Consider the following 144179-nt stretch of genomic DNA (forward strand, 5'->3'; position numbering starts at 1 on the left):
AATGTTCCTCTGTGAGTATCTAATAAGATGGTTAAGCTCAAGAATGACACAGACTTGCTATGCTGAGAATAACGTAGGTTTCTCCACAGTACAGGGCATAGATTTAAAAACAACCCATGCACCTTAAGTAGACACCATGCTTCAAAGTTGATCTTATTCACATTGATTAACCTTTGTTAAAATCCTTCTTTCTATCATCTGTCTGGATGAATGCATGTTTGTATCTGGAAATATTTCACCTATCAATAATACATATATTGCATTATCTATCATCTCTCTAATGCATATATATCTTATCTAACATCTCTCAATATAAGTATTATCTTTCTCTTTATAAGTCAATTATTTATCTACCATCTATCTGTGTTTATCTGCCTGTCTATTTATGAATATATGTATATATGTGTCTATCTATCATGTCTCCACATATAATATATTATATTATATTACATTTATTTTAACTTATGTATGTATCAAAACTACCCACATAAGCGTTATATGTTTTTTCAGTGAATATGTGCCTTGTGTACTGTTTGATCAAACTAAATGTATCTACTCAATCACTTATTTATAATAAAAATAAAATTTAAAAATTTGTACTTTTGTTATAATTTAGTTGCCAATTATATAGTGCTGAAGAAATATCACTGTAATTCCAAATGTTCTTGTATAGATCATTCATGGGAGTTTATTCATGTCCTCATCTCTAGAACTTCCCTAACTTCTCTGCATCTTAGTTGAATAAAACAGACAAAAGACAATGATAGGCTTCTCTAATATTTAGCTTAAATTAAAAACAAGTCCTTGTAATGGCCTCACAAGAAATCCATTTAATACTTCTCCTTTGGCAGATTCTGTGTTCAGAATTCTGTGGATGACTCAGTCTTGTGGGAAACTCAGCACATCAGGGTGGGGCTAGCAAGACTTTCTGCCTTATAGTGGGAAGAGATGGAATGCCATAATATTTTAATTAATAGTTGTAAATGAATGGGTGCTGAAATAATAGACCTCATGATACCATTGTCTGTGTCTAATGCAGCTGTAGTCAACTTCATGGTTGTGGCAGAGACTGTTCTTATTGTTTCTGTGTTTACTTTCTACAGTTGTCTTATTAATTGATTTCCTTATTACTGAATGTGTGGCAATAATTATTTGTTGCCTTGTAGAGACAGATGGTGTCTCACTGTTTAAAGTGTTAATATTACACTTTTAATACACAATTAATATCTTGTCACTTATGAAATCCCCTTGACTGAAAAAAAATACAGTGAAAGTGTTTGAAGACCTCTTTATCTTCTTTTCCACTTTTTTTCTTTACTTTTTTTTTTAACCACTGAGAAAACTTTCTCTTCTGGGTATATGAACATTTCTTATAGTTTATAAAGAATCTAGTAAAGAGAAGTTGATGTGAAAAGAATGTTTTCATTTCCCAATGATGCTCTCAAACCTTCAGGAAGCAGGCAGATTTTGTAGGATGCCAAAGACAGACTTTAAAACTTCACATTTCAGTTGTGTGATCACCAGTGCCTGCATGGGATTTTTAGTCAACTTGATTATTCTGGCTACTAATCTGCATCATTTGTAAATGGAAGTCTAGACTGAGGAAGCTGGACTAATGGAGCTAATGGAGTCACTACCAACAGCTGATGGTGTGTTGGAAGAAAATGAGGATTAGGTAAAGTACACAAATAAGAATTAACAAGTGAGTTGAAGTGTGAAAAAGGCCTTTGTTAAGTGACAAAAACTTCATTTACAGAGCCACTTCAGCATCCCCAAAGTCTTTCTTATGTCAAGCACTCCATTCCCCACAATATAACCTTACCCCCATGAAAAGTGAAGCGATGCTAAGAAAGCCTATTTGCCTCTTAGCTCCACCTCTTTCTGCATGTTTCTCCAACACATAGGCAGGGAAGCATGCTGGAAGAGTCTTCAGTGATGAAAGATCAGAGTGATGAGAGATGAAATACGTTAATGTTGAAGGTTAGCATATATATATATATATATATATATATATATATATATATATCTGTGATGACTCCTCCATTTATTGACTATGAAACCTCAGTGGAATTAAAGAGTCTCTTGTGGTATACCCCAAATCATTGCTTGATACTCATAATCATAAAAGAAAGTAGATATACATATCACACAAGAAATTGTCATCAATGCTTATGTCACTTGATATCTAAGAAGATAGTTTTTAAAATATAGAGAGGACCAAAACTAAAAATGAGCAGGAGTGGTATTCAGCTTTTTGGTTGCACAGTATGTTTAGGCCTTAGTAAGCAGAATGGAATAATATTCAGACAGCATCTCATCCATGAAATGAATGTTTTGTGGGGAAGTTAATCTTTTTCAATCTGTGGAGTCAGACTCTAGATAAGTCATATACATCAAATGACATATGCCAAACCACCCAAAGATTAACCAAAGGACACTGCTCAGCCTTGCATGGGAAACACAAATATTCAAACAAACGTATTTCCAGAAAGCACTTCTTTGCCTTCTGCTGACTGACCTCCTGCATTATAATTTACCTCCAGCATTAAGCTTGAGGTGGAGAAGGATATGTTGTTGAACACCATTATTTTTGTGATAGAAGACTGATGAGAGTGTTAGAGGAGTTGATAATGCATGTGTCATGATTTCCCTTATGAAAGTTGCATTTCTCCTACAGCCTTCTAATATCTCATTCCTAGAATACTCTGTGGCATCCATAATCTTAATATTTTTCTTATTTCCTCCAACAGAGGTTAGGAAAAGAAAGCATTCATTTACCATTTTATGTAGAATCTGCAAGGGTGCCACTGAAATAAGTAGATAATATAACCTGGGGTCCATCATGATGCAGCAGGGATTCATGATTCAGAAAACATCAGATCAGGTTAAAGAAATTAATAATAATAACTACAATAATCCATCCATTCGAAAGCCTGGCTGTAATTAACAATGAAAAGATGCCTTGAAGGGCAGAGGAGATGGCTCAATGGCTAAAGCCTTTGTTCTACCTCTTGGAATGGCAGAACTTTAACAAGTGAACACCCTGTGACCCTGACATTTTTGGGATTTGCTCAAATGCCTGCTTTGTAAGCAAGAGGACCCTTAACTCCCACATAAAGAGCTCAGTACAGTGCATCTGTAACCCCAGAGCTGGATGTGCAATGATGGATTTGTTCCTGAGCTCTCCAGCCAGCAAGTCTATGTGAATGCATAAACTCCAGATCATGTCTCCAGACAAAAACATGGAAAGAACTGAGAGTGGAGAGGGACTGAGGAAGATACCATATATCTCTGCTGCTTCTATCCAATCCACACACATAAATATGAAGACTTGCATACACACACAGAAACATGAACACATGAACACACACACACACACACACACACACACACACACACACTTTCCTTAAGGAATGTATGATGGAGAATATGTGTAACATACAATATAGAAATGTACAACATTTTAAAAAGTACATAAAAAGATTTCTTAAGTTGGAACTTTCTAACACAGTCAGCCTGTGAAGTGGAAGTGAAATAACACAGAAAAGAGTATAAATTAGGAAGACAAAATGACAAGAGAGTCTGGAGATAAAATCAGAATCTAGGAAGAAGGCAAAGGTTTTTATTGTGCATCTAAATGAAACATTCTTTCCAGAACTTAAAATGCTGTTGTAGGGAGGACCGCTCACCATTCCTACCTTTCAGATCCAAGCATGTTCTACATCAAAAAGAACACAGCAACTGTGTTTCATGGGAGACTTGGTAAGGAATTAGAGGCGTTTTTGCAAATCCCAAAAATGTCAGGGTCACAGGGTGTTCACTTGTTAAAGTTCTGCCATTCCAAGAGGTAGAACAAAGGGCATCAATGGTCTGAGCAAGAGCTTTGCTCTAGTGCCACATCCTTCACCGCAGGGTTGTACTTACACACAGCAGGAAAGTCGTGAGCCTCAGTTTGATGCAGTGTGTTCTGTCCAAGAACATTGGGAAGTACTTTGAGCAGCCTGTTCCTTGCCAGGCTGGTGTTTCACAGGTTCATCTGAGACTTTGTTCTCTGTTTAAGCTTTTCAGATTCTCCAAGGCACCCCTTGTCTATCCCAAGCATCTTCATGCAGCATCACACTGATAGAGTTGCCTGTTTTCATTATCAGTCTATGAACTCTTTCATGCCTGAGCCTGGGTTTGCCATCTACTGACAATAAGTATTCCTATAAGGAGTGAGTATATGTATATAATGGCACTGAAATACACCTAAGGCTGCTGCTTGTCTATGTAAGCAATGCAATTGAAACAACAGAAACGTTACCCTGCGAAAAATGATCAATATTAATTGGCAACTCCTTCTGTACACACACATTTGTATTCCTGTTGGTGGTTCCAGGATAAACAAAGCAGGCTGGAGGGAAAGTCCCCTTTCTTTGGAACAATGGCATGAGAACAATCCTGCATTTACCTTTCAAGTAAGAGACCTGCACAAATATATCCCTTCATTGTAAAAACTGGGAAATAATAGTCTCTTGTATTCAAACAGCCTGCTACTGTTTGAAGTTATTAATAGATACCAGTCATCCTTTCTTTAAAAATACATGTTAGCATATTTTTCAGCATTCACAGTTTCATTTATTTGTTGAATTTTTAAAAAATATTTATTTATTCTTTGAGAATTTAAAACATGCATACAGCAAAGTCTGATTTAAATCACAAGAAATAATACATTAGCTAAATATTAGAGAAATAGTTTTTAAAATTCTTCCCCTCAGATTTGCTATGATTATTTGTATTTTGTTTCCTATTCTTGTACTAATTTATTTTGTTGCTACATGATTCTTACAGATATCAAGTGCTCCAAAATTTTTTTGCTAAATATGTTAAACAAAACTCTGATGACTTTGATAGCCAACAGAAAGTTCAGCATTTATAAAGTCATTTGTTCAAAAACCACCACAATTTAATACCCAGTAGGCAACGTGGAGGTGGAGGACATTCTATTTATATTTACAAGGATGGAATGATTAAGTGTACAGACAGAAAACTTAAAAGCATGAGACATAATTTCACAAAGATATCAAGAGAAAGACAGGGAGAAATGGGCCTGTTGAAGAGAGATGAATAATTGTTTTCTCACCGATAGATTTCATTTTTTTATTTGTTTTCTTTAAATCTTGAAATTCACTTCACAGTAGTGACAGATATTTGTATTTTTGAAATTATGTCGCATTTTCATCAGATTTCAAAAGCTCCAAATTCGGAGTGTAGGTTTTTTTCTTTTTTCACAGTGTACCATATTTTATTTTATTTGGAAATAGATGTTTTTATTATCAGAAACAAGCTTCTTTTACATATCAATCCAAGTTCCCTCTCCCTCCTCTCCCCTCCCCCTGCGCCCCACTCCCCATCCCAGTGCTTTTCTTCCTTTAGTGTTTTTATTGATTCTTTTTGAATTTCATACAATGTATTTCGATCATGCCCTTTCCCCTCCCCAAACTCTTTCCTAAATCCTTACCTCAACAACTTCATGTTCTTTCTCTCTTTTATAAAAACCAATACCAAAACAAAACCAAAACACACACACACAAAAACATGGTGTCCTGTTAGTATTGGCCAACTACTCCAGGCCTTCTGGTCTGCCCTGGAGTATGTTTGATAAATTCAGTGTTACCCTATTGAAGGAAACTGATTTTTCCTTTCCCAGAAGATATCATTTGCAAATAGATTCTTGACTAGGGAGAGGGCATTTTGTACACTGTTCCCCTTCTTTGCTGAAATTTTATCAATTGCTTGATCTTATACAGGTCTTGTGCCTGAATGCTATCCAATGTGGATCTATGGTAATTACCATCTACTTCAAGACATTTCTCTGATGTAGGTTGAGCAATTCATTGATCTGAAGTTTTAGATGGAATGCCTAGGAAGTAATTTAATATATATTTATAGGTTTTAATGAATAGTTTCAGCAATGTCAGCTCTAGAGATGTCAATGCACCACTCTTATAGTTAGAATCAAAATCCAAGCAGGCAGCTTAGACATCTATCACAAATCCTGTTTAGAAACAAAAGCATAGTAGATATGAGAACCTGGAAATGAAAGTACAACTGATTATGAACATAAGGGAAGTAGTTATTGCCAAGGAGAATCAAACATACTTATCTGAATCTTGACCTGAGTTAAGGAGACAGACCCATCTGTTTTCTGTTTGATTGTTTTTCTTCTAGTGACAAGGCTCAGCCTTTGTCCCTTAACTTGAATCATACCTGGACGTCAATTTGGGTAAATAAAATACTGGCATACCAAATATATACCATTGGCATTTTGACTCCAAATTCCTTAGAGTTGATCAAATGTATATAATGTATGTTAATTTGTAAATTATTTGTAGTTATGTTTAGAAGTTCTAATTATAGATAAAAGTGAGCAGTCCCGGGGCTGGAGAGATGGCTCAGAAGTTAAGAGCACTGACTGCTCTTCCAGAAGTCCTGAGTTCAATTTCCAGCAACCACATGGTGGCTCACAGCAATCCATTATGAGATCTGGTGCCCTCTTCTGGTGTTCAGATATACATATAAGCAGAATGTTGTATACATAATAAATAAAATATTAAAAAAAATTGAGCAGTCCCTCCAAATGTGGGAAAAAATTGAAATGCTTCTCTGGCTTTTGGCTAAAGATAAAATGCAAAGAGTTGAGCTTGTTAAAATGAATAAAAGTGTGTGTGTGTGTGTGTGTGTGTGTGTGTGTGTGTGTGTGTGTGTATGCATACCTACATGCTACCTGGAGGCCAGAAGTCAACCTTGGGTGTTGTTTCTCAGTATCCATTTACCATATCTTTTATTGTTACAGTAACTCTGGTACTCACTGATTCAGTGTGATTGGCTGGCCAGTGAACCTCATGCTTCCTTCTGTCTCCACCTCCCCAGTTCTGGGATGACAAGCCCGAGTTGCCACTCCTGGCTTTTTAATGTGTATTCTAGAGATCATATTCATATCACCACATGGAATAGTGAGACTTTATGGACCGAACTGTGTAACCTTCATTGTGAAACTACTTAAGATTAGAATACCTGCTTTTCCCTCTCCATATACTCCTCCTTCACACTGTCTACCTGTCTCTTTTCTCTCTCCCTTTCTCTTTCCTGATTTTTTTTTTTGGTTTTCTTGGAATGACCAATGACCTCTAAGGAAGCTCAAGTCACATAATGCAGGTAAATATTATATATACTTAAGTATCACATTTTATAATAATGGCAGTATTATTTCCTTGTTCCAGACAGATGAATGTAAATGTGAATGGCATGTTTCTTTCCTTAGTAAAACTTCAACAAATCCAGAACTCTCTTTTTATCTCCAACAACAAAAGGTGAAGGTGAGATACATGGATACATTTCTTAGATAATAGTGTTTCCATTTCAGAGGCTTCCTGTCATGGTGTCAAACAAAAACATACACAAGTTCTTGTGTTCTTAGTCCTTTACTGTTAGACTTTTAAAGGAAGTATAATGGGGGAAGTCCTTCTGTGTATATGTTTGTCTTATTGGTTGATAAATAAAGCACTGTTGGCCAATAGGAAAGCAAGATAGGTGGGGCTAGGAGTAGAGGAGGATTCTGGGAAATGTAGTAAAGATAGAGTTGCCATGTGTACTGGCAAGAAAGGAAGCATATGGCCAGTGTCCTCCATAAGGTAAGTCTTTATAAAATATATAGATTAGTAGTTGTGACTGATAATTAAGACTAACTAGCGTATAAGAAATCCTAGTCATTGGCCAGCAGCATTGTACCTAATATTAATCTCTATGTGTTTTTTTGGGTGCCCATGTGGCAGCAGGGCTTGGGCAGCTGGCGGAGAGATTTATTGTAACAGAGGTACTTTGAAATAGTCAGTAATTCATAAAATAAATAAGTGAATAAAACAAGGGACAGACATACTTTTTCTTTGCATCATTTGTCTATAGATTCCTTATTCTCTGAGATGACAATATTTTGATTTGGCAATGCTTGGCATTTAAAGTCATTAGGAGGTGACTTTTCTTTGACACAAATCCCCCCTTGGCATAGCTAATGTTAGAGTAGGTAACAAAGTATTGTAAGGGAAGGAATGGAGTTTCTGACCTGAGTAGGGATCTAACATTTTAATTAGACAGGGTCAATAGTCTGCCTAATGGATTACTGCTCAAATGAGAAGGACCAACTCTAGGAAAGCAGGTTTACCATAAGTCAGTCTAAAGATATAGGCGGAACAATTCTCCCTTTAATGGTATACTATATTTTCTTTCCCAGGATTCCTGCCCCTTATTACAGTCTGTAAACACTATGCTCTTGTTAGCTTCTAGTGATTTTGCCTATCTTTTTCTTTGGAAGCTGGCCAGAAACAAAGTGTGCTTTTACTGGTAATTTGCGCTCCCTTCTCTTCCTCTGAAGCTTCCCTCCCTGTCATGTGACTGCCTACCCCCACAGTACTGACCTCAATGCCTGCTTAACTCAAACACAATGACTCTTCATTTTCTCTTCCATTTGCCTTCTCTGAGCAGCTATTAAGTTTTATTGCTTGTCTTTTAAACTCTAGTAAAATTGTCTTTAAGCTTCCATTTGAATATGTTCTTAAATTCTTTGATTAAGGAACCTAATAACTCCAGGAAAGGACCACCCTGATTTCCCTGGTATCAGTAAATTTCAACTCTAAGTCTAAATGGGAGGAGAATTATATGCACAACAGGTTTTCCACCTTTTGGTACACATGAATTAAGCTTAGAGATATGAAAGATTTAGAATGCTTTTCATATTGCAAGTAATGGAAATCATTAACATTTAAATTCACCAACTCTCTGTAACATCTGTGAGAAGAACTATCTAGGTTGTTCTTGCGTTTACCCCTGACATGTTGTGCAGTGAAGCAAAAAGGGGAAGCGAGATGCTCACATTAGAGTAGAAAGAGACAAGCTTTAACTTTCATTCAACTTCTTCAAATTATTTCTATCTTTCTTTCTATCTTTCTGGGTATTTTTTTTGTGAGACATTGACTTTTCATTCATGCTGTACTGAGCAGCACTAAAAATACTTCAAGGAGGTGCAGATAGCCTTCAACCTCACTGTTAACTCACTGTTAATTTCTATGGAACTGACCTATTCACTCCATTAATACTGATGACAAAGTAGCTATTTTTGGTAACATTAAAAATGAAATGTACTGTAACAGTAATCCCCTGTTAGAAGAGAATAGAGCTAAGAAAGCCACTTTTTATGAAGTAAAATTGAATTCTCTTAGCTCTGTGTGGTTATTCTTTAGTTTCTCCATTTGCCCAAAGTGTGCACATCAGGGCCAAAACAAATTCTCTGCAGGTTTTCTGATTAAAAAAAAAAAGAAAATGAAAAGAGGGAAAGGAATCAAGGATATGTGGTTCAAGGATGTGTTGCTCATTTTGTGATCCACCCCTGGATTTTATTTGCCTAATTTTTATTTTATATATTTTAATCCTAAAGTTCAATGAAGATACACTTTTGTATTAAACTATATAATAGGTAATAATTTATGCACTTCATTCCCTTTAACCCTTTGTTTTCAGTGACTGCTTCTACAAATGCAACACCATTGTTGCTTATTCAGATTAAGGATTGACAGTATTTCCCAGGCAAGTTGAGAAAAATGTTTGTGATGTGCAGTCAGGAAGCAGAGAGAGAGGAAAGCTGGTGCTCCACTCATGTGTCCTTTCAATTCAGTCCAGGATCTAAGTCCATGGAGAATGCCATCTACTTGCAGAGTGTATTTTTTTTTGGCAGCTAAAACTCTCTGGAGGATTGTGAGTCAAAAGTCAAGATGAGTCTATTCATTAATTTTAGATTATATATATATATATATATATATATATATATATATATGTGTGTGTGTGTGTGTGTGTGTGTGTGTGTGTGTGTGTGTGTAGAGAGAGAGAGAACCATGTATATTTTCAACTGTTTAATATAGAGCTAAAGTGGGCTGAGTTATAATGTAATAGTGTTAACCTTGCCAGTCCTGTATGTACATAAGAAAGTGCTAAAAGAATTGAAGGTGCATTCAACACAGGGATTAACTGTAGCTAAAATGGTAGCTCAGCAGATCAGAGATCTTGCTCTCTTCTAGAGCAGCTAAATTTGGTAATTTGGTTCCCAGAACCTACATCAGACCCCTCACAGCTGCCTGTAACTCCAGCTTAGGACATCTGACAACCTCTTCTGGCCTCTGAAAGCAGGCACACACATTCACATAAATAAGTATAAACCTTTACAAAATGAAGAAACTGATTGATTGACTACATGTATGACAATGTGGGTAAGTTGAGTGGAGAAGAATAGAAGAGAATCCAAGTTGGAACATGGACATGAAAAAATTGTTTATGGCTGGGATAGGAAGAATTCTAAGACAGCTTACATACTTTTGGTCATGTCACATTACCCTTACACAGTCTTATGTGATGTCGAAAAAAAGATTATGGAGGTGCAATTAAAATTAGCACATGATCTTAAAATTGAAATCTTGTCTGCAGGATCTTGTCTGGGTGATCTCTAGCTAGTCTGATTTTTTTCATTTAACAACATTTGTATAAGATATTTTGATCATGTTTGCTCCTTTTCGATCCTTGCCTATCTCCCTACTTACCCATCTCACCTTAAGTTTTCTGTCTTTCTGATTCTTTGTGTGTGTGTATATGTGTGTGCACATGTGTGCATGTGTTCATGTATGCACATGTTTGTAAAAGCAATTTAATTTTTCTGATTAAAAATTGAAAAGAAATTTAAAGTATTTAAGATTTAGAAGTATTGATAATCCATAACTAAGGTGATTAAACATATAATGAGGTATCTGGAGTATTTCTAAGAGCGGAGATCGGCCTCCAACAAACAGTAAGCCAGTCTTAGAAACACACAGAGGTATGTTCTTCCAACAAGTTGAGTCAACTTAGAAGTCAATTCTTAATAGTCTCCTGGAGACGAACATTGAATATTTATCTTCAAAGACCATCAAAAATAATTTTGGGGTTCAAAAATATAATTAAAGTTGATATCAGGAATTAGAAACATAAAACGAAAACCTACAAACCACTAATAAGCTTGAGTTTCAACGTAGTCTCACAACTTCACAATTTTCCTAGCCATCTTGGTAGCATCTGGAGGTCATGTCTAGAAATAGACTACAAAAAAAGAGGCAAATTTGTTTTTGTCTTGTGGTGGACTTGTAATACAAACTCTATCTGTAACTTTCTGTGCTGGTCATACATTGATCTCAACAGGGTTACTGTAGTCCAAACAGTGACAAGGTATAAAACAGAATTTTGCACCAAGAAAAAGAGATTCTGTTGAATAACTCTCAAAGGTTACTTCTACCCTGAAGTTTTGTCAATGTAAATACCCATTGGAATTGTCCTGCCTTTCTCTTGAGCCCTGTTTTCACAGGGCCATGCATCTGGAGCCTCAGGAATTCAAAATTACCAGATCAGACGTTCAAATATATCAGAAATACAAGACTTATCATTATGATGTATGCCCAACAAGGACTTAATACATAGCTGTAATCATGTATGTCCATAAAGGGACAGCCTTCATTACTTTTGTTATCTTGATTTACAAAGCTTCATTTTTAAATGCATAAACTCTGATTTAATCCCCCCAAATCCATGCTTCCTCTCTCCTCATTGTATCAATGGTATTTGTAATTATTTAATTTTTCCACCAAAATAATCTGTTGTAATAGGAAATAAGAATGCAATACACTCACAGGGACAAAACACTTTTGTAAACTCCATGCTTAAAGAATGGTTGTTTTTACTTGTCAATATTTATAAATCTAAAATTATCATGTTATTATTAACATAATTATATATAATCAACATATTATTCAATAATGGTATTCAATAGCTTTATTTGATTATTATTTGTGATGCTGAGAACCAAACCCATGACCTCCCACTTGCTAGTCAAATGCTAAACCCTTGCACAAGCTTCTGCAATATTTTAAAGGCTGAATAATATTTTAATTTTTTTCTGTTAAATATAAGCATGTCTGGACAGGTATGATGCTCAGTGGGTAAAGCCACTTTCATCAAGACTGATGACCTAAGTTTGATACTCTGATGGAAGGAGAGAATTAACCTCTGCCAGGTTGCCCTTTGATTCTAGTAAGTGCAATAAATCAGCACAAACTATAATTAAAATGTATAACTTTTGAATAAATTATAAATACTTCTCACTGAGATAATCCTAACTTAGTGGAAAATATTTTATTTATTATTCACTCTATTGAAAATATTTGTTTACACTCAAATAATAAAAATTCATTTAGCTGAAGATATAGCTCAGCAATATGTTACTTGCTAGCCTTTGCAAGGCCTTGATTTCAATTCCCAGCATTATAAAACTTTTTATCAATGTTTATAGTTTTGTTTCAGAGTATTAATTGTATCTACCCATCACAATGGTAAAATATGATATAAAATTTCCAACAAGAAAAAAAATACAACAACTGCTACCTCAACAAGTTCACATCCAAATACTTATTCTAAATCAAAAGACTGATTTTGGCAACAGATTGTTTTCCTTAAGATAGTTGTCTCAGGTGTAACCTTGTGATATTGGCAGGGCTGTAAACTCTTGTGCTTTAGCTCCTTTCAGCTTCTCTATGGCATTTAGTGAATTTTCAAAGAAGTGACTTAAATTCTGGAAAGTACCCGAAAGGACACTGTAGAAAGTGATTATTCTTGAATTTCAAACCAGTGACCTTTGGAGCAGTAATGTCTTCCTCTCTTTCTGAGGCTAATAATGTGGCTCACAGAGGAAGCTATATAATTCCAGGCACATAATTACAAGCTCTGACATATACTTGGACCATGATTTATCAGCCTTGAAGGCAGACAGTAATACATAATCTGCCAAATCCATTGACTATTATCATACCCTGCACAATTATCTCCATGTTGTTTAATCAAACACTGAAAACTTAACACCTAACTCTTGGAAATATTCCTTAATACATATGAATATACTCCTTAACTACATGAACCTCATTTTTGACATGTATTTATGTTACATGTGGGTTTGAAGATTCAAACTATTTAAAGACGCCAAACAACACTTACAGAACTGAGTAGTCACTCCACAATTTTATTTTCATTATCCAGTCACAGGTTATATCACAATAAATGTATTTTATTTTAAATAGAATTGTCTACAAGACCTGGTTTCTAAGAAGAATTACTTTACTTAGCCTTGTAGCCTATGTTAATTAAGCTGAGGTATTTTACTGTTCAAATTGCAGCTAAGAGACTACGTGAAATTAGTTCATGGGATTGTTGAAGAAAGTGAATTAGTTATTTTTATAATGGCAAGCTATTTTGAGACTTTAGCAATTAGAACATTTCATTTTATAGACATAAAATCCAGGTCTAGATATTGTGAACATGCTGCCTTAAGTGTCTCTTAAGGACTCTATGACAGGTATATTGTTTTTAAAATATAATGTGTAATACAATAACTTGATGTGATTTGGAAGATAAGAGGCTTACAAGTTTTTCTGGAACCACATTATTCTATACATGGTGTGCTGGGTGACTGATGATTGTAAGTAAAATGTAAGACTTTATTTATGTGGGTTAAAAATGTCCTAATGCTGTGAACTTTCTGACAGAGCAATATAAATTGTAAGGAAACCTCTCAGTATGGTGTTCATATCTGCCATCAATCACTTATTCTCCTATCTTATCTATAAAACTACAGCACTATTGAAGTTGGAACAGTGAAAAAGAAAATGGAGTTATGGAGAAAGCAGAGGGATTTTACATTTCTATTTATCCTCATTCCCTCTTGAGAAAGAAAAACGAATTTGATAGATTATCTAATGTGTTTGACCTTATCAAAAGGTATTTTGCATTTATATTGAAGTTTGAAAATAATTAGGGATCAATGCCTATAAAAACAAGGCATTTCATTCATTCTTTTATTTCTGTGTTTTTTGCCAACAAATATTTATTGAAATCCTGCTTTAGGTACTACTCTAGAGAATTTGCCAAAGACATGGCCCTGAGCAGAGAGGGTAGGACTGGTGCCGCAGAGAAGTTTTGAAGTCCAGGGTGACTGGCTAGAAAGCAAACAGATGGGCAGACTCAGTCAGTCACAGGCACCCTAAGGCTTGGCATTGACTCTGATGGAGATAAGGTAGGTAAAGGTTTTGATCCAAGACTGCATTCTGAAGAGGTTCACACTGGTTGCTGTTTGGAGAAGTCTTGGGACCAGGACTAAAGTAATACGACTGGCTAGGAGGGTTATTTGTGAAGAGTGGATGAAGACTCCACCTTAGATGAAAGTAGATGTGAAATAAACCCAGATCCAAAGTCTTTAATCTAATTATAGTCAGAAGAAAGTGATTGAAAGTAGAATAAGATAAAGATTCAAGGACTAATGGGGACATTGTAAGAAACAGGCAAAGAAGGGGAGAAGGAACCTGTACTGATATCCAAGAGAAGCTGGCATTGTCAGGGATTTTGAAACCAAATGCTATGCTTTATTTAATATAGGGCATGTGACCCCTCATGTTGAATACTGTTGGAAAGTAATAGATTAAAATGATAAATAATGCCCATGTGGTTTAATAACCCTATTAAGAACACTTTGAATGGGACCTTTGGGACAGGTTCAAATGAGGTTTATTAATGAAATACATTTGTGAAAATAGGAAGGATTGAGGATGGAACAATAGATAGACTCTGCAATGGGGTCAGCAATGGCCCTTCATTCTTTTCAAGTATTATTTATTATATGCTAAATTGAATTATTTAGTAAGAAAAAGAAAGGATTTTTAAATTCATAACACCAGATCAATTTTTTGATGAGCTTCTGCAAGTCAATTTTAATTTTATAAGATTGTATATTTTGTCATTCTTGATCAATTATTATACAATGTTCCACATTCATGGGGATATGAATACTCATAAATATTCCTACATGATGATAAACTTCATATATCATCCTTCTAACCTATTTCAAAGCTGCAATTTATATTTCTCAATACTTAATTAGATTTGGTGAATACTGATCAGGACTGTATTAGTTACCTTTCCTGTTACTGAGACAAAATAGTCACAAAAGAAAATTAAAGAAGGGAAGGATAGTGGTTTGAATGAGAATGGCCCCCATAGGATCATATATTTTTAATGTTTGGTCACCAGAGAGGAACTATTTGAGAAGGTTGGGAGGTATAGCTTTCTTAGAGTAGGTATGGCCTTATTGGAGGAAGTGTGTCATTGGTGTGAGATTTGATGTTTCGAACACTTACCCCAGGCTATCTGTCTCTCTCTGCCTATTGCCTGTGGATTAGGACATAGCTCTCAGCTATGTCTCCCACACTGTGCCTATCTGCAGCAAGGTGCTCCCCACCATGACGATAATGAACAAACTCTCTAAAGCTGTAACAAAATACCAAATTAAGTGTATTATTCTTAAGTTTCCTTGATCATGGTGTCTTTTTACAATAATAGAGGAGTTACTAAGACAGAAGGGCTTATTGGGCAGGTTGTTTGAAGTTTCTGCTGGAGGAGACATGTAGGCAGACACTTAAGACAACTGCAACTACAGTCAAGATGCAGAGAAACAGCTCAGCTCTTTTTCCTGTTTACATTCAGTTCAGGAGCAAAGCCCATGCTCACATTTAGAGTGTGTCCTGCCCTTTCAAGTAACATAGTCTATGAAACCCATGAGTTCCATGCTTAGTTTGTTTCTAGGGTGCTTCTAAATCTCATCAAGTTAACAGTCATGATTGACCATTACAATGCTGATCTTGTTATTGTCAAAAGAATTAAGGGATTATGATAACAGATGGGGTATGGTGGCTTTTACTAGTCTGAATAGGTTTATTAACTTTACATTCAAATGAAGACAACCCACCAGGAATCTAGTGATGAGAAGAGTTAGTAGTTACTCCACAAATGAAAAAAAATTAGATAGTACCATTTTGGCTCAGTTACAGACAATGTATGCAGTGGTGAAATATAAGCAAATTTCTTTTGAGATGAAAACCATTATTAAAAATGTTAAGACATAATGAAGGGCAGCTCTGAGTTGGAACAAGTACGAGTTCAATAGGAAGTTAAGTCTCATAGGTGAAGTTAATGAAGTAAGCTATAACTAAGTAGAAATAAGATTTAGAAATGGAACATCTAGGGTAGCAGAAGTGAGAGCTGCTTCCTTTGAGGAAAGACATCAGTGGAGGCAATGACTTAACTAAGAGACAACCCCCATGATGAGGCTCATCTCACACTGTGGCTATTAAGTGGATTTAGAAATAAACAAATGAACAATGGGCCATAGAGAATGGTTATCAAGATTCCAGATTCATACACATGTGTTAGCTATTTTGCATTGTTCTGATCAAATATTTGGCATAACAGCTAAAAGGAGAAGGGACTTCTTTTTCTTTGCTGTCCCATGGATTTGCTGCACTTGGTCCATCTTGGTGTGCAGAGAAGAGTAAAGTAGAGCATGCTATCATGGCAGGAAGCTGAGAACAGAGAAGTCTGGGGCTCTGCTGGCTTAATTTATTCATTTGGATATGTTTTGACTCTACCTTTATTATTAGACACTGGGCTGGTGCTGCTGACATTCAGGATGGTTTTCCCCTGCCCAATTAATCTCTGAATACAGGTTCACAAACTCCTGAATAGCAAGACCTTCCCAGTCTCTTAAGTAATTTTAAACACAGTCAAGCTGAAGTGAAGATTAACCATCACACTGTTGTGGCTTCCTGTTTTATAAACAGAGAAAAAGAGTGAATTAGGAAACAGTAAATGTACCAAAACTCACAACAAAGACAGTAATGTATTCATTCTTAAATTGCAGATAATCTGCTTTGCTGAAATATTAAAACAAAGCTAATAGTTTTTTAAATGAAAGACTATTAATATTAGAGAATTCTTTTTGATATCCTTAGTAGAGACAAGAGTAGTGTTTGGTTTTGTTTTTTATAAAACAAACACAGCTTGTAATCATGATTGATGCACTGTTGGATTCTAGGTGCAAACACTTCATTTAAGATCCTTTAGTATCAATATTCATAAGTGAGATTAATGTGAAATTTCCTTAGTACATTTTTTGTAAGGGCCTTAGACCAGTGTCTCACCTGATTTATGAAAGCAATTTGAGAGTTTCCATTCTTTCCTATGCTACCACATAGATCTGTATTAAGGAGTTAAATACTTCCATAAATACAACTTAAGTATGTCTTGCAAGGGACTAAGGCAGATCTTTGGGTAGATCAGTATCAATCTCCCTTTCTTTCAACTTCATATTCTCAGGTGTGACTTAAAACTGATGAATAAATACTGAAGGTAGAATGCCCCATTTATAAGATCCACACTTACTTATGCATATATGAAGCACTTGGCTGAAGTTGAGATGAGTCATTATCAGATTTTCTACCCTGCTAGGGAGACTCAATTTGTAAGAAATGGAGGAGGGTTTTGAAGAAAGAAATTAACTCTTAACATGGAATTTTCCCCGTGATAGCATATGAGATTTTTAAATTTCAATTAGTATTATATTAATATGAATAATTTTCATGGGAATGTTTATATTAAACTATAGAAATATTTAATATCTCACAAATATTATGTTTAAACTTTATTTAAATAAAACACACATAAATCATCTCCTCTCTCCTCTCTGTAACCCTTCTTATGCCCTCTATTCTCTCTCAAATTCATGGTCTCTTATTTTTTAATTACCATTCCTAAATAATATAACTACAAATTTATGCAAATAAATATATAGATGCATCTACCCTAGGCCCCACTTAAAATTTAGTTCAATATATGCTTAGGACAGGGTAGAGAGGTGAAGAGATGATAACTAGATGATAAAGGAAGAGATGCAATAGATAACTTCAATTGTGGTGTTAATTATTTTGAAAGTTGAGAAGATTATTTCAAATACATTAATTAATAACTATGTGTACTGAATATCACAGGCCACATCCACAGTTATGGTAAAACCTTAAATTCCAATTACTTACAAATTATATTCTTTCAACAGCTTTCTTCCTGCAGTACATTGTTTAGCATATGTCTGCTCACTGAGAGTTTGGAAGCAGAGAATAAAACAGTGTGGAGTTTTAAATGGCTAAAAATAAATCGGCTTACACAGGAAGGTCTTTCCTCCTTTCTTTTGCCTACTTATTTACATTTTCATATTGAAGGTTTCTCAAAGTAACAGATGATATGCAAAAATGTGCTCATGACTGCTACCTCCAGGTCATGTCTTATTAGCATATATTTGAAATCTCTGGTGAACAGGTTCTAGTTAATTTTTTTTTTAAATCACAGGCTCAAAATATTCCAAAAGAGAAATGAATATCAATTATATATTTATGAGACATATTAAGAATTGGGTCATTAATCTAATGAAGTCCTTGAACTATACTTGTCAATACTTCTATTGCTTTTTATGTAAAAATGATATTAAAACAACTTGATACTGTGACCTTCAAAGTGCATTAACCAGACATTCTGAATTAAAGTGAAAATATAGACATACATTCATGACCATTGCAGAAATGTAAATCATATCTGGTTTCTTATGGAGTTATTGGTAAGAAAACACTGCTATGTCATTACACAAACATGAAGGAAGACAAAGTTCTATGTTCATGACCCAAACAAGGAAATGAATTCATCTTCATAGCCAGCAGCAATGACTTCTGAAAGAGAGAGATAGTGTGATCTTTGTTATTTTTCTTCTTGTTGTGTAGATCTTCACTTGGCTTTATAGTTCCTGCATCTGGAAGAGTTCCTTAGAAAGTGAGTGACAAGTGCTCAAGAGCTCTGGTTAAGATTTGAGAAGATAAAGCTTCTAGGCAGCTATGCTACATCTAGAAAACTATTTATGTAAATGTTTTGGTAAAGACAGATGGGAAAGGGCCAGTGAGATAGTTCTCTGGGTATAGGTGTTTGCCACAAAGTCTGAGGATTAGGGTTTAAGACTCAGAATCTACATGGTGAAGGAGAGAATTGTGAGTTCTAGCATCTATACTGAAACATAGAAACTCTTGTTTAAGAGTTCCACATTCAATAAGTATAAAAAACCTTAAAAATACAAGAAAATGAGGGGAAATGTACATCTCTGAGTCTGTCTTAAGGCTGGGTGATCGTTCACTTAAGGTTTTGTAGACATTGTAAGATACAAGAGATTATTAGCATTTCAAATATTAGTAAAATTTAAGGCAAATATTTTAGCAAATCCTCAGTTGATCAATTAATTAGATTATCATACATTGAGGATAAAATATGCACACTTTGATGGAGAGCATCAGATGATCCATTCAGGCCCATGAAACCCAGCCTCCAGGGCTAATTACATGTCTGATGATGGAGGTAGTTCTTATGGCCCTTCGCACTAGCTGCATCTTTTCTTCCTCTGAAATGCCATAGCAATTTATCTCTGTCCTTCTTGGGCTGGAGATAATTATCTATATATTTTGGTTATGTTAATAACCCAAGCTTATTAAATATTTATTAGATACAACATTATTTGATGACAGCAGTCCCCTTTTTTGTCCACAACAGCTTCTGGGAAGACAGAAGACACCTGGGACACTTCTCACATATCTTCTACATTAGTGCTACTATGAAGCATCTTTTTGTTTTATTTTCTAAATAATATCCTTAAAAACAAGTTCATGAAATGAAGAATTGGAAGACCATAATTATGGTTTTCAAGTAGCAAATGTAATGAAAGCACACATTTACTGTGCTCTGCATTGTGCTGACATCTGGATACATCCCATCCTTAAGGGTGTAGACTAGAACTGTCTTCCAGAAACATGAAGAAATTCACAACTAACCATTGAGCTGAGCTCCTGGAGTACAATCGAAGTGAGGGAGGAGCAAAAATATGAACAAAGGAGTCAAGACCATGATGGGGTAGCCCACTGAATCAGCTGACCCAAATCACTGACTCAGGTACGACAAATGAGGAATCTGCATAACACCAAACTAGACTCCCTTAATACAGGTGACAATGGTGTGACTGGGACAATATATGATGCCACCGGCAGTGGGTCCAGGATCTATCTCCAATGCACAAACTGACTTAGTGGAGCCCATTCTAAATGGAGAGATACCTTGCTCAGCCTAGACTTTGGGGTGTAGGGGTGGAGAGGTGGTTTGGTCCTGCCTCAACTAGATGATGCAACAGACTTAGTAGACTTCCTAGGGGAGGCCTTACCCCTAGGTAAGTGGCCAGTGGGGAGATGAGGACTGGGAAACTGGGATTAGAATATAAAAAAAAATCATAAAAAGTAAGGTTTTGGGCTCTGGGATGCTTAGACATTAATAATTCTAATGTCAATGACAGACCAAGAATGTGTGTCACATTCTTGTTTTCATGATGAGATATCACCTGCTGCCATCTGGTTTCCTTCTTTGCAGCACTTGCTATGGCTGTAAGCCGCATGTTTTATATAGTTATTTCTTTCTCCCATTAAATATCAAGCTTTCTATGGCCCATTGTACAATATTATTTCATATTTTAACTGCAAAATTCTACAATAATACCTGAGACATGAAAATGATGTTCATATAATAAATCAAACACCAAGATAATTTAATAATGAAAAATTGCATATCGAGTCTATTTGCTCAATGTTTTGCAGTTCCCTTTTCTAAGTCATCTTTGTATAAATACATGAAATTTACAAAGTTTGTTTGAATCACAATTCATTAGCTCTTTGTTAACTCTAACAAACATAAACACACAAAACAAAACATAGGGAGGTTGAGCGTTTGTAAAGCAATGGGCCTGAGACCAATGATCCTGATGATTGTAACTATCACAAAAGATTACCAGACCCCAAACTCAGCAAAAAATTAAATGAATAAAAAACAAAAAGCAAAAAACATCTCTCTGCAGGAAAACTGCATACAATGACCTGCTTAATTTCTGACCAGTGACATCCTGAGTATTGATTCTGTTACTCTAGGGCTACTGTTACAAAATCTTAAATATAATCCTTTTCTCTTTGCCTTTGATTATTTTCATTCCTTGGAACAGAAGATAGCCACTGTAAAATTGTTATGAATGTTTTTCTTCAAAGGATTTATATTGGAGGTAAATAATACATATTAAAATACTGAACCATAATTTCTATAATAGCCTGCACCCAGATGATACTATTGTTTTAAAATTTTCTGAGGTGAATTTATTGTCAATGCTTTGTTTACTTTCTTGATTTTACTGTAAGGCATTTAGTTAATATTTTAGTGTGACCCTTTCTTGCTTTTAGTCTTCGTTAATTCAATTTTACAAGAAAGTATGAATTAACGAATTTTCTTCTTTGCACTCTAGACAAGTTTACCAAAATGAAGCTCCTCCTTCCTTAGATGCCTGCCAAAAGTTGTTCTTTAAAATGTTGCTGGTGTTAGAACAGTAGCTTTTGCAGCTCTTACAAGCTTATTGGTGAGTCTCTCCAAATATCCATCAATTTTTCCTCTTGGGAAGTTCTAGAAATCCCCCACCATTCAGTGTTTCAAATACTTTGCACAAGCCTTCATAACATACACTGGCGTGATGTGTCACTCTTTACACTTGCTCTGATTCCAACTATTTTTCTCTTGGCCTATCTATTTTATAATCCCCTCTATCCAAGTCTCCATAACTTCTACTGGGTGGGAATTGTTTGCACATAAGGAAGTTTCTCCAACAAGTTGGATCTGCTCTTGTGAGGGAAGGTTTGCTATGGTTTGAATATTTCTCCAAATACGGTTTTATATGTTCCATGGTTTGGTTTTATATCTCCCCGAAGATCCATATGTTAATGATTTGATCCTTGAAATGATATCATGGTAGTTGATGTTCTAGTGGGAGAACCTTGAGTAATAGAATGAATGTCCTGAGAAGGAATTGTGGCATGTACACTCCTTTGGCTCTCTTCTATCTGTCATGATTAATACTCTCAGCAGAGGCCAAACCAATGGACCCAGCTGATTCTGCACTGTCTGTTAATTTTCTTCCTCCTCTTTCCCTTCTTTTGTATCTAAGCTTTCACTGTATTTCCCCTGAGTATTCTGGCTCTCACTAAGCAGAGCAAGCTGCTCTTCAATTCACAGAAAACCAACTTCCCCTCTCTTTCAAGAGCTGGGATTACAGGGTTTGCTGCCATCCTGACATGCTATTTGTCTTCTTTCAGTATCTTTCAGCTGCCAATTTTATAATGGAAAACTTTTCTATTTTACATAATCTATGTTTTTATGATTCCATGGTTTTATATAGTCTTCTTTTGGTGCCATTTCTGTTTTCTGACAAATATACTGAACATATATACATTAAAAAACAATTTCAATATTTTTGTTTGCTTTCCTTTTTTGTTTTGTTTTGTTTTGTTTTGTTTTTGAGATAGAGTTTCTCTGTGTATTAGCCCCAGCTGTCCTGGAACTTGCTCTGTAAACTAGGCTTGCCTTGAATTCACTGAGATCTTCCTGCCTCTGCGTTCTGAGTGCTGTGATTAAAGGTGTGAGCCAAAATGCTTGGCTTCAAATATTTCTAAAGAAACTTTTTCTTATAGGAAAAAGGGAGGATTCTAAATATTTTAAGGTAATAATGTTTCTAAGTGTCTATCTGATATTTTTTCATTTTAATTGTTATCATGCAGTACAAATAATAAAAACTCAGAGACAGATGCTGCTTTCTCAAGGTAAAGATCAGAAAAACAAAGCAGTCAAGCCACCAGAGAGCTCTTACCTTTACCAAGGCTGGGGCAGTCTTGTCCTCAACGTGGCTGGAGACTAATTGCCAAGACTGAATGCCTAAGACAGAATGCCAGCTTTGAGATGCTGATTCTGTCTTATATACATACCTTTCTAGTGCTGAGATTAAAGTCATGAACTCTGTTCTGCTTTCCGACTGATTCACTGGCATGTAGCCTTGGGTGGCCTTGAAGTCATAGAGATCCATCTGCCTCTAGTTTCTGAGTCCTAGAATTAAATGTGTGTGTCACCACTGCCTGGTCTCTATAGCTATGGCTAGTTTTGCATCATGATCTCCAGACAAGCTTTATCATATCATTAACAATATATCACCACATTGTCATATATTATATCCACACATTATATATACACATACATTATACATTATATCCATAACTTAGTATTATACCAAGTAAAGATATTGAAAACTCAAAACTACCATTTTGTAATGGGTAATATTGGGAAAAAAGAATATTTTTTTATCACAACATAAAGGGTGTGTAATTTTGGAAAGAATTCTTGGGTTATCCTCAAGGAATATTTTTTGAACTCATAATATTTTGTCTTATTTTTAAGTTATAATGTGTCATTTTTCCATTCCCTTTCCACCTTCCAAATCCTGCCATGACCCCTTCCTTCCATCCCCTCTGAATTTGTTCTTGTTCAAATCCATGGTCCTATTTTCTTTAGTTGATGATTTATTAATGTATAAGTATCAAATATTGTTTTTATTTTGCTAATTTTCTATTATCTATGAAAATATTTTTATAGAACTTTAATCTGTGAGAGAACTTGGATTCCAGAAATAGTAGAGATAGAAGACAACTGAGTTTACAGACAGTGAAGTCTCTGTTACTTGTTAATTTGTAGAGTGTCATATTCCAAGCCTTACTTCATAATGTTATAAATACATGGCTGTATCTCCTTTAGTTTTCACCTTTGCAAATAACAATGTGATGTGAATACAAGGTCATAGATGACATAGTAAAGCCAGGAATGACACTCTACTGAATACAGAATCCATGAAACTGCTCAGTGGTCCTCCTCTTCCACCACGCTTCTAGGAAGCCATTAGCTGTATCTTGTGTCTTCACAGTCGCCAAGGGCTACAAAATGAACTACAGCTGGGATTAGACCTCAAAACCACTCATCTTCCACTATCTCCTTCTAACAATCCTCTTCAAAACTTGTACATTTTCCTTGATCCAGGAACTCTCATCCTGCAGGTCAAAGTCACACACAGTATAGGTGTTGCTAAGACTACAAATCTTCTGACTTTGGTGATATTCTCAAATATCAGCCACTTTCCTCTGCAAAAGGGTGTAAGCACATGTCCAGAGAACAGCACTTTCAGCTTTCTTCTTATCTTCTGCAAAGGAAAACTGTAGTCTGTCCAGCTAGATCAAGAACAAGGAATAACATGGGATATGCTGTTTAGTTTTCCTGGATAGTGCCCTGTAATCTTACTTCATGTTAATGTTACTAGAATGTCTTTTTGTGTCCATTAGAACTTAAGTGTAACTTCTTTTTTTTTCTGTCTATGGTTGTTGAAACTTTGGCATATCTTTTACCACATCTAACCATTAAAGTTCCATGCAAAGCCAAATAATGAAGTAAAAGTCAATTATACTATTTCAAAATGAATCTACTGTATATTTTTCTTCAAGATAGTATTTCTTTAATAAAGTGCCCAGTCACATGAAAAGAGTGATGAGAAAACAAAGGTTTGACACATTCTAAAATCTGCCAAATACTGTGGCACATTCTTGACAATTTCCAACATTAAACACCATTGCCTATACAATTTTACTGTACAAATCAGTAGAGCCAAGAGGTAATTGTGAAGTATTTATAAGTTTACACAGAGTGTGCTATTGTCAGTTTTACTACATCTACAATCATCATATTTCCTGAAAAACAACTAATTTTCAAATAGGAATTTTAAACTTGTTGAATAGAAGCCAACCAAAAAAGAACACAAATTCCAAAATTCAAATTCTGTATTTTGGAGGAAAACACGTTAGTAGAAACAATACAATGTCACATACAAAGACGTTTTAAGGTAATAGATGTAAAAACTTTCTTTTCTAAACAATGGTGAATAATTTTGTATTCCATAGCCATATTTAAACAGAAATTAATTATAATTGATGAAGCAGTATAAATTAAGTAAGTCATAAAATGTACTTGAAAACCATTATGAAGCAATGTTTTATTTTAGAAAGAAAGAGCTGTGATTTTGGGGAAGGCCCTGGCACTGGGACCAGGACCTAACCCTGGGCCTTGAACTGGCTTGTTGGAACCATTTCCCTATGCTGGGATATTTTGCTCAGCCTAGAGGCAGGGGGAGGGGCTTGGTCCTGCCACAACCTGGTATGCCCCACTTTAGACTCCCTAAGGAAGGGCTTACCCCCCCTGAAGAGTGGATGGGGGTGAAAAGGGGAGATGTAGAAGGAATAGGAGAAGGGGAGGTAGGGAAACTGGGGTTGGGATGTAAAATGAAAAGTAATTTTTAAATAAAAATTAATTAAAAATAAAAGAAGGAAAGATCTGTGATTTAAACTCAAGATATCATTGTTAGAAATCCAAGCAAATTCCTGAACCTTCAAGTATTTTCTTCCTGCTTCATCTAAAAATCAGTGTTTTCCTTTAGTTAATAGAAAACTTAGATATTTTAGAAGAATAATTTGGTACTGTGGATATGGATTAGTGGGCAAGAGTGTATATTTTGAAATCAAGAAGATCTGAGTTCAAATTCTAGCAACATAAAAAAGTCAGGCATGTATGTGTGTGCATGCACATGTACCTGTGTTGATGGACATGTACGTTGGTTCCATTACTTGGCCACTATGAATAGTGCAGATATAATAATATCTCCATGCTATGTTGATACAGTGTCTCTTTGGTATATTCAATATATCCAGTAGTAACATATGACAGGCTCATATGACAGTTCAATTCTGTTTTAGTGTTTTGGGAAAACCTCTATTTCCATATGGCTGTACAAGTCTGTATTTTCAGCTGTGGTGTATAGTATTCATCCCCATAATGTAGTTTCAACCCTAAGATTTTTGTTTTGCTTTGTGTTGAGATATTCATGTTATATGGTAAGGCTAGCTACAAACTCATGGTGATCCTTCTGCTTTTGTCCATTTCATGCTGGGATTACACGTTAACCCCAACATGTCCAGCCTCTTTTATATTTTTATCAGGAGCATAAGGTATCATACATCATTCAATCACTTCTTGGCATACATCATGGCATTGTTAGGAGTTTTTAAGTATCACTTACTGTTCCATAACAAAGAAAATTGACAAATTTTCTAAATACTTATTTTATTTCTGACCTTGTTCCCTAAAGTTGCTTGGACTTGGAATATCCCCTGAAGTTCCATATGTTTGAGTTTTCATGCCCAGCTGATGTCTATAGGGAATGATGGTGGAATCATTAGTGGTCATGCCTGTAGAAGGAAATTAATTCACTGGGAATATGTTCTTTTTTTTTTTTTTGGGTTTTTTGAGACAGGGTTTCTCTGTGGCTTTGGAGGCTGTCCTGGAACTAGCTCTTGTAGACCAGGCTGGTCTCGAACTCACAGAGATCCGCCTGCCTCTGCCACCCGAGTGCTGGGATTAAAGGCGTGTGCCACCACCATCCAGCTTGGGAATATGTTTTTGAAAGTGATCCTGGAGTCCTGGTCCAGTACTGCTTCTCCATTTACATCCCAGCAGCCATGAGATGAATAGACTCTTCAGTTGTCCATTTCTACTACAGGCTATCACAGGCTCAAAATCAGTAAAGCATGAACTGAAAGTGAACTACAGCCCCAAATAAGCTTTTCCTTCTTGTACACTAATGATTTTAGGTATCTTATTACAGAGGAATAAAGATGCTTAAGGTCTCCATTAACATATGTGTGACATTCTAGGAATATTGTTCATCATCTGGAAATGCAAAATTCACATTTACAGATTTGTTGCCAGATTGTTTTGTGGCAAGATAAGGTTATCAATAATCACTTCTTAATATGTTTCAGTAAATAATGTTGAAATCTTACCTGATTTAGGAGAATTAGAAAGACAGAAATGACTTAAAAATTTGAGGACAAGAAAACTCACACTTAGTCAATTATTCATAAGCACAAATAGACCAATATATAGATTTCCTGTGTGAAACCAGAAAGATATATAAAAAGAAATGTTAAGATGAATAAATTGATATGCAACTGGTAAATAGAATTACTTGGAGAAAATAATTTCTTTTTCATTAGATTAGAAAAGCATAAAATTAAAAAAAATATGAAATTAAAATTATTGCATTTACTTACTGGGCACTGGGGGCATTGCATGTTGAGGTCAAAGCACAACTTGTGGTCATCACTTCTGTCTTTGTACCTTGTGAATTTGGCGTACTGAACTCAGGCTTGTTGGGAAGCGACTTTATCCAGTGAACCATCCCATGGTCTCATGACATAAATTTCTGTTTAAAATATAGAAACAATGATACAAGTTCCATCTCTACATAATTGTCTAAAGAGCCAGAAACTCATTTTTTCACCCTAGACTTTAATATCATTCCTAGAACACACCCCGCACTAGAGTGTATTCTACCAATTTCCAACTTACATACTCACTTCAGATTTATTATTCAGAATAATGAGGCAGAAATTATTTTCATGAAATAAGTTACATAATGTCATGAGTACTCACTTTTTCAGAAAAGTTCACCCATCAATTGCATAATAATGATGATGATGATGAGAATGTGTTGTGTTTGTGTATGACACGCACACACACACACACACACACACACACACAGAGAGAGAGAGAGAGAGAGAGAGAGAGAGAGAGAGACAGAGAGAGGCAGAGAGTCAAAGAGAGAAAAAGAGAGAGAGTTGAATAGAATAATCAGTGATGAGAGATGCTGTAGAGCTCAGGAAAGCAATTCAGTAATTCACACTGGCTAGTTTTTATTGTCAGGGATTAGCATAACTGGCTGTCTTAACTTGGCGTGTCACATAGTCAGCATGTGCAAGCGATTGGTAACTCTATAAAGGTGAAGCTTGCAGCAGACCCCTTGCATATGATCAATGGTTATTTTAAAATTACAAGCTGGAAATGATCACCCACATGATCCATTAGACTTTCGGCCTTCTTCCTAAATGCTTTTAGAAATGGGAAGGGCAGCATATTAATTCTCGCTGATATTTCATTATTTTCTTGTCACTCGTTTCATTAGTTATACACTATTCCACATTGGTGTCAATGACACAAAGCTAATTTCTTGACACACACTCTTTTATGGCCCTCATGAATTGTACTCATTATGGAAAACGGGCTGAATTTTTTATTGGTTTATTCTCAATGAATGATTATATTGAAATAATTCACTTTGTTGCCAAGATATTACTTCCCCAGAAGGATGTGAATTCCTGAAGATATTACTTGAGGGGAATCCAATTTTACAGTATTTGATAGGCAATGCATGTGAATAATGCAGTCACTGTAGTCATGGAAATCCATCTTCAATACTACCTTCAACATGAAGGAAATTTGTACGCTGTAATTTAAAGGCATTATATAGTTTAAGTATCAACAGAAAGAATATTTAACTGAACAGAAGTATCCAAAGTATTTGTCATGAATTTTCCTAAAATATATAAACAAAATATAGCTATAAAATGTTTAAAAAGTCCCCAAATTTCTAAAACTACAATTCCTTAAAACCTATAAATACAAATTATATTATTACATATTGAATAGTATAATACATACAGATTATGCTAAAATAAGCATGTTCTTTATAACTTGACATGTGTTTAAATAAAAATAACTTTTGACTATATAGTTGCAATATGCCATATTGAAAGGATGCTATATTTCTGTATTGCAGATTGTATGCTTTGTTTGGATTAGCTTGATTGTGTTAACCTGTGGTGCCTGAAAGGAAACCCAGAGCCTGTTCCATGCTAGGCAAGGGCTCAGTCATGGAATTATACCTAACCAGACATACTCATTTTATTATTAATAGTGCTTTTGATTGACAGATCAGAATAGTATGCAGGTATTGGTTACAATGTTGTGTTTTTTTAAATGTATGCAATTGTTAACGATTAAATTATATGTAAGAACTGAGGTCAGAATGTGGGGAACAATTAGGCTAATTCACATACTTAGTTGTCACAAAAGTGTCATAATTATCTCCTCCTTTACCCATTCTCAAAGAGTACACCACCTCATCACTGAGATATATGTGAACCCCACACCCCATCAGTGAACCACAGAGAGGAAAATCCATATAAACCCTATTCTTTCTTTCTTTCTTTCTTTCTTTCTTTCTTTCTTTCTTTCTTTCTTTCTTTCTTTCTTTCTTTCTTCCTCTCTCTCTCTCTCTCTCTCTCTCTCTCTCTCTCTCTTTCTCCCTCTCTCTCTCTCTCTCTCTCTGTGTGTGTGTGTGTGTGTGTGTGTGTGTGTGTGTGTGTGTGTGTGTGTGTGTGTGTGTGTGTAATGTATATGTGTAGGGTGTGTGTTTGACTGTGGTGTCATGGGACTCTAGCTACCATATTTCTTGACACAGGATCTCTCAGTTATCTGCAACTTTCCATGTCTGGTAGGTTGAGCCTGACTGACTGAGATCTCTAGGGATCTTCCCATCTCTGCTACCTAAAACTGGGTTATAAGCATGTGTTATCATGCTCAGATATATATTAGGTGGGTAGTAGTAGTTGAATTAGAAGGCAAGTACTTTATCCATTGAGGCATCTCTCTAGCCACTCACTGTGTTTTTGAGTTATTTATTATTTAAAGACGAATCTTATGAATTTGGTAAGTCATTTTGATTTTGGCTTTATTGACTCACTATAATGTTCGTATATTCTTTTGGAAATAAGTATCTGAAGTTTTTTTTTTTAAAGAGCTGAGCTATAAATGTATTTCCATGACCAAAATATCGACATGTTCTATTGTTGGAGAATATTCCTGGAACCCAAATTTTAGCACTATCAGTGCTTGAATGAGGCTTACTTTTTCTGATTCACTTTTGCCAATATGTTGTTATTTCTAAATGCAAAACTTATATGAATGTTTTTGCCTTTGCAAAACCATAAACAAAGACAAAGACTTTAAATCTTTTTGGCAATTTCAAACTACTTATTTAAAAAGTTACATAGATTTTCTTTCAAAGAGTGGACAGTACCACCACTCTCTATGACAGTAACACCATTTCTCTGTGACTGAGTCATTAAATTTTCTCAACAGAAGTAGGGGTCTTTCATATATATATATATATATATATATATATATATATATATATATATATATGGTACATTTGGTTATTTATTGTGTGCATGTGCACATGTAGGTATTTGTGATATGGTAAATATGTAGATGTCAGAGGACATGTTGTAATTGGGTCAGTTCTTCCTTTCACTATGTGGATTCAGGGGATTGAACTCAGATACTCAAACTTGGCGGCCAAAACCTTTATCCATGGTGCCATCTGTTCATCACCCTATTTTCTTTATATTGAGAATGCACATTATTCAGGTACATCTATTTGTCTGAATTTTAAACTGGGTTTTTGTCACAAGGTAGGCAAGAGTACTTAGTACAATTGTGAAATAAGAGATATAGTTTAGCCCTGGGCTGTATCGGAGCCTTATGTATGTAACAGATTGGGGACTAATTATTTGGTTTATATTTCAAAGTGGTATTGTGAGGAAGAAGAGAAATGCTATGGAGGAAATGTTTTTTCCATTAATAATGTTTTTTAGGAATCTTATTTTCATCTATTAATATCATCCACAGCTCACCAAATACTCTCTTATGTGAAAATAATGCCAACACAGACATTATAGCAGTACTTATAGTCAGAGTCTAATTTGTGTTCAGAAGCAGAAGAATCTTCCTGTTATTGGTAAGCAATTTACCTTTGGGAGCTGGAGATATTTCCTGAACAAATCTCATTTGTAGCATAGAAATGAATACCATCATTGTTATGAGACTTAGAAATGCTGCATAAAATGAGTAGCATGGTGGATATCACATGTGTTGGTAATATGTTGAAAATTTCCATGGTGCATTTAGCTATGGATTTTAAATGGTGTTTAAAAAGCAACACAATGAAGACATTTGCAATATCTTCCCTCTATAAAAATCTAAAAATATAATAGCAATTTTTAAGAGTGCCCTAATCAGGGCTAATTGGCTGGAAAGCAAAAAGATCTGAGTTCAATTTCTGGAAACAATAACCCCCAACCCCCACCAAAAGGAAAAAAAAAAACAATGGGCTGGTGAATTAGCCGGTTTAGCCTAATTTGAGAACTCCAGGTGCAATGAAAGAGTCAGTCTCAAAGGAGGCAATAACATGTGTTATCATGACATGTGAGGTTATCCTTTGTTCTCTACATACAACTCCCACTAGTTGGGTCACCATTTACAACAGATTGGGTACTAACATGGAGAGGGGAGTTGCCTGTAGCTTGAAGCTTTTCTGTGTCCTGCCTGGTCCTGAAGCCGCTTATAAAGTAACCACGCAGAGTCTTAATATTAATTATAATTGTTTGGCGGATTGCTCAGGATTATTATGAACTAGCTCTTACATGTAAATTAACCCATTTTATTAGTCTACATTTTACCATGAGGCCTGTGGTTTGCTAACTCACATCTTGCTTCCATGGTGGCTGCTGGTGGCTGCCTCAACTTTGCCATCTTTCTCAATGCATCTTTGCTTGGATTTCCCACATAGCTATATTCTGTCCTGCCATAGGCCAAAAGAGCTTTACTCATCAGCCAATGAAGGCAACACATATTTGCAGCACATAGAAGGGCATCCCACATCAGTTGGGCACACAATCCTACCAGTAATTGTGGAGCTATTGCAAGTGTTAGCTAGAGAGAGAGCAAGAGAGCAAGAGAGAGCAAGAAGAGAGAGAGAGAGAGAGAGAGAGAGAGAGAGAGAGAGAGAGAGAGAGAGAGAGAGAGAGAGAGAGTGTGTCTGAGAGTGCAATTCCTGGTATGACATGTCAATTCTCTTCATTGGAAGTTCACACATCAAAAATGTATTTTTCAACACAAATCAGCATGATAGACTAAAAACCAAATATGACACAGCTTTGTGGGAAGAGGATGAGGAAAATCCAAATATGTATGAAATTCTCAAAGAAATAATAGAACAAACAGTAACGAGACTTAACACATTCCCATTGCAAAACTGACTGCTACCAAACATCTACTTTGTGAAATGCTAAATTCACATTTAGCCCTTAATGTTACAGAAGTCTTTGGCCCATGTGTAGAAGGTAAGATCACCTGTTGAAGTAACCACAAAGGCAAATGTGAAGGGAGATGGATGTAGCTCAGTTGCAAAGTGATGTCTTAGCATTCACGAAGTACTCATTTTGATGCTCAGTACCACATAAACTAGGCCTGGTGAAGGGTGTCTGTAATCCAAGCACTTGGAGGGAAGGTACAGACAAGGAGATCAAAGTTCAAGGTTGTCTTTGGCTATATAGTAAGTTTGAGGATATATCAGTCCTTGTCTCAATATAGTCCAAAACAAGATAAAACTATGATAAAATTGAAGTATATACATGACCCTTTCTCCATTAAAAATGGTCATTCTTTCATATCAATGCAATACAAATACATTAATTTTTCCCATGGAGAAATTTAGTACACTAATTTTATGATTTTCCTAAAAACAACTGGGCTTGAAGTTTGTGTTTACCAAAAGACATTGTGATTCTTCTAAAACAAATCTGTTTCTAGGGCTCAGTAGGATTCCATAACATCTAACACTCTCATAAAGTAACATTAATTTGATTTAAGTATAAATGAATGCAAACAAGATTTTTCACCTTTTTTGATCACTTAGAAGTTTAAAACTAAAGGAGAGAAAACAGACTGCAAAATATTATTTAAGAGTGCATTTGTGTAATCATGAATTTGTAGACATGTTTAGGACCTATGGTGAGACAAAATAGATTTTTTATTTATTTATTTTCTCTTTAATATATAAATATTTTAGGGCCTAGAGACAAGTTATCAGGCAAAGGCACCTGCTGTTAAGCCTGAAAACTTAAGTTTGATCCATATATGCACATGGTGGAAGGAAAGAACAGACTCTCAAAAATTGTCTTCTGACACCAAACATGTGTGCATGGCCTATGACAGAAAATACTAATAAAAAATCCACAAGTGTAACAAATACATTTTCCATTTATCTAAATAATATGATCCAACTTCAAAGCATTTTATCACTTGGGAGAAACAGTAAGAAATCACCATAATAGCTGGAGCTATGATACATAATGTCAAGTATTTAAATACTCCTAATTACTTAACAGAAAATGATCCTTTTTTTCTAAACCTATTTTAACAGCTTAAGACAACAGAAAGAATTCCATTAACCATGAAACTGACTTTGTTGATCCTGCCAGGCTTTGGTGACTCCCTTCTAGAGCAGTATGGGGGGTAACTTGGGGGCTTATGTATTGGGAGTAGGAGGAGGGGGTGAGAAGGGGAACTGTGGTAGGGGAACTATGGTTGGTACGTGAAATGAATAAACAAACTGGAAAGATATAATAAATAATAAACATTGCAATATCATGCTATACTAAAATTAATGTTAAAACATCATATTTGTTATTGAATTACATACTATAATTAGAACTTTTCTTTTAAAATTGAATACAAAAAATAAAATGTTTTCATGTCTTTATCAGCACATTGCCGTGATTCTGCAAAGACCTGAATATCATTTCTATGCATATTAAACAACTTTCTCTGATACATTATATCTGTAGCTATTTAATGAATTATACCAACAGCTGACACAAAATATTGTCAGAATAATTGTAACATAATTCAGTTTTACATACCTTGTCTTATATTTGGTTAAATGTGCTAAATGAGAAATTGCATATGGAAAGTCATCAAAAATAACATGGACTGTTGTGAGCCTAGCCTTTAATGGCTGCGCTATCCCTCCAAAGACCCAGGATAGCCAAAATAGCCCTGTACAACAAAGGAACTTCACGAGGCATAACCATCCCTGACTTAAAGCTCTATTATATCTACCTACAGTAATAGAAGCAGCTTGGTATTGGCACAAAAAATACAGGTAGACCAATGGAATCAAATTGAAAACCCTGATATTAACTCACACACCTATGAACACGTGATCTTTGACAAAGAAGCAAAAACTATAAAATGGAAAGAAGAAATAATCTTCAACAAATGGTGCTGATATAGCTAGGTGCAGACATGTAGAATACTGCAGATAGATCCATACCTACCGCTTCCTGAACATAACCACAGTAGCACAGACACTGAGATTGTCAATTAATAAATGGGAACTCCTGAAAATAAGAAGCTTTTGTAAAGCAAAGGGTACAGTCAAATAGACTAAAAGGCAGCCCACAGAATGGTAAAGATCTTCACCACCCCCATATCTGACAGAGGACTGATTTCCAAAATACACAAAGAACTCAAGAAGCTAGTCACCGAAACACCAAATAATTCAACTAAAAAGTGGGGTATAGAACTAAACAGAGAATTCTTAATAGAGGAATCTAAAATGGCTGAAAGACACTTAAGAAAGTGCTCAAATTCTTTAGCCATCAGGAATTTGAAAATCAAAACAACTGTGAGATATCATCTTACACCTGTCAGGATGGCTAAAATAAAAAACACCAATGACTGTTTATACTGGAGAGGATGTAGGGAAAGGGGAATGCTTATCCATTGCTAGTGGGGGTACATATTGGAAATCAGTATGGCTGTTTCTCCAGAAAATGGGAACCAGAGACCCAGTAATTCTACTCTTGGGCATATACCCAAAGGATACACATTCATACAACAAGGACATCTGTTCAACTATGTTCTTAGCAGCATTATTTGTAATAACCAGAACCTGGAAGCAACTTACACGCCCTCAACCAAAGAATGGATACAGAAAACGTGGTGCATTTACACAAGGGAGTACTACTCAGTTGGGAAAAAAAAAAAACAATGGAATCTTGTAATTTACAGGCAAATGGATGGAACTAGAAGAAACCATCCTAAATGAGGTAACTCAGTCACACAAAGACAAATATAGTATGTACTCACTCATATATGGATTCTAGACATCCTGAAAAGGATTTCCAGCCTACAACCCATACCTCCAGAAGAGGCTAGGAAACAAGGAGGACCATAAGAAAGACATACATGGATCCCCAGTGAAGCAGAAAGGGGCAAGAACCCCTGAAAAATTGGGAAGTATGGGGAGAAGGGGGAGGGATGTAGGAAAAAGAGGAGGAGTGAAGTCGAGGGGGGAAGCACATGAGGGATCAGGAAGATTGAGTGTGGAGAGGAATAGAGGAGAACAAGAAAAGGGACACATCAATAAAGGGAGCCACTATAGGTTAAAAAAATAAAGAGAAATCTGCCACTAGGGAATTATACAGAGATCCAAATGTTGACCCCCTACTAGGACCCTAAGCAATAGTGGAGAGGCTACCTTATATGTCCTTCCCTTATAATGAGAATGATGACTGCCATAAATGCTATTCTAGAGCCTTCATTCAGTAGCTAATGGAAGCAGAAGCAGCTATCCATGTCCAAGCACTGAGCCAAACTCGTGGAATGCAGATTCAGAGAGGGAGGAGTGACCAACATAGGGGTCAAGACCATGCTGGGAAAATCCACAGAAACACCTGACCTGAGCAAGTGGGAACTCATGGACCCCAGTCTGACAGCTGGGGACCCAACATAGGACCAAACCAGGTCCCCTGACCATGGGTGTCAGTTAGGAGCACTGGACAGTCTATGGGGCCTCCGGCTGTGGAATCAGGATGCATCCCTAATGCAGGAATGGACTTCCGGAGCCCATTTCCCACGGAGGGATACTCTCTTAGCCTAGATACACAGGAGAGGGCTTAGACCCTGCCCCAAATGACTTGACAGAGTTTAATGATCTCTCATGGAAGGCCTCACCCTCCCTGGGGAGTGGATGGGGGAGTCATAGGGGTGTTGGGAGAATGGGAGGGAGAGGGAACTGGGATTGGTATGTAAAATAAGATTGTTTAAAATTTATATAAAATAATAAACCTTAGCTCAGAGATAGGTAAGTGAGAAATGAAAAACAAAAATAGCATGAACTGAACAAACAAATGGCTTACAGGAAGAATACAAACTTCTTAAAACTGTAAAATTTAAAGGCTTTCTTTTCCAGAACCTGGTAAAATACAGAATGATTATCTGTTAAGTGTAGTTTTGTTGGTTATTTGCAAAATTTTAACCTATAACTATTGAACACATCTAACACATGTGGTTGCTATAGTGTGCGAGTCCACATTCCTCCTCCTCCCCACTATTTCCAAATAACTACATGTGCAGGGTCAGTGAGAGGATCTACAGAAACCTGCATATATGTACATGTATGTTCTGCTGACTTTAGAGCATAGTGTGAAGACGGGCTATAGAAATGTGCATATGTGTCCATGCATGTTTTGCCACCTTTAGGGGATAGTGAGAAGAGGGGTTTTAGACATGTGCATACATGTCCATGTTCTGTTGACTTTAGTGTAATTTTTTTTTTTTTTGAATTTTTCGAGACAGAGTTTCTCTATGTAGTTTCGTAGACCAGACATGGCTAGAACTCACAGAGATCCACCTGCCTCTGCCTTCCAAGTGCTGGGATTAAAAGCATGTGCCACGACTGCCAGGCTGTGTGATAGATACTTTTTTAATAGTTGATTTCGCTTGCTTTTTTTTTTTTTTTGGTGTTTCAAGACAGGGATTTTGTGCAGCTTCAGAGGCTGTCCTGGAACTCACTCTGTAGACCAGGCTGGCCTCAAACTTAGAGATCCACCTGGCTCTGCCTCCTAAGTGCTGGGATTAAAGGCATGTGTTACCATCTCCCGGCCCCATTTTGCTTGATTGTTAATCCTTACCAGTTTCATGGGGGAAAATCAGGACTACTGTTAAGGTGTAATCTATACATTTGATCATCATGTGGCCCTGCCATCCAGGTTCAACAAGACTTCCTTGGGGATCTGTGACAATTCTGGGAATACAGAGTCCTAAGAAAATAGCTGTGATTGTCAGGGAAAAGAATCATGTTTTTGAAAAACTTGGAATAGCATTTTAAAAGTAAGGGAGATATGATTGTTCAACTGCATTGCTTTCATGATCACATAGCCAGTCTTTCATGTTTATAAGAAATGATTAGTTGCAAGAAATGATGCACCCATTCTCAAGAATTAAAATGCACAAATGTGTACATGTGTTGAATGTTTTCAATAGGAGATGAACAAAGCAAAAAGAATTTTAAGCCGCTTAGAAATAAAAGGCAGTTTGGAAATTTCATGGCTTATTACTTAAATAAGCTACTTTAAGCAAAAGGTCTTTTTTAATGTTTATTTTGTTAAATCTAGGTAGTCTGAATTTATTCATCTTAAACTTAAGCATGCAGCTAACAGTATCATTAATCATGTAATGTTAAGTGAACACAAACTCAGTACCTCTAACAATGACAAATGAAGAGAAAATACCTCACATTATAATGACAACAATGACTTTTAGAAGAAATATCACTAGAAAGAGAGCTGGAATTTACAACATGAAGCAATTAAGAGAGCTAAATTAAATCAACTTTGTTAGCCCGCCAGACTGAAGGAGTCCTTTCCCCTGACAAGTCTGGCTATTATTAAACCAGGCAATGAGTTTTGTGTGTTCATAGCTTAGCCTTCGGAAAGTGGGCAACTTGGGAAATGGAAAGATTTATTTGGGGAGTCTTTAGGGTTGACATTTAAATCTTTAAACACAATCAAGTGACAATACAAATATACAAATGCTTGGTTGTTAGAAGTTAAAAGCAATGCAAAATCCTTGGTGTATGTGTGTGTGTGTGTGTGTGTGTGTGTGTGTGTGTGTGTGTGTGTGTGTTTACATTTTGGACTTAACTCTTTTTACTTGCTTTCTGTCCTGTACCATCATATGCTACTAAAAGGATATCATGTATCATAAATCTTTTTACATATTACAAAACAGTAGAAACTCAAAACTAGGTTTCTTTTCTTTTCTTTGTTGTTGTTTTGTTTTGTTCTTTCAAGACAGTGTTTCTCCGTGTAGCTTTGGAGCCTGTCCTGGCGCTCTCTCTATGTAGACCAGGATGGCCTTGTACTCACAGAAATCTGTGGGTCTCTACCTCTGAAGTGTGGGGATTAAAGGTATGTTCCACCACAGCCTGGCCCATGTTTCTAATTTATTGTTCTATTATTGTCAAGTGTAGAAATCAGTTAAAAGGAGGAAGAGCTCATTTTTAATCTCTCTCTTTATCTATCTATCTATCTATCTATCTATCTACTTATCTATCTATCATCTATCTCTCTCTCTCGTGTGTGTGTGTGTGTGTGTGTGTGTGTGTGTGTGTGTGTGTGCCCACACACTCATGCCCTTTCATATATTCTTCAAGTATTGACCTTTAACTTGCACATTGTTTGAGAGTCTCTTAGATTTTTACTACTGCATATGCTGACAAAACTGGTCCCTGAGCTTCAGGATATTCTCCTGTCTCTCCACAGTAGGCTCAGATATGGAAGCCAGTTTAACAGGTGCTGGAATATCTGCACTCAGTTCCCTATTGCTTGCACAGTAAACACTTCACTCACTCAGCAATCTTCCCTGCTTGCATTTTTCTGTTAAATGTAAATTTTCAGGCTAATCTGTTTTGTTCTTTGTATTTGCCTCACTTGAGAAAAAAAAATCCTCTGAAGATTCTAAATCCTAATTTTATATGATTACAAAAATCACCTCATCCTAACAATTATAATAGAAGCAATTGATTACAAAGATGACTTTTTGGTTGCAATATGAGGAAGCATTTAAAAATCTAATGAAAAGAAAATAAAGTGCTTCAGGAATTTGCCACTAAACTTTTCAAGCAAAAGAAAGAAAATATATGTAGTCTCTCGATAACAGATTAATTGTGAGGGATTATAGGTCTTGTTTCCCATATAAGCAGGAGGCAGATTTACATAAAAGACAGACATAAAGCACAACAGCACTCAGAAAAATGCAAGGTGTAAATCAGAGCATCACACATAATTGTGAATTTTATTTCAAGTAAAGATTTGCTTAAGGAAAATAGGTGAAATTACTTTGAGTGACAAAAATTTATTTAACATATGATATCTAAACATATTGTTCATTTGTTATGCCAGCTATCAAAACTTTGATTTTATTTTTAATTTTCAACTATAACTAAATCATTCCTACTCAATGTAATATGACATATGATAATACAATTTTGGCATGTCTTCAGGTTTGATCTGTAGCAGTCTGACTGACATGATAAACATGTTTATTTTCTCTAAAGATTCTTAAACTTGTCTTAACAACTTGTCTTGGAAGGTTGGAATTTTTAACTCTGCTAAGTAGACAGCTGCTCAGTCTTTAGAAACCTGTAAGACACAGAAGTTTCCCTAAATTACTCCCAATTCTTCTTTTATAAAACTGTAGTGAAAAACCTTATTGTTCCTTTTGTGGTAAAATCCTGTGTATGTTGGTGGCCAGGAACTTGAGTGTGAGGCAAAGATTTGCCCCTGAAACGCAATTTCCAGGAAGGATGTAGGATTGGCATGGTACATCTGAGGCTTGAAGATGTCCCTTTCATGATTCCTGAGTTCAGGCCATGAAGCTGAAATGTGTACTATGTGTCAAGCAGATACTGAATGTGCACCACAGTGGGAACACAAAGTAGGGTTTCATGACTCCTCATGGAAAGAATTTATGTAAGGTGCTTGATAAAAGATATCATTTAGCATAACCTGCTGCTGCCAGAGAGCAGGATCCCTCATCCAAAAGGGGTAAAGGTGAATAAGGAGTTTCAATAGTTGATGTTATAACCAAGCCTTCTTGAACTATTTAATTCTAAGTCCTATGGCTAAATGTAGAGTGTTAATGTGTAACATAAGTCTATAGGTTATAATAGTGCATTATAGTTTGCTGATTGTCATGTATATTGAGATATGTAAATCTAAATATCAGTTTGTATATCATAATATATAGATGTGTATGAATGTGTATACGTGGAGGCCAGATTCTGCCTTGTGTGCAGTACATGTAATTTGCCTTTGGAAACAGAATCTATCATTTTACCTGGAATTCAGTATTTAGGGTAAGATGGCTGGCTAGTGTGTCCCAGGACTCCATTAGGTTCTGCTTCCTCAGAACTCTTATTACAAGCAAGCACATGCTTTTTATGTGGATTCTAGGAGTTGAATATATGTCCTTACACTTTCATTTCAAGCATATACAAATGGGGCCTCTTTCCAGGACAATTTTTCAAAAGAAAAGAATTACACAGAACAGTGAAGTACTAAGATATGATCTCTATCATTGAATATTTAGGTTCTCTGACAAGGAAGATACTACTATCTTGGCAATCCTGTACCATTAATGCAGGTGACTAAACTGATACAGACGGGAATTTTCATCAAATGGGACACAGTACAATCAAGTCCTGCTTGAGTATGGAAGGCTATGGCAACTGTTTCTGACCTCAGAACTCACCACACCATATGGAAGACAATCACTGAAATGTTTTCTCCCATGAGCATGGTGATTCTCTCTCTCTCTCTCTCTTTCTCTCTCTCTCTCTCTCTCTCTCTATATATATATATATATATATATATATATATATGAGAAACATTTGTGATTTTTCTTTTAAATATAAACATAAATACAAAGTTAGTTCACCTTTTTAATAAAAGTATATTGTTGGACAATTTAACATAAGCTTTCAGCTCCACAGAGGGTCAGCTTTAATTAAAGCAAACCTGGAATGAAGTCATTTGAGTATAAAAGCATTTTACATAGTCTGTATGTTATGCATCATTTTTTTCCTCATGCTAACTAAAGAACGGAAGTATTTACTTCCAGGGAACTAAACCAAGGATATATTTCTTGCTATTCAATTTTTTATGAATAACTTACTTCAAATTTTGACTCTTCTTCATTTATAAGTGACAGATAAATTTTATTACATTTTTCCTGCCATTCAAAGCAAAATATTAAAGATACTTCTTGCCATCAAATTCACTCTACAAAAATGTATTTATATATAGTTTGCAATTTCTAGGCTCAAGGGAATTACTAAGTATAAAATATTTTTCATGGAAATACTAGTGTATAAAAGCATGTGTTACAGTTTTCTGTTAAAATAAATATGGCATTAAATTTTTCTTTTACAGTAATAAAGAGCAATATCTGATGTTATGACAAATAGAAAATGTCCTTCACAGGCTCACGTGCTAAACAATTGGTGTCTTTCTAGGTGTTATATTTGTAGGTGGTTGAGACTTAGTAGGTGGGTACTAGTTGAAGGAAGTAGGTCATTTAGGAGAATGATTTTGGGGCTGACTATTACTCTGGTCCCTTCCTGTGTCATTCTTTACTTTCTGGTTCCCATGAAGTAGAGATTCTCCTTCATTGTATTCTCCTACTGTTCTGACATTATACTTCATCATACGTCCAGTATTAGCAGAGTCAATGGCTACAGAATGAAACCTCTGAAAGCACGAGCCAAAACAAATCCTTCTTCCCCTCATGCTGTGATCAGGTATTAGGCCACAGCATGGAAAATCTAGCACACCTGCTTTTATACTATTTTTAGAGATGACAATGCATTTTAACGGTTATCTTCTGTAAATGTTTATTATGACAGACTGTGAGGCAATCAGGGAACACCCAAAGTTTCTATACTGACATATTTGTAGAGCTTTGCATATTAAATGGTGTGATGTATGGAATGGATACAGATATGCTTGGACTATGAAGGAGGTTACTCTGAATATTTCATAAAGATATGAAAGACATGGTAAGAATATTTATTATATATATATATATATATATATATATATATATATATGGATGTGGTTGGTGAATTAGGAGTTAGACAAGCTAACATTGTCTTCATTGATATTTTTTATTATATTTGATGTCAATTTTCTGTTTGCTTAAACTAGTATAGTGTCTTACAGCCCACACATTCTGATGGAAACAGATAGATAAAAGATTAAACAAATTAAAACTTATAGGAGGAAATATTTTTAATGACTCAGAAAGTAAATGAACAGTAGATTCATATTTTACCACTTTGTGAGTGATATAATGACCTGGGGGAGCTTACCTAAGTTTTTTTCCTCCTGCTTAATATTGGTATTGCCCCCATAGAGTTACAATATATTTAATGTAATAATCTGTATAAAGGTCTTAGAATACCTGCCATAGAGTTCATGAAGTTGCCTCTCAGGGATTGCATATTTGTCTAATCAGTTGGATCCCTTTAACTGTGGGAGGAAGAGCTTACTGGTAACAAATAGATGAAAGGAAAGTGAAAAAGCTGATTATATAATGTCATGCATAATTTTCTTGACATATTCTTCCTGCAAATTCCCCTTGCTGCTTGGTTAAAGAGAAAGGCCATACTAAAAAATACCTAGTGGCGACCGGGCATTGGTGGCGCTCGCCTTTAATCCCAACACTTGGGAGGCAGAGGCAGGCGGATCTCTATGAGTTCGAGGCCAGCCTGGTCTCCAAAGAGAGTGCCAGGATAGGCTCCAAAGCTACACAGAGAAACCCTGTCTTGAAAAACAAACAAACAAAAAATACCAAGTGGCAAAAGATACTGATAGCATCTAAGAAGTGTATACATGTGTGATAGCTAGGACAGATCACAGTTCTGTAATCATAGGGGATAAATGCTCCCAAAATCCTAAATGAGCTTGGAAATGGAATCCCCTATTTATCCTTCATATAGGACTGCAGCCCAGTTTCCACATCTACCACAACCTGAATGACCCTTAACGGAGAATCAACAACCTCTGCCTGCACTCTTAATTCATAGTAGTAGCAGATGTGTGTTGTTTTCAAGGTCTCCATTTGGTCGATAATACAGGGGAGCAATTGAAATTGAACATTTCTTGGTTACTCCAAGAGTGTCCTACAACAATACTTAATTATTTAAATTATAAAAAGCAAAAGTATGATCTAAAATCTTAGTTATCATTTAAGATACATGGACTCTGGTAAACAAAGTTAAAGTCAAAAATATAAAATATAGTAGAGATTTTCAGCTTTCTAATGGTTGCGTTTATGGGGGCACTTTGGGTAGTCTAACAGCAGTCACTCATAGATGATGCTTCCAAAATTAAATATTCCAGCCTCAGGAATGCCTTTGTTGTTTTTTATCTCTTTCCTAATACTATTTTTGAATTTCTCATCCATTTAAAACTTTTTAAATGGAATGTGTTCACAGGACACTTGTTGAATCTTCCTCTCAGGCTCAGAGTCATCAGCTGGAATGATACTGAGAGACTGGGTTTGAAAATTTAGATTAAATATGCATGATTCTGTGAATTTTCCCTTACTCAATATTTATTTGTAACATGCCCAGTATAAAAGGACAATGCATTCTCAAGCTCTCCATAAGAATGACCTTGAATATTGCACTGGAATCAAAACAATAGAATAATGGCATGTGATTTCAAGTCTCACCTAATAACCTTCCCACTTTAAACATACATGCTAATTGGAAAACAAAGCCTACTATAACTACATTCCAGGTATGTGGTGAAAGATATCCCATCTATATTGCCTACCTATGTGGCCACGTTATTTCTAACAAATCACAATTTACTAAGGGAAGGTGTGGAAGGAAACATCAGATAACATGCTGACAATCATAGCTTTTGTTTAGGTAAATCTCTACGTGTTTGCAACAATGCTGGCATCATGTTTAGCTGACACTTGGTTCAGCAAAGATGGATTTTTTCCTACTCAAGTTTATTACTTTCATCGTTATCCACTTGAGTAACTGTGTTTCTATAGCAATTTTGGTCATGTCATTGGACATAGTTAAGTAAGACAGGCTGATTGGGGCCTTTTCATGTTTCTTACTATGGGTAATTGCTATTTCTACAAATGTCAAAAATTGCCATGTTTTCACAGAGCTGTGAACAACATTGTCAACTCAAGGGCAGCAAGATGTGAAGACTATTTCAAAGCCTTATGAGTGTTTATTCAGGAATGAAAAATAAGAGTCCATGTTTAATACTCAGAATTCTCCCTTATAAATCTAGGAGTCATGAATTGTAGCTGCTTATTAATGCAATGGCTCTATAGAGTGACTACAATAGGCTCACAATACTTGAAGAATACATGTATGACTTTAATTCTTCAAGAGACTGTTAGTTATACCAAGATAATAACCTAAACCAAAGTGACATTTTCAGTAGGCATCTGTGTTAAAAGCTTTTCCTTTGGAATGAGATTGTATATTAAAGAGGAGTGTGTTGAGTGGCCATATGTTCATAAAGAAACTATAATAAAGGCCAAACATTAATTGAGAATACATTCCTGTTAGAATGTTGTTGAAACAATACAAAGCTTCTGACACATTTATGTGGCTTGTTGATAAAACAACTATCCAATCAGCATAATTTAAACATTTATTGGATGCTTTTGGATATGCTCTAATATCCAGTAAAATTTAATTTCTCTCCCATATCATTGAAGATGAAGAAAATCTTCTTTAGGTCTAGATGAAAAGATAGACAGACAACATGTTCACGTTGAAAAGAAAGGATGTAAGGAGCTTTCTTAGAATCTTCCTGTAGCTACCAGGAAGGTGTGCCTCTGAGGCTCAGTCACCAATCACAGTCTTAGCTGTGGCTGACTTACCAGGTGAGTCCTGCTTCCAGAGACCTGCCTTTCAGCAGGATAGATAAACAATGAGCAATAATACTAAAGAGAAAGGAATGACAGAGGTGTCAGGTATTTACTTTTGTTGTATAAATGTAAGAAATAGATATGTAGGGTGGGAAGATTGCTCAATGGTTAGGAACATTTTCTGTTCTTGTAGAGAATCTGAGTTAGGGTGACTTTCAGCTGCCAGTACTTCCAGCTCCAGGAGATTCTACCATTTCTGGGTACTTACACAGATAAGGCATAAACACATATAAGGCCACATATAAAACTGATTTTTAAAAAGATGCAAAGTATTAAGGTGAATTGAAGATGGAATTAGCCAGTGCTGAGTTGATGGATGAAATTCGAGAAGATAGGTCATGTTGTATCTGTAAGTATTCTTCAAAGGTCTGAGAATGAAGATTTCCTCTATAGCTCAAGTCATTGCTGAGAAATACTTCTTATATTTTAATTTAATTTAGAGCCAATCTTATTTTGCGTATCAATCCCAGTTCCCTCTCCCTAGATGAGGCCAAGTAGGGCCATTTCTGGTCATTGTGGACATGCCCTTGAAGGGAGAGATGGGACACATGGTTCTCTTTATTTTCCTCATTCTTGACTATGAGATGAAAACCCAGCCACAGAACCCAGCCAAAAGGTCTGGTTTCCTACAGACCCCAAAATAAATGGAATCAAATTACCATGGACTGCATTCATATGCAAAAGAAAAATCACTTTCCTCCAAATTTAGAGTCAAAATAAACCTGTCCTTATTGTATTGTATTTGTTGCAATAATGGACAGCTTGTAAGCACACTAGTATCTGAGGATGTGAGAAAGAAGGGGATATTGGCTGTGAGACTTTTCCAGAAAGATGATGCTTCATGGGATTGTTAATGTTGAGCCTTCTATTCAGAAGCACAATGAGTGGAAGTATGCAGAAACATTTCTCAGTGTTGGAGAACTCCTGGCTCTGTCTTTTCCCCCACACTCTCTGCTGGGAGACAGTAACATTCAGACTTGGGGCTCAAAGTAATGTTGCTATCCTAATCAGTTTTTCTATTGCTGTGAAAATGCCATTGTCAAAGACAAATTGTGGAAGAAAGGGTTTATTAATCTTACACATCCTGATCACAGTCCATCACAGAAGAAAGACAGGGCAAGAGCAGAAGATGGTTCCCAAAGCCTAAGATCCAGTATAGACAGGGAGTTATGCTGCTTACTGAATTGTTTTCCATGATTGGGTAGCTCTGTTTTAGATACAACTCAGGACAACCTGCCCAGGCATACCATCACCAGTAGAGGCCTGGAGCCTGCAACCCCCATAGACACATTAATCAAGTAGGTGCCACACAAACTTGCCTCTGCCGGAGGCATTTTCTCAGTTAAGGTTTTCTCTTTCCAGGTAGGACTCCAGCTTGTGTTGAGTTGACAAACTCACCAGCATATCCATTTAAGAATATTCCCCAAATTTATATATTCTATTGTAAACAATGACTTTGGCTTTTCTGGTACAGATATAGAGGATATAACATTCATTTTTTTTTTTTTTTGTTCTTTGAGACAGGGTTTCTCTGCATAGCTTTGGAGCCTATCCTGGCACTCTCTCTGGAGACCAGGCTGGCCTTGAACTCACAGAGATCTGCCTGCCTCTACCTCTTGAGTGCTGGGATTAAAGGCCATTGCCTGGAGATTTTATGGAATTTTAAATTAAATAGTTTCATAGTGAAGTCATATTATTCATGTCATGTATGCTTCTGCAGAGCTTAGAAAGAGCAGCAGCATTTGATTTTGTAGATGAACGTTTCTAGACCTTTGTCTAATATTTGTGTATTTGTTTTAAAACACTAAGTAGATAATAAACAATATTATTATAAATAAATAAAAATTTTCTAGGTATTTATAAGTTAAATACATTAAAATCTATTTATAAATCTAAATATTTATGTATGGGAATGAAAATTTCCTTAACATTTATTTAACCTTAAATGAATATAAATGTAAGTTACATAAAAGCATCTACTTATAAAAAATACAAGATTAAGCCAGTGGTTGTTGCAGGGCAAATGTATTATATAGTTTACAGGATATTAAGTTTTTATTGAGCAAGTATTGTCATTTTATATTTTATTAATTATTTTATGAAGTTATTTTTAATGAAGGAGCTGATAAATATGGAGAGGGTAGGGAGGTTAATAGCATGCAGGCTCCAAGAAAAGTGAAGAATTCATCCTTGAGCCTTCAGAGTAATTTAACATCAGAAGCTATAAGTGGAAAAATTCCATTAAATTTATTAAAGTATCTAAGACCTTATGAACCTCATGATAGGGAAGGATTTATTTTAAAAGTTTGCAAATATTAAAACAAAATAGTTAATAAAGTCAAAATAAACCAAGGACAAAAATTATGCTGGGCATAACTATGTTGCTTCCTTTTGTTTCTGTATAAACTTGACAAAATTTCAGTGATTCATGGCAAAAATAAAAGTTATTGTAGAGTTCTGAGCCAGACATTCTAAATGTGTCTCATTGTAGCAAAATCTACAGTGCTGCTGCTTTCTGCAGAGATTACAGCTGTGGCCTTTGTGACTTTGAGAGTGCCACTTATTGCATGTGTGTGTGTGTGTGTGTGTGTGTGTGTGTGTGTGTGTGTTACATGAAATTACACATATGTGTGCAAGTGCACTCACCTCTGTGTGAGGGCTTGTGGAGGCCATTGAATCTTCCACTATTGCTATCCAGCTTCTTTTTGGAACAGGGTCTCTCACTGAACCTGCAGCTGACTGGCCCCCAAGTTCCAGAGATAACCAACGTTCTCTTCCCTGGTGGGCTATAGACAGGTCATGAGACAACCACACCCTTCCTGAATTCTGGTTCTTTTTCTTTTTTATCAGGAGTGGAATGAAAACTGAAACAATTACCTGTCATCACAATGATGTATGTATACATAAACACAAACAGACATACACAAACAACTGAGATTGATCCCTCTGAAACCATGATCCAAACAACAACAACAAAATCTCTTCATATTTTCACGTAAAGTATTTTGCATTTAAAGACATATAGTTAATTCAGTGAATAGATAACTTTAATCTTTTATAACACATTCATGTATTTTGTCATATTTCTTATTTTATAGCCACAGAAAACACTGAGGAGGGAGTGGCTAATTACCTTAGTGGTTAGCAGTACTTTTTAGTATTGTAGAGGCCAACAGTTCACTTTCTGGATAGTACCCACTAATGGCTCAAGTTTCAGGAGATCTATTGCTCTCTTTTGGAATTCACAGATACTGCACACATGTGGTATATTTACATACATACATTTGTTACATACAAAACATACCAACAGAATAATTATTTTGAAGAAAAGAAAACGACTAATATGAGATAAGGTCAAACTTCATCATTTCAGATATGGACATTCATTTTCACATAGTCATTCCTTACAAATGTCTGCCCATTGTATTGTCTTGGTTTATTGTTGATATTAATAATGCATCTATTGCTGTCTATGTATATTGACTTTAACCCTCTGTAGTACTTGCTATTTTTGTTCTTTTTGTACACAACTTTCATTATACAGCTTTGCAGGATATTTAAAATCAATGATTCATCCAGAGTTTTACATACTATTTAGGGGATTTTGACTATTGTCTACTTTCCCAACTCCATCTTAGTAATAAAAGTTATATCTGGATTACTATAGTTTGTATTCAATGAAACATCTACATCACTTTGTTAGAGGAGAAATTTCAGGAATCTCAAAATATCCGAGACAGTCTACATTTATGTCTAGTCTCTTAGTGTAATTATTAAACATGTTCTCTTTTTATTTCCCTTATGATCCTATTTTGAATGACAAAACATTTGAACATCACTACTTCAGGTCACATAAGAGCAGTTGAAAAGAGTGACTTGGGAATTGAGTCTGTCAGAGAACTAGGGAACATCTATAATTCATGAGGTTATGTTCATTTATTCTTTCCTTCAGTTTTAACAAAGACAATGTTCTATTCCATTGTCTACTGTACTCTGATTTAATTCGGCTACTTCGATGGTTTAATCCTGCTCAGCAATTCTTGTTGTCTGAGGTAAGAGTGGACAGCACTGTTCTGTGTGGGAATTAAGCACACAAGGTTGTTGCTGCTGAAAACACCTTGTGCACAAATGATGTGTGCGGATGCCGAGTGAGCCTGACTTTCTGTACTTGTAATTAGACTTCTATCAATGGCATACTATTCTAAGATTTTTTTCTATTGTAAATAATCCTATGCTTGCTCCATCATCCATGCTCACTTCAAAAGATTTCAAGCATTTCTAGCTCTCTGTTGACTTCTTTCATTTTCTAAAGATAAGTTTATGAAAATATTCAACATCAAAATATCACATAAAATACGCAAACAAATGATTATTTTAGCACTCAAGGTATAGAGCCAACCATAGTGTTCATGATCAATAGATAAAACAAATGTACACATACACAATACATTTTTAAGTAATAAAGAACAAGTTATGACATTGTAAGAAATCTGATGCAACTGGAGAGAGTTATATCAAGAAATTAAACCAGTCTCAGAAAAAAAAAAAAAAAAAAAACCTGTGCAGAACCGACAGGAAAGTGACTGCTAAACTTACAAAACAAGATGGACAGTCCTGAAGGGATCCTGCTTCTTAGAAGAGTCTGCCAGACATTCTGCAGGACACAGGAAATTTGCTGACAGACTGGCAATGCAGGCAGACAGTTTAAAATTTCCTGCTTCACTGAGAAGCCTGCCAGACACACTGTGGCCTAGGGGCTGAAGATGAATGCTCCGGCATTACAGAGGAACTTCAGGTGACTGTCCAGGCAGCAGGATGTCTCTGTCAGATCTAGAGTTTATATATTATCCTTCTGTGGTCTTTGATGGAGTTGAAGACAGATAGTTATTGTTATAGTTTTCTCTAGTTATTATAAAAGATAAGCTACAGATAAGACTTTAGACTCACAAAAATAGGATAGATGATAGAATATTTTCTTTAAAATCTTGCTAAATGTTAATGAACTAAATACAGTACTATAATTCTTACTTGATAACTGTTTTGTTATATATTTTACTATGATAATGTAAAAAACCCTTCTTTTTATTTAGACAGAAAAGAGGAGATGATGGGGGAGGTCCTTCTGTGTATATGTTTGTCTTATTGATTGATAAATAAAGCAATGTTGGCCAATAGGGAAGCAAGTTAGGTGGGACTAGGAGAAAAGGAGGATTCTGGGAAATGTAGGAAAGGGAGAGAGTCGCCATGTGATCCCAGGAAGAGAGGACACATAAGGTCGGAGTCCTCTATAAGATAAGTCCTTATACAAATATATAGATTAGTAGCTATGGTTGATAGTAACACTAGGCTAGAAAATAAGAAATCTTAGTCATTGGCCAGCAGCATTGCAACTAATACAAGACTCTAGTGTTATTTGGGAGCCCTAAAACGGTGGCAGAACCCAGGCAGCTGGTGGAAAGAGTTATCATTACAAACCTGTTCCCAAGATTTTATATAGTCACATACAATTATATATGCACACAGGAATTTAAGGCAAATGAGACACTGCCAAGAGTTACATAAGTGACTAATGGGAAGGGAAGGAAGAGAAAGGGAATGAGCAAGGACTGTAAGGAACAAAGTTCTTTGTATAATCTATACTTGTATGAAAATGCATTTATGTAGCATGGTTCCACATATAAGAAAAATGTTCAATGAAAGGTAAAAATAGTAAGTTTACTTCTTACTTTTAATGTCACATTATCTCTGTTAGCATCCATAGAGTAGGGAGTCAGTATATATTTTATAAAGCCAATCTCATTTTACCAATTTCCTTTTCTTCTTTGTAGCAGAGTAAGCACATGTTTCTTCATTGTCTCCTTATATTACATTTGAAAGTAATCAAAAATATTATTTCTTTTTAAAATTATACCCATCAAATTTTCTCAAAATCTTCAGTACACACTTATTTTGCATTACTTTGTTTTTATGTATGTGAGGTACAGAACACTATAGGATGCCAGTGAAAGAAAAATTTGCAGCAGTGTCTTCTTTCTTTTATCATGTAATTTCCAGGGTAACTCATGTTGGAAAACTGGTTTGCAATTACTTCTACCCACTGAGTCATCTCACTAGCCCCCTGAATATTATTTATTATTTAAATACTCTCTTATCTTACCAGAGCTTACATTAAGTACTCAGATTTAACAAATATCACATTTATTTTATTAAATTATCCATATAGTTTAATCACATTTCCCCCTCGCAACCCTTCCCAAATCCTCCCCACTTTTCTAACTTCTCCCACCCAACTTCATGTTCTTTGTCTCACTAACAAACCAAAGAAAACAGAAATTTCACAAAAACGTTAAATCAAACATCATAACAAACAAATCAAACAGCAAAACCCAATAAGATAAAAAAATACCAAATTATAAATAAAAAACAGAAAACTTACATAAAAACACGGGTTTGTTTTGTGTTGTTCACAATACTGAATAACAAATAATATTCCTGCAGTGTTAACATTGTCATGATTGCTTTTAAAATTGCTATTTTAAAATGAACATAATTTGACAAAGTAACCTATACATTGTGAGGCACTTAAATGATGGAAAGAATAAAAAATACTCAAGAATAAATGTAAAGTGTTGGGCTTGATCCAGAAATCTGTAACTGGGTTGTTTTCACATTTAATTTGCAAGTTAGAAATTGATATGGGCTGGAAAAGTATATTTGATTGGATGATTCTAATGTATTTTCTTTCTTTCTCCTTTTAAAAGATTTGTTTTTTTGTATTTAGTTTTTTATACGTGAGTATTTTTCTTGCATATGCGTACATGTGCTTACGTGTGTACCTGCTCCCAATGGAGGCCAGAAGAGGCTGTCAGATTCGTTAGGGACTGTTGTGAGCTACCATATAGGTGCTGGGAATGGAACCTATGTGTCCTTTGAAAAAGCAATCAGTGCTCTTAACCACTGAGCCATCTCTCCAGCCCCTGTATTATAATTACCTATCTGGTAAGTAAAATGACTTTTATAAACCAAAACAAAAGAGGGTATAATTCAATATCGTTATTAAATACTTTCATTGAAATTTTACCTCCCACTGTCTTTGCATGTTTAATTATACATAGCAGTACATTTCACTGTAAACAAGCATAGAGACATAAGAACAGATATCCCAGCAACTTCCTAGGTCTCCTGAAATATCCTATAGTGAACGAAAATTAGGTTAAATGACAATAATCATGTTTTCTTGTTAGGGAAGATATAATTTATGCAATAGACTACCATCATAATGACTCAATTTAAGAGTTTTGGTAGGAAAGTTTTTAAAGGATGACAAAAAATATAACACACTTTTATTTTACACTCTTTTCTCTATGTAGTTTGAAGGGATAATCTGGGTTTTTTTTTGTTGTTCTTTTTTTAAGACAGCTATCCAATGACTTCTTTAAAGGGTCAATAATGTAGAGAATAAAACTGTCTAAGAGTAGAGAAGACTAAATATCAAAGCACAAACTGTTGTAAGCTTTTAAACTTCATGCCATGTAATGTAATGTGTCAGAGGACCTTAGAGTTGAACATGCTTTGATTTCCATACATTACAACTGCTGTGTCAAGTTCTCTGTGATGACTCTTTCCACATCTGTTCCTCTATCACGGTCTCTCGATCGCACACATACAGAGGCACACTTTCTTGCTAAAGTACCTCTTGTATAATGAGTAGGTTTAATTATCAAAATCACTGTTTTATTGTTTTAAAGAAATGGCATGCCATTGATCTAGATGCATGCTATTGATTTTTTGAGAAGAAATAGGAAAGAATTGCAATAATTAAAAGACTGCTTTATAAAATACTCTGACCTAGATAATGAAAAAAGAAACATTCTAGACCATTCATGAGGTAGAATGAAAGCCAGTGGATCCTGTTAGATTGCATTTACTTCATAAAAGGAATTTATAAAATCACTATATTCTTCTACATAGTTTGAGAAGTATTATAGCCTGTCTCAATAAAATCCACTTCTCCACAAAATGTGTATCTGTAAGTTATTACTACATAACTACATACTTTAAATAAATGCTTATTGGCCAAAGTAGAGACAATGCAACTAAAGCAGACATCTTCTATTCAAATAATAAAATTAGCATTTATAATACATAAGACATTGCATTAAGCCACAGTAATTTTAAAGGTGTAGTCTTTAGCTATTTGCAAATAGCTTTGTGTTGAAATTGTACTTGTCTCAGCTATTTGTGCATGATGGAAAGTACACACAAAGACATTTGGGGAACTAATAATAGCTATTTCTTTTTATTATGACAGTTGATTCTACTACCTAATTGTTAGCTATAATACCATTTGCCGTGACTAGAAACAACAGAGACTCTTTTTGTCACATTTGCAATTGCCTCATGAATCAGAGAACACCAGTAGGCTGCAGAAGCAGTAATATTAAAACTGCACATAAATTTCTCTAAGCAAGTGCAATACTTCATGCCTTATTATTGAATGAAAGTTTGAAATTTCTCTACTTAGGTTGAACTATTATATTTTTCCTGAATAAAAGACCTGGTCTTGGAACATATTATTTGAAATATTATTTGTGGGATGTAGAGTTCCAGAGAGGGGATATGGTGCTTGTGATAACAATGGCTGGCACTGTAGTAGTTGCCCTGGGCCATCAGAAATGCTTTGTCTCACTTCTCCCCTCTTACCACAGAAAGGCAAGAAATAGCAGCAGCATTGATTATATACCCTGGTTTTCCTCACTGGTTCATTGCATAGGAGGAATGGTAGACTCTTCTGGTTTTGTTTGGGGGAGCTTGACAAAAGGTTTTGGTAGGTTTCTACACATGTTATTACTTAGGCATGGGCTTTCACCTTCAAGTGGTGGTGCTGACATTTCCTTTTGGCAATGATTTGTGGTATGAATATGACTCCCACATGTCATGTGTTTGAACACATTGTCCCTCACTGCTGGGGCTGTTTGGTAAGGTTGTGGATACTCAATAGGTGAGGATTCCCTGAAGGAAATGGATCACTGGTGCAGCACCTTGACATTTTGCAGCTTGGTCTCACTATCTGTTCCATCTGTGATTCTGGGCTGGATGAAGACTAAGTAGTTAGCCTTTTGTTCCAGCAACTATGCCTGATATGCCTCCTTCCATGATTTCCTGCCATGAAGAAATAAATTCTTCCCACTCTAAAACAGGAAAAAAAAGTCCCTTAACTTAAATTTCTTTCATCAGGTATCTTGTCATGGCAACCAATAATGAGTAATTAATACAATACCCTCTGATGATGCACATGTGTAACAACCTTCACAGAGGGAAGCTGCCTCTTAATAAAGGAAAAATGGAAGTTTGAAGTATATTTCTTGTGGATAATTGTGGAGAGGACACTATGGGATGCAGAGTCTTATGATCACAATGGCTGTAATAGTCAGTTTCTCTGACCCATCAACATTCTCTTCCTTACCTCTCCCATCGCACTATGAATAGGAAAGCTCCAACATCAGCAATGATGAATTCTTGATGAATTATAAGTAAATATCCTTGTTAATAGAATGTTTATCAAGCTAGAAAACTGCTATAGAAGATGTTAATGAATGCTTACTGTTTGAGGTATTGCCATTTCTCTTGAGTTCTTCATATGGTAGATGAAAAACAGCAATATAACTAACAGTACCATTTCTCTTTGATACCCAACTCTAAGAAAAACATATCAGCATGAACTAACCAATTTTGTGATAAAGCAGTATAGAATGGATATAGTAAAATAATTCCAAACATGACTTAGGCCAATAGTAAGTCAGGTTTAAACTTTTTGATGAAGAACTTATTTTAATCAGTGTTTAAAATATTGGATTTCCTTATAATGTTTTTATCTATAATTTATGTTGTTGGTTCTCATTCTCCTTCATTTCGCTGCCTTTTACCCACAGAAGGCCTCATACTGCTTAGAAGAGTGGTGGTTTCTACTAAATACACAGCTTTTCAAAAATGCATTTTTACTATCTAAAGTGTGTGTGTGTGTGTGTGTGTGTGTGTGTGCAGAGAGAAAACGAGAGGGGATTCTTTATATGTATTACACATTCTCTCTGTTATGAAAGTCATTTATGTGTGAGTATAGTAAAATAAAACATCAAATATTCTATGAGGATCACTTTTATTGTTCACTGGATAGTTTTATGGGTTGGAAAGGATAACTTGGTGTTTTAAAATGCCAACTAAATGATTTTAAGAGTGGATAATCTTGTAAAACTGACAGATAATGTGCTAATAGCATCTCATTAGACTGTACTTAATCTGCTGCAGTGTAAGGGCTTGTTATCCCTGTTTTATATGTGGAAAATTAAGAAGGTACTAGATATACGACCTATTATTGAAAATAATCTGGTTTTATGATGATACCTAGTATCCTTAAAAGTAAGAACGTTAGGGAAAATCAGTAATGTGAAATATTCAAAGACCTGGGAAGATGTATGCAATCCAAATGTATCAGAATCACTTTCTTAATCTGTTATGAATGAGACAGCTTAACCTTAATTAATATTTAACCAAAGCAGCACAAACAGGGAAGGTAATCAAGAAATAGAGGTTTATCCTCATTGTGTACTCACTGCCAGCAAATTGATCTTGGTGGTAGTTTAAAAGCTTTTGTATAGCTAGGCTAAGTCATTGTCTTATGAAATTTCAGTTTGTCTAGTTTTACTACAAAAGGACACTTTTCTAATGCTGTGATTTCATCGGATTCTGGTTGTATGGTGCCGAAACAATTCTAATTGTATATTAATGACAATAATAAGCATATTTAATAACATGTCCGTCAGGAAAAGCAAAACCTTTTCTGGTTTTATTTGTTGAACTAATTTGGGAAGTGAGAGGTTTATTGAAAATATATTATTTTCTCATACAATATGTCTTGATTATAGTTTCCCCTCCCTCTTCTCTTCCACATTTCTCCCCTTCTCTTTTCCCCTCCAGACCGACTCCCTTTCTCTCTCACTAGGAAAGAACACGTTTCTAAGAGATAACAACCAAACTACAAAATAAAATAAAATAAGATAAAGCAAAACCTTTATATTTAAGTGGGACATGACACAGCAACTCAACAGGAGGAAGACACTAAGAGCAGGCACAAGAGTCAGAGATCCATTTGTTCTCACACTCAGGAGTCTCATATAAATAATAAGCTAATAGCTATAATATATACACAGAGGACCTGGTATAGACCCCAGTAGGACCTGTGCTTGATGATTCCATTTTTGTGAGATCGTATGTGTCTTGCTTAACTGATTCAGAGGTCTGTATTTTCCTGATGTCTGCCATCCCCTCTGACTCTTAAAATCCTTTCACATCCTCTCCCACAGGATTCCCTGATCTCTGAATGAAGGGATTTGATGGAGACCTCCAATTTATACCCACTCTCTGCACAATGTCTGGGTATGGATCACAGCATCTATTCCCATCTGCTGCTTGAAGAAGTCTATCAGAGTATCACTGATAAGGCACTGATCTATGAGTATGGCAGGATATGATTAGGAATCATTTTAATGATTTTTTTCTTAGAGCAGTAGTTTCTGGTATTACCCTAGCCTCTGGGTTATCTAGTCTCCAGTTTTTGGTTACACAGGGAGTGCCAAGTATGGGCTCCTTTTCATGGAGTGGACTTTAAGTCAAATAAAACATTGGTTGGCTTCTCTCACAAATTGTATGCCACAATTGTGCCAATGGATTTTATAGGCAGGACAGATTACAGGCCAAAGATTATTTAGCTGATTTAGTATCCAAGTTTCTCTTTTGGTAGCCTACAGGGAACCTTCAGCACCAAAGAACTAATGGGAATAAAGACTCTATGTAGGCACCACTTTGTCTTCTCCAAATTCAGTGAGTTGTGTGGATGTCCTTAGCAATGGCCCCTGCTTTCAGTTTGTGGGGAGGAGATCTTTGACTTAGCATCAGCCTGAATTGTTTGGGGATTTACATGGGACTCCTTTGGTCATTGAATGCAATGTAGTGTCCATTGGAAGCCTTTCCCGGCTACAAGAGATGGACAGTTGACACACCTTGTCTCCATTTCTAGGAGTCCTCCTTAACATCATCTTTATATATTCCAGGAAGTTAAATTGCACCAGGTTGCCACACTACACTCCCAAATGCCCTCCAATTCCAGTTGTCTGTTCCTGGAATCCCTCCCTTCATCCCATTATCCCCACCTGAATCCTCCCAATTTTCTCCCAAACCATCCCAGTCTACCCATAAAATCTATTCTATTTCCTCTTGCCAGGGAGGTCCATGTGGCCCAACTAGATTCTTCCTCTTTACCTAACATCTCTGGGCCTACAGATTGTAGTTTGGTTATCATTTATCAATAGCTAATATTCACTAATATGTGGATACATACCATTTTTGTCTTCTGGGTCTGTGTAGCTTCATTCAGAATGTTTTCTTTTCTAGTTACATCCATTTGCCTGAAAATTTCATGGTGTCATTTTTTGACAGATGAATAACACTCCACTGTGTAAATACCACATTTTAAAAAATCTATTTGTCTGTTTAGGGATATCTAGGTTGTTTCCAGTTTCTGTCTATTATGAATAAAACCACAATGGATGAGCAAGTGTCCTTGTCGTACAATGGAGCATCCTTTGGGTGTATCCCCAAGAATGGAATAACTGGGTTTGAGGTAAATCATTTCCCAATTTTCTGAGGAAAGGCCATATTGTGTTGTTGATCTTAGCAACTCTGACAGACGTAAGATAGAATCTCAAAGCAATTTTGAACAGTTGAACAGTTCTTTATTTCTTTAAGTGTTCCTCACCTGTTTGAAATTCTTCTATTGAGAATTCTTTGTTTATATCTTTACCCCATTTTTAATTGGATTATTTGGTGTTTTAACATATAGCTTCTTAAGTTATTTATGTATTTTTGATATAGTCCTCTATCAGATGTGGAGTTAATGAAAAACTTTTCCTGTTCTGTAGGCTACCACTATCTGCAAATGATGGTGTCCTTTATCTTACAGAAGCTAATTAGTTTCATGAAGCTTGTTTATATGGTGGACTACATATTTTTTTTTTTTTACCAATTTTCACATATTGAATCTTCTTTGTATTTCTGGGTTAAAGCTTTAATCATGGTGGATGATCTTTGATGTGCTCTTGCATTTGGTTTGCAAGTATGTTATTGAATATTTTTGCATTATTCTTTCTAAGTGAAAATTGTAATTTTCCTTCTTTGTTGAGTCTTTATATGGTTTAGGTATCAGAGTAACTGAGACCTCATAAAATGAACTAGTCAATACATTTCTTCTGTTTTTATTTTGTGGAATAATTTGAAGAGTATTTGTATTAACTTTCCTTAGAAAGTCTGACAGAACTGTGTACTAAAACAATCTGGACCTGGCCTTATTGTGTTGTGAGACTTTTAATGACTACTTCTATTTTACTATGTATTTAGGTCTGTTTAAATTGTTTATCTGATTTTAATTCAACTTTGGTAAACTGTACCTAATAGAGAAAATTATTCACTTCTTTTAAATTTTCAAGTTTGGTGGAGTGCAGGTTTTTAAAGTATGTCCTTATGATTCTCTGGATTCCTTTGGTATCTGTAGTTATGTCCCTCTTTTGATTCTGAATTTTTTGGAGGGGTGTTCAAGACAGGGTTTCTCTGTGGCTTTGGAGGCTGTCCTGAAACTCATTGTGTAGATCAGGCTGGCCTTGAACTCACAAAGATCTGCCTGGCTCTGCCTCCCAAGTGCTGGAATTAAAGACTTGTGCCACCACCTCCTCGGCTTGTTTCTGATTTTTAAAGTTTGGATAAAGATTTTAGTTAGATTGGATAAGGATTTGTCCATTTTGTTGATTTTTCTAAAAGAACAAACTCTATTTCAGCAGTTCTTTGTGTTGTTTCTTTGTTTCTCTTTTACTGATTTCCTGCCCTCAGTTGTGCTACTGCTTGCCATCTGCTCCCCTTAAGCATGCTCACTGTTTTTTGTTCTAGACTTTTCAGGTGTTCTGTTAAGTTGCTAATATGGGATCTCTCCAATTTTGTATGTAGGCATTAGTGCTATGAACTTTCTTCATAGTGTTGCTTTCATTGTTTCTATAAGTTTGGGTGTGCTATATATTAATTTCCACTGAATTATAGAAAGTATTTAATCTCATTCATTATTTCTGTCTTGCCCCATTCTTCGTATGGTGTGGAGTTGTTCAGTGTCCATAAGTTTCGAACCTTTCTGTTGTGTCGTTGTTGATACACAGTGATAATCCGCAATGATCTGGTAGGATGCAGGAAGTTATTTTGGTTTTCTTGTATATATTGAGACTACTTTGTTTCCAAACATGTGGTCAGTTTTGGGGACAGTTCCATGAAGTGCTGAAAAGAAGGTATATTCCTTTGTGTTTGAGTGAAATATTCTGTAATTATCTGTTAGGGTCATTTGGTTTCCCACTATCAGTGGATAAGAGTCAATTTGTGATTTAATATGTAGAAGTGTTTCTTTTATAAATTTGGGTGTCCTTGTGTTTGGAGGATAGATGCTAAGAATTAAAATGTCATCTTGATGGATTTTTCCTTACATGCGTTTGTAGTATGCTTCCCCATCTCTTTTGGTTGGTTTTAATTTTAAGTCTTTTTTAAAATATTAAGTGGCTACTTGAAAGTCACAGGCAAATGATGGAACTAGAAGAAACCATCCTGAGTTAGGCAACACAGACACAGAAAGAAAAACATGGTATATACTCACTCATAAGTAGATATTACACATAGAGCAAAGGATAACCAGCCTACAATCCACAACGCCAGAGAAGCTAGGAATCAAGGAGAACCCGAAGAGAGACATACATGGACCCCATAAGAAGGGGAAAGAGACAAGATATCCTTAGTAAATTGGGAGCATGGGGGAGGGGGAAGGAGGTAGGAGAAAGAGGAGGGGAGAAGGAGAGAAGGGGGGGCATGAGGGATCAGAAAGGTCCAGTTGGGTGAAGAACAGAGAAGAAGAGCAAGGAAAGAGATACCTTAATAGAGAGAGCTGTTATGGGCTTAATAAGAAATTTGGCATTAGGGAAATCTCCAGGGAGCCACAAAGATGACCCTAACTAAGAATCTAAGCGGTAGTGGAGAGGCTATCTGAAATGCCCTTCCCCTATAATGAGATTGATGACTATCTTTAAATGCCATCATAGAGCCTTCATCCAGTAGCTGATGGAAGCAGAAGCAGAGATTCACAGATAAGCACTGAGCTGAACTCCTGGAATCTAGTTTTAGAGAGGGAGGAGTGATGAACGAAGGGGTCAAGACCATGCTGGGGAAACCTACAGAAACAGCTGACATAAGCAAGTGGGAGCTCATGGACCTGTCTGACAGCTGTGTAACCAGCATAAGACTGAACCAGGCCCCCTGAATGTGGGTGTCAGTTGGGGCGCTTGGGAAGTCTATGGGGCCTCTGGAATTGGAACCAGTATTTTTCCCTAGTGAACAAATGGGATTTTGAGGGTTTTTTTTTCCTACGAAAGGATACCCTCTCAGCCTAGATACATGGGGTAGGGCCTAGGTCATGCCCCAAATGATGTGACAGACTTTGATGATACACCATGGGCAGTCTCACCTTCTCTGAAGAGTGGATGGGGTGGGGTGGTGGTGGAAAGATGAAAGGATGGGAGGGAGAGAGAATTGAGATTGGTATGTAAAATAAGATTGTTTGTAATTTAAATGAAAATTAATTTAAAAAAATAGCTACACTATTGTCCTAGGCCCTATCCTAAAGAATATGACAGACTTTGAAGACCCACTATGGAAGGCCTCACCCTTGCTGGGGAGCAGAAAGGGTATGGGATGGGTAGGGAGTTAGTTGTGGGGTTGGGTAGGGGAGGAGGGGAGGGAGAGGGACCTGGGATTGACATGTAAAATGATTTTCTTTCTAAAAAAAAAGGGGGAAAATAGCTACACTGGCCTGCTTATTGAGTCCACTTGATTGGTGTAGTTTTTTTCTAACCCTATATATTCAAGTAATGTCTGTTCTTGAGGTTGAGAATTATTTCTTGGATGCAGCACAAGAAGAGGTCCTGTTTTGGCATCCATTCTGTGAAGCTGTGGTTTTTGTTTGTTTGTTGTTTTGTTTTGATGTTTAGTTTTGGAGAATTGAGACCACTGATATTGAGAGATATCAGTGAACAATGATTTTCTATAATTTTGTTGTTGGTAATAGTGGTGGGGTGGTGGTGGTGGTGGTGGTGGTGGTGGTGGTGGTGGTGGTGGTGGTGGTGGTGGTGGTGGTGTGTGTTTGTGTGCGTGCTCATGTCTCTCTGTGTGTATTTCCTTTCCTTCTTTTGGTTTTGGTTTTACTGGTGTGAGACTATTATTTCTAGCAAGTTTTCATGGGTGTAGTTTTCCTTTTGCCACTCTTTATGGGGCTGGATTTCTAGAAAGATATTGTTTAAATTTGACTTTGTCATGGAATATCCTATTTTCTCCATCCACGATGATTAAAAGTTATGCTGGGTATAATAGTATGGGCTACCATCTGTGGTCTCTTAGAGACTGCAGCAAATACTGTTCTGGCTTTTAGAGTATCCATTGAGACTTCAGGTATAATTCTAAGAGGTCTGCCTTTATATGTTACTTGGTCTTTTTCCCTTGCAGCTTTTAATATTCTTTCTTTGTTCTGTACATTTAGTGTTTTGAGTATTATTTGATGAGGATACTTACTTTTCTGGTCCAATCTATTTGTTTTATATACTTGTTGAACTTTATAGATGTCTTCTTCTTTAGATTAGAAAATTTTTCTTTTATGATTTTGTTGGAAATGTTTTCTGGGTTTTTGATCTGTGTTTTCTTCTTTCATTCCTGTTCTCTTTAGTTTTTTTTCTGTTCCTACTATTCTTAGGTTTGGTCTTTTCATAGTGTCCCATATTTCCTGGAAGTTTTATGTCAGGAATTTTTTAGATTTAACATTTTCTTTGACCATGGTATCTATTTTTTTCTGTCATATTTTCAATGGCTAAATATTCTCTTCCATATATTGTATTCTATTGGTGAAGCTTGCCTCTGTGGTTTCTGTTTGAATTCTTTAAATTTTCATTTCCAGAATTCCCTCAGTTTGTGTTTTCTTTATTACTTCTATTTACACTTTCAGGTGTTGAACACTTTTATTCATTGCCTTAAGCTTTTTTAAAAAATTTCCTTGGCTTTCTTTAGGGGATTCATTCATTTCCTCTGAATTTTTGTTTTTGTTCTTCTGACTTTCTTTGAAGTATTATTCATTTCCTCCAACTGTTTGTGCAGTACAGGATTTCCTTAAAGGATTTATTCATTTTCTCTTTAAGGACCCCTACCATCTTCATGTAGTTGGTCTTTTTTATTACATTTCAGCTTTTTTGGAATAGTCAGGGCCTGCTGTAGTAGGATAGCTGGACTGTAGTGGAGACATATTGCCTTGGCTGTTACTGATTGTCTTCTTATGCTGGTGTATAGGCTGGTGTAGGATGATTATAGGTCTAGGTGATAGTTTCTGGGTTTGTCTTTGTTGGATATGTATTTTGTTCCTTCATTCCTAGTTTCCTCATTGAATTTTCAGAGAATGTGATAGCCAGTTTGACTGGCCTGCTCAGCTGCTGTGTTCACAGGGAGGTGTTGGGGGCAGGGGTCCAGCAAGGAGTGGAGGGAATGGTCTGTGGGATCCAGGGAGATATGGGCAGGGGAAGACAAGCTGCAGCTGATGATCCCTTGAAGCATTAGGGATGAGACTGAGGGACTGAATCTAGAGGAACAGAATGTGTATGTTTGTGTGGGGGGAAGTCTTCTGGCAGCTTATCTGGTTTTCTGGTAGGAGTCTTGAATTTGTTGGTTGCTTTCAAATATTTTCAGCATCATTTCTATTAAGTCTATTGTAAAGTCACATCATGTTATTTAAATAATTATTACACTTCAGAAAAATCTAAAGCTTCCATTATTGTATCATGACAGTCTTAAAATACATATGCACAAATGAGACCATTAAGGATTCTAGCAGTTTTCTTTCTCTCGATTATCTATTTTTAAAAATTCACTTTTATTATTTTTAATTATGTGTATACATAAATGTCTATGTTAAGGTTTGTTCCTATGTGTGCAGCTGCTGCTACTCTCAAGGTCCACAGACATCAGAGTTCCCTCTAGATTAAGTTATTTATAGATATGAACTGCCTGGAATTATTTCTGGGAAACAAACTCAGGTCTTCTGTAAGAGCAGCACATGCAATTAACAACGAGCCATCATTCTGGTTCCAAAAATTATTTTCTTATTATCTAAAGGATAAAAATAGGAAAATAGCCTGTGCTGTCCCTGTCCAGGGTTAGCATTGACTAGATTATTCACTAGTTTGATTCAGATGACTGAACAAAAGAACATCTGCCCATACATTTTAAATGTGAGATCCCACTCCATACTATGTTATTATGACTTGAACATCTGTCTTTTTTACTGCACATTATATAGCATCCAAAACTTCTTGGACTTTGACTTTATCATAACTTATGTAACCAAGTTGCTCTTAGGCATTTCAGTAATTAATTTCTAGGTCAAAGTCTTTGTATGTTTAATGTTTCCATAGACACTGAAAAAATTCATAAGCTTTGAATTAATAGTCAATTTATAAACAGTATGTATTTCCATATGCATTCATACTAATGTGTGGCATTAAACTTTTTAATCACACTGATTTGGCAGTGAATGTCATGTTTTACTGCTGTTTTAATCTGTGTCTTTTATTGCTAAAGCCATAGAATTTTATGTGTTTATTTATCATTTGTCTTTTTCTTATACACATTGTTCCTTAATACTTGGAGATATTTTTTTGGAGTATTGACATTTTCTCATCCACTTAGGTGGGATTTAAATATAAGAAGAATATTGTCTCAATGTCTCAAAGATGCATGGTTTTGCTTTATGTTAACCGCTATTCATACTGTGAGCATTATCTCTGAAGCAGATTAAAACCACAAAAGCTCAGGGAATAGATAATCACTATTTTTCCTTTGTCAATGATAATAATACAATTTTGAAAAACTGTGTATTTTTAAAAGCAGCATTGTGTCTTTAGAATACACTTGAAAAATCCTTTAGTTAAACCCTAAGTCATTTTAAAGGACATAATCACTTCATAATGGCAATATAAGTTAGTATTTACTAAGTGATCTTGATGCGGGAGACACTATTCCTGAAATGATCTACACAAATTTTCATCTTTATCTATAAACAAAAGAACTGACTCTACAAATTAACACAAGATTTCAAAGCTAGTGACTATCCTATCACAATATTACTGTATTTTAGAATACAGAATATAAATTTATGTTTTGCCTTCACCTCTTTCCAAGAAAATAATTTTTAAATTAAAATCTGAAAATAATTATATTAATGTTAACCATCTGATGTTATCCTATTTAAGAGGCCAATGGTGATAGAATAAAAAGATGATCATATAGTTTCTGAGCAATTAATTTTAAGCTAAGAAGGAGTAAAAAGTAAGTTTGGATAAATTATCAAATTTTTTTACACTTCTGGCTTTGTTTAAGCCTAACTGATATGTTTTATGGGGAAAGCCTGGAAACATGAAGTATATGAAACATAATACTAAAAATTGAATGCATAAGAGATTTTCTTTCAGAAATTAGCATGGTTTGGCATAATTTCTTGTAAAAATCAAGATTGAGTTACACATGGATAGCTGAAATGTAAACATCTATTTGCAAGAACAATCAATATCTTTTTTTTTTTTTTGAGACTAGGTGACCTCGCACAAGATGACTGCTTCTAGATCCAGCATTTACCTGCAAATTTAATAATTTCACCTTTTCCTTGTAGATGAATATATTTTGTTTTGTAAATGTTTCTTGTTTTTGTTATCAATTCTAAAGTTGATGGGCACTTAGACTGATTCCAGTTTCTGGCTGTCATGAATAGAGCATCAATGAACACTGATGAGCAAGTGTCTATGTAGTTAGATGTAGAGTCTTTTGAGTAGATGTCAGTAGTGGTAGAGCTGGAATGTGAGATACAGTGTTAGGTACATAGTTATGAACCAGGGCCTTGAGAGGGGGGTATCTTCCAAAGAAAGTACAACAGAATATAATATTATAACGATAGAATGGAAGAAAACAGAATATGATCAAATGGGGAGAGATATGGGAGAGCGTGGTAAAAGGGTAACATGGAGAGGTACAACTAAAACTAAAGTAGTATCTTATTGAAACTTTCTACTATAGTGCTTCCTAAAATATATACTTATACAAAAGAAATTTAAAAGGAATTACCATATAATGGGGAGACAATGACTTAACTAGACATTTATATTACCTTCAGTGTCAGCAATGGGTCATATTTTGTTAGTTTGGGCCTAAAGCATTCAAAATATCAGTCTATTACCAAGGCTCTTAGTTAGTCTCCACACATGGTAAGGGCCTGTGGCTGAAGACATCATTAATGTCATCAAACATGGACAAATAGTGTAGTATCCCAACTACAAATTTTACCCTACTGGTTGGCATTCATAGAACTGCAAGATACTCTGCACACTACACAGAAAAAAGTAATCATTAATATAACTCAACTATAAGATATAGCTAAAAATAAAGATCTATTTGTATGAATGTGTAAGTTTCCATGTGCCTACAAGACACACTAGTATAATAGTGCCATAAACCAAGCAATATCTGACTGGATTTAAGGCCATTTCATGAGATGAAACCCATCCTTCACACTCCTCAGGGGCCCAATAACCTGAGATTAAATTGGTGAGGGACCCACTGGAAAACCAAATTATAGTGTTCTGTTGAAGGAAACTAGAAACAAATCAGGACTTTTTAAAACTTTTAACATTAGCCCTGTTACTGATAAATTTTTATGTGATTGCTGGTATATAAGCTTATAGAAAAAGATATGGTTGCCAGGTGGTGGTGATGCATGCCTTTAATTCCAGAGGCAGAGGCAGGGGGATCTCTGTGAGTTCAAGGCCAGCCTGGTCTACAGAGTGAATGTCAGAACAAGCTGCAAAGCTACACAAAGAAATCCTGTCTCTAAAAAACAAAAAAAAAGAAAGAAAGAAAAGGAGAGAGATATAATATCTCATATTTCTACTTAAGAATTCAAAGGAAATATCCAAATAACATTAGTCAGCTATTTTAGTTCTTAGTTGAAATTAAAAACAGATTCTTCCTTTTTCATTTCCAGGTTAGTTAGTTTTTCTTCCAGACATACCGATCTTAAACCTTCCCTTCTATTGGACAGAATCATTTAATCCCAGTGTTCTTGTTTGTAGATGATATTGCCAAGTTGATGTTCCTCCTGCTACCACTTTGCCTTGACAGAGTTAAAAAGCAAGAAAGGTATATAATCTCCATCATTGTTTCATACAGGAAAAATATTTAACAAATGTGAGAAATATCACCTTGTTATTGATTTTGTAAAGTGCTATGAAATTTATGCCATTGTCACAGTGTGTTTCAAATGACACAAGAATACTTCCTATAGCATTTTTAATTGATCAGGCTGCTTGGCTTAGAAATATTTCAGGGTTTGTGTTATTCATCACCTTTCCATGGTCTGTGCAGCTCTATAAATGCCACTAACTAACTAGAATTATTGTTTCCCATTGGAGAGTGACTCTCCTTTTAAAGACAGAGTTGCAAAAATACTAATGACAATGAGTATATCTCTAGGAATACCCACTGCATCAGCAAACACCCCTTTGAGTGTTAATCATGAGTTAGCATGAAAGGCACTGACATTAGGAATGAAAAGGAGTTTAGCTCACTGTCTAATATCATAGAAATCACAGCTATCACTCCCTCCATCTGGTTCATACTCACTACTTACTACAGGCTTCTGTAATTTTCAAATTTTGAGGACATGCATGGAATTCAGGGGACAGACACATTTGATTTGACTGAATAATGAACTTTTTTTCGTGGTGTTAGATTTCATGTTCTTGTTACCTGCATTAAGTATAAGAAGGATCACATGTTTAACATCAAAGTTAAACATAAAAGGAACACTTCAATTAAAACTATAAAAATGAATTAATGCATACTTTTCTTCTCCCCCCTCTCCTCTTTTCTCCCTCCTGGCTCCCTTCCTCCTCATCCTGATCTCTTTCCTCCTCCTTTCTCTTGTCATTTTGGGCTTCTTGTTGCCATATCCCCTTTTTTTCTCCCCCTTCTGTTTCTTCTTTTCCTATTTTGGAAGCTTGTTCTTTAAAACCTGCTGAGCATCTGAGCAATGTGGCATTGTGTTGTAGCATGACTACCCTAAATCACTCATTTGGAAGCCTTCCAAGTACAGAGTAAAGAACATTTGGCATCCAGTTCCATTAGGAATGAAATGTAACCAACTTCAAATATTTCCAGATTTACTGATGCAGGGCCACTTTATGAAGTGGCAGTTGAATATGAAATGGGCTTTTAGCCTGAAATAGGATCTCAATATTTCTTTACCCCCCACAAATATTATCTTTAAAGTACCATTAATGGATGGGTATAATCCTTCAACTATTTCATCTTGCCTACTATAGTTTTTCTGGTAAAATAATTTTGTCGAGGAAACATAGACCCTGTAAATTAATGTATTTTTATTTACTTTAAAACAGTAAATAGTAACTTTGACACCAAAAAATATAAAAGAAAAATTCTTTTCCTAACGTTGCGTACACAGTCACTTTAAATTATATTCTATTCCATTCTTAATTGATTAAAAAGTCTTCCTTGTTCTGTGTGTATGGATCTATATGTATAAGTATAAAGATACTTACATAAAAATAGATATTACAGCTCCTGTTATATAAATAAAATATGAATATCAGCCAGGCGTTAGTGGCGCACGCCTTTAATCCCAGCACTCCGGAGGCAGAGGCAGGTGGATCTCTGTGAGTTGGAGGTCAGCATGGTCTCTAGAGTGAGTGCCAGGATAGGCTCCAAAGCTACACAGAGAAACCCTTTTTCGAAAAACAAAAAAAAAAATATGAATGCCTTGGGCTGTATACTTTACCTTTCATAAGTATTTATTGAATATTTACTAGGCATATTTCTCTTACAGGATTGCTGTTTGTATTCTGTAATTATACATTTTATATTTTGTTAAGTTTAAGCAATGCTAATTCACAGATTTTCCATGTGGTATATAACTCTGAATATAACAATACAACAGGTATTATGAAGTGAAGATAAGTTATTAGATTACTGGTACTCTTTGAGCCATTTTAAGTATTTGTACCAAGTATTAAATATATGAAAAAACTAAAAGCTACCCAGGCTGGCGCTAAAATCTTGTGAGACCGAGGAGGATCTAAACTTCTAATCCTCCTGCCTTCACCACCCAACTTCTGGTACCGATGTTATGAATTGCTACATTTAGTTTTATGTGGTTGGTAACTAAACCCAGTATTTCATTTATACGAGGTATCACTCACCAACTAAGATACCTTCCTGGACCCTAATGTAGCATACTTTAGTGTTAAGCAATTCTATTTTGTTGTATTCTATCAATGCCATTTTATCAGAAAGGACCTTATAATACTTACAGTTTCTATATTTTAGAATTTAATAAATATTATTTAGCTTGAAAAAGTGACATCAAATTTCAAATTAAAGTCAAAGAATTCATCTTCAAAGTTATTTTTTTGACATGATAGCGTGAAGAATTTTGTGCTCTGTATTTACAATTTAAGGTCCAAGGGCTATATTTCTATTTAGCACATTTCCCCCTAGTCAAACCCAGCAGGTTAAATGTAAATAACAGCTTACAAAGTTGCATAAAATACCACAAGATGAAACATTAAAACTTATTTGTTGATGTGTAGAGAATAAGACATTGAAATCATATTTATCTTCTCAAAGCTCAGGGAACATTTCAGAAGAATGGAGGTGATACTGTAAAAATTTAAAAACCAGAGTGCTATGGAATATTCCTTTACACTGTGTGAGTATTTGTCACTTTGATTGGTTTAATAAAGAAGCTGACTGGCCAATAGCTGAACAGAATGACATTAGGCAGGAGAGCCAGACTAGGAGAATGCTGGGAGGAAGAAGGGTAGAGTTTGGAGTTGCCAGCAGATGCATGAGGAACAAGATGAACATACCTTCTAGAGAAAAGGTACCAAGACACATGGCAGAGTATAAATAAGGGATATTCATTAACTTAAAATGTAAGAACTAATTAGTAATAAGCCTGAGCTATTGGCTGATCATTTCTCAGGTCTTACATGGAAATATGTTATCCCACACTGGATACTATTTGTAAGTGTATTTTTCTGCCTGGTTTATCATCTCCCAAATATTTCCACAGAGACTTATTTATTTATTATGAAAGCTTGGCTGATAGGTTAGGCTTGTCTTACTAGCTCTTACAACTTAAATTAATCTATTGTTATCCATCTACATGTTTGCATATAACTCCTGGCATTTATCTGTCCTTCTGCATATCTTACTCCCTATATCTGGCTGGCAACTCTGCATTCTTCTTCCCATTGTTCTTTTGCCCCGAAAATCTTGCCTAACTATTGGCTATTCAGCTTTTTGCTAAACTAATCTGAGTGATACATCTTCACAATGTATGAAAGCATAGTCCACAGCAGTGGATCTTATCAAAAGTCAATGTACACTTGTATAAATTTCTCACAGAATAAGTAATAATAATAAATTGCAAAGCAAAAACGAGATACGAAGTTACCATGAGTTGGTTGCTAAAGTATATCTCACTTCAAAATGTACAGCTTGTATGAAAACATTGCTTTTCCCCCCACTTTTAAAATTAAAATGAATTGCAAGGCCAGAAATTTCTGAGACCCAGGATCATCTCCACTAAAAATATGATTTAATTGATCCTTTCTCATCTTGGTTTCCTTCACAACTTTCAATTTATTTTTAATATGAAGATAAAGTTGAGGAATCACTGTTCTAGTTAGCACACATATTGTTCCTCAGCTTCCATGCAGCGAAAGCAGAGGAAGCTTTGGTAATTGTATTATAGGAAAAGCCACTTAATTAATAAGGTCTGTTAGGTTAAAAGCAGGCCAATCATTCAGGTTAAATAATACACCTAGTGGTCTTGGAATTAAGTAGTTTTGTCCTAAGGGATGCTCATAGGAGGAAATATGGATACATAATAATCAATATCCTTAATGCTATCAGTATAGAAAAACAATGATTGGGACTGCTAGCTGTGTTTGTACAGCTCTGGTTAGTTACCCTCCATAGGTCTCTGACTATATATTTTCTATGTAACATTGTAATTAGAATTTAGAAAGGAGAGAGACTGCAAAGGAAGTGTGAGCTTTGTAGATATTGATTGCCATAGTTTTCTGTAATATCTCACCTGCCATGTTCTTAGCAAACTTGGTTTAGATGTGGCATAGTTATCTCTATATTGAGTCTGTCATATTGATCAAAAGACTTCCATTTCTTGAATGAATAAGGAAAACAACCTTTAAAAGTAATTAGGGAAGAATCAGAAGAGAAAGAAAGGAAGGAAAGACAATATATCTCCAACATTTTACTGAATGTTCTACATAGTACCTTGAAGCAAAATAACATTATATCATCTGGCAAATCCTGCCTTGGAATCTGCAGGCAAACTGAATCAGTCCCTGAGGACACTGGGATCCTGACTATGCTGAGATTGCTTGGCTATTCTGGCCCCCACAGAGTTCAAAGAGTGCAAAGGTGAGCTGTTTCAGCCCCTGCCTTGGGCCCAACTTCTGTCTGCCCACCCTGGCAAATCCTGCCCCAGGATCTTCAACAGGATGACTCAACCCCTGAGGACCAAGCAACCCAGAGTTTGCTGACATCTCTGCATCAGTGCTGCTCTCACCCACCTAGAGAGCAAGTGCCTCAGACCTGCCTGCACCCAACTTGAAACCCATCAGAGTATCAAAGTCAATTGCACACACCTGAAGAGAAACCGGGCCCATACACACCAGGAAAGGAAATGATACCAATTGTACCCACTGGAAGAAGAGATGGGAAGACAACAATATAAGAACATATACAACAACAGGAAAACCAATATGACACCACCAGAATCTAGGGACTCTACACCAGCAAGACATGAACATCCCAACACAGAAGAAGCAGAAGAGAGCAACCTTAAAAACAACTTCATGCAGATGATAGAGAACCTAAGAGAGGAAATCAGAAAATCCTTCAGAGAAATGGAAGAAAAGACAAACCAAAAGATGCAAGAAATCAAGAAAAGCCAAAAAACAAAGCCAAGAAAATACAATTAAACAGCTGAAGGAAACAGTTCAGGACATGAAAATTGAAATAGAGATAATAAAGAAAACACAAACTGAGGGAATGCTAGAAGTGAAAAAGCTGAGTAAACAATCCGGATCCACAGATGCAAGCATAACCAATAGAATACAAGAGATGGAAGACAGAATCTCAGATGCTGAAGACAAACTAGAGGAAATAAACTCCTCAAGCAAAAAAAAATCTGAAGTCTAACAAATCCATAACACAAAATATCCAGGAAATATGGGACACCGTGAAAAGACCAAACTTAAGGATAATAGGTATAGACGAAGGTGAATCCATCCTTCTGCATACAAGAAACATACCTTGAATTCAAAGACAGACATTACCTCAGAGTAAAGGGTTGGGATAAGATACTCCAATCAATGGACCCAAGAAACAAGCTGGGGTATCTATCCTAGTATCTAACAAGATAGACTTCAAACTAAAATCAATCAAAAGAGATGAAGAAGGGCATTTCATATTCATCAAAGGAAAAATCCATCAGGAAGAAGTCTCAATTCTAAACGTCTGCACCCCAAATACAAAAGCACCAACATTCCTAAAAGAAACATTATTAAAACTCAAATCACAAATAAGACCTCACACAGTTATAGTGGGAGACTTCAACACCCCACTCTCACCACTGGACAGAACCACCAGACAAAAACTTAACAAAGAGACAAAGGAACTAACAGAAGATATGACCCAATTGGGATTAACAGACATTTATAGAACTTTCTATCCAAACACAAAAGAATATACCTTCTTTTCAGCATCACATGGAACCTTCTCAAAAATCGACCACATTCTCGGCAACATAGCAAACATCAACAGGTACAAAAAATTAGAATAATCCCCTGTGTCTTATCAGACCACCATGCTTTAAAGTTAGAAATCAAAAACAAATCAAAGTGCAAAAAACCTACCAACTCATGGAAATTGAACAACATGCAATTGCAACATTCCTGGGTCAAGGAAGAAATAAAGAAAGAAATTAAAGACTTCCTAGAATTCAATGAAAATGTTGACACAACATACCCAAACTTATGGGATACATTGAAAGCAGTACAAAGAGGAAAGTTCATAGCTCTAAGTGCTCACATGAATAAACTAGATAATAGCCACACCAGAGATTTGACATCACAGCTGAAAGCTCTAGAAAAAAATGGAAGTAAATTCACCCTGGAGGAGCAGACAACAGGAAATAATGAAACTGAGGGCAGAAATCAATAAAGTTGAAACAAAGAAAACAATTCAAAGAATCAATATAACAAAGAGTTGGTTCTTCGAGAAAATCAACAAGATAGACAAACCATTATCCAAACTAACCAAAAGGCAGAGAGAGATCATGCAAATTAACAAAATCAGAAATGAAAAGGGGGACATAACAACAGACACTGAGGAAATCCAGAGCATCTTCAGGTCATACTTTGAAAACTTGTACTCCACAAAATTTGAAAATTTAAAGGAAATGAACAATTTTCTGGACAGTTATCACTTACCAAAATTGAATCAAGAACAGATAGGCAACTTAAACAAACAAATAATCTCTAAGGAAATAGAAGCAGTCATCAAAAGTCTCCCAACCAATAAAAGCCCAGGGCCAGATGGATTCACTGCAGAATTCTATCAGAAATTCAAAGAAGTGCTAATACCAATACTCTTCAAATTGTTCCACAAAATAGAAGCAGAAGGGACATTGCCAAACTCTTTTTACGAGGCTAAAATAACCTTCATACCCAAGCCACACAAAGACACAACTAAGAAAGAGAACTACAGAACAATATCCCTCATGAACATTGAAGCAAAAATTTCTCAATAAAATCCTGGCAAATGGAATACAAGATCATATCAGAGAAATCATCCACCATGATCAAGTAGGTTTCATCCCAGGGATTCAATGATGGTTCAACATTCTAAAATCCATTAATGTAATCCACCATTTAAACAGAATGAGGAAAAAAATCCACATGATCATCTCACTAGATGCCGAAAAAACCTTTGACAATATCCAACACCCCTTCATGATAAAGGTCTTGGAAAAATCATGGATAACAGGAACATACCTCAACATAATAATAAAAGCAATATACAGCAAGCCAACAGCCAACATCAAATTAAATGGTGAGAAACTCGATCCAAGTCCTCTAAAATTGGGGACAAGACAAGGCTGTCCACCCTTTCCATACCTGTTCAATATTGTCCTTGAAGTCCTAGCTAGAGCAATAAGACAACAAAAGGAGATCAAGGAAATACAAATCAGAAAGGAAGAAGTCAAACTCTCACTATTTGCAGATGATATGAGAGTCTACATTAGTGACCCAAAAAACTCTACCAGGGAACTCCTACAGCTGATAAACACCTTCAGCAAAGTGGCAGGATACAAGATTAACTCAAAAAAATCCGTAGTCCTACTATATACTGATAACACATTGGTGGAAATAGAAATCAGAGAAACATCACCCTTTACAATTGCCACAAACAACATAAAATACCTTGGGGTAACACTAACCAAAAATGTGAAAGACCTGTACCATAAGAATTTTGAGTCTCCAAAGAAAGAAATAAAGAAGATACCAGAAAATGGAAAGATCTCCCATGCTCTTGGATAGGTAAGATCAACATATTATAAATGGCAATCTTGCCAAAAGCAATCTACAGATTCAATGCAATCCCCATCAAAATCCCCAACACAATTCTTCACAGACCTTGAAAGATCAATTGTCAACTTTATATGGAGAAACAAAAGACCCAGGATAGCCAAAGTAACCCTGTATAATATAGGAACTTCTGGAGGCATCACCATCCTTGATTTCAAGCTCTGTTACAGAGCTATAGTCCTGAAAACAGCTTGGTATTGGCACAAAAATAGATAGGTAGTCCAATGGAATAGAGTTGAAAACCCTGATATTAACTCACATACCTACGAACACCTGATTTTTGACAAACAATCCAAATTTATATGATGGAACAAAGAGAACATCTTCAATAAATGGTGCTGGCATAACTGGATGTGGAGATGTAGAAGACAGAAGATAGACCCAAGCCTATCGACATGCCAAATCTTAAGTCAAAATGGATAAAATCTCAACATAAACCCAGCCACACTGATCATATTAGAAGACAAAGTGGGAAATATCCTTGAATTAATTGGTACAGGAGACCGCTTCCTGAACATTATACCAGTAGCACAGACACTGAGGTCAACAATTGCTAAGTGGGACCTCCAGAAACTGAGAAGCTTCTGTAAAGCAAAGGAAACAGTCAGCAAGACAAAACGGCAGCCCACAGACTGGGAAGAGATATTCACCAACCCCCCATCTGAGGGCTGTTCTCCAAAAGCTACAAAGAACTCAAGAAGCTAGTCTCCAAAACACCAAACAACCCAATTAAAAAGTGGGGCACAGAACTAAATAGACAATTCTCAATAGAGGAATCTATAATGGCTGAAAGAAACATAAGAAAGTGTTCAACATCCTTAGCCATCAGGGAAATGCAAATCAAAACAACTCTGAGATACCATCTTACTCTTGTCAGAATTGCCAAAATCAAAAACACAATGACAGTTCATGTTGGAGAAGATGTGGAGAAAGGGGATCACTTCTCCAATGCTGGTGGGAGTGCCAACTTGCACAGCCACTTTGGAAATCAATATGGGGACTCCCCAAGAAAATGGGAATCAGTCTACCACAAGATCCAGCAATTCCACTCTTAGGCATATACCCCAAATAAGCACATTCATACAACAAGGACATCTGTTCAACGATGTTCATAGCAGCACTATTTGTAATAGCCAGAAACTGGAAGCAGCCTAGATGCCCCTCAACAGAAGAATGGATAGAGAAAATATGGTACATTTACACAATGGAGTACTTCTCAGTGAAAAAAAATCAATGGAATCTTGAAATTTGCAGGAAAATGGATGGATCTAGAAGAAACCATTCTGAGAGAAGTAACCCAATCACAAAAAGACAAGCATGTTATGTACTCAATCATATGTGGATCTTAGACATAGAGTAAAGGATTACCAGCTTACAATCCACACTGCCAGACAAGCTAGTAAACAAGGAGGACCCTAAGAGAGACATACATGGTCCCCTGGAGAAGGGGAGAGGTCCAAGATCTGCTGAGCAAATTGGGAGCACGGGAAGAGTGGGGAGGGAGCTAGGAGAATAAGAAGGGGAGAAGAAGAGGGATGCCGAGGACATGAGGGGACAGAAAGTTTGAGTCAGGGGAATAATACATAATAACAAGAATGGAGATATCATAATAGAGGGAGACATTTTTGGTTTACAGAGAAATCAGGCACTAGGGAAATGTCTGAAGAACTACAAAGATGACACCAGCTAACTATTTCAGCAACGGAGGAGAGGCTACCTTAAATGCCCTCCTCTGATTATGAGATTGATGAATGACTTATATGCTATCCTATAGCCTTCATCCAGCAGCTGGTAGAAGTAGAAGCAGACACCCATAACTAATCACCAAAATGAACTGGAACCCAGATGCAGAGAAGTACCAGTGAAGAGCACAGAGGTCCAGACCAGGCTGATGAAACCTACAGAAACAGCTGACCTGAACATCCAGGAACTCTTGCTTCCCAGTCTGATAGCTGGAATACCAGTATGGGACTGATCCAGATGCCAGGAACATGGGTTGCTGTGAGGAAACCTCAGAAATCTATGCGACCTCCTGTAGAAATCCAGTATTTATCCCTAGCATAGGTGTGGACTTTGGCAGCCCATTCCATATAGAGGAATACTCCCTGAGCCAAGACACACGGGGGTGGGCCTAGGCCCTATCCCAAAGGATACAATAGACACTGATGACACGCTGTGGAAGGCCTTACCATCCAGGGGGAGCAGAAAAGATATGTGACAAATAAGGTTTTTTTTTTTGGGTGGGGTAGGGGATGACATGTGGGAAAAGGGAACTGGGATTGTCATGTAAAACAATCCTGTTTCTAATTCAAATAAAAAAGTTGAAAAATAAGTAATTAGGGAAGAAAGAAGTGTAAAATTAGTAGCAATAAATAGCAAGAGAGGGACTTAAAAAAAAAAAAAAACTAAGTCTTGGTTGATTTGTAATAGTAGGAGAGTAGATTTAAGTTCCACTAATCTTTGTAAAGGGATGATAACAGTGTAAATGAGGAATAGTGGAACTCAGAAACCCCATCTGTATTACTTCAGGAATAGTTTTAGAATTTGGAAGTTGTATATATCTGAACATTAAATTAAATCAAAAAACTGTATCTTCCAGTATCTCTTCAAGTAAACTTCAAAGCTGCTTTTTTTCTGAAAAATGAATTTATTAAGTTTAAAGTTTATCGCTGACATGGATACAAAGGGTTGACAAGGTCCCAGATAGAATCATAATAATGTTAGGACATAGTTGGGATATCCAGGGAATTCAGACTATTTTGTTATTGACAAGGGTAATTAAAACCACAATTATAAATTATGTTAATACTGCCTACCAAATTCACATTCTCATACTCCTCACCTATGAGTTCTCATCTGCTTTTGGTTCTGCTTAGACTCATGGTCAGAAAAGAGTTGAGGTCCATATTTAATTATGAAAAAACACATTCTGTAAGTGTTTACTGGATTATTATGTGATTGTTAGTGTCTCAAAACAGCCTTGTTTTGTTCTTTCTCTTTCATCTCATGTCTCTTATTTTACTTTATTGCCATGTTATAACATACTTTTGATGTGTACAATATATGCACAATGTACATGCAATAAAATTAATAAATTTGTGCTAAATATTAAAAAGATTAAAGTTTATAAGATTTTAATATTGTGATTTTCAAAATGCATATTATACAATACAAAACCTATCATCTTCCTCTGTAATAATTTAGAATCCAATGTTATTGGCATTGTGCCTGAGAGCAATTATTGCTCATTTGGTTTGAATAGTTGAGATTGCTATTGCTACCTCCCCACCATGCTTCTGTATCTGCTATCCAATCTTCTCAAGAGCTTTAGCTCCACTCCAATTTTGCAGAAAATGGGTTGAAATCGAGATTTGAAAATTTACTCAAATTTTGTGCCATATTATCATTTGAATTGATGTCATGTTATCTATATGTGATAAGCAATAAAGGCATAAAATGAGTCTCTCATTTTCAAATGCCAATAAATAATAAATTAAAGCTCCACAATTCCAAAAATTAATAATATATCAAGTTCTGTGCCACTAAATATTTTTTATCTCCTTCATGGCAGAATGTTGGGAGTATCACATAATTCATTGTTTTTGCTTGTGTTCTTTTACATTTAGAGATCCATCCTGAACATCTTGGATAGTCATGGCTGGAATTGGGAAGCTCTGTGTTCATACATTCTCCATTGTTTTCAGAGAAGACATGAGTTAAACACTTAACTCAAAAAAGATGACAACCAGAACTAAACATTTAACATTTTGGAGGAGATAGATTAAGGGTCTCTCTCTCTCTCTCTCTCTCTCTCTCTCTCTCTCTCTCTCTCTCTCTGTGTGTGTGTGTGTGTGTGTGTGTGAGAGAGAGAGAGAGAGAGAGAGACAGACAGACAGAGACAGAGATATAGAAAGATAGAGACAAAGAGACTTACTCAGAGAGGCAGAGACAGAGTCAAACAGGTGGGAAAATTGCTGTAGACAGTTTCTGTCCCACCTGGTACCACAGGTAATTAGCCCCAAATAAACACAGAGACTTATAATAGAAACTGTTAGCCGTTGGCTCAGGCTCCTTATTGTCTAGCCCTTTCTTAATCATTAAGCCATTTCTATTAAACTATGCATTGCCTACTCTGATGGTAATGCTCACCATCAGCAAGACAGAATCTATCACCTGGAATACATGTTTCTAATAAGTTTATGGAGATTTTCTTGAGTAAGCTAATTGATTGGCAGTCCTAGGCAGCCTGTCTTGGACTATGTAAGAGTAGAGAAACTGAGATGAGATACTAGCCAGTATGGAGTTATTGCTGTCTTCTCCTGAATGTGGAAGTAATATGACCAGCTGCTGCAAGTTCTTGTGACCTGAAATTGTGAGTTAAAACAAATCCTTTCTCCCTTAAATTGTTTTAGTTGAGCTATTTTATTCATAGCAACAGGCAAAGAAACTAACACAGCCACTTATTATTAATGTAGCAGAAATCACAAAAGGGAGAAAAATTAATCAGGAAACTTTAAGGAACATGAAAATGGGTGAGCATGAAGCATTGGGTAGCCAAGTGTATCAATGCATAGGCACTCAGAAATCAATGCCTCTTTTCTAGTTATGAGGAATTTTAGTATTAGCACTTTCTCAGTGTTATAGGGCCTGGACCATCTACCCTAAAGCCACAGGATGATAATCAATGTTTCAATTGGAGCTGTGATCTCATCTGAGTTGGGAATGGGGAAGGATGTGCTTTCACAAGCATCAGTTGCTGGCCACCATTATCATGAGGTTTCCATCATAAGATTAACATCACAAAGCTTTCATCCAGTACCTGATGGAATCAGATGCAGAGATCCACAGTCAAGCACTGGGAGAGCTCTGTGAGTCCAATTCAAGAGAAGGAGGAGGGATTATATGAGCAAGGTGTGGTCATGATAGGGGAAACCCACAGAGACAGATTACCTGAGCTTGTGGGAGCTCAAGGACTCCAGACAGACTGCTAGGGAGTCCACGTGGGACCAACCTAGGCCTTCTGCATGTGGGTAACAATTGTGTAGCTTGTTCTTTCTTGGGGCCCCTAGCAGTGGGAACAAGACCTGTCCCTGATGCATGAGCTGGCTCTTTGGAACCTATTTCCTATGGTGAGATGCCTTTGTACAGCCTTGATGTTAGGGGGAGGAGCTTGGTTCTGCCTCAATTTGATGTGTCATGCTTTGTTGACTCCCATAAGGAGGACTTACCCCTTCTGAATGGAGATGGAGGATTAGTGGATGGGGGAGAGGTAAAAAAAGAGATGGGGAGATGGGAGGAGATGAAGGAAGGGAAACTCGTTGGTATGTAAAATAAAGAAAAAATAACATTTTCTTGATGGTTGCATAATGTAAGCTACATTAGGATTCTGTAGTGCTATTTGGTAGTTCAAAATTTGTTTCTTCAAGATGCCAAGAGGAAAATGTGTTCCAAAAAGATGGAAGTCAGCCTACTCTGAAATGTTTTCAACATACATCTATGATCAGGAACTTCTCTCATTTTTGCTACATTCTATTGCTTAGATCATAGATCATGCTCTGTAAGAAAGGGGTATTGTTCTATACACAAGATTAGTAAAGGTTGGAGAGGCAGAACAGTCATTAAATATTAACTCACATCTAAAATGTCAAGAGTATTCAGGTGTCAATACATAAAGGCCACTTTAGTCCATAGTGCATGTTCAACACATGTCTAGATACAGATCTCCTCTCTCTGTATCTTTGGGTTTCACACATGATAGGCTTGTACTCTACTGCTGAGCAATATCCATAATCTTTTTTATTTTGAGAAAAGTTTTCAAGTCACCTTTATTAACTGCAGTATCTCAGACATTTGAATAAGTCTTAGCTCATTAGAGAAAATACTTATCATGAAAGTAAAGCACTGTGGCCCTCATTCACTCACTCATTCATTGGATGTTACATTTACTATCTTCGTCCTTTGGTGGTTTTAATTGAATGTGGATGTAACTTTAGTTCATACCTTAGGACTCAATTTTAAAGTTTAGTAGAAATAACTTTGTTATTCCTTTTAGTTCAGTTTTTATTTTAGTAAATTCACAATACCTCTGTGAGGCACAATTGATAACATTAGAGTTCTAAGTAGCTCAAAACAATAGAAAATCATGCCAAAAACAACCCAACACAATATATAACATGAAGGAATAATCTTGTTCTTTAAACACCTTTATGAACTAAGTTTTCACTCAAACACTTGAAAGGTTACAGAGTAAACCCATAATTTGCTTCAGTGAGAGAACTGTATGTCAGGTGAAATTTTATTATTCTACTGTTCCAGGCATATAATTTATGTCGAGTACTTGACAGATATTTATATTGTACAACTTGAAGAATTTTGACATATGTATTCTCTATGAAACCATCACCACAATGGAAATATGAGACATCTCCCTTTCTCCTGAATGATTCTTTACGGCTCTGTGCATTTCATTTCCTTTAGCCTCAGCTGTGTGAATGGTGCCTGAAATATTAACTGGATTGTATTTTCTAGAATTAAAAATAATATGTACTTTATTTTTAGTGTGTGTGTGTGTGTGCGTGTGTGTGTGTGTGTGTGTAGAAGAGCACAACTGCCTATGAATCACTTGGATCTGGAGTACAGGTGTTTTTGAGACGTCACATGAGTGAGGAGTACTGAACCTAGGTCTTCTGTAGGAGCAGTCAATGTTTTTAGCCTCTGAGCCATCTTTCCAGATCTTCTTTACAGTTTTTTTATTATGAATTGATAATAAATTTTATTAATAGCTTCATTTTCCCTACAATTGATATAATCATTGAATTGCTTTGTTTTATGGATAGTATTTCTGTGCTACTATTATAGTAATAATCATAACAAACAGCTAAATTCTAGATGTTTTAATATTTTCAAATTTTGTATGTGTCTTCATGGGAGATGGTAGTCTTTAGTTTTCAAATTTGCATTTCCTTGTCAGCCTTTGCTATAAAGCTAGTTTGGTAAACTAAAGCAAGAGATATATCCTTATTCACTGTTTACTGGAAGAGATCATGTAGAATTTGTGTTAGTATTGCAAATATTTGCCTAATTCTCCTATGAAAAGCAGGTCTACATATTATCTAGAATTGAGTTTTTAAGTTATTAAGTTTCCTTTATATCTGTAGGATTGTTCAAATGCTTTACTTTATATTGAATAAGTTGTAAATCATGTATTTTGCACTTCATTAGAATTGCGTCTTCAGTTATGAGTGCAGGCTTTTTGCAGAATATTTCTACGTCATCATAGCTTCAGAGTTTGTACTATTGACCTTGGTTTTGCCGCTGATATTCCAATTTTTCTTTTCTTTTCTGTTGTCTTTCATGCTATTAGTTTTTGTTGATTTTTTTTACAGTGCCACTAACACTTCATTATTATTATTTATTATTTTTCCGATCTAGATTTTATTGATTTCTGCCATCATCTTTATTGTTTTTGTTCCTCTTGCTTGCTGGGGGTTATTTTCCTTGAGGTGGCATCTTAGATTATTGATTTTAGACTTTTCCTCTTTGCTAAAGTCTACTGTTTATTTTATATAATTTCATCTTGTGTTGCTTTAACATGACTTCACCAGTATCACTGTGTTAAATTTTCATTTTCATTAAGTCCAAAGAAAATGTTAATTTCCCCTGAGTGTTTTTTGATCCACAGGTTATTTAGAAGTATAGAGTTCCCATCTGTTTAGGGACTCTCTGGTTATTTTTGTGCTATTGATTTCCAGTTTAATCCCATGTCATAATTTCAATGGTTTTAAACTAAGGAAAGATCAGCCTTGTTTTCAGTGCTCACCTGAAAGGAAGATAGATTCTGGTGCTTATGCTGGGGTGTTTAAAGATTCAGTAAAGATTCAGTTACACAGGGTATTACATACTGTTCAGAGTTCAGCTGTAGTCTTGTTAATCGCTCTCTTATAGTATCAGTAGTTAAAATATGAATGATGGGAACTTGGACTATAATTTGTGGGTTCAATTACTTTGTAATGTTCTCTGTTATCTGATTTATAGTTTTTCTTTTCTTTTTTCTTTTTTGGTTTTTCAAGACAGGGTTTCTCTATGGCTTTGGAAGCTGTCCTTGAACTAGCTCTTGTAGACCAGGCTGGTCTCTAACTCACAGAGTTACATGGTATTTGGCAGAAATTGTGTTGTTGTTTTAAGGTATCCTTTCATTACAAGGTTGCTTTTATCAGGTCTTTTATGGGGACATTTATTGTCTGCAATAATTAATATTTAAAGAATGATAAAACCTAGCTTGATAATTGATACCCATTAGAAAAAAAGGAAAATCAAGGATGTCACCACCTTGATTCTAGGGTGCTGAGAACCCTAGCCTATCTGCCTTCACCCTCCCCAAAGAGTCTTCTCAAAATTGTTTTATATATAATGTGCAAATACTTAATATTATACTTGCCAGGAAGAATAAAATATATAAACTGTGGTGATTTGAAAGAAAATGTCCCCTATAGGAAGTGGCACTATTAGGAGGTGTGGCCATGTTGGAGTAAGTGTGGTCTTATTGGAGGAAATATCTCACTGTGGAGGTGGGCTTTGTGGTTTCATATGTGACCAAGACACTGCCCAGTGTCCCAGACTACTTCCTGTTGCATGCAGGTCAGGATGTAGGACACTTAGCTACATCTCCAGCACCAAGTCTTCCTGCATGCCACCCATGTCACACCATGATGATAAGAGTTGTCAATTAAATGGTTTTTCTTTACAAGAGGTGCCATGTTCATGGCGTCTCTTCACAGCAATAGAAACCCTAACTAAGATATAAACCCTATGTAATTTTTTTCTTCATAGTAGTAGTAGTAGTAGTAGTAGTAGTAGTAGTAGTAGTAAATTTGATTGTTTTAATTGGAGTATTAGTTAGTGCTTCTATTGGTGAGAAGGGACACCATGACCACACAAACACAAATAAAAGAAACTGCAGCTAGCTTACAGTTTCAGAGGGTTAGACTGTTATCATTGTATCCGGACATAGCAATGTGCAGGAAGACACAATACTTTAGAAAGAGCTGAGAGTTCTACATCTTGATGCACAGAGAACAAGAAGCAAACTGTGTTTCACACTGACTATAGCTTGACCTTAGGAGACCCCCAAAGTCCACCCCCAAAGTGACACACCTACTCCAATGATACCACTGATCATAATAGTGCCACTGTCTATGGGGGCTATTTTCTTTCAAATCACCACAATGGGGTGAAATATTTTTGAGAGAAAAATAAGTTCAAAGTACTTAGCTATTTGGGAAGATTCAAATGAAAATGACAAGTTCAAATAAACTATTTCATAACAGTGAATTTTCATGTGACTTGTATTTAAGAACTGCCACACATGTGAAAAAAGTCAATGTATGCTCTTTGCTTGTCCTTCTCTGCCTCTGGGTTCCAGTTGAGTTCGGTGCTTAGTTGTGGGTGTCTGCTTCTACTTCTACCAGCTGTTGGATGAAGGCTATAGGATGGCATAATAAGTTAGCAATCTCATTATCAGGGGAGGGCATTTAAGGTAGCCTCTCCTCTGTTGCTTAGATTGTTAGCTGGTGTCATTGTAGATTTCCAGACATTTCCATAGTGCCTGATTTCTCTGTAAACCAAAAATGTCTCCCTCTATTATGGTATCTCCATTCTTGTTATTATCTATTCTTCCCCTGACTCAACCTTTCTGATCCCTCATGTCCTCTGCATCCCTCCTCTTCTCTCCTTCTCATTCTCCTAGCTCCCTCCTCCCTCTTCCTGTGCTCCCAATTTTCTCAGGAGATGTTGACCCTCTCCCCTTCCCCAGGGGACCATGTATGTCTGTCTTAGGGTCCTCCTTGTTTACTAGCTTCTCTGGCAGTGTCGATTGTAGGCTGGTAATCCTTTACTCTGTGTCTAAAATCCTCATATGAGTGAGTACATACTATGTTTGTCTTTTTGTCATTGGGTTACCTCGCTCAGAATGGTTTCTTGTAGTTCCATCCATTTTCCTGCAAATTTCAAGATGCAGAGAAGGACAAGTGAAGAGCAAAGGGGTCCAGACCAGGCTGGTGAAACCCACAGAAACAGCTGACCTGAACATCGGGGAACTCTTGCTCCCAAGACTGATAGCTGGAATACCAGCATGGGACTAGCTCAGACCCCAGGAACATGGGTTTCTGTGAGGAAACCTTGGAAATCTACAGGACCTCCTGTAGTAGTTCAGTATTTATCCCTAGCATAGGTGTGGAATTTGGGAGCCCATTCCATATAGAGGAATACTCACTGAACCAAGACACACAGGGGTAGGCCTAGGCTCTATTCCAAAGGATGACACCCAATGGAAGGCCTCACCATCCAGGGGGAGCAGAAAGGATATGTGATAGGTAAGTTTTTAGTTGAGGGGAGGGTGGTAGGGGAGGATGGGAGAGAGAAGGGAACTGGGATTGTCATGTAAAACAATCGTGTTTCTAATTCAAATTAAAAAATTTGAAAAAAAAGAAATTCATAAAAAAGTCAATGTATGACCACCAGTTAGTATTAGAATTCCTCCCATGACCCAAGAAGTCTGTTAGATGTAATTAACAGAAAATGAATTGAACAGTGTCATTATCTGATGGTCATTAAATGCTGCTTATTTTTAATTCCAACTAGAGGTCACAGGCATTTTGCTTAATTTTACTTCACCTGCAGATCTGTTCCTCACAGTGAGGACTTTCTCAGATAATATAGAAACAAAATACATAGTGGGAAATATTTTCTGAGTCCTGATGAACAACTGCACAATTTTCTTTCTAAACTTATACTTTTACCAGTACACTTTTTAAATGATGGTGTGTTCAATTTCATAAAATCATTTTATTTCAATTTCTTTTTGTTTAATTTTGAGAATTTCACACATAACTTCTTTTTTGTTTTTTATATCCATTCCAGTTTTTTATTTATTTTAATTAAAAAGAATATTATTTTACATTTAATTCCAGGTCTGTCTCTTTCCCTTCCTCCCCTGCCCCCCCCAACTTACCCTACCAATCCCATACCCTTTCTGCTCTCCAGGGAATGTGAGGCCTTCCGTAGGGAGTCTTCAACATCTGTCCTATCCTTTGGGATAGGGCCTAGTACAACCCCCTTGTGCCTAGGCTCAGGGAGTTTCCTTCCATGTGCAATAGGATCCCAGAGTTCATTCCTATGCTAGGGACAAGCATTGACCCACTACAAGGGGCACATATAACTGCTTTATTTACAACATTTTCCCTCCCTTCATAGTTCCTATACTCCCCCCACTCCTTTTACCATGAGTGGCCTCTTCTTTATATTTACATTCATATCACCTCCAATGCTGGAATAGTGTTACTTTTATCTTGGGAGTAATGTATAGCTGGCTAATTGGATTTAAGGACTGCTCAATAAGAGGGAATTATGCCTGAAATTGAAAACTCAACTAATTACCAATGACTAGAGAACATGAACCCGAGAAGAAACTAATACTGCTGCTTTTCTAAGCCAGTGTAATTTCCAGGTATATTCTAAATATTTGTCCTTATACCCATAGATAATGTAGTTCTCCCCACTCATCAAAGAAGTGTCATTCTTTTTACAGTAGATAGAGATCATTACAGAGATTCACACTGTTATAAATGTAGAGAAAAACTGACCATGGAGTACCCAACCTAAAAGGATACATTTGCAACCCAATGCAGCTCCACCAAGTTCTTGGAACATAATGAAAGATGGGATGCAAATGCTGTAAGAACAAGAGGACAAAGATGTCTTCTTTGAGATAGTGTCATCTCTTGTTACTTCTGAAAATAAAGGAGTGATGAAAGATAATCCTTTGATTAAAGGAATTCATAAAAACTATAATTTATATACTAAATAATAATTAGAGTTATACGGATGAAGCCAATGAAAGACAAAATATGTATAACTAATACATTCACATATATAATTTTATTTATGAGGTTTTTTATTAAAAAATATGACCATTCAAATTTTCTGGGTTACATATCGAAGTTTAACAATTATTAAATGAAGGGAATTCTTCACATTTTCAATTTACAAATATAATTCTGGAATATTTATTTTTAAATGTAACAGATAAATAATAAGAAATGTATAAAAATTACTCAACTCATGTTGATACATTATTTATGATTTACTAAAGCTTGCCTGAGGATTCAGAAAGCAAAGTCAGCCACAAGCAACAGAGATCTGATGGTGGTACACCTCTTTAATCCTACCATACCAATTGGTAGGATTAGATAGAGGTAGACAGATGTCTGTTAATTCAAGGCACACTGAGCTACTCAAAAATTGATCCAGTCCTAAAAAGAAAAAGTTCATACTAAGATGATCTCAGCCCCTGTGATCACACTCCTTTACTCCTGGCTCTGGAGAGGTATATAAAAGACAGGAGCCCAATGTCTCAGACTGAGCCCTGAGACAGTCTCTGGATTCTCTTCAGCCACACTGAGGAGAGGCCACAGTCTTGGAGAAGAGTTCATGGATTCTCCCTTTCAGCTTGAACAAGAGGTGAGTGCTAGTAGCCAGCTGCTTTGATTATCTGATCTTCAGGTTGAACACCAGTATTTAACTACAATTTATCTTCTATACAAAAGGCATTCATATTTTCACTACAAAATAATCAGCCAATAACTACAGTTAAAACATTGTATATTTACTATTTAGAAAATGTACAAAATGTTACTCACAATAGAAATTATAGACATGAAACGTTCAAGGCAAACAAACAATCATAAAGGCTGAAAGAATATTAATTCTTGTGAAAATGCAAATTAAAGTAATAACCCAAATTCCATTGCACATTTGTTATAATGACTACTTGTTGTTAAATGCATAAAATATTGACCCCAGTAATGTACTGAGAATAATGTAAAGGTTCATGGAAAGGTTTGTGCCAGTTTTCTTTTATTATTTTTTTAGAGTATGTGTTGGAATCCACACAGTGAGGGATGGGAGGGATGGACTTAGATATAAGCCAGATTCTGCATTCAGAACTCTGCTGAACTGAGCTCAAGAGCTGCTGTCCCTAACTGAGTAGATGTTCCAAATGGGAACATACTGGACTTCTAACAGTGAATTAGTGTTACAGTTTGAAATATTGGCCAAGGCTCATCTTTTAAACATCCATTTGCCAACATGGGATGTTATTTTTATGCTTCTGGAGCCCCAAGGAGATGGGACCTTGCTGAAGGTAGGAGGTCACTGGGAGCCGCCTTTGGAGGTCACACATGTCACCGATTCTAATTTTTCAATCTGTCATCTGATCCACTGTTATGTGGAGACATATGATACACTATGGTTTGAGACACTCCATCATGCCTTGTGTGCTATTTTGTAATAAGACCCTGAAGCCATGAGCCAAAATAAATGTTTCCTCACTTAATTCTCTTCTGTCAGCCTTCTTGTCACAGTAGTGATCCAGAAGGGAGAGTGAGCTCCAAAAAGTCCTGATGTCCCTGCTTATATTTTCCAGTACTATGCAGAACACAAAGGCTTTTATCGTTTTCAGTGAGCTCTGGCCTTGTTATCAAAAGAGTGGGCTTACAGTTCTCTCCTCACATGGAACAAGTCATGGGTTCCACCATTTTGAATCTTTGGGAAGAAACCACAGACAGTAACTGGGATTTTCAAAAAATGTTTAAAGTCTAATTTATTGTGCTGGGAAAAATCTTTTACTTTTCACTATTAATTTTTGCATTACTGTAGGAATTGACATGTTTCTGAAAGTTTAATGGATGAAGGTTTCTTTCATGGGCACAGTTTTCTGAAAAGTCACACAAATTTGGTGAGAAAAATACAATTATTAGCTGTTTTTCAATATAGTGAGTTTGAGTTTTTGATCATAGCCATTTTGATAGGTGTAAGATGGAATCTCAGTGTGATTTTGATTTGCATTTCTTTGATGGCTAATGATGCTGTCCATTTCTTCAAGTGTTTCTCTTCCATTTGAGATTCCTCTTTTGAGAATTCCCTGTTTAGATCTGTAACCCATGTTTTAATTGGCTTGATTTTTTGAAATCTAATTTCTTATGTTCTTTATATACTTTGGATATTAGTCTTCTGTCAGATGTGGAGTTGGTAAATATCTTTCCCATTTTATGGGCTGCCATTTTGTCCTTTTGACAGTGTCCTTTGCCTTACAGAAGTTTTTTGGTTTCATGAGATGTCATTTATTAATTTTTGATCTTAGTGCCTGTATAATTGGTGGTCTATTCAGGAAGTTTTCTCCTGTGTGAATGTATTCAAGGTCATTCCCCACTTTCTTTTCTGTCAGATCAGGTGTATCTGGTTTTATGTTGAGGTCTTTGGTCCACTTTTTCTTGAGATTTTTTTGGCAGGGTGGTAGATATGGATCTATTTGCATTCTTCTAAGTGTCAACATCCAGTTAGACAAGCATCATTTGTTGAAGATGCTTTCTGTTTTCCATTGTATAATTTTGACTTTTTTTTTCAAAAATCAAGTGTCCAAATGTGTGTGGATTTACGTCTGGGACTTTGACTTGATTATACTGATGAACACGTCTATTTTTATGGCAATACCATGTAGATTTTATTGCTATAGCTCTGTAGTAGAATTTGATATCATAGATGGTGATTCTCAGAAACTATTTTTATTATTATTATACAGGATTGTTTTAGCTATCATGGTTTTGTTTGTTTGTTTGTTTTTCCATATGAAGTTGAGTATTGTTCTTTCACAGTCTGTAAAGAATTGTGATAAAATTTTGATGAGGACTGCATTGAATCTGTAGATTTCAGCTCATGCTGGAGAGGATTTGAAACGAGATGAACACTCATCCACTGCTGGTGAAAATGCAAACTTGTAAAGCTACTTTTGAAATTGAAAGGCAATTTCTCAGAAAATTGGAAATTGATCTAACCTCAAAACTCAGCCATACCATTCCTGGGCATATACCCAAAGGCCGCTCCACCACGATACAAGGAACTTGCACAATTATGTTAATAGAGACTTTATTCATAATTGTCGGAAACTAGAAACAAACTAGATTCCCCTCAACCAATGGCTGGATAAAGAAAATGTGGTACATTTATACAATGAAGTATAATTCATCTGTTAAAAGCAATGATCAGGAAATTTGCTGGCAAATGAATGGATTTAGAAAAAAATCATCCTGAGTGATATAACTCAGACCCAGAAAGACAAACAAGGCATGTACTCACTCATAAGTGAATATTAGCTGTAAAGTAAAGAAGAAGCATGCTACAACCCACAGACACAGAGAAGTTAAGTAACAAGTAGGGCTCAAGGAGGGATGCATGATTCTCACTGTGAAGTGGAAATAGAGTGGACATTGCCAGTGGGAGGGGCCTGGAAGAGGGAATGGGCATGGGAACAGGAGAGATCAGGTAGGGGAAGGATGGAGGGAGAAAGTACTGGGAGAGACAACTGGAATCTGGGGGCATTGCTGGGATGAGCTAGAAACCCAGAGCAATGGAAACTCCTAGGTATCTATGAGGGTGACCCCAGGTCAGACTCCTAGCAATAGGAAACAGAGAACCTGAACAGGCCATCTCCTGTTGGCCTGTTTCCATCCTGGAAAGGGATTAGGACACCAACCCAGCGACAGACCTTTCAACTTACAATTTGTTCTGCCTACAAGATGTGCTGGGGTAAAGGTAAGACAGAAATTGTGTGATTGGCCAATTAATGACTGGCCCAGCTGGAAACCTATGTCCTGACAGGAAACTCAACCCTAAGCACCAGGAACCAGGGTTGAGATACCCAGGAGACCCAGTATAGAACCAAATATGAATGGCAAAAAAGAAAAGAAAGAAATAATAATAGGGTCAATGAAATGATTCCCAATGATATTCTGCTATACTCACAAACTTATACCTATCCCAACTGTCATCAGAGATGCTTACCCAGCAACTGATAAAAACAGATGCAGAGACACCCACAGACAAACATTAGGCTGAGAGCAGGGAATCCTGTGGAAGAGGGGGAGGAGGTATTGCAAGACTCAGTGGTGTCAGGAGAACCATAAGAAAACACACAGAATCAACTAAACTGGGATTGTAGGGACTCACCGAGACTGAACAGACAACCAGTGAGCCTGACATAGGCTCTCTGCACATACTTTACAGTTGTGTAACTTGGTCTTTGTGTGAGACTCCTAAAAGGATGTCTCTGACTCTGTTGCCTGCTTTTTGGGACCCATTCTTCCTACAGAATTGCCTCAACCAGCTTTAAAATAGAAGAGGATGTGCCTAGTCACACTGCAACAAGATAAACCATGACTGGGTGATATCCATGAGAGGCCTAACTGTATCAGAAAAGAAACATTAGAGGAGGAATGGATGATGCAGGGGTGGGGGTTTGAGGGAAGGGTGTGCAGGAGGAACTGCAAAGAGTAGAATGATAGGAAACATTGATTGTGATATAAAAACAAACAAAAAATAAACAACAACCAGGAGACTAGTGAGTTTGAGATGTTTGTGGTAAACATGGAAGCAGAAAAGAGTATTGGCTTTGAGTAATACCCAATAACTCAGTTTTGGTAGGAAACATAGACTGGGTTATAAAAGCTGGGAGTCACATTCAGAAACAAGAAAAAATCCATATGAGCCAACACAGAAGAACAAGAGGAAAAGAAATAGGGAAAGAGATTTTTAAGCAATTTTCAGAAAAAAAATAAGAAAACACAGAAGGTAGATATATCCACACAGCAAATCATTAACTTATCTGTGTCTCTAAAACTGTACTGTAGTAAACACTGTGCACTGTTACTGTATACTTTGCTACACTCAGGCTTGTGGGACTTTTAACAGGAGATTACATGTTTAAAAATACATATGACCATTGCTAAAGAGGGGAGAAATACGGTAAGAGCAGAGGATCAGGAAGTTTGCTCTGAGATTATCTCTTAGTAATGCCAGGAACTACATCCATAAAACATCACAAACATGACCTCCAAGACGTGAGCTGAACAAGGACAACAATAGACAAGCCAAAGCAGACAGAGCAAAGACCATGAAGCCTCAACATTACACAGTTCTATAGGCAACTAATTGCCATCTTCACAGTATGAATCATTCTTAGTACCTCATAAAGAGAAAATGCCTGTCATGCTTATGTTTACGAGGTGTTGAGTGATGGCCTCATTTATTAATAAAGTTGATCAGGACCCAAGGAATTATACAGGCAGTAGAAATACCTCTCTTGAAATTGCTTACAATTCAAGAAGAATCTCACAAAAACCCGAAAACTATACATTCCAGCATTAATAAGCATCAACAATTTTTAAACACTCCAATTGTTATAAAGAATACCATCTCCTACACTGGTTTTATTTCTCTACTGAAATTATTTGTGAAGCTTTCAATAACCAATGTTTGTGCTCTGAATATTATTTTATTCCCTTTCTTCCGGAAGGATTCTCTGGGTTTTACAGCATGTCTTCTAAAGTGAATGACAAGATAATTGTTTGATTAGCACATGGATGGTTAATGACTGGGAAAATGGGGTTGACATAAAGAAACTCATTAAAAGATATTGGATAGTGGGATCTAGAAAACAAATGAGTTAGAACAGCCAATTGGTGGTATCTAATTAACCTTAAAAATCATGAGGGAACTGGAAGTATTTTTTTCTCAATTTTCCCAGACCATAAACTAAAAGAAACAACTTGCCTTAAATCCATGAGGATGCTCCTCCCTTCTTCACTCAGATCATAATAAGTTACAGGCTGTCCCAAATCTTGGTACTTAAGAAGGCTTTTATGGCAAATGAGAAAATAGTAAAGTTAATGTCCCTTCACGTGAATTTCATTTGCATGACTTTCATCCTGAGTATGATAAACCCATTCAGTACAACTCAATCTTTACACAAAAATGATCTAAAATGCACTACTCCATTGGTACAGTAATTGAACTTTCCCCTTCAGCTATGAGAAAAACCATCATATCTTCAGTAATGAAGGCTATTTAACAGCACTGAATTTCTGTATGAGGAATAACCTTAAACTCTGAGGGTTAATTTCTCATGAAATGTCTCTACGTCCCTTTCTCCTACTCATCATATAAGCCTTTTAATTCCAGTTCTTTATTTTTTTTCTCTTGACTGTCTCTAATTCTCTTGTCTTCCTGATGAAACACGTTATTTTCTGCCCTAAAGGACCAATTACTTCACTTCGAATTAGCTTCACTGGGCAGTCACATCTTTTCATTTAGTGTGTCTGCTATGCATTGTGTTCTAATATATGTGTGGAGATTTTCTTTCTTCACTTTTAAAAGTGTTGGTTTGGGATTCTGCTCTTTGATCTTATATAAATACTTTCTTCTGAGCTTGCATGGCATACTGGGCATCTAAAGATGAACATGGACTGTTGAAAACTCTAACAGTTAATAAAAGGATGCTAACAGATGTAGCAATATCACTGAAAGCACCTATGTCATTTTTGGAAATGCTAAGAAAGAAATCTGATTTTTTAAATCAGAAAAATTGAATATCAAACACACTTCCAGTATTATAATTATTGGAACTCATCAGAAAGATTATTCATGGATACTTCAAAGCCATGTATAGTGTAAACTTACATTACAGACAAATCAGTGTAATCTAATGATTCTACTATCCTAAAATCTTCCATTAATAAGCATACAGAGTTCAATACAATATTGCAAATATCTTTGTTTAAATAAAATGGTTAAAATACCTGAGTTTAGATAGTGGAGAAAATCCAATTAAGTGACTTTGAGTTCTTAATGATCCTAAGTTGTCACATTTTCTATAGTTTACTATTATTGAAAAATAATCTCAAGTGTTATGAAAATTGCTTTATTTAAAGCATAAATATAAATAATAAGGTTATTATAAATATTTAATATTTTTTAGAACTGCAAAATAAGAAAGAGAAAAACAGACACATACCCATTCACTATTATTTTTGCATAGCACTGTGAGTAAATTATTTTCAGAATATAGTTTAATACTTCATTGATTTTGAGTTGAATAAGATACACACACACACACACACACACACACACATGCACGCATGCTTTTCCTTGCTTGACATAATTTACTTACAAAAAGAAATATATTAACTTTGCCTCAGATTTCAGAGGTTTCAGTTAATGGCTGGTTGGTCTGGGTGCTTTAGTGCTTGAAGAAAAACAGGGCATGACGGTGGAAATATATTATGGAAATACAATATGGAAGAAGGTAGATAACCTTCTTTCATCCAGGACACAAAAGCATAAAATTATGCAATTCTCTTCCACTAACTTCCACATCTTTTTTGAGACTTATGTGCATAATTGGAAATGTAAAAAATACACCATTTTGTGTTATTTAGATACTTAATCATGATGAGATTCCATTTTTAAGGAAACAAGTGAAAAGTGGATTTAAAATACTTAAAATGTCTATGCATCTGTAAGAGATTATTGAACTTATAATTGGAACTTATTATTGCTGAATACCTTACGGGCAATTTGAACTCTAAGCATTTGTTCTAAAGCTACTGTTTGCCTTAGAACATACCTAACACAATCAATAGGTATGTTTAAGAAGTGCTTGCTCTAACACTCTGTACCTATGTTTAAACAGAGAATTCTTTAATATGCACCTTGATATTTCTGAGACCCTATAATCTCCAACTTCCATTAGGCCTCATTAAAAAAAAATCAAGTTCTAAATGTAATTGTTCAGGATTTAAAGAGTTGATAAATTCTTCACCTTTAGGTTTTGGTGTGAAATTATTTACTTACTGGTTGTTTAGAAATGCCAATGCTGAAAACACATGGCCACACAGAATATGATATACTGTAGGTTTTTATTAGTTCAAATTAGGAACAAGCTTGATTCACATGTCAATCCCTTCTCCCTCTGCCTCCCCTCACCCTCACACCTCCTACCCCACCCCGACCTACCCCCCACCCCATCCACCCTCCACTCCCCAGGCAGGGTAGGGCCCTCAACAGGGCCTCTGCAAAGTCCTCCACATCATCATGGGCTGATATTTTAGTATATGCTACACTACACACATACTGTAATTTTAGTATATGCTACACTACACACATCATCTTCTTATGACACATGAATGAGTGAGTCTGTTCCTGAGGCAGGCATGAGACAGTTTGTAGCATCAAGGATAATACATATTTTCTGGAAAAAAACCAATAATTAAAACGTAAATAGTGAAATTGTTATTTTATTTCATAGTTTAACTTTTATTTTAAAATAATTTACCACCCCCAATCAGTCATGTGAGTAACAAAACAGAGTACATTTAGAAATTGTGGCCATGGAAAATACTTGATTGAAACATATCTTTGGTTCTCAGTTGGAATGGACCTGCTGATTGGCTTTAGTGGAGAAGGCTCAGCAGTAACCACAGCCTACTGGCTAATGTGTCTGTGAAAGCTGCTTCAGAATGTGACAGCTGGAAGCTAAGTGGAAATAGCTAGAGAGGCCACAAAATAATCAAGTAGGCTCAACTACCTGGTCCTAAACACACCTGCTGCCAACAAACTGAACTGCTTATACACTGTGAGGGATGAAATTGAGGAGAAATTTTCCATTATTGTAGCATCTGCAAAGGGCTTCTGTCTGATCTTTGCAATGTTAATCTCTTATTGCCAAACCATAGTTGTAACTCCTAACCTCTAGAGTTCTGATGAAAGCAGTCTGGTTGTAACAACTCAAACTCAATAACTAATAATTCTGTTGGCTTCTCAAAATAACCGTATTCCATTTTATCATGTTGTAAGACTGTTTAAAACCTTGAGGCTTCAATACCTTTCTCAGGCTGCTAAATTCTTATAATTCTTAGACAAACCTTTATGGGTAAATTAAGTTGAAGAATACTTTTTAATATCCTAACTGCTCTATACAATAAAGCTAATATACCACATTTTTCATTTTTCCCTTGTCCTGGTGAAACTTAAAGTCATATTGCTTTCCTGAATAGGAACTCTTTTATTTAAACTGTATGAATCTCATTCCAGAATTTGCATTGTAGGAATGAAAAGGTCATGGCAACTACAAATGTCTAGTAAAGGTTCCAAACTATGAGTTAAGGTCACAAATAACAAATCAGTACCATATAAAAGAAAGGAAAATCCAAAAGTGATACAGTTATGCAGAGTCTATGCCCAGCATGCATGGATGCATGTGCTTATTTTAGTTTACGAATACTAATCTAAATAATTTTAAAAATAATTTTTCAAAGCTACACAGTTAAACCCTGTCTTGAAAAACCAAAAAAATAATTTTTAAGTAAATGAAATCCTTGTGTAATTTTTCTACTACCTGAAATAATTTTCTTCCTTTTCACAAATGTGTATATGCATGTATACATACGTATGATTCTCCTTTAAAAACATAAAGTATAGTATTGTATTTTACTAACATATAAAGAATTCTTTGAAGACTAGGCAAATCCTTCATTAAAATTTTACGAAATCCAGAAAGGGATGCAACCACCCTTAGTTCCAGATATCCAGAGGCTAAGAAGGGAGATCAAATTTCAAGGTCTGCTAGAACTACTTGATGAGCTCCAGGCCATCCTGAGCTACATAGTGAGAACTCGTTACAGAAAACCAAACAATTGTCAACAATAACAATGAAATCCACAATTCTTTAGCATATCCACTATTATTTTAAGTGTAACAAAATAACTCTGGTAGTCTTTGTCTCATATGGTCTTCATTTAGTCATTAACTTATTTTATTTGACAGGCATATATTTGTAAAACACTACATAATTTATTGAAATACATCTGTACACATTGTATAATGGCTACATTGATCTAATTAGTACATACAAACATTTATCATTTTTATGTAGTAAAAGTGATTTCAATGTACTCTGAGTATTACTGAAGATTATAACATAGCCAATAAATTGGCTCAGTGGATAAAGCACTAACTATGGGAGTCTGAAGACCTGATGTTCAATCTTCAGAACCTATATAAAGATGGAAGGAGTGAACTCACCAGAATCCATGTAAAGATGGAAGGAAAAAATCTTACCACACATGGTTGCCAGACCTCCACATGTGTACTGTGCCACCTACACACAAATACTACATACAAATACACTAGTTATGTAATATTATATATGCATATATATTAATAGTATACATTGAAATGGAAGGAATATAATACTGTCACTATGGTTATAGTTTGACTAGATTCTTGTTTATTGCCCTGTTTCTTTGGGCAAGATAAAAAACATTTTGAAATTCTTTTTTGCTTTTAAATAAGTTATTCCCAAATCAAGAACTTTTCTCACCGTATAATTTCTATTTCAAGAGCTCAACATAAAGTTTATAGAATTTCATTTTAAGAGATTGCATAAACTATATCCTATGCTGCTATCAAATAACAATGAAAATTATTGTCTTCGTGTTTTAACAAATCTAAGATGTCTTAATTGGGTGTCTCATGTGCACTTGTCTTTAATTAAATATAAGAGCTCCAAATGGATACCCTCCATGATACTCAATGTGATTTGTGTTCTTTTTGTTGTTATGGTTTGTTTGTTTTCAAGACAGGGTTTCTCTGTGCAGCCCTGGCTGTCCTGGAACTAGTTCTGTACACCAACTTGGCTTTGAACTCAGGGAGATCCACCTGCCTCTGCCTTCTGGGTGCTAGATTAAAGGCATGCAACACTAACACTAGTGTAGTGTTCTTAAATGTAGTCAGTTACTATACACTGCACTCCTGCCACAAACATTTCAAAAACAGGAAACTGGCCTCATCCACTATAATAAGCTTATTTGAGGGTTAATCTCTCTGCTCATCTCTTTGAAGGGATAAGCAAGACAATTGGGAGATGAGAGAGACTGGCGACCTAGAGAGGAACTTGAAGTAGTGAGAGTAAAGTATGAAAGTGTTTAGATTCTAGAGTTGATATCTATCACACAAACAAAATGCTCTGTGTACTGCAACACTAACATATGCTTTGGCAAATCCTTCCACTGAGAATGATTACCAGGCTGACAACCAAAAAAAAAAAAAAGAATTATTACTAATTTATATGAATTCTAAAATAGTGTGCATGTAGGTTCATTCAGGTTTTATATAGTTAAATTATTATTTTATTAGTCATTTATTGATTTTTTCATGTTAATTATGGTGGAAAATTAGATAAAATTCCATTACTAATATTATACCTCTTAATCCATACAGATGAAGGTTTTGTAGATGGGTCAGGAGACAACTCATGGAAACTGATTCTCTCCTGCCATGCATGTCTCAGGAATCTAAACCAGAAGTGGAACTCAAGTTGTCAGGCATGGTGGTATGCAATTGTACCCACTAAACCATCTTGCTAGGCCACAGATAAAGGATTTTATTATCCCACTTGCCAGATGTTTTTTTAGTTTTGTATCAAAACAACTGACTTGACCTAGTAAGAACACACCGGACACCAGTCATAAAGCTAGGGAACCAGCATTGGACCAAACCACTCTCTGAATGTGGGTGCCAGTTAGGAGGCCTGGGAAGTCTATGGGACCTCTAACAGTGGAACCAGTGTTTATCCCTAGTGCACAAATGGACTTTGGGAGCCCATTCCCTATGGAGGGCTACTATTTCAGCCCAGATACACAGAAGAGGGCCTAGACCCTTTCCCAAATGATGTGACAGACATCGATGATTCCCCACGGAAGGCCTCATTATCCTTGGCGAGTGGGGGGTTTCAGTGGGGGGCATGGAAGGATGGAAGGGAGAGGGAACAGTGGGAATGATATGTAGAATAAGATTATTTCTAGATTAGAAAATATGTATAAAAATAGTAGTGACTAATCATTCTTACGACCTATTGTGGAATGTCAACCTGAATGGTATTGCTGGGAGTCCATTTCCTGTTCTTGTTTGAAATTTTTGAAAGATATCACAGTGCTGTGTCAAAGGCTCAAGAGATCAATAATGAGACCTTAAATAGTATCTAGTAGGAGTTCCATAGGCAATAGACATGAAGAACCACATCTATATCTCCACAGCTAAGACTCTGAACCTCCAGTAGAGTTAAACATCCCTAAAGTTAAGTCAAATGCTATATTGAAAATGAAAACACCATGAACATGACTGAACTAAGGCACAACATACCAAAAAAACTTCAGCTTCATGATGGTTTTGAGTCCTGTGGTGATATCTTGCTTGTACACATAAAGTCTTCCTGAAGGTCAGAGAATGGAGCTTGCCACTTGCTAACCATGGAGATCTGGAGGTCTGTACAAAAAGGAAGTGAAATAGCCAGGCTAGCTAAGTCAATAGAGCATGAACACAGAAACTTCAGTCAACAATCCTCAATCATACCATGGATTTTATGCAGGATTGTGGAAAGAAGGTCTGGTCCTTGGAAAGAACATCTTGGAAAGATCCAATATGATATGGAGGTGGGTAAATGGTTACCCTTGTCCACAAATATGTAACCTATGTCATATATATTCATTAGAAGTTCTTTAAAATCCTCAACATGGAACTCATTGTGCTGCTGTGTTCACTTGAAGACAGACTACTCAAATCTCTGCAGTGTTTGCCAAACAAAGTTTTGCTTAAACTATGTATCGAAACTGAATTCTTTCTTTCAAGAAGAAAAGAACCAAGTGAGCCCTCTGATATCTGGACAGTTTTCATGATGTCTTTGACATTTAAATATAACTACTAGAGATGTTTGTATTATTTTATTTCTACAAACTTTACTACTCATGTGCATATTCATAGTGAAATTTGTTCTAATGGGGTTGACTAATTTATGTCAGTCTCAAGGCAAGAATTTAATATCTATTTGTTTTCCTATCTTAAAAATATATTTAGTCCAGTTGATATAATTATTACAGTGTTGGGAAGGTATCAGAAATTGATGCAGTCCTTTAAAAGGTAGGAAGTAACTTTTTTAAAGAAGGGGTTAAATATTTGGTAAGAAATAAAATACTCAGACAGTCATAAATTCTAGTAAAAACCCACAAAGCCTGGAGGATCAGTGTTAAAGAGTAATTTTATTGCTTTGCTTAAATCATTTTCCCTTTCTCCAATTTTTTCATGTATTTTATTTTTAATTCACTGAATTGTTGAAAATAACTTCAGACCTGTAAGCCTTGGGTGATAATTTTAAAACTAGTTGAAAGGTGAAATCTAAATTACTCTTTTACTTTTCGGGTTCATTATTTGTCTTTTGAAAACAAAGTCAATGAGGAGGGCATTTAGGGGTCCTATAATTCAGTTTATTTGGAGATAAGCAAACTATAGTCCAGAGAGGTAAAAAATAATTTATCTAAAATAATACAAACTTATAGTGGCAAACCAGAAGGGACAGATAGGACCCCAAATGTTCTAGACTGTTATATACCAGACCAACCCTCAGCTTTCCTGAGATTCAATATTAACTCAGGTGCTTTTGCTGTTTTCATTGATGTTGTTCCGATTTGTTTTGTTTTTTAGACAGGACCTCACTATTTGCCCCCCTCTTATACACAAATGGACTATAACTTATATATAGATCAACTTGATCTCTGATGCTTCTATTTCTTGAACACATGTTTGGATTAAAGGTATGGCACTGCATCTGGTCTATGACTTAACACTTAGGTTGATTTTTAAATGTATGTATATATGTGTCTGTGTGAGTCTATAGCATGAGTGTCCAAGTGACTATAAAGGCCAGAGAGAATGCCAGATCACCTGGACCTGGACTGTTGATAGTCACCTAACATGGTTGCCAGAACCATTCTCATATTTGCTGTAAGAATATCAAGTTCTCTTAACCACTGAGCTGTGTCTCCAGAGCACTCTTAAGTTTCTGGAATCTGAAAACAAGCAAGCTTGTAATGTTTCCTGTTTGCATAAACAAAAAATTTTAAAACTAAACTAAGGATCCTTATTTGTCTACATATAAAAATTTTATTATTATTTGTATGTGTGTGCACGCATGTGTGTGTGCATGCATGTGTGTGTATGTTTGTGTGTATGCTTATGAACATGCATGTGAGTGTACATAAATGCATTGGTCAGTGTATACCACAGAATGCATTTAGAGATCAGAGTACAACTGTTGGCCATCTCCTTCAGTATGTGGTTCTTGGTGACTGAACTCAGGTCATATTATTGACCTTAGCTGGCCAATGCTTTTTACATGCTGAGGCAGTTTGATGGCACTAAAACCTACTTAAAAGAGAGGACTGTTGTGGGATAATCTTTCAGTATACTGTGAAGATGAGTCTTTGCCAAGGCACCTTCTGATTAGTTTAATAAGAGATGGATGGCCCCAATACCTATGCAGAAGAGACTAGGATAAATCTGGGCAGAGAGAGGAACTGGAGATGAATCTAGGCACTCAAGTAAAGCTGGGGATACCATGAATCAAGGTGCACATACAAAATGGAAGACGGTAAAAAGCCACATGGCATGGAGATTTAAATAGTAGGTTAATTTAAGTTATAAGAGTTGGTTGGGAATAAGCTTAAGCTAAAGACCAACATTTTATAATTAGTAAGTCTCCATGTAATTATTTGTGGAAGTTGGTCCCAAAAGAAAGTCCGGGCAAGAAAGCTTGCTACAGAGGAATTGTTTGCATACCCAGGCTTTCTAGCTGTGCATCCCTTATCTTATCTTATTCTCACTGTTCTCTCACATGCTATGGAATTTGGTGGGAGCTCCTCACAAAAACTCCGGCTATACTACCTTCCTCCCACAAGAGTGGCTGTAGTTGTGAAAACACATTTATTTCACAAGTATCTAAAAGTGATGGAATGTCAGAGAGTTATGTTCATAACTTTAGATCCTAATCCTCCTTGTCAGTTCCATGCTTATGCCACAAATATTTATTAAGATGCTTATTTATACCATTTCCTATTTCCAGAGAATTTGTGGCTATCAATGTTCCAGAAGAAACCACTGTATCTGTTTATGCTCAAGATAGCTCTTTGTGGCATTCAGATAAATGTGGTCTGAGGTATCTGGAGTTTTTATTCTTTTATATGTTATACTAAGACTATCAGGCGTCCCCAAAATTAAAACTACAAAAATAGCACAATTCATGAACATCATAAAATTCAAAATTTCATGGTTAAATCATGATAACTAAAATGTCAATAAGTTAGAAAATAGCTATGCATAAAATAGTCTTGTTTTTGTTTTTAGTGTTTGCTTATGGGAGATCATTTCAATATTGGGGAAATAGCTCAAGCAGTAAAATGGTTGCCATGCAAACAAGAAGACCTGAGTCCCAACCCTGGAATCCAGGCTGAAAAAATGCCAGATGTGTTGACCCATGTTGGTAATCCTAGCACTGGGTTCTGTCCAGCGAGCTTGGCCTGTCTGTGTTCTGGAACCATAAAATCCTTTCACAAATAGAAAAATGTTAAGTGGTGTCTGAATAGGGATACTTGACATTTTACCCTCTACACACACACACACACACACACACACACACACACACACACACACACAAATGCATGTGCACTTTCACACACACACATGCACCTGCATGCACAAGATCATGCACACATGTACATACAAACTCACACAAATCAATTAAGATCTACATACAAAGAGATTAATCATTTATTTATACTAACAAGTACAGATATTTTGTCTCTCTAAGGGAAATGCTAATGTAATGCAAATGGTATTTCTCTATCTCAAATAAATGTATCCCTCTTGACTATAAAGTAGTAGAAATAGATCCAATTAGAAGAGTTTAAAATACTTTCATTTTTAACCAACATCTAAGTTATATAAATATTAAAATCTAGAAAGAAAGCAGAACATATTATTGCATCAGTATCTTACTGTAAACATTTCAAATTAATTATTAACCTCCTACAATCAACTAATTTATTTTGGTATGCTGAAAAATGAAAAAATAGCTACATGATTTATTTTAATTATGTCAATTTTATTTGGAATGCTGTATATTTCCCACTTAGTTTTAATTGTAGCTATTTATACTTGTATTATTATAAACATAACAATATCAATTTTTCCACAGTAACTGCCATGAAGAAGGAACTAATCAGAAATCAAGAAGTCAAATAAAAATTACATGACTTAGCAGAATGCTTTGCAGAGCTAGAGGAATTAAGTCATTGGAAAGTTACCCTTCTCTTTGGCTGGTTTCTAGCTCATACTCTTATGAATTGCTTCATAATTTGCTTCACAAACATTGCTTTACAATGCTGAGTAGATGTGCTTAGGCTAAAATTCCATCTCTGATTCTAAAGATATGAGTGGGTGGAAATTTTAATTCTTTATTTTTGTTTATTGTTTCTGTGTGAAATTATCTTTAATTATATCTATGAAGCTGCTCTTCATAGAAAGTGTATGTAGAGCTGTGATATGAGAAGAAAAAGAGAGAATGAGGATACCAAAGTCCTAAAAATCCCCTGTATGGACATGCACATAATTACCCAAGACCCGGTAAGCTCCATGTTATGATAGTACTACTCAAGTAAGCAAGACTTTAAAAATATAGCATTTGTGGGTCACTCTGGATCAAAAATATAACTAAGGCTCTGGAAAACCAAGAATAAAAAAACATACTATATCCTTTCTTGACAAGAATGTGAGTTCCTTGGGCAGAAAATGACAGCACAGAAATAAGAGAAAGGAAGAACTTAGCATTCCATTTCTTACTCATCAGTGAGCTGATTATACCTAGTGTTGGTAGAATGTTTATGTATCTGACAGAGAGATAAGAACACATGAATTCAATCTATGCTATAGTTCTACTATTAAGAAAAATTACACACACACACACACACACACACACACACACACACACACACACACACAGTGTACAATTTCAGCCACTAGAAAATTACATGAATGATCACAATGTTCAAGTGAAGAAAAGTTAAGTATCTTCTATTTGCATCTAAAGGTAGTATTTTATAGAAGATGGATAGCAAAATTAATGTTAATGATAGAACTTTTTTGTTTGTTAATTTCATTAAACAGAAAATAAAATACCAAGGAGAAGGAGAGAGGGCATGCCACAGAAGAAAGAAAAGCTTGTATTTAACACCTTTGGTGTCACATTGTTCTTCCACTTTTAGAAAGGGGATAAGCACTTTTCTTTTGTAGTAATCTGTACAAATCATGTAACTGGCTCTGGTCCCAGGTCTAAATGGAGCAGGACGCTGGTGAGACAACATGACTTAGATAAGTTACTGGACAATATTGGCAGATGATTAGAGAAAATTTGCTGAAGACTGTCCTCTACATGCCTGATGTGTGTGATTCTTCAGCTATGGGATACAGACTGTAATTGTTATTTTATATTTTCTGATGTATGATAATTAGATGATTAAAGATAATTAAGGATGGCAAAGCTATTGATATATTTACACTTCACTTCCATGAGTAGCCATTTAAGATAAAAAGCCCTTACGTGTGAGCTTACATTTTTAAATGGAGAATGGATCTATACTCTCAGAAATAAACCAATGAACAGAAAATAATTGATCCTAGAAAAATGTAGGATCAATCTCCTTCTACCTGTCTTGCCACAGAACACTTGTTCAGTCAGAGATAGAAGAAAACCCTATCACCCCCAACCCTTTTTATTTTTATCTTCTGGTCAAAGGTAACACCATCACATGAAATTTTCTAGTGTATCCTAGTTACAAGACCTGGCGACCTGGCCCTAACAATTTCTCAGAAACAAAACTTTGTTTAACTGCTTCCATACTGAGTCAGTATGCAGTGCAGCAATCTAGGTATTCCTGGAGGTTGATAAACTAAAAAGTATTTAATTTCATTATTGTGTGGGTATATGGAACTCTATGCTATTCCTATTGGCCATGCTGGGGTGGTAAAGCATTTGACAAGGTGAGTAAGATTTCACGGATAAACATCTCAATTTTCTTGCCCTGTGACGGAAATCATTCCGAAATATGGGTCACGGTGCCAACCCTGCCCCAGATGTACACCTCATAGTTCAATAGCTTGTTTGGTAACATGTTAAGTGCTTTCCATCCTTATCTGGTTTCTCCAGAGTCTTGACTCAATCCTCACAATCCCAATGCTGCTGCCCATGAGTTTTCGCACGTGTCACTGGTGTGCATTCCCTAGAAAACAATAAACTCCTTGGATAAAGCACAATGGCCAGTCTCTAAATACTTGAAGAGGAAAGTGAATTTGTAGTAATTTCAACTATCTGTCTTTTTCACATAGTATGAACCTCTCATTCTTTTACTGATAATACAATACCCTGAGTCTCTTGTCTCTTATGTAATAAGAGAGCCACACAAATTTTGTTGGACTCAGCATTCGTTTTCATACCTGTGCACCTCATGTGTTCATCTGATAGCCTTCATTGAGTCACATGTTCTGTCTTGAATGGAGTTTCCTCATTACTGAACAACAACAAAAAACCTTCCAGTATTGTCTCATTCAGCTTCCTGAGAGTTGTAATTAAAGTGAAATCATTGTTTAGATAGGAAATATGAACTGTCTTTCCTCATGTGCGAAAGATAGCAGAGAACAAGGTAGAGTACAAAACAAGATCTCTGGAAAGTCAAACCATGGGCTTACTGTGTCTTACACTTGAAGACCTATCTGTCCTATTAGTAGGAAAAAAATGTACTTAGAAATATTTGCTTTGTGTTTCCACAACTTTTTTCTTAAGTTCAGTATCTGTTTACATAAACTCTTACATAAATGTAGTTACATGGTTGATATTTCATATTTGGCATGAATAATTTCCCTTTTCCTAGTCAAACTACGTCTCTAAACTATGAATCTATTATGAAAAATCATCATAAGTAATATTAAACAGATTTGAATTTACTAAAAGTAATTTTCTGCCACTTTATAGTATAAATTTTTAAAGCTTTCTCTTTGAAATTTTCATTTCCAGATGCTTAAGCAGGACCAAAAGAGCATATAGAAACCAAAGGTTTGCTTTGCAATACTTACATGACCTTCCTCTTATTTCATGTCCCCAAAATGATCTTCAGTGAGCATGTTTACTTCACTCAGCTTCTGTTAGAATGTGGAGTCTGCAGAATGGTAGACTAAGTATTTAATTTTACCGATATGTAATTCACCTATGAGCTTTGCTGTCATATTTAATGTAGCCCTGCTTTAATTTAAAGTCATAAACAGCATTTTTCTTTCAGTAATACCCACCGAATTCACAGATTGACAGAATTTCACTTGTTATTTTGCCTGTATTCATCCTGGACATACTCTAATGGTGAAGGGTTGCTAGCAGGGAATGCTTTGGTTGATGTCTTCACATCCAGACACATAGGCCATAGACAGTCTTCAATTTGTCCATCATAAAAACTGCAGCCAAATTCTTGATAAATTCTAAAGGTATGACCCAGTAGGCCCGTTTGCTCTTTTTTGAAATTTCACAAAAATGTCTGTCTGTCTATTTATGAATGGTGCTGAAAGATATTTAAGGAAAAACATGACAGTGTTAATAATACAGAAACATTCACAGCCTTCCCCAAACCTTAACTATAATCTGTTTGCTTTCTTCTTTTCTTTTCATTTCTTTATTTAGTCTCATTATGGAACACTTGTTAAACTGTCATTTTATTTTCAAGAGTGCATAAGTTTTCCATGCCAAGTTTACTGAGCAGCCTAAGTAATCAAACAGCCTTTGCTGAAGTTTACTCTGACATGCCTCTGTCCAGGCATAGCTCACCATCATTCCAGTCCTGAAACCTACACTTGCGATTCAGCTTGTTAGAGCCACAGATAGGAAAGGTAGATAGATGGTATAAACTAAACAGACTGTCAGCAGTTGATGGATGGTGAGTTAAGGAAGCACTCTATTTTTTGACCACTTGTAGGTTGTCTATGCTCCAGTAGATGGTCCCATCCCCATGAATAGCACCAATTGAACAAGCAGGTTATTATTAAAATAACAAATAGAATTAATATTAAGACAATAATATTAAAATGATAATGAAGGGATAGGAAATGTGAAGTTACTTGATATTTGGGGGTTTTAGGAGGAGCTCTAGGGAGTGGGTATGATAAAAATTCATTATGCATATGCCTATAATTTTCAAAGAACAAATAAAAATATTTAACATTACTCCCCTAAATACAAAATTGATTGCCTTGACAGTTTTAATAAGGTATTTTAGGCTAAATTAAAAATGTACAAATGTAACAGATTTATTTTCTCCCATTTCTGCTGTTCATGTCCTATATTAAATTGTGTAATTCATACCTCAATTGACAGCTACAAAATCAACTGCACTAGAAACATAAAGCCTTTGCCCAATAATTCTTCCCTTATATTTTGGGAACATAAATAATTGAAGCTTAAAAGGAATATTATCTTTGCTGTTTCAAAAGAACAAAGGGTGGGTATCATTTCTACTTCTTAAAAAGCCCTTTACATCATAGATCAAATCATTTATCTTTGAAGAAGTCAATATTAATATTTCCTTTTCATCTTACAGTGCTTATGCAGCAGTTGAGACATTTTTCACATATCTGCAACTTAGATGTAAATGCACGATGTCCTTTAAAGATATGACTTTAACAATTTCTGCTTTTAAACCTATTCAAAGGCATGTCAAACAACTGTTCATCTTAAATCATCTATCTAATCAGCTGATGGCAGTTTAAATCATTGGGGGAAACTTTACATTATATAGTTATTAGAGTAGAGGTCATGATCTAGTCAAGGATTAAAAACTATGTCTCCTAGTAATATCAGAAAGTCTCACCAACAAGGATAACATCAAATAACAAGCCAACTGCACAGAGAAAAGCCCACCAGACATCAACAACTGAGTGAAGCAGAGAGTGGGGATGGTGGCTCTCCAAGAGTAAGAGCACACAAATGATTGTCCAGTGTCATGCAGTCATCTTGAAAACGTATATACTAGTAATTGTGGTGAGATATTGTTCATGATTTACTAAAGGTTGCCTGAGAATTCGGAAATCAAAGTCAGCCACAGGCCATAGAAGCCAGGCACACAACTTTAATCCCAGCAGCCAGAAACTAGGAGGTGGTGGTACATACCCTTAACCCTACGACTCAGGATTAAGAGATAGATGGGTCTCTGTGAGTCCAAGGCCATCTAGATCTACACAAGAGTTAATCAGTCGAAAAGAGAATTATAGCTCACACCTTTAATCCCAATATTAAGGAAGTATATAAGACAGAAGCAAGATGTCAGAGAGGAATTTCAATCTCCAGCCACACTGAGGAGAGGCAGCAATTTGAGATTTAGTGAAATGCTCTTTCATGGATCAACCCCTTAGGCCTGAGCTAGAGGTGAGAGCTAGCAGCCGGCTGCTTTGCTTTTCTGATCTTCAGCTTGAAGCCTGAACCCCAGTCAGTCTCTGGACCTTTTATAATCTGTGTTTCAAGTAATATTATATGGACTGAGCATGTTATATTTGGATATATATATATATATATATATATATATATATATATATATATGGAATATGCATACACACATATGTATGATATTCAATAACAAAATGAAAAAAGTAGATAATGAATTTGAACTTGAAAGAGAGTGTTTGGAGTGAGGAAAAAGAAGGGGAAATGTCATTGTATTATAATCTCAAAAGTAAAACAACAAAGAAACAAAACCAAAAACAAACCTCATGTAGGAGGCAGCAAGATGGATCTGTGCTTGCTGCTGATCCAAACAACCTGCTTGAATACAATTGGCGAGACAAATAAAGTCTGGCTACATTTCCTAGAGCTGGGTTGATTTGCTCTGCTTTTCCCCAGTGACTCCTGCGGAGCAAAGTTTGTTAGCATTTAGCACTGCTCATTCGGCAGTAATAATCTTTCTAAGTTTGACAAGATTGAAGTAATTTCAAATTGTTTTCAAGGCTCACTTTCAATTCATGTTTAAATTGCTGCATATGAGGCATGTAAAACACTTGTTTCAATGAGAACATGACGCTCACATTTAGTATTTACACAATATGAAATAAATCATGTCAGAATTAATAAGGTCTAATTCTATTAATGTCAGAAAAGATTAACGCAGGTTCTCTCTTCTAAGCAGACTTACCCAGTTCCCTTTGAATTATTCTTGACAGTGTTAAAATTAGACTAAGTCTACAAATAAAATAGGCCAGCATATAAATTGGAGTAATAAATTAGGACATTGTGTAAATAAAGGTATCTGTGGTGAGAAGCTATGTTTGATTGAAAATCCTTAGGATATTTGTCAACAGTCTCAACTTACATTACTGTATCTTCTGAAGATTCGAGAAGTCACTGTGTGGAGCTAGTTTCTTATTTGTGCTTTGTTGTGACTGTAATATTTTTATTGGGATATTAAAATATTAATGATAATTAAGAGTCCCTATGGAACAGGAAGTGGTCATGATTTAACAATGCAATAAGACATATTTTGCTTGTCAGATTGGTTAATGTGATCAGAAGTAGCCAAGAGCACACCTGGAACTCAAGGAGTGTGTACAGTGAGCAAAAAAGCCCACAAGCACTTTAACTTGAATTATCTTTTTATTTCCACGTCTCTTTCCATTTACTTCCCTGCAGAGGTTATGACTCGGGGAACCTGCTCTTTTAGGAAGAAGGAAAATAAGATGTCTGTTTAATTTAACCTTTTGCTGAACTTTTTCTATCAAATCATGAAAAGGAATTGCTTTAACATGCACAAATGTGCTATTATTTTAAAATACTGTTAGCATTCCCATTGGGAGTCAATGATACTGTACCTGTATCTTATAATGTAAAATACATATCAAGCTGAGATGATGGAGAGAAAAGGGGAAGGGCTGAAACTACTTAGGCAATTTATAACTTCATCATGTTTCTAGAAGACACAGCAATTGATACAAGGTATTATATAAAGATATTATTTAGTATTACATTGCTAAAATGTTTTATATTATTTATAGTCTGGTAGACATGGTTTCATGTAAATTTCTTAATAATTTATATAAACTGCATTTTAATATAAAGAATCAGGCTTGTTTTGATAATGAATTATTTTAACTAATTTTTATTTAAATTAAACAGTCTTATTTTACATAATACCAATCCCAGTTCCCTCTCTCTCCAGTCCTCCCATTCTTCCCACCATCCCCCTATCCCAAAGCTCCTCTATTTCTTAGGTAAGATGAGGCCTCCCATGGGAGATCATCAAAGTCTGTCACATCATTTGGAGCATAGGCCCTCTTCTGTGTATCTAGGCTGAGAGAGTATTTCTCCATAGGGAAAGGCCTCCCAAACCCATTCATGCACTAGGGATAAATACTGGTCCGCTGCAAGAGGTCCCATAGATTGCCAAAGCCCTCCAAGTGACATCTACAATCAAGAGGCCTGGTTTGATCTCATGCTGTTTCCCCAGCTTTCAGACTGGGGTCTGTCAGCTCCCACTTACTCAGGTCAGCTATTTCTATGGGTTTCTCCAGCATGGTCTTAACCCCTTTGCTCATCATTCTTCCCTCTCTACACTGGATTGCAGGAGTTCAGTTGAGTAATTAGCTACCAATCTCTGTTTTTGCTTCTATCAGGTACTGGGTGAAGAATCTATGATGGCATTTAAGGTAGTCATCAATATTCATATTAGGAGAAGGGCTTTTAAAGTAGCCTCTCCACTACTGCTTAGATTCTTAGTTGGTGTCATCCTGTGGCTCCCTGGAGATTTCCCTAGTGCCAGATTTCTTGTTAAGCCCATAATGGCTCCCTCTATTAAGATATCTCTTTTCTTGTTCTCCTCTGTTCTTCCTCTAGCTTCCTGATCCCTCATTTTCTCCTCCCTCCCCTTATCCTGTCCTGTTTCTCCTACTTCCCTCCCCTCCCCCATGTTCCCAGTTTTCTCAGGAGATCTTTTCCCTTTCTCCTTCTCCAGGGATCCATATATGTCTTTCTTGGAGTCCTCCTTGTTTCCTAGCTTCTCTGGGGCTATGGATTATAGGCTGGTTATCCTTTGCTCTATTTCTAATACCAATCTAAGAGTGAATGCATATCATGTTTTTCTATCTGTGTCTGGGTTACATCACTCAAGATCATTTCCTCTAGTTTCATCCATTTGCCTGGGAATTTCAAGATTTCATTTTTAAACTGAGTAGTACTCCATTGTGTAAATGTACCACATTTTATTTATCCATTCTTTGATTGAGGGACATCTAGGGTGCTTCCAGGTTCCAGCTATTACAACATAGTTGAACAGATGTCCTTGTGGTATGAATGTGCATCTTTTGGGTATATGCCTAAGAGTGGAATTGCTGGATCTTGAGGTAGACTGATTCCCAATTTCCTGAGAAATCACCATACTGATTTCCAAAGTGGCTGTACATGTTTGCACTCCCACCAGCAATGGAGAAGTGTTTCCCCTTCTCCACATCTCTCCAGCATAAGCTATCCTTGGTGTTTTTGATTTTAGCCATTCTAATAGGTGTAAGATGGTATATCAGAGTTGTTTTGATTTTCATTTCCCTGGTGTCTAATGATGTTGAGCAATTTATTTTTCTTTTTTTATTATAAATATTTTTGTTATTTTAGAAACACTCATATTTACATACCAATCCCCCCCATACCCTGGCCCTCCCATCCTCCCATACTCCCCGCTGAACCCTCAACCCACCCCCACTCACTCCCCAGGGTCACGGGGGGACCAACAAACTCCATCACATCATTTGGGGGAGGGCCCAGGTCCTCCTTCCCTTATCTGTGCTGCAGTAGTATCCCTCCATAGGGAATGGGTTCCCAAAATCCATTTGTGCTCTAGTGATAAACACTGGCTCCACTGTTAGAGGTCCCACAGACTACGCTGGCCTCTTAGCTGGCACCCACATTCAGAGGGCTGGTTCAGTCCAATGCTGGTTCCCCACTTTACAACTAGGACCTCTGTGCTCTCATTAGCTCAGGTCAACTGTTTCTGTGGTTTCTCCAGCCCTATCTTGGCTCCTTTGCTCTTCCCTGCTCCCTGTCTATAACTGGATCCCAGGAGTATGGCTCAGTGTTTAGCTGTGGGTGCCTGTTTCTGCTTCAATCAGCTACTGGTTGAAGGCTCTAAGAATGGTAACCAAGGTAGTCATCAGTTTCATTATAGGGGAATGGAATCAAAGGCAGCCTCTCCACCACTGCCTAGATTCTTAGTTGGGGTAATTCCCGTGGATCCCCTAACATTTCCTCTGTGTCAGACCTCTCCCCAAACATATACTGTCTCCCTCTATCAAGACATCTCCTTTCTTGCCCTCCTCTATTCTTCCCCTATCTCAGTCCTCCTGTTCTACCCCCTTCTTCCACTCTCCCCTTCCCACAACCCTCCTCTCGCCCCCTATGCTCCCAATTTGCTCAGGGGTTCTTCTTTCCCTCCCCAGGATAGCCAAAACAACCCTGTACAACAACGCAATTTCTAGAGGCATCAACATCCCTGACTTCAAACTCTATTATAGAGCCATAGCCCTGAAAACAGCTTGGATATTGGCACAAAAGTAGGCAAGTAGACCAATGGAATCAAATTGAAAACCCTCATATTAACCCACACACCTACGAACATCTGACTTTTGACAAAGAAGCTAAAGTTATACATTGGAAAAAAGAAAGCATCTTCAACAAATGGTGTTGGCATAACTGGATTCTGACATGTAGAAGATTGCAGAGAGATCCATATCTATCGCCATGCACATAACTTAAGTCCAAAGGGATCAACAACCTCAATATAAATCCAGCCACACTGGACCTCTTAAAAGAGATGTTGAGTGCTTAGCTGTGGGTGTCTGAAGACCAGGCTGGTGAAACCCATAGAAACAACTGACCTGAACAAGGGAGAGCTCATGGACCCAAGACAGATAGCAGGGAAACCAGCATAGGACTGACCCAGAGCCCCTAAACATGGCTGTCAGTGAGTAGGCCTCGAAAATCTATGGGGCCTCTTGTAGTAGATCAGGATATATCCCTGGTAAACTAATGGACTCTGTGAGCCCACTCCAGATAGAGGGATATACTCTCAGCCTAGATACATGTGGGAGGGCCTAGGCCCTATTCCAAAGGATATGACAGACTCTGAAGATGCCCCCATGGAAGGCCTCACCCTCCCTGGGGAGAAGAAAGGGTATGGGATATCTTGCTAGTGGTAGGCAGGGGAGTAGGGGAGGGCCTTACAGAGAAGCCTTACAGAAGCTTCTCAGTTTTAGGAGATCCCTTTTATTGTCGATCTCAGTGTTTGTGCTACTGTGTTATGTTCAGGAACTGGTCTCCTGTGCCAGTTAATTCAAGGGTACTTCCCACTCTTTCTCCCAAGTGGTACAATGTGGCTGAATTTATATTGAGGTCTTTGATAGACTTGGACTTAAGTTTTGTTTGACAATGAATTATAAATGTTTATTTTCCCCAAATACTCATGGAGCTTCAAGTATTTGATTGAAAATAATAACATAGGAAATATATAGCTTATTATAAAGTCTATGAAGAAGTTACATCTCTCTCTCTCCATATATATATATATGTATATCAGTGTATATATATATATATCAGTGTATATACATATATATATATATATACATATCAGTGTATACCATTTACTTCACATATATAATGTATCTTTAAGGCTTCGAATAATTCCTTTTGAGAAAATACAAGACAAATCTACAGAGCACATTGATGAAGTTAGAGAAATACTATTTACAGAGTGATACTGAACAGGAAACTTACATTAAATGTTTGTTAGTCATTTACATTAAGTACACTCAGCTTCTAGGCCTATAAATGAGATGGAATATATACATATTAGTACTATCTTCATTAAAGCAATAATCCAACATGACAGGTACAATTTGAGTTATATAAATGAGTGAAGACAATTAATAAAATGACTAAAATAGCTCCATGTTAAACATCACTCACTGAAATTGCCTGCTGTAGGTAAGATACATAGCTAAAGAATTTCCAATAAAACAGAATTAGAGACCCATAAAGGTGCCTGTTCAGCATAGGTAAGGAGTGCTTACAAATATATATCTCATAACTACAAGGGAAAAAACTGCTTTCTAAATTTATATGTGTTCATGAAAAATAAATGAACTACACAGTAGTATTTTAAGAGAGAAAGTTCAAGGATAATTTTAATTCTATTTTTAAATGTATGTACAGTGGCGAAGTGTGGTGTGTATGTATGTCTATGGTGAAGTGCATGACTGTACAACAACGGCAAGTGGAGGCCTATTATTGGCACTGAGTATCTTAAGCTATTACTTTACACCTCATTTTTAAGAAAGGACCTTTCACTGAACTCAAACCTCACCAATCGATTAAAATTTCCAGTGAGTCTACATCTTCTTCCAGTATCTGCCTACGTGCTGGCATTACAAGTTTGTGCTGCCATACCCAGCTCTTGTATGGTGTTAGGATCCCAACCCAGGCCCTTATGCTTTCTCAGTGAGAAATTCACTTACTGAGCATTCCCTAGTTTCCAATATTAATTTTGAAACTAACAAATATTATTTAAAGGATGTTAAATCCTTAATACATAATTAGCTAGTAATGCAAATTATGCTTTTCAAGATATTTCTCTCCTATTATATAAAATTTTTCTACATATAGTACATGAAAATGGGAATAGGGACAAAATCAGTACATTGAGAAGAATATTAATGTATTTTTAACACAGGGAAATTATGTCAAGGTCAAATTGTCAAATTTACTGCAACTTGTAACCTTCTCCCACTGCAGAGAAATGTGCATATAAATACATATGGACCAGTGGATATATAGCTTATATATATAGCCAGAAAAGATGAAACATACAAGCAAGCATAGAACACACAAACACATGCACTGTTTTCATTGTACAATTCAAAATATAAAACAGTTTCAAGGGTCAAAATCCAATAAAGAGGTATCCGTATTGAATGAAGCTCAATATTTATAGCCATGGGAGTTTCTGAAAGAAATAAAGGTCACTAGAGCTAGGGATGGGTTTCACTTACCTATGGTTTAAGTAAAAATCACTTTAACAGCCATGGCTCATAAACATGCCCTTGTGGGTTAGCAGATGGAGATATGCTCAGGAGAGTACACCCTCAGCCTCTTTGGTCCTTTAATCAGCTGCAGACATCCAGAGAACCAGGTAGGTCTGGGTGACATTAGGGTTTATATCACATACACATCTAGTAGGTGACAATGGCTGCCTGCTGCTGGATTTCAGACTATATGCCTCCAGCATACCAGATCTGTCTGCATTTCACTGTTATTCTTATAAAGCAGCAATGAGAAAAGTATGACCGAATCCATAAACACATTTAACATTTAAAATATCTACCTATTGGAGCAAGTGTGGGACCAAAGCCATAGTGAACATTGAGTGAAAACATTGATCAGAGTATGGATGCTGGGAATTGTGACTCACTGGGAAACATTGATGTAGCAAAAACACTCTAACAATATAAAATATTCTGGCCTTACACTAACATTTTCACATGTGCATGTATGTGAATGCTATTCTGCAGGGATATCCATGTGCTATCCAAATATACTTACATTTAAAAGAAATAATCCAAATTATTCTCAAGCTTTCTGTATTATGAATATTCGTGTGCAGAATGTACAGTAATACATTCTACATAGGAGGAACAAACTGATAGATGTCTATCACGTGAGAAGATTAAAATTATACAGCTGACAAGAAATGGCAGATAAAAATCTAAATAACTTTAAGGCAAGTATATTAGGCAAAGACAGCTGTAACCATGACAGGCTTTTATTTTTGGTTGGTAAACAATTATAGGACAGGAAACTGTCCTAAAGACCTATGGGGAAATTTTGGATAAATTGGGTAACATCATATAAGAGGGCACATACAGAATGTAAGAGGCAGAATATGGGGAGACATGAAGTCAAAGATGTCTTTGGGACATCACATAGCTGTTGCACTCATGAACTCACTGAAGTTTTTGTTCCCTGGATGAGACCTATATAAAATTTGGCCCTACAATATTTTTTATCATGAATGGGTAAGGTAATAAGGTTTCTAACCTCTGGGAAAGACTTTAATGTTAAATGAGTGTAATTTTCCTCAGTGGTTTAGCCACTGAGAAGTTGTCTTTGCTACACTAAATACCCTCCTATCCATGTTTGGGGAAGAAACTCTAGTTAAATGAATGGGTCTCAAACAGAACAAACAAGTAAAAGGGGAGATTTGTTGGGAGGAAGGGTTCCATCAGGAGAGTGAGAAAGTGAGAAATGGAAGGTAGGAGGATGACTAAAACTCAAAATATGAATGTATTAAATTTCCATACAGTAAGAAAGTTTTTTTTTAAAAAAAAACAGATCCTTATGTAATTTATGTTTCAAGAGACCAAAAGAAAGAACATAAAGAGTGGGAAAATATTGTTTCAAATTACAAAAATAAATTGTATAATGCGTGATTAAATATCTTGTAATTTATATTATGTAACATATACATATATATTTATATTAATTTCTTAGAATTAAACAGAAGTTCTAGCTAAATAAGTAAAACTCAGGTGTTAAAAACATCAGGCCTTTAATCCCAGCACTTGGAAAGGAGAGGCAGGCAGATCTCTGTGAGTTCGAGGCCAGCCTGGTCTTCAGAGCGAGTGCCAAGATAGGCTCCAAAGCTACACAGAAAAGCCCTGTCTCAGAAAAAAGACAAAACAAAACAACAACAACAAAAACATCAGGAAATTTGTAGACAAATGAATGGGACTAGATAAAAATCATCTTGAGTGAGGTGACCTAGAAAAGACAAACATGGTACGTACTCATTCATAAGTGAATATTAGCTATAAAGTAAAGGATAACCATGCTACAATCCACAGTCACAGAGAGGATAGGTAAAAATAATGGTGTGTGAGGGGGCACTCAGATCTCTCTGGGAAGAGGAAATAGAAGATAGTTTGAGGGTAGTTTGAGAAATCAGGTGGGGGCCAACGGGGAGGGGTGATAGTGCTAAGGGAGACTGCTCAGGGCACATTTCCAGTCAGGTAGAAGCTTGGCATAGGGGAATCTCCCAGGAGTCTACTGGGAAGAGCCCAGCTTAGGCTCCTAGCAATAGTAGATAGGTAGCCTGAACTGGCCTTCTCCTATGACCAGATTGGTGACTAGCCCAGTTGTCATCAGAGAAGTGTCATCTAGCCACTGTTAGAGGCAGATACAGAGATCAACAGCCAAACATTAGGTGGAGCTAAATTATCCTATTGAGGAGGAGGAGAAAGCAGTAGAGGAGCCAGAGGGATCAAAGACTCCATGGAAAAGCTCACATAATCATCTAACCTAGCATCATAGTGGCTCACAGAGACTGAAAGGACATCCCGGGAGCCTGCAAGAGACTGACCTAGGCACTCTGCATGGATGTTAAAGTTGTGTAGTTTGGTCCTCTTGTGGGACTCCTAACAACGACACATCAGAGTTGTTTCCAATTCCTTTCCTGGCTTTTGTGACCCTACTCCTCATAGTGCTATGCCTTGCCCAGCCTTAATGCATGGGTATGTCCTTGGTCTTACTACAATTTGATAAGTCCTGTTTTATTGATACTCACAGGATCCCTGCCCTTACCTGGACGGAGACCAAAGAGGAGGGGATTGAGGCGTGAGATGGGGAGGGAGGATGGGGGATGCGGGAGAGGCTTCAGACACTATATAAAATAAATAGATGAATAAAAAACAAAACAAAAAGGAACCCAAGAAACCTAAATAAATAAAACGAGTTTTCTTTTAATTAGAGAATATTCTACAAATTCAAAATCATACAATTTTCTTTTAACAAATATTAAACCAATTTAATGTGAACTACTTTGGGAAACCCATAAAATCTCCATTAAGTCTCTTGAGTTTCATTTGGTTTTGGTTGTTAAAATACCTGAGAAATCAAAGTAGACTTCCTTTAATTAGCAAAGTTTAAGGATGTAAGTGCTTATAGCTTTCTGGGAATAAGGCAGGGCAAGGCTTTGCTTTCTTGATTGGCAACCCTATGTTCCATGAGTGATGGGAATCCAAGAGTTTTATCTATGATTGCTCTTGACTCATGGCTAATTGTAATTATTCTACAGTGACTATCAGCTCCTAGATTGTACCATGATGCAAACTATTGTTGAGTTTGGCTGCTGTTGTGATTACCAAGAAGTTTGCTTTGTCTTTGGTTCCTTGGTGGTCTGACACAGAAATAGTACATCTAAGTGTCTACTGCATATATTTCTTATGAACAACTAACTCAAGAAGCATATAGGAATTGAAACCTCAGCTTGGAACAAGTTTGGCAGATAACAGTCCAGAACAAATCTCTATGATGAGGCACAGGCCAGCTCACTAGAGTAAGAACATTTTATTATGGTTATAAGTCAATTTGATGGTTTCTCTTGCATTTGATCATGACATTAGCAAATGAATCACTTATCTGTCTTTAAGTTCTAATATAGATTTTGTTATGAAATGAAAAAGAAAACATTAACTACAAAGCCATGGCATGAATTAAGAGGAGATGGAAAGGACTCTGGGTCGAAATGTTTATAGCATTAAAGGGTATTATGTTTTTAATGGTACTCAATGAGCTTCATGTGAAACTGAGTTTAAGCAGAGGTCAACGTTGTCCATTACTGAAGATCCAGGAGCTGGTGTGTCACTGTTTTTTACATCATCTGGATAGACTGAGGCTATTTTTATTTGGCAAATCCAAAGTGATTTGATCAGTAATGCAAACTGGGTGAGCTCCAAGTTACCTCCACTCCAGTTTGTTTTTGTTTCTCCTCATAATGCTAAGGTAATATATTCCATTTTTCAATGTACTTTTAAATGTCACCTCATACTAAATAAATTGAAGCAGTTCACCAGCAGTAGACCAAGGCCCACTGAAAGAATCTTGCTCCTGAAAGTCTAGTAGGATCTGTTCTAAGAGCTGTATGAATTTTATAGGTCAGGGATCACAGCAAAGGCTTTCAATCCACTCTGTACCCAGAGCCTCACTCTCCAACCTCTTATATTACATACTCTTTACCTAAGCAGGTTGTTATTTATTTGGAAATAGATGTCCCCCTTACTCTTAGTTTCTGTATTGAAGTTGTAGAGCCAAATTAACAGCTCTGGTGTTGGCATCCATATTCTATTTTATTAGTTAGAGAGAATATTACATGCCCCTGTCTCTAGCTTGGACCCACAGACTTTAGCATTTCACTGTAGCTTAGTGATATGACATCTAATGTCTTATCTGAGTGCCATGACTGTTTTCTAAATATTCTCTGTCATGAAACATCACAATCACCACTTTAAAACATCTCAAATGTGCCCTCTACTTCATTAGCATACTTTATTACTCTATTCCCGTCTACTCACACAGTACCTCAAACATTTGGCTTTATTTGCAGTTGTACAGGTTTCTCAAAGTAGCAGTTTCATGAACCAGCTTTAGACTTTCCCTTTTCTGACCGAGAAAATCCAGTGTTAAGGGGGTATGCACATTTGGGCGCATGTGGATTCCAGAGGTCCAATGTTGCTCCTCAGGCCACAGAAAACATTTTCTCTGGTGTTTTGAGACACAATCTTTCAATGGCCTTAAGATTTACAATGTAGAGTAGTCTGGCTGGTTAATGTGTCCTACTGATCTGCCTATCTCTGTTTCTCTATCACTAGGGTTACAAGTTCATGACACCATACTTGACTTTGTACTTTTTGATGGCATGCTTGAACGGCAAGTACATTATTAACTAAGTTCTCTTCCCACTCTTTAAAATTATCCTTTTTGATAAATGTTAATAAGAATTAGTGATATTTAATTTTGCTTCACAAGGCTCTTTGTTTACAGTAATGTGTTTCTTTGTGTTATTATAAGATATAGCCTTGAGTACAACTACTTTCTTGAAGTTCTGTGAATTTACTAACAAATCATGAAAACAGAGAATGGTCTTTTACATTAACAGTGTTCCTGAGAGTAACCAGTGTAGTTTATATAGTCTATAGTAGTTGAATTCTAAATGTGGCCCAATTTTAAGATCTACAACTTAGTATTTCCCTTTTGTTTCTGCCATTATATACAATCATAGCCAGTGGAAAATTAGTTTATTGCTGCTTTATGTTTCTGCATACATTCACTGATTCTATGTCTTAACCATTGGCTTTTGCAGTCAGTATCAGTGGTGAGAATGGTCTCAAGATCACTATATGTTTAGTTGGTGTTGGAAGTGAGAGTTATGCTGTGAATTCCATCATTCTTCAATGAACATCAGGAAAGTAACTTGATTTTTGAATGTGCCTTTGAAATAAAATTACAATTTTGTGGTAGTTCATAGCAGTAATAATTACCAATGAGATTTAGAAACCATGCCTCACATTAGAATAAATTAGGATTTCTGATTGCATAAGGAAAAATTTAACAGCATTAAGCCAAATGTTTTTTGGCTAGTGTTATCTATAGTAATATATGAAAAAAAGAAAGCCACACTGGCTTGTTTCAGAATCATGTTTAAAAGACGAATTGGTCAAAAAACCATGGATTTCAGAGAAAATTATGATATCACAAAGAAAATGTGGAAAGATAAAGATTTACTGAAAGGAGTCTTTACTTGTATGGTAGAAAAAGTTAAATGGTTATTAAGAAGTTCAAGTAATAGTGAATGGAGAAAATAAAAATCAGTACAGATTTCTGGTTATTTTATCAGAAAAGGGGGACTTGTCTTCCAACATCAAAAGTTTGTCCCTCAAAATATCTGATCTAGCTACTCTGATTGCAGACATTTAGAAATCTGCAAAGTAAAAGGTCAACAAGAAGTCAGATTTCAGATTGTCTGGAGCAGTTGTCATGTACACTAGTCAGTGATAAAATGGGCAGTTCAATTGGCTTGACCAGTTTGGACCCTGATACCATATACTTATGTAGATAAAATTATCAGAGTAGAGGTGGAGAGAAAAATATTTTTTCTGGGACTTCCACTCACATCAGTCCAATATATTATGACCTAACCCTCATTTATAATCTTACTATTGATGATCTAATTGAGGATGCAATATAATTGGAAGAATAGAATTATACAATATTTTGAGACTGAAGTGACTATTTGATAAAAATAAAGTATGCAAAAACAGACTATGGAAAATAATTTTCTTTCTTTTTCTCTGAATGTATTCTAGGATAAATAGTGTCTCTGTTTACGAAATATGTCCTCCAGTATTGTAAAACATAAAGGATGCATATCCATCAGTCAGACAGTATTGATTGGGCATGCCAATAGATTTCTCTATTCTTGTATGCATTTGTTAACTTGAAGAAAGCCAGAATATATGCTGGATAGAAAAAACATGCATAATATTCCCCTGAGGCCAGGAGGGTGGGTCTTAAGGAAAAAAGCCTATAGAAAAACCTAGGGATGACTGCTGAGACTTTTGACATAAGAAAACCACTTGAGAGGCAAATTACAGCTTTCTATCAGGCATTAATTGAAACTGTCCCCTTGGATGAAGGAGATGATGCTTCAAGACCTAAACTACTCTCACATCTTGGTGGGTATCAGATTAGATAATGGGGATTGGATAATTTTGTAATAAACAGAAAGATTCTATACAGAACATGTTCTATTATCCATTTTCTATTGACCTAACACAGTAATGCTTGACTTAAGAAGGATAAGACTTGTATTTATCTAAAGCATATTCCCTCCATCTTGCATTGTGTTTTGGGGATACATGATCATCACCTTGCTTGGGTGACTTCCACACTAAAATTAGTAAGTAGATGGAAAGTTTAAAAGGAAAATAAGCAATCAGCATTTCAATAAGGTGGGGAAACAGGCAATAAATAACTGTCCTAAACTTGGATTATCTATAACTCACAGTGATAGATAATAGTCTATTCATAGTGTTGAGATGGAATGTCTTTCTATACTGTGAAATATATACATTTCTACACGAGTCACAAATCTAGAAATATTTAGGGTGATATAGGGATTGAATTCAATGAAGATGTGTTGGTTCTATTGGCAAACCCTCCTTGAAGACCAGAAGGTAATTCTTTTCAAATAGATATCTTATTGTTTATTCTTGAGGTGCCCCCTAGATCTGGAAAGTGAGTGATTGAGGGGAACTGAAAAAATGCACAGATGAACTGAATTAAGAAACTACCTTCTGACATCTTCTGAGGCACAAAATGCCAACAAGAAAGTCAGAGATTACAAATGACAATGGGGCAAGATTTTTGCAAGGAAGGGCACCCAGCAGAAAGAGATAGGAATTTACTCTTTACTGTTTACTAATTACCCCAAGAGGCTATAAATAGATTGTGAAAGAATTGATACTTCAGGTCAGATTTCTGCACAGATGAAAATGCTCAAATTATTGCTGATGAACTGGAAGAGAGGATCTCCATGAACTTGGGCTAAATTATATTTATTTTGTGGAAGGCACACATGCCAGACAACTTGCTAGAGTCAGTTCTCTCCTAGTATTATGTGGGCTCTAGGAGTGAAACTCAGGTTTCCAGTTTTGATACTAAGTGTATTTATGTGCTGAGCCATCTTATCCACCTCTCAAGTTGCATGTTTTTTTTTTTTAGATGAAGACCCATAGTCTCCTTAACCATCACAACAGAAAATTAAAACACATTGTGTAAAGTTGGTGGAGTAGTAGTATGATATGCCAACTCATGCAATTTTGTGAGTATATTAGTATATTCAACATGAGAGAAAGAAATGGGTGATCACTAGTAAATATATATTCCTCTTTATTATGTGATAATGATGTGATTACATCTCAGCTTGCTTTTATTTTACATGATACATTGTTGAGAGTTTCATGCTGTAGATGAAGCTGGCTTCTAACTCAACATATAGATCAATTTCCCTTTGAACTTATGGAAATCTACATGACTTACCCTCTTGAGTGCTAGGTTTATAAGTCACCAAACACAGTTCCATATGAAATCATGGAGGCTTCCTAATTCTTCAGGAGAACACTAAATTGATGAGGATAGATTCTTTGCCTAAGATCTTTAGACTTAAATGTAATCATAAGAGACAAATAGACATACTAGAAGAGGTGAACTATTTAACTAACTGAAACTCTCAATTATCAATAATCTGAAATAAATAAACTGAAAGATTATAAAATTTCTAGAATATAGAATTAGAACATACATAGAAGACAAAAAAGACATGATTTCAGAAACAGCAGAATAAAACTGTGCAGAGGAGATACTCTGGGTCATATGTTCACATATAGACCAATATGTTGTGTTTGTTATATTCTTTACTTGTAAAGCACTTATTGTAGTTTTGGTGAAGTTTATTTTGTCTCTCCTTAGTCTATTCAAAGAAACCCACTTGACAAAGCATGGGGACATGTTTTCTTATCATATGAAAAAAAGGCAAGAGTCAAAGGAAGAATACAAAAATGACGTTCTATGCATGTCCTACATTTGGTATCAAATACATGAAAACAGTCCATTTCTTCTTTCTTTAATGATCAAAATCCTGTACAAACATAAAGAAAGTATCACTTTGCCCTCCATTCACTAAGACCTAATTTTATTTTAATATAGATGAGGCTATAACCAAAAAATATTGAGAAAATAACATAATTAACTTCCATTTAAAAGACATTAATAAATATCATTCAACCTATAGCATCTCTATGTCTTATAGACACCTGATGGGGGGTTTTCCTTCTGTATATAAGTTTCTCACATTGGTCAATGAATAAAACATTGTTTGGCTAGTGGCCTGGCAGGCAGGATAGGTGGGGCTACCAGAGGAGGAGAATTCTGGGAAGTATAGGCATGCAGGAGTCACCTTGTGAGCCACCAAAGGAGTTAGAGGTCTGGATCCTTCTCTGGTAAGATAAGATCATGTGGAAATACTTAGATGAATAGAAATGGAGAAAAAGAGTAGCTAAAATATATGAGCATAAGAAAATAATAGTATTAGTTATCAGTTCACTATGTCCAAAAGATTCTCTGTTCTCTGTCTCTCTGCCTCTATGTGTATCTTGTAATTAAGAGACAAGTGTAACAAGTGTAGCATATATATATATATATATTATGTTATATATATTATATATATAATATGTGTATGAAAATTAGAAGGATTTTAATTATTTCTTAATCACAAATTTAATTCATTCAATTATTTGTTTATTCATTCATTTGGAGGTAGCATTTCTCTTTGTAGCTGTGACCTTCCTGAAATTTGACCTACAACCAGCCTGGCCTTAAACTCAGAGATCTGCATGCCTCTGTCTCCCAAATATTGTGATTAAAGACCTAAGTGACCACTGCCCAGATAAGAATAAAATAATTTTAACTGCCATATTAAAATTATATAGACAGTGCCCAGCAATGTAAATGCCACAATTTAAGCAAAAATCTTAGAAGGAAAGGGTTTAATACATCATAGAATAAAAGAGTAGTTATTCTCTAAGAAATAGAAAGCAAAATAATTTTATAGCTATAGAACTCATACTTGAAGAGAAATTAAAATTCATTTATATGCTCCCTGTATCAAGTAACATTGTCAGGCATCATACAATGGTAACGAACCCATTTAATTAGGAACAAAACAATTTCTTCTTAGATTTTTATGCCAATAAAATCTATCCAGTGCTTGTAGAACAGAGATAGTCTCATTAGATATGACTATATAGATTAGCACTTTGTAGATCCTTCCAGAGGTGGGTTGAAAGTCATCTCATCATATTTTCTTTTTTATTTCTACTTTAGCTATTTATTTACACATAAGTTTCACCTGAGGGAGAAGTTGTGAATATAATACAGCATGCCATTTCCACATAGCTTCTCTGAGACTCTGTTTAGTAACATTGGACCTGGTGATAAGACAACTGTGTCATCAGACCTGTGACATCAGCCTTCTCCCTCACTGCTAACTAAATTGAAGAAGTGAGAGAGACCTTATTTACTTGATGTTTCCTTTTTCTGTCAGGAGTCTATCAAAGCTCCCAAGTACATTCATTATTTTGTGTCCTTAGAATCTGCTAATCAATGACAATTTCTTCCTTTCTGCGTAACCTTTGCACCTTTAAAACAATTATTAAGTTCTTTTTCTCAATCATTTCCTTCTACCTTAAATCCCCCATTTCTTTCATTCTGCATAATCTCTACCTGTCCCCTAGCAAGCTGGAACATCTACTTATCCACAGAATTACAGCATTTAAATTCCATCACCGCACTAGCCTATTCTAGAATGTTTAATGGTTGATCATTGTATTTAGAATATAAGAATATTTAATGAAGCCAACAATGCTTTCATATTAGCTGTACTCATCAGAAGGGGAACATGCTCCAAAACAATTTGAATGAATTATCTCTCTTCCCCTATATTCTGAACACTATAGCCTGCTATTAAGTTTCCTAGGCCCATTTGCATGTTCTTAGCTCACACTCAGAATTCTGCCTGGCTGACTTGTCTGTCAGTTCTTGTCCTGCCTTGTCTCTTCTCTGTCAAGCTGGGTATGTCTCACTACACTGACTTTAGATTATACCAGTGATCACATATAGTTTAAGTACAATGTGTAACATGTGCCTGACATAAAGATGATCCTTGAGAAAATAGACAGAAGAGTAAGCAGCATACATCACGTCCTATAAAACAAAGGTTGCTTCTCTCACCTCTCCTGTGTGGTATCATTTCTATTGTTTTATCTATGTCAGATCAGTAGAGAGTGAGTCACCATCATCAGACTTCAACACCGTCATCTTAAATAATACCTTAATAATCAATCAGAAAATATATCTAATATATTATTGGATTCTACAAATTTATATTTTTGACTCCTTCGCTGCTCACTTAAAGTTTTTTTTTCCTGAATTTTCTTCTCATTTACCATTGTGATTGATTACAAGGTGGCTTGGAGTGTTCCCTTGTGACTTTTTCACATTTACTTATTGGTTCGGAACTACAAATATGTGTTTCCTTTCCCTACCTTTATTCTTTAATGTTAATTTAAAACATATGTCTTGGGCTAAAGATGTGCCTCAGGTGCTAAAGTTCTTGCCTAGCACACACAAAAACCCTGAGTTGGCAACCCAGCACTATATATTTGGGCCACGTTGGTGTTTGCTTATAATTGTAACTCTTGGGAGTTCTGTAGGATGATCACTATTTCAAGGTCTCTTTGGGCTACATAGCAAGCATAGGCTATATAGTACTCTCTATATATTTTTCAAACACACACAAGCTGTAACATGTTGTCAGCATCATAGATATTAGGTCAGGGATAAAATTTTATATTGTATAAAATTATATATATTGGAAGACATGCTAATAAAATAGTATTCTTTTGTCTTATTGCTGTTATCTATATGAGAATCCTATATTTTTTGTTTATTTTTTAGTTAAATTAGAAGCAAGCTGGTTTTACATGTCAAACCCAGGCACCTTTCCCTCCCCTATTCCCCTGCCCCCAATAACCCCTATCCTATCCTCTTTCTGCTCCTCAGAGTGAGGCCTTCCATGAGGAATCTTCAAAGTCTATTATATCATTTGGAGCAGAGCCTAGACCCTCCTCTGTGTGTCTAGGCTGAGAGAGTATCCCTCTATGTGGAATGGGCTCCCAAAGTCCATTCATATACTAGGGATAAATACTGAGCCACCTCTAGAGGCCCCATAGATTGCCCAGGCTTCCTAACAGATACCCATGTACAGGGGGTCTGGGTAGGTCCTATGCTGGTTTCCAAGATATCAGTCTGAGGCCCATGAGATCCCCTTGTTCAGGTCAGCTGTTTGATACACACACTTTATTTTAGATTTAAACTTTTGTTTCAAAATTTTCAATATGTGTTCATATGTCTTAAATAAATTCATGTAAAATATAAAAAGTATTTTCTCCATTTCAATAAAAGTCAAAATGTTTAATAGCAATTGACCAAAAATGGCAATAATAATAATAATAATAAAATTGTTAACCCAATTAATTTATTTTAAATCACATTGAACTTTTAAATTCACTTCCCTCCCTTATCTTGTGTCTATTCCAGACTTATTTTCAGTAGTTTTCATTCTTTGGCAAGTGTATTTGGAAAATGCACAGATTGGGCATGAGTGTGGGAGGAATTATACAGCTAAAGCATATCCTGTGGAATGAGCACGGGTATTTCAATTTGCTTCAGGCTTAATTATAGTCCTGTATTTCCCACATTAAAGCAGCTTGTGAGTTAGAGACCAGGCTGAAATAAAAGTTGCCATCCCAGGAATGACCTTCAAGGTATATGACTTACTAAAACAAAATCTGTAGCATTTGCAACCTAAACTTTAGAATAAGCCATATGTGAATTATGAGACTATTCTAAAATACATGTCTAGTAAATCCTACCCTGTAAATTATAAATGTGTGATAAAAAGTGATTGAAAAGCTGAGGGTAGACAGACACAAAGATCTCAGGGACCATTTAGGAATGATAATTTTACCATCATTACTAATTCCTAACAAGAACTCAGAGGCAGAATGAAAAATCATTCTGGGGATGACACAAGGAATGTAAAATAGTTAAGCATATATTAAAGATTAAAGTTTCAATTCCATAAACATCAATGTATTTGGTTGTTTCTCTTGACACAGTTCAAGCTATAAATTATGTACATACAAAACAATTTGTTACCTTCATGTCTGCCATTTTTAAACTGTAAATTTTAAAATGAAAAGTATCAAGGACAGTTTACAATTCTGGTATGATTTTTTCTTGAAACAAAATATTCCAAAAAAGAAAGATACATGATAAATACTCACTCTCTTTGTATCCTTCACCCACATTTGATATGCATATGCATACATGTGCATAAATATATCTCTATAAATATGTGAGCATCATAGATCATTTTTATTGAGTGTTGCCTTGGAAAGAGGTGCTAAGCACTTCATGTGAATTATGGCATCATATAAATCATGCCGTTTATTCTCTATAACAGTCCTGTGAGATATCTACAACCATTGTCTCATTTTCCAGTCTGTGAGACCAGGTTGATTACCAAGTTGTTTAGTGACATATTAAAGGGAGAACCCACTGAGAAACCACATGCAGTTAATTCCCAAGCCCTTTGTTCCTAAAATTTACTGAATCAAATAAGTTTAAGTGCACACAGTGTGGTCTTTGCTTTCCTAAATACTTACACTAATCTCTCTCTCTCTCTCTCTCTCTCTCTCTCTCTCTCTCTCTCTCTCTCTCTCTCTGTGTGTGTGTGTGTGTCTCACATAAGTTGTTGCTTTTTACATTTAAAATAGATATACATAGATTATTTTAGACTCAAGAAAAGCACATGATGTATACGTACATTTATTGTTCAAATTTCAATAATATACAAGGACAGGAAAGCTATGTAGGCTGTTGTGGTGTAGAGTTTGATGGAAGCATGGCTGCATTCTCTGGGGCAAGACTATGGGAATGGGAACCAAACATTTCTTTCTGGTGTATTATTATAACAATGTAAGAAACTAATCATATTTTTGTCTTATAGTGCTGCTTTATTTTTTACTGTGGCATTGACAGCATAATATATTATTAGTTGTGGAATTGAGGTTTTACAGAAATCTTTAAAAGAAATGCTCACAACTGTCTCCTGGTGCTGTGACTGAGGCATCAATCAGCCACTCTGTGTCTCTGCCTTCTATCAAGGCAACTCTTGAAGCATTGTGATCAGTGTTCTATTTCCCTCTTTGATTGTGCCTGTACATCAATGCCTGTTCTATAGTACGCCTTTTGCATCTTCTGTCAGTTCATATTGAGAGCTTCCTAAATGCAACTAACCATAAACTAGTAGGGACGTTCCAAGTTTTTGTAACACTTTGTTCTCATCTAACTTTGAATGTAAGGAGGAGAAAGTTTTGTTTCATTTTTTTTGTTTGTTGGGGGGGATGGCAAGGTTTCTCTCTAGCTGTGAAGCCTGTTCTGGAACTTGCTCGGTATACCAGGCTGACCTCAAACTCACAAAGATCTGCCTTTCTCTGCCTCTCAATTGCTGGGATTAAAGGTGTGTGCCACCACTACCCGGTGGAGAGTGAGTTTAAGGAACATGAGGAATGAAGGAGAGTGCACAGAAATTATGAGATACCAAGTGTCTGGGTTAAACAGTTTTCTTGCATAGCTCATGTCTGCCTCAACTGATCTCACTTAAGTGATTTCCAAGTCTGCAGTGTAGTTGAAAACTTAACAATTGATTGAGATAAAACTTAGTTCATTCTCTCCTCATATGTCCCAGTGTCATAGTTTCATAATATTCATTTGTAAAGATGAATTTGCTAGTCTGGACTAGGATATCTAGAAGGAATCCAGGTATTCTTACTGTAAAATATGTAGGTAGAGGCAGGAGGTGGTGGTAGTGGTGAAGGGGAAAGAGGGAGGGGGAGGGGAGATAGAATGAAGAAAAGTGGAAATTCATTGATACCTAATAAGCATATTTTATATTCTTATTCCCCTTTGTCAGGATGAGCTACTGTCTTATACTCAGATGAAAATGTGTAGTGTTGTGTTTTACTCATTGAATCCACATACTCTCCTGCACTTGTGCTCATTTTCATATTTAACAGTGTATAAATAGCATCTTCTAACAGGCCAGTGCTAACTGGAGTCACTCCTTCTTTCTATTATTAAGTGTAAGCTCTTATGCAACCATTATATCTTTTGATTTTTATAATTTGAGGCTTAGTCACCTAAATGGTAGGCAAGATTTATGTTCATTTTGATATTTATTTCAGTTTATAAATAAATAATAACCATGTAACAGCTAAGATTCTGGATATTTACAAAGAGACATAGGTGATAAAATGAAACTTTGTAATATGTAGCATGTGACTACTAACAATTATAGTAGAGGAGGTGAGCAGGGTTAAAGTCTATAGAACTATTCACTTGAGCCAGCCATGTTACGACCTGGCACAAAAGCACTGTGTCATGCACATTTACAAATATATCTGGGGAGCAGAAAGGGGTTGGGATAGGGAATTAGTGGGGAACAGAGGAGGAGGGGAGGGAGAGGGAACTGAGACTGACCTGTAAAACAAGCTTGTTTCTAATTTAAATAAAAAAAGAAAAACATAGATTTTTACCAATTTACCATTGCAGAAGCACCCAAAACCAAACTTACGTTTCAAAACATAAAATGATTCTCCATGTCAGGCTCAATTCTTATTTCTGATATAAGTGTTTAATTGACTTTTCATACATTGTATGGATTCAGGAATTTAAATTTCATGAAAACTCTCATAAGATAATAGCCTAAAAATTGGATCTAATAATAACTAGAAGACGATTTGCCAGAGGGAACTTGGCTAACACATGAAGCTCCTTGTGCTCCTACTGTTCCTTAAGATCCTAATCTACACTCTCCATGTAAGCATGGAAAAATGAATATGAGAGGTGGACTTACCAGCTGGTTAGAACACCACACCGTGAATGGTCTGTGGAGGCAATTGCTGAATCCACCTGAGTACAAGCTGGAAGGACAAATTAACAGCTCACCAGTGACCTGTAGAGAAGAAAACTCAGAGCAGAGGGACTCACAAAGAGAGAGAGACATGGTGCTTTGGGAGCTCTGCAGGGTCTATTAATCATCCAGGATATGAGAGCTTGTGGTTTTGGCAAAGTGCTATGCAGTAAAGAATCTGAACCCATTATGTTGAACTTGACAGTGTTGACTCTACAGCCTCCTACTTTCCTGTCTTCTCCTGTCTTAAGATGTGGTCATAAGGATTCTCTACTTGACACTGTGGGTACATTTAAATCATCCGAGGCCAAGCCTATGCACTTACCTGGGTCCACCCACCAGCCATCTACTCTGTAACCACAGTCTGTTCTTTTTCTTGCTCTCTGGCCATTTGGAAAATGCTTAAGTATTAACCCTTGCCTTAGTTACTTGCTGTGTGTCAGTCACCAATGGTATCTCTCAAAAATGGACACAAATGGGAACCAACTTGTCACTGAAGATGGCATTATCAGTTTTACACACTATCTGCACACTGTGATTGAGGACAGACCGCAGGAAGGGTAATATGATGAAGAAAAGTTGTAGATCTTTAATGATGGAGTTAAAATTTCCAGAAAAAAATCATTTTTACTCTGGATGAGATAAACAATCATCAGATTTTGAACAAAGGATGGACATTGTTTTATTTAGTTTATTTAATTGGTTCATATGAGATACACGTCACACTCTGTGAAACCCTTGCTGTTTTAGTGCATTCACCTTAGTATTCTTAGGAAATCCAAAAGCACGAGTTTGCATATCATGTCCCAAAGGGACCATGTGATTCTCTTCATGTTCTAATTTTAGCATAGGCACTCTAAAATCGAGAAGCTCTCAATCATTTTCACAGTCATCTGAACAGGAACAGAGGTGCATATACTGCTCATGCAATAACAGGAATAAAAACAGAGGAAAAGGTGAGAGGATCAGCGGGGTTATGGACATGTTTCAGAGAACATTGAGGGGATTTCCTGATAACTTAGCTGTTGCTGTTGCTGTTGCTATTCTTCTATGTTTAAAGTCAAAATATCTTAGACAGGAGGCAGGAACCAAACAGACTGTTAATTACAGCCCAGAAACACTAAATTGTAGTGAGATTTCTTTTGCTTATAATGGTGGTAAAAACCAAATGTGATACATGTCTTATTAGATGAATGGCAGTTCCTTACATTCAACTAGAAACTCCAGAGGCAACAGGTGATGAACTTAGTTTTGCTGAAAGGGAGTCCAATCATTAAAGAAGTGAATAAATGGTCCTTTAACAGCTATGTTAGGCAACTTTCTGTTACTACAGCAACTATCAACCATAAACCTCCATGGAGGAAAGGTTTATTTTCTCTTATGATTCAAGATGTTTTGGTTCATCCATGTTAAGTTGAGTCTATTGATTGGATGCAGTGTTGGAATCTATGTTGGGGAGCATGCAGCAAAGCAATCCCTCTGGAGTGACTGGAGAGAAAAAAAAAGGAAGGCAGAAGAGCTAGTGTTCTGCCATTCTAAAGACCTATCATGCAAGTCTTAAAGGTTCTTCTATAGTCCCACAGACCCAGTCTTGGAATCAAGGTCTCCCAGCTTAGTCCTTTGGGGGGAATATTTGATATCTAAATGATCACAGTAAGCAACCCACTAGGAATAAAATAAAGCAATAGGTAAACTTCTAGAAACCTATTAAATGGTGAAAACAAAATACAATTATGAGTAATAATCATTTAAATAGTTTGTAGAATGTTACTAAATTTCCCATCTCCTTCCCCACTCTCTCCATCTGAAAAATCTAAAGACCCTGAATTCTCACCCTGATGACAACAGCACCAACTTCCATAGTACAGCACAGCCCTGCTCTTCAGTAGCAGGTAAGATAGTAACAACATTGAGAGGAAAAAAAAACTGGGAAGGATGACATTTGATCACCAGAGGCCTTATTTAATATTGCAATTAAAAGCCTTGAAAAGAACCCCCTCAAACAAGCATGCAGAAATTAAAGAAGTGTGGAGCCAGTTGGGTGCAGTTAATTTTTAATTATCCCCGCTTTCTAACTTGGCTTTATTTAGTGCAAGCAGCTAGAAGAATAGATTCCACCAGAGGGTAAATCACTATTACTCTGAGAACAGGAATTTATTTAGAATGCATTGTTCAAAAATAGATTATAAGGAGGATTGAAATGACTCAAAATAGCTTGTTTGTTTTTTTCCTTTTTAAATGTCATGGCAATGCAGTCCTGTCTCAGAGAGGCCAAGGTTGCCCAGAAGTGAACAAAAGATGTATTTCCTAATCCTTTCTTTTGCCCACTTGGAGAAATGAGTTCAAATCAAGAAGGAAAAACACCAACATTCACATAAGAAGGATCAAAAACACCAATTACAACATTCTATTGAAAATTTAATTCAGGTCAGCCTCCATTCTTCAGTATTCAGGAGCTTATTGATATGTAAATAAGAGAGCTTCTAAAATAAATTTTAAAAATGTAAAAAAAGTAAAAGTTGTTAATACTGCTATGAAAGATCATGTTGTTCCACATACTAAAGGCTTCACTGCTTTGAACCAAAACCAGGAGTTCTACACTGGAACTATACCAGTCTTTGAGAGTTGACAAAATAAGCCAAGCTGGCTGTAATCCCTCTAGAATATGCCTTATAATGTGAACAGAAACCAGAGTTTCACAATGATGTTATCATACAATGAAGGATGCTGATAGAGAAATGTATGGAATGTTAATTGAGGCATAACATGCTAGATATCAAAACTATATATATGTGTGTGTGTGTGTGTGTGTGTGTGTGTGTGTGTGTGTGTGTGTGTGTGTGCACGTGCCTATGTGGGTATGGGTGTATGATATTCATTTACATAATATGTATGTATGTATTAATACCGGTAAAGTTATACTAAAATAAAGTCAAGAAAATTATTTTGTGATATGTTCAAAGCCTTTCACAGTTCATTTTCTGGGCTGTATTTTCCAGAATCAAACACATTCTCCAAACAAGTAAAAACTACTTCCCATCAACATTAAGTCCAATGAAGATATGAGAGTTGAGAGTTTGGGAGAGCACTGACATGTAGACATAAGGGCAGTGGACATACTTATTATATTTATCCTGTTTCATAATATTTAATAGCTGAAAAAAATTTCATATTCTCTAACATGAAAGAAAAATAATGTAATACTAAATTTTCCAGATGTGGAAATGCTTGCTGGCAGTCTCAACCCTCACAGGTTTAAGGTAGGAGGATTTTAAGTTTGAAGCCACCCTGGGGTATAAAGCAAGAACCTATCTTAAACAAACAAGCAACAAGTTACTCCCACTGTGTATTTTTCTTTCAAATGAGTTTAAATTGAAATGCTAGGGTCAAAAGTATTTTTTTTTAATTTTTCCTTTAGCGTTTTTGTTTTTATTTGTATTCCTTTCTATATTGTGCTTGCCTTTCTGAGGCTGTTTTCCATTTGGCAAAGCTGTCATAAGGGAAAGCTTTACTTTAAACTCTTTCTAGATATTATTTAAAACAAATCAGCTAAAAAAAAGAACAAGCACCAAGAATTGGAATTGCTGAACATAATAAGCCATTTGTAGTCCCATAAAGGTGTTAAACTATTCATTTTTAACTCAGTATAATGTCTACCCCAATCCCCAGATTGGTGCACTTATTGTTCAAACATGTGAGTGTTTGCTTTATAACAGTTAAATCCAGAGACAATTTGCTGCTCCATATGTTTCCAATTTTCTTCCCCTTAGCTCATGGAAGTCTGGCTTCATGGAGGAAATGTCATGTCCAAGAAGTTGCTGGGAAGCACTTTTCTTGGAAAAAGGAAGTAATGTTCTTTTATTTTATAGTTCATGAACTGACTTCTAAAGTATTAAATTCATTTCAAGTGTATGAAATCACAAAGTTCAAGAATGCAAGGGGTTCTTTCTTTTCTGATTAGAATGATGTCATAGCATGGAGATACAGGCAGGCAAACAACACAAATTCTGGACAAAAGGAACAGAAATCAAATTTCCATATTTTTTTTGTTTCTTGCAACTGCCTTAAATGGAAGCCAAAATGCTTATGTACAGACATTGTCAATCCATGAAATCATATTTCCCAGTAATTCTAGAACAAGTTTAAAGCACTTCAAGCAAATTTGTTTAATAACCTTAAAGCACATTTGAATAATTTTAAGAAGATTTTATTATTCTCTGGAGTCCTTCCAAATCTCAGTAACTAGCACGTGTAAGTTTTGTAAGTTTTACATAGACAATAAAGCATCATGCTAGAGAACAATACTCAACTTCATGTGAAAAAAAAAACATGTTAGCTAAAACAATTATGCACAATAAAGGAACTTCCAGAGTTTTGGAGGTATTGCCATTCCTGATTTCAAGTTCTAACCCAGAGTTCTAGTAATAAAACCTGCATTACATTGGCATAAAAACAGATGGTGTATCAATGGAATGGAATTGAAGAACCAGACATAAATCCACACACCTATGACCACCTGATTTTCAAACAGGAAGCCAAAATTATACAACATGTAAAAAAGCATCTTCAACATATGGTCCTAATCAATTTGGATGTCAGCATATAGAAGAATGAAAATAGATCCAAATCTATCTCCCTGCACAAAACCCAAGTCCAAGGATATCAACGATCTCAACATAATTCAGATTCACTGAACCTGATGGAAGAGGAAATCAGTGAATAGCCCTGAACAGATTGGCACAGGAGACACATTTCTGAACAGAACACCAACTTTGCAGGCATTAAGACTGACAATTAATAAATGGGACCTCATGAAACTGAAAACCTTATGTAATCAAAGGACATCACCAATAGGACAAATTTTCAGCCTACAAAATGGGAAACAATCTTCACCAACTTCACATCTGACAGAAGGATGATTTACAAAATATATAAAGAACATAAAAAACACTAATAATCCAATTAAAATGTGGTGCAGATCTCAACAGGGAATTCTCAACAGAAGAATCTCAAATGGTGGAGAAATGCTTAAAGAAATGTTCACTGTTCTTAGCCATCAGGGAAATTCAATTTAGAATTACTCTGAGATTCCGTCTTATAACTCTCAGAATGGCTAAGATCAAAAACACAAGTGACAACTCCTGCTGGAGAGGATCTGGAGCAAAGGAAGCACTCCTCCATTGCTGGTGGGAATGCAAACTTGTACAGTCATTTTGGAAATCAACATGTGGTTTTCTCAGAATGTTGGCTATTGACATACCTCAAGTCCCAACTAACACACCTGGGTATATTCCCAAAGGATGCTCAATCATTCCACAAGGACACTTGCTCAACTACATTCATAGTGGCTTTATTTGTAATAGCCAGAACCTGGAAACAACCTCAATATCTCTCAACTGAGGAATGGGAAAGACAACATAGTACATTTATACATTGGAGTATTACTCAGCTCTTAAAAACTGTGACATCATGAAATTTGCAGCTAAGTGTATGTAACTAGAAAAAAAACCTGAATGAGACCTATTCACAAGAGTGAGCCTACACCTAATCCTAACTAATGTACCAGGACTGAGAGACTGGATGGCCCAGAGACCTAGGATAGAACCAAAGATGATTGGCAAAAAGAAAAGTCAATGAAATTATTCCTAATATTATCCTACTATAGTTTGGTTTTAGCCCACTCCCAATTATGATCTGCAAGGCTTCATCCAGGAACTGATGGAAACAGATGCCGAGAATCACAGCCAAACATTAGGCTGAGCTCAGGGAATCTTGTGGAAGAGGGGGAAGAAATATTTGTGAACCAGAGGGGTCAAAGACACTACAAGAAAAGTCACAGAATCAACTGATCTGGTCTTACAGCTTCTCACAAAGATTGAACCAACAACCAGGGAGCCTGCATGAGACTGACCTAGGCCTTCTGAATATATGGGACAGTTGTGTAACTTGATCTTCTTGTAAGAATCCTTACAGTGGGAACAGGACTATCTCTGACTCTTTTGCTTATTTTTAGGACCCTATTCCTCATACTGAGTCATCCTGTCCAGCCTTAAAGAGGGGAAGTGCTTAGTGTTACTACTACTTTATATTCCATGTTTTGTTGATATCCATAGGAGCCTTGCCCCTTTCTGAATACATTTGGAAGGGAAAGAGAAAGATAGGGATTGGAGGAGAGAAGAGAGGGGGAAACTGGGGTTAGGATGCAAGAAAAGTATGCATATATATTAAGAAGCTCCTAAATACATTTAAAATAATCATTATGTTGAGAGAAATGCTACCAAATATTATGAAGGCAACATTTTAAACACTGTCAATGAATTTGTAGGAGCTTTTGTTAATATTCCAAATGCTTAGTTTTTAAAGTATAGCTAGTTAATACGGTTTTATATTATCATAGTTCAAGACATGATACATATATATGGTGAGATTTGTTGTGAGAATAGTTATTTCAAACAGCTCCCATAAAATTATAAAATATATTTTATAATCAGATATTTTATTTAATTTGTAATTTTCTTTTAAAAATGTATCACAGTCCCAATATGTTTGGCTTGGGAACATCATGGAAGAGAGAGAAGAAATATTTTAAAAACCAGACTACCCTGAAGTCTGTGGTAAAAGACTTCCTATATATGGCTATATAAACAAGATGGGAACATAAGCAATGTCAATGCATATGTTAGCTTAGAAGAGAGAAAATGTCTGGGATTCCACTCTAGACAAAGAACTTCAGGCAACCAATGACTTCTGGGAAAAGAAAAATTGGAAGTAAAATAATTATTTGGGGGTGAACTTTTTAGATACTAATATTATTCTATGGAACAAAATATCATACAAATAAAAATCAGCAATGTATTGATAAAATATATATTTTATAAAAATATTAACTTTTGAATTTATATCAAATTACATACCAACTGTAGGATTATAAAAATATTGGATACATTGATTTTCTGGATTAGGTGACTAAAAGGTGTGAATGAATTGATGAGTTGCCCTAGTTTCATTTTTTTGTTATGTCTTCTAGATAGAATTCCTGTTCCAAAATAATTGCCATTGCACTTGAGCTCAAAATGGTGCCTTTGAACTCAATAAATCACCTTAAAAACAGAAAGAAAATAGGAACAGAAAGAAATACAGACAGAAAAATGGAAGGGAAGGAAGGAAGGAAGGAGGGAAGAAAGGAAGGAAGGAAGGAAGGAAGGAAGGAAGGAAGGAAGGAAGGAAGGAAGGAAGGAAGGAAGGAAGGGAGTCTATGTAACCCAAGGGGAACAAGCTAGTAAGCAGCTCTCCCCAAGGTCTCTGCCTTAGTCTCTGCCTTTAGTTTCTGCCTAGGCTTTCTGGATGATAGACTACACACTGTAAAATGAATAACCACTTTATTTCTCCATCAAAAAATAAAACATAAATAAAACTGAAAACATTATTGCAACAGTTCCTTGAACTATAGAAATGTGTGCTAATTTTATAATTTTGGTGAAAAGAATGAGATCATTATTGAAACTCTAGGAATACTGGCTGGTAGCAGATTGAGCCAACACATGAAGGCTTCCTTCTTTTTTTCTTGCATGTTTAACAAGTTGTTGCTTCACAATTATTGAAAGCTAATCCATAAAATGAGTTTTTCCAGATAACAGAAACCTTTTTTTCAATCACATTTAAGAGAATCAATTTCTATGGCAACAGAGATTTATTCTTTTATGGGAAAATTCAGAAGTGTTCATAGGGTAGTGAAACTACACTTTAACTAGAATGTAAGTGGATTTAATTAAAATTTTAATCATGCATGATAGACTTTTGACCTCCCTACAGAGAGAAGTAATGTTGAAGAGCTTCTTTGCTCTTTTTGTTCCTTACATGCCAATGTTTCTTTACTTACAAATGGGTATTCCTTAGCGTCTCCTCAGATACTGGAGCCTCTGTTGAGTTATCCCACTGTTAAAATGCCAATTTCTTCTTAAACATGTTCCAGAAAGTGGCAAGATTAAACATGTGCATTGGTGAGTATGTTTATACTTTTGTATTTTAATTTTTTTCCTATTTGGGTGATGGTTCCATATGCCTACCAACTCTAACTACCTCAACCCTACAATACTCAAAGCAATAATAATTCAGGTCTAAGCAAAATGTCCCTCCTCTTGCATCCTTAGTTGGGACCAAGAGTCATTAGAATATACTCCTTCATGTCCTTTGCTGTGTATACTACACATAAAAGCAAGGAAGGTCACTTTACATGCAGGTCCTTCCTGTGTCACATCATCTCACACCCTAAAGGTGGGAGTTTATTTCTGTAAATTTCTACCCTACAGTCGTATGTGCCCAGCTGTGACTCTTATCTCTATCTTTCATTTTCATACTTGCCTCCGAGAATACATTCACGGCCATGTCTGGGTGCTCTTCAAATGCCCCATAAGGCAATCTCTTCCCCATTTACAATACCACAAAGTTGATTTAAAGTCTGTCATTCATGTTTAACTCTGAAAATGTTCACTATTTCATTGAAGCGTATCAATCTTCTATGATATGCTTCAATGAGGCAAGAAACAATGGGATTGCATAGTATACATGAGACACAAAATCCAGCTAACATCCCTTACCCAAGCTTCCCTGTCTGTTGTTACATCCAGTTCCTTGTTAACATCATGTCCAATTTGTGCTGCCCCCACTGATGAAGTAAAGAGCCTCATTCTGGAACTCCAGGGACTGCTTGCATCCAGATGTCTATCTTTGTGCCTTCAATGCTTCAGGCAGTTCTCTATGTACATCTCTTCTCACAATCAAGCTGGCCATGAATGACTGTTATTCTGTTTCCTGCTAGCTTCTAGCCTACCTATGACATTGTCCACTTTATCTTCTTCAGAAGAAACATGCCTGTATTGATTTTATAATTAGTGTGTTAAGGAATATATGCTAAGTGCATGAGCATGCTCTGATTTATCCCTTAAAACACGAAGTGTTGATGATGTTCATATAAACAAAATCTAGAATGCAAACAAATGATAACCTAAATTTCTCTTACCTAAGAAGTCATATGAAAGATTCACTAGCATAGCCTCATAAAATTTCTTGATTTTATGCACTAATAATTTATTGTTTAAAAATAATTTCAGCTGTTCGTTTATATCACAGTGGACAGTTACTAAAAATAGTATTTATATATAATATATATATGTCTGTGTGCTTCTGCTTTCAAGATGCTTCTCAGTGCTATGTAGAGTATTTAATTGGTTTTCGTTTTCATACTTAAGCAATTATGAAAACCAGTTTATTTGAAAGTGCCCTTGCTGTCCTCACTGTTTACCTGTCCTCACTTCCTGAATTATATTGACAATTGCATTTGTGTTGGTGTATATAGAAATTACTACAAAAATAATACTGCTTTGCTCCAACATTTGTTTTCTCCACTGATAAAAATAGAAATTTTTAGCATTCACTACAGCATTTCCAAGGATGGAAATATTTACATTGTATAGTTATGTTGCATGTATGTGGCTTATTTTTGTACACAATTTCCACTTACTCCACAAAAAGGAGGTTTTTAAATTTTTCATCAGAACAATAACATTTATCTAACACAGTTCTTTTAGAATATGGTCATGTTATCAGAAAATCTGAGTGGCATGTCCAGCACAGAGAGCAGAAAGTCATAATTCACTGTCAAGCTACTGGTGTGCTTGTAGGAACTGAAATTAAAACTGTGTCTGAAGACAGATTGACATTCAAGGCCAAGTTTCTACGATCTCACACAATTGATGATAGAATTTGCCTGGACAGGCTCATCTGGACAAGTTGAAAAATTATTTCATATCCTGAACTCAAATGATTAATAAGTATTTTATTCCTCTCAATAAATCACAGATTTATTGAAGATATATGAACAGGCCTCTCTATGCCCAAAGTGCATCAGTAAAGAACATTATAAATGCTAAAGAAAAAGTGACTTCCAAGTTATAAATGTTGCTCATGCCTTTCAATTCTGAAGCTGTTTACTTCAAATCCATTTGCTGCTGTCTTTAACTCCAGTAGTCATGCATACTAAGAACACATTCCCAATGTCTTCATAAAGACATTGCTCTGACTATCTGGCCACTGTCTAGAAAGTAATAAAACTTTTAGAAAAAAACTTAGATCCATAGATCATTTTTAATCTATCTACAATGTCACTACAGTGCCTTGTACATTCTGAAAAATAAGGAAAATTTCAATAGCTGTATCTTCATGTATAGTGTAACATAAACCGGGTACAAGAGCATCATTCACCTCCCACAGCATTAACAAATGAAAACCAGGATAATGTAAACAAACAATATTAAATAAGAAATTATTTAATTAGGCTTACAAAATATTATGGGATGGGGATATAAGTTACTGCTGGAATAGTTACCCAATATGTACAAGGCCCTCGTCAGTCCCCAGCAGCAAACAAAACAAAACAAAACAAAAACAAGCAAATAAATTAATAATGGCCCTATTTCTATAAATGTAATGATTATTCCTCCATATAAAACACATTTTGTGACTCAGTAAGATGGCTTAGCAGGTAAAGGGCATCTTTACCAAGACTGACAACCTGAGTTCAATCCCCAGGATTGACATGGAAAAAAGAATGAACATGAAATTTGTGTATAAACACAAACACACACACTAAGTAAATAAATAAATGTAGCAAAAATTAAAACTGTTTATAGTTTCTATGAGCCAATACTTTCATATTACATTAAAATGTTTAGTGTCATTTTATGCCTTTTGCACTTACATGTCAAAAATCTACATAGGTGTTATTGTGCTAAGCCCTCAGAGATAATCTCTGACTGGACAACAGAGATGTAATGTCTCATTTTTTCCTGTATCTTCAGTATTTGCCTCCAGAGCTTCCTGCAACATTAAATTATTTTCTGTTTCAAACAATAAAAAATTCATAAATATATTCAGAGACAAGGCAATGCTCCCTCCTAATAACAGTTCTGTGAATTTAAAGACTGGATTTTTTTGAACAAACAAGAACTATATAAGACTAAGGCTATAAATCATTTATTGTAAATTTGTCAATTTACAATAGATGGTGAGAACAAGAAAAAGGTCAAGCTGAATATGGAAATGTAAGTATGAGGGAATGACTAACATATGGCATTGCATGAGGTAATCAAAGAGACTCATTGGCCTGTGGATTGTCACACAGTATCATGAAGGACAAACCACAGGCACAGAAGTTTCCAGAGTGCATTTTTGAAAGAGCCTGCAATTGATAGGAGGAACATTCTAAGCAGAAAGAGCAAGTTGCAAAAGCCTTACACAAAACAGTGCCCAGTCTTTATGGAAACTAAATGCAGCTCATCTGGATTTTAGATAACCACTATGCTTTGAGTATCTGGATATTAGAAAACCAGTATTGCTAGACTCAGGATACAGGACCCTTAAAGACTATTCTCAATGCAACAGACAATATGGAAAAATAAAGATAAAGGAAATGGAAAGGTCACATTCTTTCTATGGATAGCTCCAATCTTGCATTTTAAAAAACCCATTTTGCAGAAGCAGGCTTTTTAGCAGGTAAACCATTCAGCAGCAAATTTACATACCATCAGCAAGAAATGATGGAGATTAGGTTTTGCATTAGTAGTTATTCCTAGAGAAGATAATGAAATTTTAACTGCTACAGTCACTAAGGAAACCTTGTGCCCACAGGGCCTTCTTAAGTTATTTCAAAATAGCACTTACTCAACCAACATTTGCTTAGGTAATGACTACTACTTATAGGTATCATGGTGACTGATAAGTTGGTAGATCAGAATGTGGAAAACAGCAACAACTACTCAGAAGATTAAACTACTGCTAATGTTTTTAAGGATAAGAATTTTTTTGCTGCTCAGGTGAGACAATGAAAAATTTTAAGACATCTGACAAACTGACAACTGTCTAAAAAAAGATTATCTGAAAACTGGAATTGACTGAAAACTTTAATATTAAAGGATTACACATATACTGACAAAAAATTGCAAGAGACATTAAAAATATTTAATAGTGAATGTAACTAAACCTGTTTGTCAAAACATGAGGAAAACATGTAAAGGGGGAAGTTGATGACTATTTCCAAACACAACTCATCAGGACTCTTGAGAAAATAGAAACTGTATTACTAAGTGAACAGAGGACAGAATAATATATAAGTGCAGAAAAGCAATGAATTTAAAATAATAAATGAATAAAATAATACTGCTATAAATTTGAATGTATAGATGAAAATTTAGAAACATGTTCAATTTTTAAAAATTCATTAAAAGTTCCCAAGATGCTGACCAAATGAAGCTCAGGGCTAGAGCATAATGCTGAGTGGGCACAAAGCCCTGGGTATCCTCAGGACCAAAACCCAACAAAAATGAAAATTAAAGAAGCCACTTAAGTAAACTAACAAATCATAAATAAATTATTACATTAATCACATAGTTGTTTCCCCTAGAGCCCTAGAAGCCCAATTATACAAAAGTTATGCTAAACTTAAAGGCTAATTGGTGAATAAGGAAAACAAATCCATCTTATATTCCAACAAATTTGAAACGAAGTTAACGAATTGAGGGACTGTCAGATCTGGCTGTTTTAGTATGTTTTCTAGAACTAGTGAGATTCACTTGTATAACTTCAATACAATCTTCATGATGAGAGCTGGGTGTCATTTTTCTGCCTGGAAATCTCTGGGAGTATTGCCACTGACTTCCTTTTCCCAAATTAGCATCTCAAAGAGGATTACACAGTAAACTACTCTGAAAGAGTAGGCTTTCAATCTAGTGCAAAATGTATGCTTAAATTACCATACAAAATTCAGTGGACCTCTAATTACCAGCATTGAACATAATAAGAATGTATCATAAAGGTATACATTCCACTACTGTACTCTTATCATTATCATGTCATATTGGTTATTGTTTTGGTTCATAGATGTAATAGGTGGGTAGGTTTGCTGGCAGTTTTTCTTCTTTGGAAGCTTGCATAGTACCATATGATACCATGAAAGCTAGTACTCAGAGAGGAGGCTTTTAAGTTATTTTCAGTGCTGTGACCTCTGGGTCCCATTTTTGAAATGTATTGCATCTTTATCTATAAGGAGCTAACCTTTATCTCTAGGCCAATAGCAGTAGCCTCTATTTATGAATGTCTTACGAAACCCTAACATCTCAAAATAGGACTGCTCACACTTAGTATTGAGTTTTTGTTAGAGTTGTTTGTTGGAGGAAGCATCATCAGCCCAGATATGAAAATTCCCATTTAAGCTATATTTTTGTTTGTTATTAGTTTTTAATTTATTTTTTACATTACAAAACCAATTCCTCTCCTTTCTCTCCTCCAACTCCCCTCCATCTCCCATCTGTTCCTCAAAGAGCATAATGCCTCCCCTAAGTCTCTCCCATTATCTTGTTGAGGCATGACCAAGGCACCTCTCTACCCCCTACACTTCTGTGTCTAGGCTGAGCAAGGTATCTCTCCATACAGAATGGTCTCCACAAGTCAGTTTATGCATTAGAGTTAGATATTGGACCCACTGTCAGTGGCCTCCTATGTTGCCTCAGTTACACAATATAATATAATATTGTCATCTATATTAAAGGAATCTAATTCAGTCTTGCGCAGGTTCCCCATTTGTCAGACCAGAGTCAGTGATCTCTCACTAGCTCAGGTCCCCATTATGGTCTTGACTCCTTTGTTCATATTATTGCTACTCCCTCACTTTGATTGTACTCTAGGAGCTTGCCCAATGGTTAATTGTAGATTTCTGCATCTGCTTCCATCTGTTTCTGGAAGAGGATTCTAGCTTCTCTGGGGTTGTGGATTATAGTGCGCTTTTGCTTTACATCTGGTATCCACTTGTGAGTGAGTGCATACTATATATGACTTTCTGAGTCTGTTACCTCACTCAGAATGTTTTTTTTTTCTAGTTCTTCCCATGTGCCTGCAAATCTTAGGATATCTGCCAAGTAGTTCTACACTGTGTATGTACCAAATTTTCTTTATCTATTCTTCATTGAGAAGGATCTAGATTGTTTCCAAGTTCTGGCTATCACAAATAACGTTCCTAGGAACATATTTGAGCAAATGTTCTTGTGTTGTGAATGTCCCTCCTTGGGTATATGCCCCAAAAGTGGTATTGTAGGGTCTTGAAGTAGGTTGATTCCTAATTTTCTGAAAAACCACCATACTGTTTTACACAGAGGCTGTACAAGTTTGCACTCCCACCAGCAAAGGAGGAGTGTTTCCCTTACCTCACATCCTCACCAGCATAAGCTATCATCAGGGTTTTTTTTTATTTTAGCCATTCTGATCAGTCTAAGATAATATCTCAGGTTTTCATTTGCATTTCCCTAATGACTAAGGATGTTGAACAATTCCTTAAGTGTCTTTCTGCCATTTGAAATTGTTCCATTGAAAATTCTCTGTATAGATCTACACCCCATTTTAACTGGATTACTTGGTAGTTTGATGTCTAGTTTCTTGATTTCTTTGTATATTTTGGAGATCAGGCACCTGTCAGATGTGGAGTTGGTGAAAATCTTTTCCCATTCTCTAGGGAGTTGTTTTGTCTTGCTGAATGTGTCCATTGCCTTACAGAAGCTTTTGCTTTCCAGTTACAAAATCTCACCTCCTCTTTCTTTATACTACATATTGTTATTGCCTTTATTCTCTGATCCCTTCACCTTCTCCTGACCCCACCCCTCTGCACTCCTCAGAGAGGGTGAGACCTCCCATGGGGAATCAACCAAGATGTTATATCACTTATAGCTGACCCAAGCAAATGAGAGATCACTGACTTCGGACTGACAACTGAGGAACCTGCATAAGAACGAACTAGGACCCCTGAATGTGGGTGACAGTTAGGTGGCTTAAGAAGTCTATGGTGCCACTGGCAGTGGAACCAGTATTTATCCCTAGTGCATGAAGTGGATTTTTAGAGCCTATTTCCTATGGCGAGAATACCTTGCTCAGCATAGATATGGGGGGGGGGCAAGACTTGGTCCTGCCACAAGCCATGCTTTTAAGAAAAAGGAGGGACTTGATGGGAAGAAAGGGAAGGGGAAAGTTATACTATATTATTGGAACAATATAATACATTGTATGAAAAAATATATTTTAAATAAAAGTAAAACAAAAAACCTGTTGGGATGAAGATGACTCATGTACATGTAAGAAAGGAGTTGTGTCTCCCATGAAAAAGGATCAACGGTCATGATATAGATGTATGAAAATACCTTTGCCAAACCAATTACTGTGGACCATAAATATATTCCAATAAAGATAAACCAAACAAAATGAACAATTTATAAAAGATATATGTTGTTTCCCTAAATTGTGTATTCTTCTCTTATAATACAAGTCATGGCTTGGTACCCTCAGGCAGCTTAGGAGAATTAAGCCTTATGTGGTCATTGACAAAGCT

The 144179-nt window shown here is 36.1% G+C and overlaps 1 long non-coding RNA gene across 3 annotated transcripts; it reads left to right on the forward strand.

Moving 5' to 3' along the window:
* The first annotated feature begins 7625 nt into the window (after positions 1–7625).
* LOC107977876 lies at positions 7626–118052 on the forward strand. Of its 3 annotated transcripts, none has more exons than XR_003483281.2 (4): positions 7626–7673; positions 19567–19962; positions 21347–21457; positions 117972–118052. It is a non-coding gene; the product is annotated as an uncharacterized LOC107977876 (long non-coding RNA). The 3 variants fall into 3 exon arrangements; XR_003483279.2 differs by lacking the exon at positions 117972–118052 and adding an exon at positions 40138–41594; XR_003483278.2 differs by lacking the exon at positions 117972–118052 and having other exon boundaries at positions 21347–22299.
* Positions 118053–144179: the final 26127 nt, after the last annotated feature.

This window comes from Cricetulus griseus, chromosome 3 (genome assembly GCF_003668045.3).
Source record: "Cricetulus griseus strain 17A/GY chromosome 3, alternate assembly CriGri-PICRH-1.0, whole genome shotgun sequence".
NCBI lineage: Eukaryota > Metazoa > Chordata > Mammalia > Rodentia > Cricetidae > Cricetulus > Cricetulus griseus.